The sequence below is a fragment of the Clarias gariepinus genome, chromosome 19 (assembly GCF_024256425.1).
Source record: "Clarias gariepinus isolate MV-2021 ecotype Netherlands chromosome 19, CGAR_prim_01v2, whole genome shotgun sequence".
NCBI classification, from domain to species: Eukaryota; Metazoa; Chordata; class Actinopteri; order Siluriformes; family Clariidae; genus Clarias; species Clarias gariepinus.
This window is the reverse complement of record NC_071118.1, coordinates 28,062,325-28,190,053: the sequence shown is the minus strand read 5'-3', so window position 1 is coordinate 28,190,053 and position 127,729 is coordinate 28,062,325. Positions and strand designations below refer to the sequence as shown.

Sequence of the window (127,729 nt, the reverse complement as noted above, 5' to 3'; positions counted from 1 at the left end):
GGCTGCAGCACTATACTGTAGCATGCAAAGAAATTTCTTAAACACTAAAACGGCCAGTTGCTAAGAGGAGTGAAATAGAGGGAGAATTAATAAATGCTAAAAATATGTAAATAATAATCAAAATATGCATTATTTGAGGGTTATTAAAGCGGGTGCAAGCGTTCAAATTCTAAACTAATACATCTTTTCTCTCTCTTATAATGTAGGAATGATGCTTTTACTCTTCCTGTTGTTCCTTTCTCCTGATTGGCTGTCGCTCCTGTCACTCACTGTGTAGCAGGTCTTCTTTAGTCCTAGGGTGTATGACTTACAGTACAAATATACATTTCTTATTCATTCAAGCCTGACTGTGAATTATTTCATTACAGTGACCTCAGAGAATAATTGACAGAGATTTGATCAGAGATGTTCTTTATCACGTTGTTAATGAAAAAAAGAAATCCTAGTGTTAATTTTAAAAAAAGAGAAAGAGATGTTAAAAAAATATGTTAGGTTTATTAAGACTGAACTTCCAGTCTCACCCAGTATGAGTGCAGATCAATTCCTGCTATCCGTTATCACCCAGATGAGGATGGGTTCCCTGGTGAGTCTGGTTCCTCTCAAGGTTTCTTCCTATTACCATCTCAGGGAGTTTTTCCCGCAGCACCGTCACCGTCGTCCTCGTTTTGCTCATCAGGGACAATCTTATCATTTTAAATTTATACACGTTCACATCTCATACACACTTAAATAATTCTTTTGATTGTGTAAAGCTGCTTAGTGACGAAGTTAATTGTTGAAAGCGCTATACAAATAAAATTTAATTGCATTAAATTAAAATAAGGTAAAAAAAAAAAAACAATGTTCGAGCTTTTTTTTCTTCTCCTGACATCTGTGTGTGGGATAATGAGTGGCGTGTTTGTGTAACGGGTCGTCAGGTCTGTTATCAAATCCACACGAGACAGAGAACAGATGGCATCTGTGTTTCAGCGTTCACCAAATGAAGACGGAGCGTACTGTATAACGTACACACACGTCCAATCAACACGTGTTTATGGTTATGAAGTGATGTTTCTCTTCTAATCAACTAGCTAAGAGGTAATGAATGTGAGTGATGTGATGTTGAAGAACGACTGGGAGAATCTGAATGGACAGATTAGAACAGTTCAGAGTCAGACTGATTACAAACAGGAATGTTTTAAACTTGAATCATTTATGAATTTACATTTATAATTTTTTTATATATATAAACAGATGTAAATATCCTGCTAGAGATACAGCAGGAACTTAAAGTCAGGTTAATGTGATTTACTGATGTTCCTCTAACTAAAGGTTTAACTTAAGATTGTAAAGATGATAAAGTTTGCAAAACGTTTTGGTTGCAGTGGACACTTTGGAATGTACTGGGCAAGATTCTTACAATTCTTTTTTCATTTTTAAAGCTAAGACTACTGTAAATCTAAAACATGTTTCAGATAAGATGTCAGAGTTAACCTAGCAAGGTCAAATGTTTGCAACGGTTTTTGTGTCGCCTGCTTCCGTCTTCGTCATGCTTTTCTTTTGATCCTCAACTTATCCCAATCCGTTTATGGGAATTTGACAAAACTTATAGATTTGTCTTCTATACTGTAGCTTGTTTTCTCTTTGAAGAATACGGCCTCACAGACGCTTACAGTGGGTTGGGGGGCATAGTTGCAAATTACACATATAATACGCAACTTTGGGCTTCTTTTTCTTTCTTGTCACTTGAAAACATTACCGGTTGCAAGTTTGCAAGTTGTTTTTCCATGGTCTACCTGCACAGAGGTCATAGAGATCCCGCCCCCCAGAGCTGTAATGGGTCTGCAGCCTGGCCCTCCTCCTCTCCCCCCACAGGAGAAAAATCATGTCATTGACCATATATAGGTCATTAAGGATGCCGCCGAATGTATGTCCAAATATGTAACAATATAACAGAGACAGGAAAAGGGTAATATTTTAGTATATATTTTTATAATATGGGCTAGTGATACATTTTTGCATGTGGCCAAAAAGAGCACAACCTCTTCATATACTTACAGGTATAGCTTGCATGGTCCTGTCACCTGCTCCTGCCCTGTCCTTTTCCATCTCGCATTGTGATAGATATTAGTCCTTGCCCTAACTTTTTTTTTTCTAGTGATTTATTTTTCTACAATCTAGAACAATGAAAACCTTGAGATAACATATGGAATTAGGTAATTATGTAACAACAACAACAACAATACCAGTCAGTTGTTATTTCAAAAGGTGAAGGTTGGCTATTCTGGAACAGTTCTTTGCAAAAACAGTATTGTGTCAAGTGCATTTGTAAAACCCATCAAGCTCCAACTGTCTCTCACGAAGACCTTCATAGGAGGCAAGACCAAAACTTACTTCTGCTGCAGTAAAACATATAAATATATAAACATATAATATGTTTCATACTATGTATAAGTTCATTTATATATACAGTACATAACATACTATAGTAAAATTGGGCTTGTTTCTGTTGTGTTGTGTGGTTGCTTATTTGTCTTGTGAGAGTTGGTAACCATGGTTAGGGCACTGTGATTGACAGAGGAGGTGGAATAAGTCCCTCCCACCCAGAAACCATTGCCAGTTTTAGGCCTAGGCCTCATGTACAGGGGAACCTTGGATTACAAGCATAATTCTTGTATGGGCTTGTATGCCAAAACACTCGTAAACCAAATTAAATTTTCCCATAAGAAATAATAGAAACTCAAATTATTCGTTCCACAGCCCAAAAAAAATATATATAAAAATAATTAATACAAAATATAAAGTTAAAATGAAACAAATGAACCTGCACTTTACTTTTAAAAAAAGTTTTTAAAAAAATTCCCGACAGATAAGTGTTTCTGTTTATGCGTGCAGGTGCTGTGTTTGTATGTGTTTGACACCATGCCGGTTCACAAACACACACACACACACTCTAAAGGCAAGAGAGAGTGTGTGATGTTAATTATACCAGTAAGAGACATGAACTAAGACCCAGCAGGGAAAACGATTACCCACAATTCCACAGCACTAGGGAGAGAAAAAACATTGGCTCAGTTGTGATCACGTGACGCTTGGCGTCAAAACAAGAAGCGCAGTAATAAAACATGATTCTCGGTACTTGTAAACCAAAATGTGCTTTTTTTTCAAGACAAAATTTATTAAAAATCTTTGCTTGTCTTGAGAAACACTTGGAAGGTTCTACTGTATATGGGTATTTTTAAATTAAAAAAAATTATGGACATGTAAATGCAAAAAACATACTATCAAAGCATTCCAGACCAGCAGGTGGCGATATAACCCTAACTGTACATCTATGCTGGCTAACCAGAAGCCTGTAAATATGTCGCGCTCTTACATCAAATCTAGGAGATACATCAGAATCTTGTACAGATTAGAAATATAATAGTCATGTTATTTACTGTGTTTTGCATTGTGTTTCTACAACAAAAACAATTTCTGGTTAAGGTTGCACCAACACAGTGTGCTTCTGAATTGTACATCATACACAATCCACAGGCTCTGAGTTTAAAGCCAGCTGCATTAGAAGACTCAGCAAGCGTGTTTATGGTCCTGCTGTGAATTCTCTATGTGTAAAAAATCTCAGCATTAGTGTATCAAGAGCTGTTTCCATGCGTTCAGAGAATCAGTGCTTCTGACCAGCTTCACTTTTTGGTCTACACATGATTTGTGTCGGCTAGGTTCTCTCTTCAAACTTTATGCACTCCATGGCGCTACCTCTGCTGCTGCCACCTAGTGTGCAAGTAGGGGTAGGTCACTTAAAAGAAAATATCGCGACACAATATCAAGATACACAATTCGTCTAGTCGTCAATTCTAATATTCAAGATGGCCAAATTTCTGTCTCATGCTTTCATGAGATCAAAGTGAAGCATGTGATGTACATTATAGCATAATAGGATTGTTGAACCTCCTGATAAACCAGAAAACTATCAATTAAAGTGACTTAAATGCTGTTAAATTTGCAGTTGTGTACATACAGTACATGCATGATACACATGCACGTGCTTGCACACACATACTGTATACCCACACACACACACACACACACATACACACGTCGATAAGCTTGACTGATGGTTTTTGTGTAAATGAAGTACATGAGTGAAAGGTGAAGCCCGGTTTAGCCAGCTGACCTTGTGTGTCTCAGCTGGACATGTGACTTATCTAATTGTGTTACCCCATAATGGAGGCAATATCGGTGATGGGTGCGCACGCCGCGGAAACTCAATTATAAACCAAAGTCACCTCTGCAGATGGAATTGCACCTTAGACTCCCACTGATATGAAGTAGAAACAGACCTCGACTCAATGCAGTCGGCTGGACCGAGTCAGTGGCAGGATGATAGATAAGATAATTATATTTGAATGATATTAATATTCTTAAAATTTTAAGTGACTGCCAATGAACATGTAAGAAATAAGACATGACTAAGTCTGACTAAGAGTGTTGGAAATTAATTAGAAAATAATGTATCACAAAGTGTTTTATTCTCCTTACATAAAAACTTCCTAACATGTTAGAATGTTTTTTTATTAAAAAGCAACACGGCACACTTTTATCCATTTACAGCTGCAGTCATAAAACACCTGGTTCCTGTTGTTACTTATGTTATAGCAGCTATAAACACACATTTCCTCGCCAGAGGGGTAAAAAAAAAGTAACCAGTACCTTCTTACTAAGCAGAAGTGTGAATTCAACACACACCATAAAAGAAAATCAATAATTATTTAATATTCCTACGCAAAACAAATTCGACAGCAATAGCGGCGCCTTACTTTACAGCATAAGTAGCTCGATCATCTACTGGACGACTGTAACTTAACCTGAAACGAGATCATCAGTTATGGGTCAAATGTTTATCCAGAAACATTATCCCCTCCAAATAGGGTTTTCCAGCTTCGAAAAATAGGCCAAGTTCATGGAAATGATCCTGCACTGTGAACCCGAGGTTACCTTTCTACAGGAACGCTCCCAAACTCCTGGTGTTCATCATATTCATATGCGTACTCGTATGCTTACTCAGCTCTTTCTGGAGCTCCATTATTGAAATGAAGTGCCCAGGGTGCGATGGCGACTCAGTGAAAGGTTAATGAATGCTATTTCTGCTTCAATGCTCCCTCAGGACGCCTCCTCGACCCCGAAAATAAATACTGAGCCGCGCCAGTGCGCTGCCAGAATGCACGCTGAAAGTCTGTGGACATCTCGACGACTATTCTTGTTTACGAGGTGCATTTCCATTAACGCTTCATACTGTACATGTGTGTGTGTGTGTTCATTATGATGTGAATTGTGGCAAATGTGACTTGCGGTACAAACATTAGTTGCTCAACGGCACAATCTATATTCTGTTTGATTGTTTTGCATATTTATGGTCATACACTCCTCTCACATTGTTCTGGATCTGCACATCATGTAATCTTGTGTTATTGTTATGTGCACCGTGGTTCTGTGAAAATGACATTTCGTTTCATTGTATTCAAGATGTACAGAGGCACGACAAAAAAACAAAACACTTATTGATGGACAGTGTTGGTGTTAGAGGTTGTTGCTCTTTGTCTGTTTGTTAAATAGACATGGAAAGTGTTTTTTTTTTATTTGTTTGTTTAGGCATTGTGTGTTTTGTCCCTGTTGAAAAGTAAAATATTTCCAATGCCTCTTTTTGTTGAATATTGTCAAGTTAATAAGCCTACAGTTTCCAACGTCCTTCACACATTCCTCACCTTAATAACGCTGGTGTATCTCATCTGGCTTTGCTGAGGCATATAACTGTGGGTCATCACCACATATACAGCTGAAGCATATACAGATAAAAACAAGCAGTGGGCCTAAAACAGAACCTTGCAGAACACCTAAATTTACGTGTAGGGATGTTACCATTTATATTTACGAACTAATAACGATTAGTCAGATAAGACCTGAGAGTTGTACAGATAGGGTTACTGCAATATTTTAAGAAGAAATTAAACAAGCATAAGGACATAACCCTGATCAGACACCTGTAGCCAGTCATTTACCATTTTAACCAGCGCTGGCTCTGCGCTACAAGGAGGCCTAAATCCCTGAATGATATTCCTATGTATGAACAATTTAGGTCAATATCTTCTCATTGTCTGAACAAGATACAGTGGAACCTTGGAACACGAGCATAATTTGATCCAGAAGTGGGCTTGTAAATTAAACAAAATTTTCCTGTAAGAAATAATTGAAACTCAAATTATTTGTTCCACAGCCCAAAAAATTAAATACATAAAAAAATTAACAAAAAATATAAAGTAAAAATATAAAGTAAAAATTAACCTACACTTAACCTTTAAAAAAAAGTAAAAATACTGTAAATCCAGACAGATAGGTGTTTCTGTTTATGTGCACTGGCGCTGCGCACGTGTGTGTGTGTGTGTGTGTGTGTGTGAGTTCATACAAACACACACACACATTAATGGAAAGAATTTGCAACGAACATCGCTAATGACACTCGCGTGAGAGCATACTAATGGAATCACTGCTGTAATGTAAAACAAACAAACATGAACAGAGCAGTGTTTCTGTGTAGAGCAGAGTGTGTGTGTGTGTGTGTGTGCATCTAAGGCTGAGAGGGGGTGGGAGGGTGTAAAGGCGAGAGTGTGTGTGAAGGGACACGGTGTCAAATTACGCGCGCACACACATAACAATAGAGAGGGAAAATGGTTCTTTAATCTCTCTAATTGGACTTTCTTTATCTTTACACACGAGCACACACGTGGGTTTTAAGAAACAGTACATGCGCGCTGTACACACGCATACAAACACAAAATAAAATATGTTTTCCATACACACATGTGGTCACAGTGTTATAATAAACAATACACGTGTGCACGGACGTTGATTATACCAGTGAGAGTCGCGCACTAAGACCCAGCAGGCGAGACATTTACCTACAATTCCGCAGCACAAGAGAGAGAAAAGCCGTTGGCTCAGATGTGATCACATGACGGTTGCCGTCAATACTAAGAAGCGCATGCGCGATACATGATACTCGGCACTCGTAAACCAAGACTTGTTCGTTTTCCAAGTCAAAATTAATTTTAAATCTATCTAATTTAAAATAATTTAAACCACGTTACTCGCAATCCGAGGTTTCACTGTATATCATTTTTTGTCATATTCTCTTGGCCCTGGGATTTGTACTTTAATCATTAACACATCAGTTATCGTTCATACAGAGAGACAAAGAGAGGGAGAGACAGTGTGTGTGAAAGAGACAGCGAGAGGAATACGTGCATTCCCAACATGAGCGTCAGTCAGTCGAGACATATTACTCCAGGTCTGGCCACGGTTAGATTATAGGGCATTATCTCCTCTGCTATGAGACCAAAATAGCATTAGTGGCTCAGGATGGACGTGTGGCAGCCAAGGTTATCCAGCCGAAAACACGGCGTGATCTTCCTGGCAAAAAGAGATGTCGGAAAACCTGTAACTTTTAGATTAGTGGTAGACAATGTTTAATGCATAAAGTGTGTAATCGCCTTTACACGAGCAACTGCTGAAGTGAAAATATTGTGTGCGCCTATAGAACTATAACCTGCACTAAGAAATAAACAAACTGCAATTAGTTGTTGTACTTGTAAATAGCAGACCTGACTCCAGACCTCTTTATTTTCACCACAGACAGGTACATAGTCTCTGATTATGCCCTCTAGGGCCCTTAAAATTGTGCCTTTTGTTCGCTACAATTTACTTAACTGGAAGAGAGAAATAATCAAATAAATGTCTTTCTCTGTCTGTGACAGCGCCCAAAATTTCACAAGGTCAAACCACAACCCGCCAGGTCACAGGGATCTAATTGCAGGCCAGAAATGACTAATGCGAGTTTCACTGTCGGCGCTTCAGAAAGCTTTTTGTTCGCTTGTTATGTTTGTAAGGAAAAGATTTTTTGGGAACAAAGCTTTCTTCTCCAGCACTTTCTTTGGGTGCTTATTTATGCTTGTGTCTGTAACTGTGAGTGCGTTGTCACAACAGCTCATTGTGCCAGTCGCAGATGAACCTCAGAGACCCTGAAGCAGCTCTGGATGCCTGTGGAACAGCTCAGGTGGATGTAGGCTGATAAGGTGTGAGACTAAAACTGTTCTCTTACTTTAGACACAGTATTTGTTATTTATATCTATCTGAAGATTAAGAGAATATAAAAAAACGTCTTGAAAGCCATTTGGACTTGAATGCTAAAACGTGTGGCACCAAACAAGCAAATGCAAATTTCAACCCTGAGAAATGTAAACATTTGTGTAGGAATGAATGTACAGTAAACCCGTGTTGTCTGTAGTATTTTTTTGCTTGCCCTCTGAATGTGTCTGTATTTACGCAGGACATACAGTACTAAATGACAGCCTCTTAATTCTTCCCTCTGGTAGTCTTGCTTGTTGCAGGCCCTTTTGAAATGAAATAGTGATGTACATAAATTTGACAAATAAACAGAGCTTAGAAAACATGAGGCCAGTGTTTTAAATGATTAATCATGTTTGATTCACATCCTGCAGATGATTCAGTGTTGAATCACTTACTCACTTGGCAGCAGATCAGGAACACTTGATGACCTAAATGGTTTTTAAGGTCTGATTATCATCTGACTCATCTGCCATGGTGGTGAACACACTCAGGTTCTGTTTGAACACACTGCAGATGTAAACACTGCCTAAGAGATGTGATGTTAACGACGGTGTACCTCAGGGCTTAGTGTGTGGACCATTTTTATTCTTTATTATATACCTTACTGTTGGGTCAAAATCTCAGTGCACACAGGGTTAACTTTTTAGTATTTACATAGACAATGTGCAGCAGCATGTTTCTATACATCACTGACTGATGGTCGTGTATTTAATCAGTTAACAAAATACCATAAGTGTACTGTAAGTGGACTAAACTAAGCTAACTGATTAAAACTGCTATTACTCCAGGACAGTGTTATAAAATTAAACTAAAAGTACTACTACACTGCCTGGCTCTGCCATTTAATACAGACTGAGAAATTATTGTATTATTGCAGTGGCCTTGTGTTTAAACACTCTGCGGATGTGGAGCTCATTACAGCTCGATGTTCATCAGACCTTCTCCGTCTCTGTGAAGTAACACTTAATTAACATTTACAGCACTCTTACTTTCCATCATGAACTGCTACTGATATTATTTGCTGTTATTACTTGTGATGGAACTGCATATTTTGTTTCTGCTAAATTATATTTTTGTGTAATTTGTCTTTATTTGTTGCACTTTTCTCACAAGGAGTGCATTTGAACGACACAATAATGACACACTGATTTTATCTGTAGCACATTTTCATTAGACATAATTTTTGGAAAATTTCTTTTTTTTTTCTTTCTTTTTTTTTTTTTGCAAATCTAATTTGTAAATGGTTATTATTTGTGTGTTTTACAGTTTTAACCCTCCAATATTTTTGCTATGTACATGAAATAAGATGCACACAATTCTTTATAGGATTGTACAGTATCTTATAAAATAAATGATAGACATATAAAAATATACTGTATATATAAAATTCTGTTTTTGTTTTAAAATGCGCTCCCTTGCAGCATTGGACAAAACCAAAAGTGTTGTAAAAGACTAATTTATGCAAAGTAATTGCATAAAAACCAGGTAATGTCCATCTTTCTGTTGTCCTATATGAACTCATTTTACTTTGATTAAAAGGTGTTCGATGCCACTTTACGTCTTTCTTCATGGCAGAATCCGTTACTGTTGATGAGCCCTGGTCATGTGACTTACTGTTTCAATATAATGAAGAGCCCTAGTCATGTTGCTTTTTATTTAATTTGGGAGTATTTTTTATGTTATACACATTTGTTTTAAATAAATAAGTAAATATTAAGTATAGTTATTATAATTTAAACTTACAGCCTTAATATAATTACACAGTGTAATTGAGATTTTTTTTTTTTAAAGCTAATACATTGTTTAGTTCAAACATTTAATATCACATCAGATGCTTTCAATTAGCTTTTAAAGAAATAAAGAAATGGGAATAAAAAAAATAACCCAATATTGCATTATTACTGACATTACGGTGTACAGTGAATTTATAATGTGTGTACTGCATACTGTACAGTAATCTATATTACATGTTTAAACTTGAGTATATTCTTTGCTGTCCAATCCCATAAGTTTTTAAGGGATTTTATACAGTGGAACTTTGGACTATGAGTATAATTCGTTCCTGAAGCGGGCTCGTATTTCAAAACACTAGTACGTCAAAGTGAATTTCCCCATAAGAAATCATGAAAACTCAAATTATTTGTTCCACAGCCTAAAAAAAATAAATACATAAAAATAATTAATACAAAATATAAAGTAAAAATAAAACAAATTAACCTGCACTTTACCTGTAAAAAAAGTAAAAATAAATCTCGACAGATAAGTGTTTCTATTTATGCGTGCAGGCGCTGTGTGTGTGTATGTGTGTGTGTGTTTGTGTATGTGTGTGTTTGTGTATAAGTGTGAAGCTAAAGTAAAAAGAAAGAAGGAATTAGGCACCCTCTCTTCCCTCTTCTCGTCTTACACAGTAACCCTTCTTTCTTTCTTATTTGAGTTTTTCACACACACGCGCACACATTTACATTTACATTTAGGCATTTGGCAGACGCTCTTATCCAGAGCGACTTACAAAAAGTGCTTTAATGTTTACAACATTGGATACATACTTACACTGGGTTAACCAGGTTAATAACTAAGTACCATTAGTCCAACACATCTGAGAAGAGGTTTTTTTTTTTTGGGGGGGGGGGTTAGTCCAAGTACTGGAGAAACAGATGCGTCTTAAGTCGTCGTTTAAAGATAGTCAAAGTCTCTGATGTACGGACATCTAGAGGAAGTTCATTCCACCACCTAGGTGCCAGAACAGAAAAGAGCCTGGATGAATGCCGCCCTCGATCCCTGAGAGATGGTGGGATGAGGCGAGCAGTGCTGGAGGATCGGAGGGAACGTGGTGCAGTGCGTGGTGTAATTAGCGCAGAGAGGTAAGTGGGTGCTGGGCCATTTTTTGCTTTGTAGGCAAGCATCAGTGTTTTGAATTTGATGCGGGCAGCTACAGGAAGCCAGTGCAGGGAGCGGAGGAGTGGGGTGGTGTGGGAGAACTTGGGAAGGTTAAAAACGAGTCGTGCTGCTGCATTCTGGATCAGTTGCAGAGGACGAATCGTGGACAGAGGCAGGCCTGCCAGGAGTGAGTTGCAGTAGTCCAGTCTTGAAATAACAAGGGACTGAACAAGCACCTGAGTAGCCTGTAAAGAAAGAAATGGGCGAATTCTTCTGATATTGTAAAGAAGAAATCGACAAGAGCGAGTAAGGTTAGCGATGTGTGGGGAAAATGACAGATGATTGTCCATGGTTACCCCAAGATTGCGGGCAGTGGTTGAGGGAGTGATTTGGTTGTTGTCCATGGATATCACAAGGTCTTGACCTGGAGATGAGTCACAAGGGATAAACAACAGTTCGGTTTTACTGAGATTGAGCTTCAGCTGATGAGCAGCCATCCAAAATGAGATGTCTGCCAGACATGCTGAGATCTGGGTGGAAACCTGAGTGTCAGAGGGAGGAAAGGAGAGAACAAGTTGGGTGTCGTCTGCATAACAGTGGTATGAGAATCCATGCGATGATATGACCTCACCAAGAGACCGGGTATAGAGGGAGAACAGAAGAGGACCAAGAACTGAGCCCTGCGGGACACCAGTAGAGAGTCTACGTGGGGCAGATGTAGATCCCCTCCATGTTACCTCATATGACCTATCTTTTAGGTAAGAAGCAAACCATTGCCACGCTGTTCCACAAATTCCAAGGCTTGTAAGAATAGATAATAGAATCTTGTGGTTCACGGTGTCAAATGCAGCTGACAGGTCCAGGAGGAGTTGTAAGTGTGTGTGTGTGTGTGTGTGTGTGAAGGGGCATGATATCTAATGACAAACTGCCGACTGATACAGAGAGGGAGAGAGAAAATGGATCTTTAACCTCTCTAATGAGACTTTCTTTTGCTTTACACACGCGCAGACACATGTGTTATAAGTAACAGTAGTTAGTTAGTTGTGATACTCGTAAACCAAGACTTATTCGTTTTCCAAACCAAAATGTATTAAAAATCTTTGCTCGTCTTGCGGACTGTGACTGACATGAGAGCCCTAGAGTGCCTCCCCTCTGAGAGAGCTCGGCCAATCAGCTCCAACACATTTTGCTTCAACAAAATTAGCCTCATTTTAAATTACCAAGATATAGTAATAAGAAATATCGCAAATCTTTTAATTGTTTTTTTTTCATTATTAAGCACAATCCATGATTTAGTCTTTTTTTTTGTTGATTCAAAAAAATGGTCCAATCTGAACCATGAGTTTTGCGATCATTTATATCTTTAATAAATTAATGTTCATTGCCAAATCTCTATGAATAAAAGTATATATTTGTAATGCAGTTGTTGTTAGTAATGAGTGAATTTTCTGGTTAGATGGTTAACTAGTTAACCATAATTTTAGTTTTTTGTGTCTCATATGCCTTCATTAGCGTCCTCTGTTCTCAGAGACACTTGGCACATCTGCTCTTCATATTCTCTATACACACTTCTAATGCCTAATTAAGTTGTTTTTGTGTGTGTGTGTGTGTGTGTGTGTGTGTGTGTGTATGTGTGTGTGTGTGTGTGTGTGTGTGTGTAAAATGAAAAATATTAAAATATTAATTGTTTTTGCTTTTCATCCAAAAATCCAGGATGTTAACGATGCTGCTAACAAGATTATCAAACTGAAAGGAAATAGCTTTATTTTAACCTTGGATTTTATTTTTTTCATGATGAATGGGCGAGGTGAGTGAAGGTGAGTGGAGGTGAGTGAAGGTGAGTGGAGGTGAGTGAAGGTCAGGTTGACTGAATAATTAGGAAAGATGAATGCAGGTTTTGATTAAATTGCCTGTGTATTAATCAGTTTCTCTTCAATAGTGTACTCTATTTAACAGAGAGATTTAAATAGAGAGAGAGAGAGAGAGAGAGAGAGCAGCAGGAACAAAGTATGAGTGAGAGAAACATCGAAAAAGAAAGATGAAGGTGCAAAGATGAAGAGTGAGAGATACGGACAGAGATTTGAACAGAGTTCCTAGAAAGCCTGGAAAATTATCGACCAATTTTTCAGACCTGAAAAACACATTAAAAATGAGAGAAACGGAAAATGTTCTGGAAAAGCTCGAGTTGTCCTGGACAATTGTTTCCTCCTATCTCAGCCTTGCGAGGGAACACAAACAGTTCATAAGGTCCAAACATGTGTACTCTGTTTTCATGCTGTCTTTCCATAGTCTACATATTTTAACTTCATTTATTTACAACCAAAGAGGTACAAATGGTTATACAGTAACGGTGAACAAAGACAAAAAAAAGTAATTAATAATAATAATGATAATAATAATAATAATAATGTACAATGCCCAGCCAAAAAAGTAACCACTGTCAAGCGAAGAAAACAACTAAGGAGACTGTTAAAAATACTAAAATCGGGTTAAAAACGGTACAGTGCATTATTAAAGCCTGAAAGAATAGTCAAGAACCATAATGATCATGATCAGACATGACTTAAACATTTGGGGAAATCAAATCATATTTAAACAAACAAATGAAACAGAACTCACAGCTATGTTTAATAGTGAAGTATTGAACCATTTCCATTTGAAATGTGAAGAGAACTCAAGGGATTGGGACTAAACAGCTGTGTAGGCTTAAGAAAACCACTGAATGGACTTTGGAGCAGTCCAGACTGACCCTATCCCAGAGTGATGGGCGTGTCAGGGTGAGGAGGGAAGGACATGAAGCGATGCTCCCATCATGTATAGTGTCCACTGTACAAGCCTCTGGAGACAGTGTTATGATCTGGGGTTGATCAGTTGCAATAAATTGAAGTCAGCTGACCACCTGAATGTACTGAATGAAGGAGTTTTTCTTCTCTGGTGGTATATTCCAAGGTGATGATGCCATCATTCATTGGGCTCAAATTGTGAAAGAGCAGTTCAGGGAGCGTGAGACATCATTTTCACACATGGATCGGCCACCACCTTAACGACAGTGAGGATCTTTGGGACGTGCTGGAGAAGGTCCAGCTAGGCAGCGGTCCAACTCTCCCATCATCAATACAAGATCTGGGAGAGAAATTAATGTGACTCTGGACTTAAATAAATTTTGTAACGTTGCATAAGCTCATCGAAACGATGCGACGGCTGTAATCAAAGCAAAAGGTGCTGCGATGTGTAGGCCCTAGGGGTTCCTTCACTAGTCCAAAAGAAAATAAAAGGTTAGAATAAAATCCACTTCCTTTTAAAAGAGAGAGAGTGAGAAAAAGTGGCAAAGAGTCAGAAAGTGAGAGAGAAAGGAGGAAAAGAAAGGGAAGTAAAGGAAATAAATAAATTGAGGAAGGAAGAGAATGAAAAAGAGTGAACAGGGAGCTAACAGGCTTAATAAAGCAAGAGAAGAAAATCTGAGGAAAGGAGGGAAAACAATAAAGATGAAAAGAAACAGAAAGGAATGAAGGAAATAAATAAAGAAAGAGGAAGACGAGAAGGAAGGAAGCAATGGAGAGAACAAAGGAAACTCAGGAAGGGGAAAAAAAGAAAGAAACTGAAAAATATAGCACTAGAAGCAGTCAAAGGAAAACACACACACACACACACACACACACACACAGGGTGCTATTTATTTTTAAAACAGCAGTAAATAAACTGGTGGGGTTCCCCTTCTTTGTATACTAGGGGTAAGATAAGGTTAGTGTGTGTGTGTGTGTGTGTGTGTGTGTGTGTGTGTTTAAAGCCCTGATGGTTTTGATATTAGATTATGTCTGATTTTAATGCCACCTTAATCCGGCCAGATGAAGAGTTCACTGCAGTGACTGCTGTCTCTCTCTCTCTCACACACACACACACACACACACACACTTTGCATTTAAAATGGCGGCTCTGGATTTCCTTCATCACGTGATCTGAGTTTATTAAACACCAAGACACGAGCTTCATGTTCCTTTAAGTGTGATCAGTGAGAGAGAGAGAGAGAGAGAGATGAAAGGGAGGGAAAAGCAAAAAGGAACAGCGAGGAGAGGTAGAAAGAAAAAAGAAGGGAAGAAAAAATAAAAAGATAAAAGAATGGAGAGAGAGAATAAGGGAAGCAATAAACGCAGAAATATGAAGAAAAAAGAAAGGAGGAAGGAATAAAGAAATAAGAATGAAGGAGGAATGCAGGATGGATAGAAGAGAAAGAGAAAAGAGTGAAGGATTGAAGCACAAGGACAAGGAAGAAGATGGAAGGAAGGAAAGTAGAGGAGTTTTTAGGAAAACGTCTGCAAATGTGTGATTATTAAACTGCATCGTCTTTAATCTCCACAATCTGCTTTGTAGCCTGCTTGGACACACACACACACACACACACACACACACACACCAGAATCAAATAACCGCAACAGCCATCAGGGGGCAAAAACTTTGAAAATGCTGCAGGGTTGAGTGAGGTAACGGTGCTGCAGTGTGAAGTGTGAGTGCCATACACACACACCTACACACACACAGCCTGAGCCCCTGAGCGTTGGTATTCCGAGCACGTGCACACTGATCAGAGGGAGCGCGGGTCCCCTGGTGGTCAGGCCGCCTGCCGCGTGTTTATCGCCGCGTCTCTGCTCTGATTTATGCGCCAGATGCGCAGCTGCTTTGTTCAAATATTTGCTCTCGTGAAGCTGCGGGTTCAGATAAAAGCGGCGGGACCGAGATCTCTTTTGTTCTCTCCGCACTGAGCCGGAAGGATGAGTTTCATCTGCGCGCGCCGAGGCCTCGAGCGACTGTAGCCTGCAGCCATATCTCTATACGGTCTGGTCCATAAGTATTCGGACGACTAAGAGGACTGACTGCCTCTGTACGGCGCCGCAATGGATCGAATAGTTTATTATGCAGAAATAGGCCGTGAATTGTTTTGTATCAAGTCCATACATTTCCACAAGCTCATAAGTAATTATAGTAATAATTAAGAATTCAAACTAATCATAAGTTAAGATGAGTCCTTCCTTTCCTTCGCCGTAATCTTCTCTTTACATCAATCTGCTACAAGTTGATCTGCTATCTTAAACCAAACACTCTGTATTTACAAACACGGAAATTGATATTCATACAGTAGAACGTCTAAACATCTATTGTAGCTACAAGCGGATAGAAAGTGTGTTTTATGGGGTGAAAATTATCATCTTCAGAGTAATAAAAGAAGCGCTGCGTGATCACACGATCGTAACATTTTATTCCTTTGGAGTGTTTTATTCTTTACTCACATTTCTGAATATTTATTTAATATTTATGTAAACGCTGTAAAGCTCCACGGAGCCTGAAGGTCATCTGTCCTGAACCCTGAACATGATGTGACTCATCATCTCGTTATCTGTACGGTATGAGCCTCTCGTCAACCAAACTGGAGCAGTGGAGGCGCGGAACCATAAAGTATATTCTATTACATTGCATTACATTCTATTCTCTTTTAAATTCCATTTCAATCTATTTCACATTATACAATCTTATTGTTCAGTGTTCTGATCCATTCTATTATTCGATATTTTATACTATTCTACTATTTTATTCCCACTGTACTACTGTATATTTCATAATACGTGTATGAACCACATTTATTAGGCTACACAGGGTTAATGTTTAGGTGCACACGACTACTCAGTGAGCGAACGAGCAACAGAGACATGGAACATGTGCTGAAATGTTACTGGAACATCGCTACCATAAAACTCCTCATCGCATGTTTTTTAAAGGCCAGACTCGATGCTACTGATGCTCTCAGCAGAAAATTCTTTGCATACAACATTTTTCAAATGCATGAAAAATTTAGACAAATACGTAACCTAGAAATTAGAAAAATAACGATTTTTCAAATAAAAATGTTGCGTTGGTTAGTTTTCTCGTTTCCAGGTTACTTATTTGTCTACTAACACACGAGATAAGCTTAATGTGAAAAAAAGCTAGAAATGTGCAAAGACCGCCGGACAAAACCTGTGTCTGTACAGTGTCGTACCGCAGCATGGCTGCTGATGCTCCTGTTTGAATTTATTCTTATACTGTATTCTGTATTTTATTAGATTTCCTGCTATTCTGTTCTACTTGTCATGATCGGGGTGTTGTGGCAGGTGTTGAACGCCGTGGGCGGAAGGAGCAGGCATAGAGGCAGAGGGGTGGTGTAACCAAAAAGAGTCTTTTTAATAAAGAGTAAACACAAAGTATAAATAACGATACAAACAAAGGAACAAACAAACTCAAACCATACTTAACTTTGTGCTAACAGGGGCTCTCTGGCAAGACACAGGCAGGGGGTTACACGAAACACACGTCCTGTGACGAGACACAGGCAGGAGGAAACACAAAACACGTCCTGTGGCGAGACACAGGCAGGGGGTTACACGAAACACATCCTGTGGCGAGACACAGGCAGGAGGAGACACAAAACACGTCCTGTGGCGAGACACAGGCAGGGGGTTACACAAAACACGTCCTGTGGCGAGACACAGGCAGGGGGACAAACGTAACAAGACACAAAAGAGGCGTGGAGCTGAAACTGGACATTAGAGAGGACGGGAGACACTAGAGAGGACGGGAGACACGTAAAGACGAGACGAGAGACCAAGAGAGGGACAGGACAAGGGCTAAAGACATGGCAATCAGCTAGGCATGGCTTTTAGCTAAACATGGTTAAGCATTGCTTAACCATGGCAGTTAGCTACACATACACCTAGCTAAGCATGTCTTTAGCCCCAACATGCACTAAGCTATACTTACCTAATAGCTTAAACACACTAGGAAATAGGGGCACAGAAACACAGACAAAGGATACCCAGTGGCTAGGCGAGGCAGCCCTCCAAGACTAAGCGAGGCGGCACTCACAAGCTAGTCGTTACTCCCCAGTCAGGAGGGACAGCACTCTAAAACTAGGCGCACTGGGACAATAGGGGGAGAGGAAACACAGGACAAGGGATACCCAGTGGCTAGGCTAGGGGACCATCAAAGGCTAGGCTAGGGGACCATCAAAGGCTAGGCTGAGGACACATCAAAGGCTAGGCTGAGGACACATCAAAGGCTAGGCTGAGGACACATCAAAGGCTAGGCTGAGGACACATCAAAGGCTAGGCACACTGGGCAACTAGGAGGGGGTGGAAACACAGGATAGCTAGAGACACAGAGGGGCTATGGCTAGAAGCATGCTAGTACTGTAACTGTACTATAAACTCAACATAGCATTTAGCTAATCATGCTCCTAGCCACACATACACCTAACTGCTTACCTGCTCTAGCTAACCACACGAACACAGGAGGACAGGACTGAATCAGCTCCACAAACACAGACACACAAAACATACACAGAGACATTGCCACTAAGAGAGCCCAAGTCAACACAACTAAAATCAAAATTCAAAATAAACAGATAAAAAAAACAAACCAAAATGCCCACATAACGGACAGTGGTATTCCCAAAAATGCTCGACCCAGTTTCCCAGTCTAAACAGCTATTTATAGATTGATTGATGGCTACCTCGGTTCAGGTGTGCACTGCATCACCTGACCGAGGTGCCTGCTGGGAAACTGAGTCGGCCAACAAAAACTACAAAATAAAAACAGTGACCTCTAGTGGAGGACCCTTACAGTACCCCCCCCCTTAAACCGCTCCTCCGGAGCGCTATTGGTGGTCTCAAGGCACTTCCCTGGTGTCCCTTCACCCGACCCCGACGGGCTAGCTCCCGTAGTCAACTGTGTGGCGGAGGCAGCACCGGATCGCTGTTGTAGGCCGGGCGGAGGGGGCAGCACTGTATTGCTCTGAGAAGTAGAGCCCCTGAAGACAGTGCTGTGTTGTCCCCCAATCCGGGCGGCCGATGCAGTACTGGCTTTTCCTCCGCCGTGCAGCGGTGGGTGCCCGACATCGAAGCCGGGTGCTGGACGCTGTGCTGGGGTGTCGCTCCGAAGGCGGTGAGCCTTGAATAAGGGCTACTGGACGAAGGTGGGTGTCTCCACATGAGGCCTGCTGGTGTTGCTGGGACCTCCCCGTGAGGCGCTCGACGACGCTGCAGCCGGGACCTCCCCGTGAGGCGCTCGACGACGCTGCAGCCGGGACCTCCCCGTGAGGCGCTCGACGACGCTGCAGCCGGGACCTCCCCGTGAGGCGCTCGACGACGCTGCAGCCGGGACCTCCCCGTGAGGCGCTCGACGACGCTGCAGCCGGGACCTCCCCGTGAGGCGCTCGACGACGCTGCAGCCGGGACCTCCCCGTGAGGCGCTCGACGACGCTGCAGCCGGGACCTCCCCGTGAGGCGCTCGACGACGCTGCAGCCGGGACCTCCCCGTGAGGCGCTCGACGACGCTGCAGCCGGGACCTCCCCGTGAGGCGCTCGACGACGCTGCAGCCGGGACCTCCCCGTGAGGCGCTCGACGACGCTGCAGCCGGGACCTCCCCGTGAGGCGCTCGACGACGCTGCAGCCGGGACCTCCCCGTGAGGCGCTCGACGACGCTGCAGCCGGGACCTCCCCGTGAGGCGCTCGACGACGCTGCAGCCGGGACCTCCCCGTGAGGCGCTCGACGACGCTGCAGCCGGGACCTCCCCGTGAGGCGCTCGACGACGCTGCAGCCGGGACCTCCCCGTGAGGCGCTCGACGACGCTGCAGCCGGGACCTCCCCGTGAGGCGCTCGACGACGCTGCAGCCGGGACCTCCCCGTGAGGCGCTCGACGACGCTGCAGCCGGGACCTCCCCGTGAGGCGCTCGACGACGCTGCAGCCGGGACCTCCCCGTGAGGCGCTCGACGACGCTGCAGCCGGGACCTCCCCGTGAGGCGCTCGACGACGCTGCAGCCGGGACCTCCCCGTGAGGCGCTCGACGACGCTGCAGCCGGGACCTCCCCGTGAGGCGCTCGACGACGCTGCAGCCGGGACCTCCCCGTGAGGCGCTCGACGACGCTGCAGCCGGGACCTCCCCGTGAGGCGCTCGACGACGCTGCAGCCGGGACCTCCCCGTGAGGCGCTCGACGACGCTGCAGCCGGGACCTCCCCGTGAGGCGCTCGACGACGCTGCAGCCGGGACCTCCCCGTGAGGCGCTCGACGACGCTGCAGCCGGGACCTCCCCGTGAGGCGCTCGACGACGCTGCAGCCGGGACCTCCCCGTGAGGCGCTCGACGACGCTGCAGCCGGGACCTCCCCGTGAGGCGCTCGACGACGCTGCAGCCGGGACCTCCCCGTGAGGCGCTCGACGACGCTGCAGCCGGGACCTCCCCGTGAGGCGCTCGACGACGCTGCAGCCGGGACCTCCCCGTGAGGCGCTCGACGACGCTGCAGCCGGGACCTCCCCGTGAGGCGCTCGACGACGCTGCAGCCGGGACCTCCCCGTGAGGCGCTCGACGACGCTGCAGCCGGGACCTCCCCGTGAGGCGCTCGACGACGCTGCAGCCGGGACCTCCCCGTGAGGCGCTCGACGACGCTGCAGCCGGGACCTCCCCGTGAGGCTGAAGGGTGCGGCAGCCGTGGCCTCCACGTGAGGCTGAAGGGTGCTGCAGCTGTGGCCTCCACGTGAGGCTGAAGGGTGCTGCAGCTGTGGCCTCCACGTGAGGCTGAAGGGTGCTGCAGCTGTGGCCTCCACGTGAGGCTGCCGCTTTACAGACCCAGCCCCCTCTGCTATGCCTTGGTGGGTCGAGCATTCTGTCATGATCGGGGTGTTGTGGCAGGTGTTGAACGCCGTGGGCGGAAGGAGCAGGCATAGAGGCAGAGGGGTGGTGTAACCAAAAAGAGTCTTTTTAATAAAGAGTAAACACAAAGTATAAATAACGATACAAACAAAGGAACAAACAAACTCAAACCATACTTAACTTTGTGCTAACAGGGGCTCTCTGGCAAGACACAGACAGGGGAACAAACACACGTCCTGTGACGAGACACAGGCAGGAGGAAACACAAAACACGTCCTGTGGCGAGACACAGGCAGGGGGTTACACGAAACACGTCCTGTGGCGAGACACAGGCAGGAGGAGACACAAAACACGTCCTGTGGCGAGACACAGGCAGGGGGTTACACGAAACACGTCCTGTGGCGAGACACAGGCAGGAGGAGACACAAAACACGTCCTGTGGCAAGACACAGGCAGGGGGTTACACAAAACACGTCCTGTGGCGAGACACAGGCAGGGGGACAAACGTAACAAGACACAAAAGAGGCGTGGAGCTGAAACTGGACACTAGAGAGGACGGGAGACACTAGAGAGGACGGGAGACACTAGAGAGGACGGGAGACACTAGAGAGGACGGGAGACACGTAAAGACGAGACGAGAGACCAAGAGAGGGACAGGACAAGGGCTAAAGACATGGCAATCAGCTAGGCATGGCTTTTAGCTAAACATGGTTAAGCATTGCTTAACCATGGCAGTTAGCTACACATACACCTAGCTAAGCATGTCTTTAGCCCCAACATGCACTAAGCTATACTTACCTAATAGCTTAAACACACTAGGGAATAGGGGCACAGAAACACAGACAAAGGATACCCAGTGGCTAGGCGAGGCAGCCCTCCAAGACTAAGCGAGGCGGCACTCACAAGCTAGTCGTTACTCCCCAGTCAGGAGGGACAGCACTCTAAAACTAGGCGCACTGGGACAATAGGGGGAGAGGAAACACAGGACAAGGGATACCCAGTGGCTAGGCTAGGGGACCATCAAAGGCTAGGCTAGGGGACCATCATAGGCTAGGCTAGGGGACCATCATAGGCTAGGCTGAGGACACCATCATAGGCTAGGCTGAGGACACCATCATAGGCTAGGCTGAGGACACATCATAGGCTAGGCTGAGGACACATCAAAGGCTAGGCTGAGGACACATCAAAGGCTAGGCTGAGGACACATCAAAGGCTAGGCTCAGGACACATCAAAGGCTAGGCTCAGGACACATCAAAGGCTAGGCTCAGGACACATCAAAGGCTAGGCTCAGGACACATCAAAGGCTAGGCTCAGGACACATCAAAGGCTAGGCTCAGGACACATCAAAGGCTAGGCTCAGGACACATCAAAGGCTAGGCACACTGGGCAACTAGGAGGGGGTGGAAACACAGGATAGCTAGAGACACAGAGGGGCTATGGCTAGAAGCATGCTAGTACTGTAACTGTACTATAAACTCATCATAGCATTTAGCTAATCATGCTCCTAGCCACACATACACCTAACTGCTTACCTGCTCTAGCTAACCACACGAACACAGGAGGACAGGACTGAATCAGCTCCACAAACACAGACACACAAAACATACACAGAGACATTGCCAATAAGAGAGCCCAAGTCAACACAACTAAAATCAAAATACAAATTAAACAGATAACAAAAACAAACCAAAATGCCCACATAACGGACAGTGGTATTCCCAAAAATGCTCGACCCAGTTTCCCAGTCTAAACAGCTATTTATAGATTGATTGATGGCTACCTCGGTTCAGGTGTGCACTGCATCACCTGACCGAGGTGCCTGCTGGGAAACTGAGTCAGCCAACAAAAACTACAAAATAAAAACAGTGACCTCTAGTGGAGGACCCTTACACTACTATTATATTAATATATCTTTCATTGTTGTATTTCAGCATGTTGACTGTCATGTTAGTTTTCTTGGTATCGTACTATACTCTCTTATGGTCTGTTTTTTCTACAAAAAGGCATCGTTGTTCTTAAGTTTACTGTAACAGTTTTATAACATAATTTTGTATTCGTAAAAGTTTTACACATGATTTGAAACCTAAGGGGGCGTCACACACTCAGAGTCGTACCTGAGCAGCAGCTTCACCTCTTCACTTACGCAAACAGAGAGCCGTTAGCTGCTAATTACTGTAGCTGCCAGTGTGAGTATCAGTGTGAGTGTCAGTGTGAGCGCCGCAGCGCTTTGCTCGAGTCCTCTCAGCCGTTTCCACGAGCACCTGAGCTTCTGAAACCCCGAAAAAAGTGATGCAATATTATTATAAGTAATAAATTCCAAACTTGAATAAAAAGTCTGAAATAAGAGAGAATTTAAAAATTAGAAATATTAGAAATAAAGAAAAACTTTCAGCTCTAAAAAAAATTAAAAATCTACATTATGTACAAATAATAAAATAATAGAATGAAATAAAATAGAATTTAAATGGAATATAAAAACCATGTCCAGTAACATTCTGCGAGACAATGTGCAGCATGTGTACAATATATATATATAGTTATTCTTGCTTATATGTCTAGTCTGCTTTATTCAGTTTTTCTTCCCCCATCTATTCTTTTTGGTTCATTCCTTTCTTCCATAAGTCTATGGACTTCTCATCTAGCTAAAAATGTATTATCATTATTATATATATTTTTTTCTTTTACAAAGCAACATTTCTTTAAAGCCCTTCAGATAAGACTTTTCTTTTCTATTATCCCTTTCCATGCTTTTACGCCACTTCAATAAATTCTCTTCCCTTTTGTACCTTTCCAGTCTATTCTATCAAATTCTGTTCCGTTCTACTTCATTTAATTTGATTCTGTTTCATGTTACTCTAATCTCATATCTTCTCGTCCATGCTGCTCTATTCGATTAGCTTACAGTTTGTTCAGCAGATTCCACAGAGACTGAGCTTTTGTCTGTCATTGAGAAGCTCCGTGCTACTGATGCCCTTAGACCTTCCACCAGCGTTTGACGCGGTCACACACGAGCGTCTCCTCTCCATCCTGATGTGTCTTTGAGTTCATACACAGAGCAGCATGATGGTGGTTCACCTCCTGTCTGGAAGGTCGGTCACGCCTGGCGTCGTGTAGGGGATCCACATCTGCTCCATGCAGAATCGACACTAATTGGCTTGTCTAAGTCATGACCAATACGAAAACTGGAAAAAAGGACAAAAAATTTGGCAATGGAACTTTTACAGGAATCATATTGAAATTGCACGAATTAAGCGTAATTGGACTAAAAAAAACTGCCTTTATGGTAAAAATAAGAATTTCACAAATCGAAATTTCAGGGAATTCGGTAAGGACGTTAAAATCTGTTGGATCCGGAGACGTGCGCTAACGTACAGCTTCACTGTCTCACTCTCCGATGTCTCGGTTATTCCTGTTGATGAAGGAGACCAAGCCGTAATTATACAGTATCCTCAAAACAGATGTGGAGGAGGTCTCGTAACATCTGAAGCTTTATTCAATGAATATTTGACAAAATCAGTTCAGTTTTAAAGGGAATGTGTGTGTGTGTGTGTGTGTGTGTGTGTGTGTGTGTGTCTGGGTTATGAGAGAGGCTTGGAGATATTTAGCAGCTCTGTTATCTCTCTTGTCAAATGTAACTTCAAAGCCCAGGGTTTTATTCCTACCAATAGGCTTGATATTGCAGATTCCTGATGGAACGGCTTTGTGTGTGTGTGTGTATGTGTGTGTGTGTGTGTGTTTCCCTATTTTTGTTCTGGATGAAGCAGTAATGCTGAAGCAGGAGTATGCAGCGCCGCAGGGTGTGTGTGTGTGTGTGTGTGTGTGTGTGTGTGTTGTGGGAGTGTAAGTGACTTAGAGCATGGGCAGGAATGTGAAACACCAGCAGAGTGTACAGTGTGTTTAATCTATAGGCATCATCATCATCATCATCATCATCATCTGAATGTTTCATATCCTAAAAGCCTGCGGGGTTTTAGCAGCAATTAGCAGCATTTTTCTTGTTCTTCTCCCAGACTAAGCTTATTTTTGTTTATGTTTTTTGTTTGTTTTTTGTACTATTGTAGTTCATTTCCAAAGTTTAAAATCTTAATGTTGATCAGGAGCGAGTGCAATTAACTGAAATGAAACTAAAAGATCGTATTTTATGTTTATGTGAAAGGTCTTGACCTCTGACCCAGGATTCAATTTAAGGTCAAACAGTTTATGAAAATGAACAATATACAACAAGATACAACATTTATTGGAAATAAGATAAACGTCATACTTTATGCTATATTATTGTACAAGGACAGAAGGGTCCGGGTTTGATTCCCGGCCAGGCTCGATTCCCGTCTCTGTGTGCATGGAGTTTGCATGTTCTCCCCGTGTTTGGTGGGTTTCCTCCAGGTACTCTGGTTTCCTCCCACAGTCCAAAGATATGCAGGTTAGGATAATTGGCGTACACAAATGGACCTGTACTGTATGAGTGTGAATGTGTGTGTGTGTGTGTGTGAGCCCTGTGATGGATTGGGTGTCCAGGGTGTACCCTGCCTCGTGCCCTAAGCCTCCTGGGATAGACTCTAGGCCCCCGCGACCTTGAATACAGGATAAAGCGGTATAGACGATGAGTGAGTGAGTGAGGTTAGAAAAGTTTTTGGTTTGTTTCATGCAGAATGTTGGAAATAATAAATATAATGAGTAAATAATTCTGGAATGTTTTCTAAAAAAACAAAATACAGTACATTTCCGCTGCACAGATTTGGATTGGAGTTTTGTGATTTTTTTTATGTGGAATTTTGCTTCAAATAACATAAAAAAAATAGCTAACTGTTAAAATACAATTGAACAAATAGAACAAAATAAATTTTTTAGTTAAATTTAGATATTAGAAATATTTCCTTTAAATGGCTTTATTACATACTAATTAAATATTTTTTTCCCAAAGGAGAACAACGCGAGTATCTATATATAAAAAATCTGTTAGCATTCTGAAATGCTAACAGATTTCTTATATAAAAAGGTTTATATACTTTATTACATTGTTAATAAATAAATAAGTTGTGTTTAAGAATTAAGGAGAAAACTGTTAAACACTATACTGAAATATTTTGCTAGTGTTAAATAACCTTTTATAACATTGATTAAAGCAAAAAACACTAAGAAACCAATGAAGATCTCATGAATGCAGAGTGAATGAAAGTCCTGACCGATCAGGCAGATGTGATACGGGAATGAAGGCAGCGTTGCTGAGCATGAAAATCATTGTGATGTGAAACCAAATAAAAATACAGAAAAAAACATTAAAATTGAATGGGGTTTTGTCCTAACCAGCAGTAGAACAAATTAACAATCAACAATCAAAACATTTTCTGATTAATAATAATTAATGATTATAATGATTAATGATAACCAGACACTTGATAACCCAATTGTTTAACTTTGATTTAAACTGTTTTAGCGGCACATTCAAGCGTTTCCCCGACACTGATTTACTTACAGTATCAACATTGACCTCCACAAATAAATTATGTATTCTTTATTAACGGATAAAATCATATTTAGTTGGATCCGCTGGCGGAAGGAGATACTAGATACTAGAGATGGTGGAAAAATCTATTGAGTTATGTATTGTGATGCTTTTGTTGGCAATTCACGTATCACCACACTGACTCTAAAATCAATTTTTTAAATTAATTTCTAATTTATAGATTTTCACATTTGAGGTGGTAACACATTAAAGTTCCTCTACAATCCTACAGGTGGTGTAATCTAAACTATCCCAATACAGTGTAGACAGGCAGCACAGAGTCCTGTGTAGTTCTGTTTCTCTTATTTGCTAAGCTTGTTTAGAATTGTAACAATCTGAAAAAAAAATCAATCATTAAGATATTTATAAAATCTTTATTAAATCAGCACCAGAGTATCATGATAATATCGTATCAGGCGATCCCTGATGATTCCCATCTCTGCTGGATAGTCAGGAAAAACTAACCTGTTTGGTTAAACATTTTAAAATTTCTTATCAGCAATTAATTGATTAATGATTAATCATTAGTATCTCTAGTGCAATCTTCATTAAATAATAATAAAGATGTGAAAACAGCCTTACTTTCCAACCAAAACCACGATAGGAATATCTTTCCATTTTGGGGGGATTATTCGGGATTATTTTGGTGAAGTAAATATTTAGATATAAGAGCAGGGAGTCGGCCTTGATCCCAAAAATCTAAGCTTCTCTAAAATCACTGTAGACTGACACGCATGCAATCAAAGAACATCCGTCACATACCACCTGTCCATAAGAGATTACTGTAAACCCTACCCACACACACACACACACACACACACACAAAAACCCAAATATGCACACTGAAGCTTTCAAAGACAAACAAAAAACAGAAAGGTGTAAAAAAAAAAAAAAAAAAGAAGTAAAAAAAGAAATCTCTGTGCAGTCTTTCATAGTGCAGCCCTCACACTGGGATAACTTGGGAAATGATCCAAACACTGGGGACATACCGAACCCCTCCAGAGCGAGCATATGTACTGCAGCCAGCGGGAGAGCTGCAGTCCGAGATAACTGGGTCCCTCAAGGCTCAGGATTGGGTCCGGTTAAATTTGACTGTTTTTTAAAGGATATTAAGGGGTTTATAATATGTTGCTGATGAATTCTGGATCCTGCTTGGTCAGATTTTTTATAACAGCAGCTCTGAGAGTATCACAGGTGAAAACCACAGGGTTATACAGTACACATGTGCTTGTTTTAATGGTATTGTGACAATAGATTTGTAAAATTCATATCATAAAAAATTACATTCAAAGATTTCACAAAGATTGGATTAAATATCAGAGCCAAGACTTTAAAATAAATTAATCATAAATTGATTTATACTGTAGCAGTGCCTGAGCCAACCTGAAGTAGAACTCCCAATATATAATGCTGATTGCTAGACTGTGAGTTGTACCTTCTCGCCATACACATCGTGCTAATGGTGACGTTTTTTGTAAGAAGATATTCTATAATGTTTGCAGAAGGAATCTCCAGAGTCAGTATGCTGTTTGTGGTTTCTCCGGAAGATTACAAGCTGATTTTTCTTGTTTTGTCTCGCATTTCATCCATAATAAGAAAACAAGTACAAGAGGGTATCAAGAGATTTCGATATTCATTGCACCACATAACCATCTGCATTCGCTGTACGTCCTCCCTCAGACGCCTTAAAACCTGGTAGTTGAATTCGCTATTGGCGGTCTGGCTCCTGGGGACGAATTCCTCGATGCAGTGCCGTGAATGTCGAAGAAGACGATGAGCATGCACTCGGTCGGGCTGCGGACCTGTCTCGCCTTATTCGGTCGTTTTGTCAGCTGTAATGATCATGGCCATGAAGGACAAGTCCACCACGGCTTGCTAACGGAGCTCTTGGCAGACCTTGCCTTGATGTTTCTTCTGCTCCTGGATCAGCAGCCTGGGAACAAACTGGGCAACAACACGGGGCATGTTCAAATCCTCTGGACTGTTCTGGATGAGGGGATTGTTCTCCGACGATTATCATGCACAAGTTGCCAAATAGTTTCGACATTTGGACATGGAGGTTTTGAGCTCGTTAAAGGTCTTCCTGATCTCTTGTCGTCTTCCAGTGATGTTCTTGGCGTAGAAGACGTGAAACATATGTGGTCAGAATAGCACCAGTTGCACAGCTCTCGATGTACACAGGACCATGTCTTTTGGCACGCTGAATTAAGTAGGTGTGACTGTGAGTGCAGGCTTGTGCTGCCATCTGTTGGCGTGTTACAAAACTAGTCTCAAAACTTTTTGATATCATCTCGTACAAAAAGATAAACAGTATGTTCTTGTCATCGTTTAATAAATAAATAACTGTTCTCTTTGGTAAATTGTAATGATAGTTAAACAATAGTTGCCAAAAAATTAGCAAATAATAACTGATTTATCTTCAATAGTTTATGATAACAAGACATTCTTTTCTGTTTGAGTTCTAACGACACAATCCCGACAAATTATTTGCATAAGGCAAAATAATGAAACTGAATTTTTAAGAATTCTGTTTGTTTAAAAAAAAAAATCTGTATTTGCTAAAATTACAATGTCCAATATTAAACATCACCTGAACTGCAAGTGCGCCCTCTTGTGGCACACAAGTAAATAGGTAGGTGACCCATAGAAGATATAATACAAAACAAACAGTGGTTTATACAATACAGTGCCAATTAATTGCTTAACGACTAATTATTAACAGCTTTATGGTAAATTCGTGAGGTTTAAGAGAAATAAAACATGATAAAACAGGAAAATCATCAGCATTAAAGGTGAGAACAGTGGCTTTTTTTTACCCTATTGTGGTGTTTATTTTCCTATAACATCACGTGTATGAATGTTTTATTCTTTACAGTGCTCTGTGTTAGTTTTTAAAAGAAAAACAATTTTGGTAACTTTTTTGTAAATAATAATTAACAGATTCAGAACTGAAATATTTAGAATGCGCATGCTCTGTAAATCTAAATGAGATCGAGATAAGAATATTTCATTATGAAATCTGATGAAGTGTACTGTACGTGTCTCTGCAGGACTGCAGGCGGTGTGGTGGTGTAGACAGATCTGATCATTTGATTGATTGATTGTTTTATGAAACATTAATAAGATTAACGAGAGAAACTGATGAGAGAATTCTTCACCATCTCTCATGTCACAGCTCTCAGCAGGAACCGGCGCCGAGACACTGGGAATTAATTAATCCGCAACGATGTTGCGTACGACACGCGGGGAAACAAACTCGAACGTTCCCTACGAACCGGATCCAACTGGGACTTGATGGAAGACGGGAGTGTGACAGTCGCATCATCAGACACTTGTGACATGCAGCTGAATAAAGATTGTGGTTTTACATCATCACATTAATGTTATTATAAATACAATGACCTTGATGATCTCTAAGCACTTTTAGATGAGCTCTAGACTCTATAGTCGGCAGTACACAGATATCCAGAGAGGCAAAGCAAAAACAACAATAAACAGAGCTGGATTTCCACATTTAACATGTTAGTATCATCTATAATAAACTTTTTAACAAGTTTAACAGTTTCGTTTCACCCAGCTTTGAAATCAAAGAGGGGTGTTCAAGTCAAAGCGGGACTTTTGATCGTGCAGAATAAGTATAAACTCCCTTTCTTTCTCTATTCTATTCCCCTGCTACACTTATCCCAGTGTTTCCTTAGTGCTTGGATGTTTTTTTCTGTAGGCCGGTGCCTTGAACAGACTGCCTGATTCACATTTGAAACGCTGGCCTCCTAGGAACTCCTTTACTGATCCAACACCAAGTGGTGTTGGTGAATGATTGTGTTTCGTTCACACAAACGGATGCGTCTTTTTCTTCCTAAAGTTAGTGACAAATTATTTATCGATTTTCAGGGATCAAGATTCATTCGCTAAATGTTCACATGGAACGACTTCTTCATTCACCAAGTCCCAGTTTGACTTGAACGGCCCCTGGACTTCACTTTACTTGTACAGTATGTATTCACTAATTCACAACAAACAGAATTAGAAATAAAAAAAAAATGTTTTTCTGAAAATGAATGTCAATAAGGAATTATGCCGGTTATTATTTTATTTACTATGAAATTTAATATTTTGTTAGCTGTTAGCCGTAGACTTGGTTTTGACACCCAAATAAACTGTGCGAAAGACAAACCTTGCTAACGGAGCGAAAAACAAAATGTAACACCAACAAAAAGCCGAGTGTGTGTCTTGCAAACGTTTTGTTTTTTCCCCCCTTCGGTTGTGCTACAAGCAGCAGTCAGTAAAAACGCGTCCGTTCCTGTTCGGTGAACTGGATCACTATTAGACCGTTATTTTATTGCTTAAGCTGAAAAAGAGGAAAATCAGTTTTTTATGTCTCCTGTAGCAAGAATGTTAAAAATCATATAAACATTCCTATTAACCATAAATGTTGGCACCTTCCATGACATCACGTTTCTACTTTCCCTACTTATGTTTTTCAGTCAGTATATGGATTTAAAAAAAAGAAAGAAAGAAAAATCTACTTTAAAAAATGTTTTAAAACAATACACAGTGTTTTAATTGATATGGAATAAAAAAGGTTCCACTGTAGGGCGTTCCACTATAGGGCTTCTCTGCCCTATTTGCCCCGACGCTGCCTTTTCCCTATAACCCTCTTATTGCTGTCGCACCTTTTGCCCTCTTCTCTGACAGGAAATCCATCGCGCCCATGATTTAGACACCGCGCCGGAACTGGAGTGACAAGACGAGATGAGATGAGCGCGATCGCTTCGCTAACCTTGTCTCATGCAAAAGAAGAATCACACGGACCAAAAGAAAGAAGCTGCATCAGCAACCCGGCGGTGTGAAAAATCTGCACCTGGCCCGGGTTTTCATTCCCAGAATTCCTCCAACACGTTATTCAGGCCACTGAAACAGCATTTCAGCAAGTTTTACTGCAGGAAAACAAATATCCTAAATCTGTGGAATTTTTATATTAGATTGATAGATTTAATGGAAAATAAATTCCATGTGGACAAGTTTACAGTAAGTCCTTTAAATATAAACATTCGAGTTATGAACGTTCGAAGATACGAACGTGTTCGCGCATGTTCATACGTGGAAAATTAGATCATGTGTTTAAGCGCATATTGTCAGGTGTATGCAGCGTGCATTTCAGGATGTCTGTAAGCAAGGGTAAAAGGATCGGCGATGAAGTTAGTACTGCTAAAAAGAGCAATAACGATGGAGACTAAAATAGTTATGTAAAAATAATTGAGAGAATAAAACGAGGTGAAAGGATGGCACGATTCTAAAGCACACTGTACTGTAATACAGTAAACTGTGTATAACTAATTGTGCTAGTATCCCAATGCCTACACAATGTTTGTTGGACTTACGAACAAATTGGACTTACGAACAAGCTCTTGGAATGGAACTCATTCGTATGTAGGGGACATGTATGGCTAAAATATTGATACTTGCAAAGTGATTAGCATGTAGTGGTGTAACGAATTACCAAAAAGAATCAATGCAATAATCTAAGACATTTTTGGAGACAATGAGTTTTCGGAAAAAAATATTTTAAAAACTGTGTATCTTTTGTCTTGAAGTACCACTTGGTGAAAAGTCAACAATTATTTTCCTAATCATCTTATAAAAAAACCAACGTTAGAGTGTCACACTGCCCCCTGCTGCCCTGGAGAGGTGTTCCAGCATCCATCACTCAGGCTGTGAGCTCCTACAGCTCTGAATAATTCATAAGGTGTGAGTTTTCCCACTCAAGGCCAGAATGCCAGATGGAGTGTGTTGTACAGTAGAGCGGAGCGGAGACATTGCAGCTGATGGAGCGGCGTCTGATCAAATCTACAGCCCGAGCTAGGAGCTGTTAGAGAGCGAACTCCCTGAAGCATTGCGTAATGATCCAGTCATGAAGCGCTGCAGCAGACAGTCGGCTTCTTTTAGTGCTGCATTTAAACAGACGGCTTTTAACACAACAGCACACGACCTCTCAAGTGTGTGTGGGTGTGGGTGTGTGTGCAGTGATTGCAGTGGTGAGGGAAAAAAAATGCAGGTAAAAGATTGATTGGTCAGAAGGTGCTGATTAATTCTCCATCACAGCAGCTCTGACTATAACGCAGGTTTATATTCATACAGTACATTCAGCTCTAATACGTTATGGTTTCTATAGCAACAGCTCACGCACTGGGTCGTGTACGGCAGCTGCTCAGAGAAAGGAGATTAAAACCCAGCGTGTGTAATTGTTGAAAATTTGTAGTGCTGTATAACAGTTAAGACATAAAGCCGTGAAGGTTTTTTTTTTTTTTTTTACATTTTCAGTGATAAAAATAATAAAAATAAAAATAATTAGTGAACCGTTGTGGTATAAGAGAAATAAAACACTTGAGTGCATGCTGTCGTTGGAAATTCATCAACTTCAGGACGGAATCTGTAACTTCAGGTCATGTCAGAGCTGTGCGATTTTAATCGAATATGCAGTTCCGTCGATCTTTTGTTGAAAAATTGAAAACTGAGCAAACTCAACTAAAGTAACTAAACTGCATAATCAATTAAAATCGCACAGACTTTTTTTAGTCGATCTTTTGTTAATCGAATCAATTTATTAAATTGATGATTCAGAATCTGTTCACTTTTTTAAAAAAATATTTAGACACATTTTCAAACAGTAAATTTAAAGATTTACAATTTTCTTTCAACATTTGCTATGATTTCTGCAGGAAATGCTAAATTCTTCTATCTTCCGTTTGATGAGATTATTACTTCTTCTTCTGTGTTTGAGTTTATGGGTGGTTGCATATGAATAATTCATGAGGTTTGATAGTAATACTGCCATCTAGTGGACTGGAGTGGGGTGCAAAATATCAAAAGAAAAAAATATTGCTTTGTATGAAAACAACACAAGATATACAAGTCGTTTTAGTCATTTTTAAAACCTTAAAGCTTGCATTATCTCGTGGTGTTGCTCTTGTTTGCACACTTTATGTTGTCTTTTGTATCGTACTTGGATAATTTTGTTAATTTATGGTGTTAATTTGCTTTGCATTAGCTAGTTAGCTAATTAGGTGTTTTAGTTAGCTAGTTAGTTTATGTTGAATGTGTGTAGCATGTTGGTCCTGGAGGAACGTTGTTTCATGTCACGGTGTTCTGAACTGTAAATGGTGTAAATGACAATAAAAGCCTACTAGACAAATTAGAGCATAAACATCACTGCATTTAAAAAGAACTGGGAACCACAACCCAAAAATTAAATTACATCGATTCGACGGTCTGTGGATCACAGCTCTCGTCACTTTGAAGAAAGTTTTCTTTTTTTAAAAGGTTAATCAGATAACCTAGCATTTGTGACCTTTTAAATAAATTCTACTTGCAATCGTATCTGATTGCGCAGCACTAGTGATGGGGCGTTCATAAACAAATAGTTCTTTTTGAACGAATCTTCAACGTGACTCAGAAGAACGAGTATCTCAGAGAGTAATTCGTTCATTTTCTACTGAGCGCGCATGCACAAATCATTGCAAAACTTCCGTAGGTTATGTACAGGAAACATAATTGAGTCGTTACCTTTGAGTCTTTGGTAGAAATTGTTCGTTCTTTTGTCACGTGACTCCCATAGACGCTATGTGGTGCGATAGATTCAAAAGAACGAACGACTCGGACTAGAAGATATGAGAGGTGAGCTGCTCATTCAGTTTATTATAATATGTCCTTAGCTGCATTTTAATATTTTCATTAATGGAACTATAGCCTAAATGTGTGTATGTAGACGTGTTGGGGGTCTGTTTATTGAAACGATGAACGAGATTCAAAGAACCGAGTCACTAAAAAGATTCAAACTTCCCATCACTACACAGCACTTTGTTGTAGGGTTCTGCCTCGAAATGCCACAGTACAACTGAAGGACCCTAAAGAACGTTGAGAATTCTCCTTAATTGTCCTAATCATAAATAAAAGTCTATTCAAGTGAAACGTTGATCTCAGTAAAGGAAACAGGAAGCTGTAAATAAAGAGAACTCATACCTGATGCTACTTTATAAAACACTGACTTAAATCCTTATTAGCTTTTAATAAAACATTGCGTACTGTATATAGATGCGTCCTCGAGAGAAATCTAAGCGAATCCTCCAATTATCCCCGCGTCTCAGACAAATCGGAGTTTAACGAGGTACAAGTCTAGCTTTTATGTTTCGTCAGGATGAAGCACGTTCGCCTCGACTTCTCTCAGGTGCCTTTTTCTAAATCTGCAGCTCTCCGTGCATGATGAATGAAGCTCTAAAAACGGCGCCAAGGCTGATGATGGGTCTGAGGCGGGAGCAGCTGCAAACCTGCTGACTGCAGCGTGAACGCTATACGAACAAAACAGGTGCCTAATAAGGTCGCGTGTTGGGGAATGTGGGAAATGTGTGTCACGACTGCTATTTCAGCCCATAGCCCAGGCTGTTGCACGAGATGCGTTCACACACACCGTGTGCAAAAGTGGCACAGATCCACTCTTTCTCTTTTGTTTTTCCTCATTCATTCCTTATGAGTGTGAGAGATTTTTTTAATGACTGTGCGTTGGGTTGGATTCGAGGTGAAATCTGAAACGTATCTAGCATGGTACAGAGGTCCAAGTATTCCAGGTGAATGAAACACCACAGGTAAAGAGATCAGATGACAGAAATACACACGCGCTCATGTTTACAGTACACGCACCAACATGGCGACTTTATCCGCTCGGATGAGGAAGATACTTGAAGATGAAGAAATAACCATCAACAACATAAAATGACTCCACTTCTGAATCTCTGAACTTTGTGAAGAGGTGCAGGTTGACGTCATCGGCGCTTAATAACGGTCGGAGTTTTTCCCGAATCGTAATTGAGGCTCTTGAGATCAGCTCTTCGCCCGCCCAGTGATGGCGTGATTTGAAGAGGCGTCCTCCGTCTCTCCAGCTTTTCCTCTGAGCAATCACGCAATCTCTCGGCGATCAGATGAAGGGCTTCACCTCCTCCTCTAACTCGGAGCAGGGAGTCAGAGAAACTGATTACAGCCGTCACTTTGAGCCGCGATCGCTAGACCACAGCGCGGAGATTTATCAAAACACAGGAACGTGAGACGCCCCAACTAATCAAATCCCGCAGCGAGAGACAGAGAGAGACGACGCGTAGCAACACGCTGTCCCTGTTCACACCGACTCATCATTTCACCTGTGGAACTCGACTCGTTGGTTTCATTGAATTGTTTGTGGTTGTTTTTTGTCCATCATAAAGTTTAAACATTAGGTAATTTTTTTTTAATGTTCATTTGGAAGTAACAAGAAACCAAACTTATCTGCGTATTAATCAAAACAGAACCGTGTGAACCGTAAGATCTGAAAACTGGGCAAAAATTTTGAGGTCTGTGTAGTTTTCAGTAACAGTTTAAGCCAGAATAATGTTATGATTGTTTTATGATTATTATATCGGCCTTGCAGACTGTGGCCTTTATATCTGCTACGATTAGTTCTTGGAGATGTTTTATCGATTTTCACGATGTGGGTGTGGCTTCCTTGTTTCTCAGTTTTGGAAAAGTGGGTGTGGTTATTGTACTTATCAGTTTTAGTAAAGTGGGTGTGGCCTCTTAATTTTTGTTAAGTGAGTGTGGCTTCCATATATGTTCCATAAATTGGCTTCCATATATGTGGTAATGTGGGTGTGACTTCTGCATCTGTTTTACTGGAAGTGGGTGTGTCCTTTGTATCTGTTATGATTAGAGAAGTGGATGTGGCCTCTGTTAGGTTTCATAAAGTGGGTGTGGCTTCTCTTTCTGCTAGGTTTGTGAAGTGGGTGTGGCCTCAGTAGCTGTTTGGTCTTGACAAGTGAGAGTGGCCTATGCAAGGGTTTTTGTCAAAAGGCTGTGGCCTCTGCCAGGTTTAATAAAGTGGGTGTGGCCCCGTAACTGTTCACAAGCGAGGAAGCCAGGTTTAGTGGAGTTGGTGTGGCTTCGTAAAAAGGGCGTGGTTTCTGTATTGCTGAGTGAAGTGGGCATGGTCTCTGTATTTTTGAGGGAATTGGGTGTGGCCTCTGTATCTTTGTTTAGTGAAGTGGGTGTGGCCTCTGTATCTCTGTTTAGTGAAGTGGGTGTGGCTTCTGTATATCTGTTTAGTGAAGTGGGTGTGGTCTCTCTCTATGTCTGTTTAGTAAAAGGGGTAAAGCCTCTATATCTTTGTTTAGTGAAGTGGGTGTGGCCTCTGTATCTCTGTTTAGTGAAGTGGGTGTGGTCTCTGTATCTCTTTAGTGAAATGGGTGTGGTCTCATGAATGAGTGTGATCTTTGCATATCTGTTTAGTGAAGTGGGTGTGGCCTCTGCATCTCTGTTTAGTGAAATGAGTGTGCTCTCATGAAGTGGGTGTGGCCTATGTATCTATTTTTAGTGGTGGTTGTTGTCTCTATCTCTGTTTAGTAAAGTGGGTGTGACCCCTATATCTTTGTTTAGTGAAATGGGCGTGACCTCTGTACCTGTTTAGTAAAGTAGGTGTGGCCTCTGTATTTGTTTAGTGAAGTGGGTGTGGCCTCTGTATCTGTTTAGTGAAGTGGGAGTGGTCTCTGTATCTCTAGTGAAATGGGTGTGGTCTCATGATTGAGTGGGACGTCTGCATGTTTAGTGAAGTGGGTGTGGCCTCAATCTTTTTTTAGTATAGTGGGTGTGGCCTCTGCATCTGTTTAGTGAAATGGGTGTGGTCTCGTGAAGTGGGTGTGGCCTATGTATAGCTCTTTAGTAAAGTGGGTGTGGCCTCCATCTTTGTTTAGTGAAGTGGGTGTGGTCTCTATCTCTGTTTAGTAAAGTGGGTGTGGCCTCTATCTTTGTTTAGTGAAGTGGGCGTGGTCTCTGGATCTCTGTTTAGTGAAATGGGTGTGGACTCTGTATCTTTGTTTAGTGAAGTGGGTGTGGCCTCTGTATCTGTCAGGTTTAGTGAAAAAATATATTAAATGATAAATATGATTAAAAACCAGTGACGAAGTGATAGAGCAGCTCTAAATCAGTTTATTATTCAGTCTGTGTATTTTTATATACTTAAGAACAATGCATATAGGTCTGAAGTGCAAACATCTCACTGAGCACAACCAACGTCTCGCTCTTGTTACAAAACAAACCGAATAAATTAGCATTAATGTAAACCACAACACACACAGTAGTAACTGCAGTCTCAGTAAGGAAGCAGAGGAGAATCTGCTTCCACCGAATTTCGGTCCGATCGCGCTCGCCGTCACGCGATAGCGATCAGGACCCAGAGCTGAGCCGGATGCGTGGCTGATACACACATCTTCCTGAAGGAGGGAAAAAAACAAAAACATTCACAGCACGCTATGACTTTCCACACTTATTCACAAACCGAGTAGAAATAAAACAACCCACAGTCCACCCAGGGCTCTGGGATGGAGGTGCAGTACACTATTTGGCAAATAAAAATCCGAGTGCATAATGTGCATGGTGTTTTGCGAGTATTACATTCAAGAGAAAATTAACTGAGGAGCGTTTATCCGAGTCTCAGTGCGTCCGCAGTGACTTACAGCACGTTATCAATATATATGTAATAAACTTATGAACCTGACCGATGCCTCGTTAGTGTTTTCCCAAGTTCGAATCGTTTAAAACCTTTTTAATGCTTTTAGTGGCAGATATTTTGTACCGCCTTTTTTTTTTTATTTAAGAAGCAGTTTGTAATTTTGAGAGAAAGAAAAAATGTTAAAATGGACGTGCTTTTCACGTCATCTCAACTAAAATGAAACGTCATGTATTTTTCTTTTTAAAGAAGCCGTATGTTTTTCTGAATCTGAAAAATGCAAACAGATAAACCACTCTTGGATAACAAACCTATCCAAATCCACTGCATGACAATATCGTGTGAGCAAGTCTTTAAAACACGTTTCAATTTTACAAACTGCCTCTAAGTTTGAAGAGAAGCTTGAACACCTCAATATCCATCAATAAGTGGCAGATGACTTTGCGTGTTCCCGGCCTGCACCGCTGTAAGAGTGAGAGATTTCCGTATTATATAACCTGAGGAACTCTTTTTTTAAAAAAGCACTGACCAGGCCGAGCTGGTTTAGTGCTTTTCTTTCCTCCTTGTGTAACAGAGTGCACATGATGAGAACGTCGCGTCAGTATTCGGTGTCGGAGCCGTCCGCCGGTTCCGTGTTGCGGGACAGCATGTAGTTGTCCATGTCTATGGAGGGGCAGTTGTGTATGGAGTAGCGCAGACGCTCAGCGAGCACGGCCTGGCTGCTGTAGGGAGGAAGACGCAACTGGAAAAAACACGTCTGTGCCGTGGGGAGACCGTTCATGGGCTGCAGAGGGGAAAAAATAACAAGAGCAGTTCAGATAAAGTATAAATCCGTCAAGAGGATCCTAGTCGCCCCCAATGAGGCTTAATCTGTGTTTAAAAAGAAAAACCCAAAAAAACCTAAAGATGGCTCAGGAACGCTTCTAATCCCTAACAAGTTTTAATGTGAATCCAGAACACAGTTTAACTTCAAAAAATTCCAAATCTAGTTTGGGATTATTTTCGGATTATGAGTTTTTGAGTTAACGACTAATTTGGGTTTATATTTGTGCTTTAGTACTGTAGGTTTCCTAAACTTGGATTAATCTATCTAGTTTTGTAAAATTAGATTAAACATATTTGAGGGTTAGAACACAGAATAAGCCTCGTGTGGGATTAGTAAAACTAATTAGGTATATTTAACCTAAGTGTGGATTCGTACTGTACAGCATCCTGGTACTCATATTAAGTTCAGTTAGTGTGAAAAGGTATAAGCTTTCTGAATTCACATTATGTCTAATTAGGGATTAGTAGTTTACAGAATTTAAAGATTCTAGATTACAGATTTATTCGATAATAATATTTTTTAGACCCATATTAGAGTTTTTGAAACTTTCTTTAATTTTAGAAAACTTCAGTTCGGAGTTACATCATGAAGAGTTTAAGATTAGTGGTTTAAACGTTAGCTGGATTTTTGGACTCACATTAAAGTTAGTTGGGAATTAGTAGCTTTCTTGCACTATGAATATTCTTATTTTGTGGTTAGTTTGTTTATTTTCTGATCTTCAGGAGATCACAGGTGGAAAATTAAAGTCTTAATTTAACAAAACGACGTACTAACCCTTACTAACCCCCCTCATGTGATCTAAACAACCCAGCTTCCTCACCCGGTCCACTTTGATGATCTGGAACTTTTGCGCGATGTCGGCCGGGTTTGACGGCAGCCTGGAGCGTCCGGACACGAAGCGCAGGAACAGCACCCGCTCCTCGTTGGTGAACTCCTCCAGGCTTTGCCAGAGCCAGAGGATCAGCTGGTGGTTAGCAGTGATGTCGCGGTAGCGCACCACCTTCTTGAGCATCTCCACAGAGACCTCGGGCAGGCCGCAGACGAGCTGCTCCAACTGACGAGCCGTGAGCAGGGAGAGCAACGGCACGGGGATGATTGACGACATGCCCTCCCTCACAGCGGAAACCTAATGACACACACACACACACACACACACACACACAGAGTCAGTATTACAGACACACACACATGAGTAAATATTAGCTTTATCGCTCAGAGCTGATGAGTGTGTGTTAGAGAAGTGCCAAGCTGTTTATTCCTCTCCTTCCTGATGTAAAACGTTACCTGTCTGTCCATTTCGTGTAGCCGAAACTCCAGCGCTCGCTCCACGTACTCCGCCCTGTTGGAGAAGGTCAGAGGGAGGTTGTGGCCCCCGGGAACCACCGGCACCAGCTTCCCGTCTGCACTGTGGGCCACGAACGAGCCCAGGGGAATCATCTACAGAGAAGAAACCACCACGGTTACTTTTAAACTCTCGCTCATGTGCTGTAGGGGAGTAGGATTTGAAAGGGAATTATTTAACATGAGGTAATGATGAAATGAAACGCTTGTGAAGGAGTAGTGTGATGTCTCACAAGACTCACTAAAAGCTACAAAAAGTCTGTCTCTCGTCTCGTGTCACGTCACAGACTGGGTAAGCGATGAGCGCTGTGTGGCGTGAGCGTGTGTGTGTTTTTTAACGTATTTCTAGGAGAACATGTCGGTTCGTGACTCCATGTTGTCACGTGTTCCTGCTTCGAGTTGATTTACAGAAGCTACGCTGAACAGCAGCGCGGAGAAGCAGAGTGTCGTTCCTCTCATTAAACCGCCTGCTGTCGCGCAGCGCGAGCGGATTAGTAAACGTTTAACGTAATGAGTTTCACAGGCGAAGCTCTGAGACATCAGAATATGGCAAGTTTTATTCCAGTTATAAGGTCACAAGGTTTAAAACAACAACAACAAAAAAATGTGTTCACTTTTTTAGCGTGTAAGTAATAAAGTATAAAACATGTTAACTGGATACACACGGCTCATCTCCATTTTTATGATATAAATCCTGCACTACGTGTACGTCATGATCATGTTCATGCTCCGGCTGAGCGCTGAAAGGCCCTGGAGTGTCTCACCACGGTGAAGTTGTCCTCGTTGATGCTGCTGTGGTCAGGGTTCAGGATGTCCTGGAGCGAGCGGTGCGTCAGGAGGTCCACTTCCTCCAGGTCGGCTCCGCCCAGGGGGATGGAGCACAGCTGTTTCCACACCCACGGAGCCAGGTGCAGGTCCAGAGGCTTCTTGGTGCGGACGGCCACGGCCATCAGGATGCCCAGGAAACGGAACTGCAGCATGTGTTCATCGGAGACAGCCGCTGGGTTCAGGAGGAACCTGAGAGAGAGGGAGGGAGAGAGAGAGAGAGACACACACACACACACACACACACACACACACACACTCGCGCTTTAGGAGAGCACCCTCCTCAATCACAGATGCGTAGAAACAATATGGGGTTATTCACAGATGCACAAAATCAGGAGAAAGGAAATGACCCACGGGCCAATCACAGACGCATAATAAAGGACACAAACCAAAAAAGGGGAAAAAACTTCGATAGACACACACACACAAAAAGGACAGAGGTGAACAAACCAAGAAAAAACAAAAAGGACACACAAACAGAAAAAAGGGAAAAAAGGACAGATGCACAAACAAAAAAAGGACACTAGCGGGCAAACCAAAAAAGGAACGAAAAGAACACAGGTGCACAAAAAAAGGACACAGGCAAACAAAACTTCAAAAAGGACGCAGGCGCACACAAAAAAAGGACACACACAAAAAAGGACACAGCCAAACAAAACAAAAAAACAAAAAAAAGGACAGAGGCGGACAAACAACAAAAAGGACACAGGCAGACAAAACAACAAAAAGGACACAGACGCACAAAAAAAGGACACAGGCAAACAAAACTTCAAAAAGGACGCAGGCGCACACAAAAAAAGGACACACACAAAAAGGACACAGCCAAACAAAACAAAAAAACAAAAAAAAGGACAGAGGCGGACAAACAACAAAAAGGACACAGGCAGACAAAACAACAAAAAGGACACAGACGCACAAAAAAAGGACACAGGCAAACAAAACTTCAAAAAGGACGCAGGCGCACACAAAAAAAGGACACACACAAAAAGGACACAGCCAAACAAAACAAAAAAACAAAAAAAAGGACAGAGGCGGACAAACCTCAAAAAGGACACAGGCAGACAAAACAACAAAAAGAACACAGGCACACAAAAAAAAAGACACAGACGCACACAAAAAAAGGACACAGGCAGACAAACAAAAAAACAAAAACAAAAGGACACAGGCGCAAAAAAGGGGAAAAAGGACACAGGTGGAAGTTCTAAAGAACAACAAAAAGAACACACACACAAACAAAAAAACTAAACAAATACACAAACTAAAGAGTAAAATAGGACGGGGGACACAAAAACCCTTAAAAAGGGACACACAAAACAAAGAATGAGGAAAAAGACAGACAACCAAAAAAAAAAAAAAAAAACCAGAACAGAAAATCTACCTAAACAGAGGTGTGTATGTATGTGTGTGTGTGTGTGTGTGTGTGTGTGTGTGTGTGTGTGTGTGTGTGTGTGCGCGTTACCTATCTGTGTTACTGCCCACGTCTGCAACACTGTTGGGAGTGCGAATGAGTAAATCCACCACCCCGGACTGTAACTCCTGAGACAGAGAGACAATCATGTAAAAAAAAAATGCTGTTTAAGGACTCGCGCCGATCGAGTAAAACAATCAACAGCGGGGCGCTGTGAGGGGGCGGAGCGTTCGTGTTCCCGTTCGTGTTCCTGCTCAGTAGTGTTTTATTCCTCTAACACCACAGCAACATACTGATGATTAGATAATATATTTTATCTTGTATATTTAAAAAAATCTTTTTCATCTTTTTTCTTGTCTGTGTTGTGGGCGTGGTGATGGTGAAAAGTCACCTGACACATCTCGGTGACTGTGTCGTCGAACACTCCGCCCGCGTCGTCGGCTCCTTCCCCAACCAGCTTCACCTTCCAGGCTCGGGAGGGCAGACGCAGCTCCGTCGGGTTCACGTTCACCACCTGCTTCGCTATCTGCACGAAAATAGGCTTACTGGAGCGCCCCCTGTGGACAGAGTGAGAGAACACGAGAGATTACAAACAGTTAAAAAAAAAAAAAAAAAAAATGTTTGGGGTCTGATATCAGGACAAGTGATTTTATTATTCTTAAAAAAATATTATTAAAATATTTATATATAAAAAAAATACTAATAAGATTTTACAATAATTACAAATTGTTTTATTTAATCCAATTCTATTTTGTTTTTTCCGAGTCTTAACATATAAAGGACTAAAAATCTGTCTCTCTCTTAGTGTTTGATCACTGATGGGACGAAAGCACCCGGAGCACGTGTGTGTGTGTGTGTGTGCGCGTGTGTACCTGCTGGAGATTCTCTTGACGGTGATCTGCGGCCCGTAGGTCTTGCCCTGGGTCATGGTGCGGCCGATGGAGCGCACCAGCGGCAGGGTGTTCACTTTGGGTGAGAGCAGGCCCCGGATGTGACCGTGCACGATGGCGGCCGTGCCCGAGCTGTAGCGCGAGGACGAGACCTAGATGCGGAGAGCAGCAGTGTTACTCACACCCACCGTTCATAGAAAAAGAGCAAACAGCGTGCGTACCCTGGGGTTTAAAAGTTGAAATAAATTTAATTTTACTGAAAACAAAAGAGAGAACAAAAACAGCATCACAGTGTGTACAGTATCTCCTGCAGGAGGGAAAGTCTGGGAGGAATCCAGCTGAGAATTTTAAAAAACAACAGGAATCAAGCTGAACCAGAAAACGTTCTGGAAAGTAACTAAAACTCCATCAAGGCTGGTTTTATAAATACAAATTGTAGAAAAAAAAGCAGTAGAAATCTGTCCTTTAGAGCTTTGTGTAAAAGTATTATTTTCTTTAGAATTTCTTTAAATAATTACCTACACAATGAATATTCTCGAAACCAGAAGCACTACCAGAGATTATATTTATGCAAATGTATGCAAAGTGCAAGAAAAAAAAAAAATCACATGATCTTCATCTTCCAATCTGCCGTCCTGGGTGAACTTGACTTAAAAAGTGTTCTGGGCCAGTTTACGTCTCTTATGTGCAGAATCTCTTAATGTTTGCTAGCGTCTGTTTCAACTCTGTGAACCGGGTTTCTGAATTAATTATTAGAATGTGCACTAGTCATGTGACTAAGCAATTAGATGTTATAACAAGCCCTAATCACATGACTAAGCACTTTAATATTATAACTAGCATTGGTCACGTGACTAAGCTCTTAAATATTTTAACAAGACCTATTCACGTGACTTAGCACTTAGATGTTATAACGAGCCCTAATCACATGACTAGGCACTTAGATTTATAATGAATCCCAGTCACATGACTAAACACTTAAATACTATAAACGAGCCCTAGTCACATGATTAAGCACTTAGATTTTATAATGAGACCTGATCATGTGACTGATCATTTAAATATTTTAACGAGCCCTAATCATGTAACCAGGCACTTAAATATTTTAACGAGCCCTAGTCACATGACTAAACACTTAAATACTATAAACGAGCCCTAGTCACATGATTAAGCACTTAGATTTTATAATGAGACCTGATCATGTGACTGATCATTTAAATATTTTAACGAGCCCTAATCATGTAACCAGGCACTTAAATATTTTAACGAGCCCTAGTCACATGACTAAGCACTTAAATGTTATAACGAGCCCTGGTCACATGAACATTAAAAAGACTTCGCAAGCAAATTATTTTTGCTGAACAAATATTTTGATAACCTTTTAAATATTCGCCCGTTAAAATTACTTACATTTACTGTAATTATTTGAGGGTAAAAAATGTTTTTTTTTAAAATTATTTTTAGGGTAGATCAACATTTTAATGTATCATCCTTTTATCAGATGTTTGATCTCTTTAGTGTGTTCTACCTGTGTATTGTGTGTGTGTGTGTGTGTGTGTGTGTGTGTGTGTGTGTGAGACACACCTGATTGCGAGTGTCCAGGTTGAGCAGTCTCCAGGACTTGTACATGAGATCGGAGAAGTGATGAAGGACACGCAGCCGGGCGCTGAGCTCATCAGGAGAGCAGTCCTTCAGGGTGTTGTACTGCGGAGGAACGCTCTGAGGCAACCCGAGCTGGAGTCCTGCTGAGCCTGCACACACACACACACACACAAACACACACACACACACACACACACACACAAACATAAGAAAAAGTGTATGTGTAAGAAAAGAATGTGTAATCTGTACACACAATCATGAGAGCAAGCAAAAAATCTGAGCATTTACACACCTGTACCACACCTCTCTAAGATTTTAATTAAGATTCTATTAAGGACGTGTGTGTGTGTGTTTGTGTGTGTGTGTGTGTACCTGAGGGCGGTGTTGTCCATGCAGAACTGTGGCATCGACCAGCAGAGATCTGTTTGATGTTTTTGCCCTGCAGAGCCGTGACCAGGGTCGGCTCCTTCACTGGACTCGAGTGACCGAGGCCCAGCTATATATAAACACACACACACACACACAAATACAGATATATTGTGATATAAAAGTTTGTATTAATTTGTTCCACACTTCACTTTGAATATATGGAGAAAAAAGATAGACAAGAAACTAGAGATGGGAGAAAAATGTATTAATTTATTAATCGTGATTCTTTTGTGATGGTGATTTACGTATCGCCACACTGACTCCAAAGTCGATTTTTTTTAATTAACTATTTTTAAAATTTTCATAGAGATGAACCGGTCGATATAACCGTGATGTGAACGATTCTGTATGGAGCGCAGAAGCTTCTGAGCGGCGCAACAGAAACGCATTTGTACGGCGTCATTTTGTCAAAAATCTCGTTTTAAAGCCTCCCATCTGCCTTTTTCTCCAAAATCAGTGAGCAAATTAGTCTTAAAAACGCTCATTAGACACACTTACATTGGTCTCAAAACACCACGAGTGTAATTAGGTGAAAATCGCATCCGTAAGAAGTCACATGTGCCCGCGTGCTTGTATCCGTTCAACCTGTGAGCTCAATGTGAAGTTGTGTTCTGAGAGTTCGGAGATGTTTGAGCCGGTAAAACATCAGTTTCTTTGTAATCCTACAGGTGGCGCACTCTGAACTATTTACACATTTTCATCCAATGTGGTAGGAGTGAATTATTTGCAAAGTTTGTTTAGAAATAATAATTATGGCGGATAAAAGAGATAAGCGCTGCTTAAGTTTTACATTTAATTTAACTTGAAGTTAAATGTTAAAGTCTTGTATTTGATGTTAGTTCATACTGTTTAAAGAATTAACTACATTTCATTACTCATTCAACTTTTAAAAGGTTTAAAATTGTAACAAAATTAGAGAAAAATGTAATATCAAATTGGGATATTTATAAAATCATGATACTTACTGTATAGAATCGCAATTTAAATGGAATCGGCACCGAGGTATCGTGATATCATCGTATCGGGAGGAGAGTGCTGATTTCCCGCCACTACAAGAGTGATGTCTCTATACATTCAGATACGTGTGTGTGTGTTTACCTGTGCCTCACAGTTGCACCCCCAGGCGTACACGTCCCCGGTGTTGGAGAGAGCGAGGATGTGTTCGCAGCCCACAGCGATGTCCTCAATGAACACTCCCTCCAGAGCGGGAACGACCTGAGGCCGGTTGTGGTTCTTTAGCATGGAGTCTGGAAGCCCGATCAGACGTTCTGAAATCACACACACACACACAAAAGTACTTAAATATTATAACAAGCACTGGTCATGTGACTAAGCACCTAATAATTATAACGAGCAATGGTCATGTGACTAAGCACTTAAATATATAATGAGTACTGGTCATGTGACTAAGCACTTAAAAATTAACAAGCAGTGGTCATGTGACTAAGCATTTAAATATTATAACGAGCACTGGTCATGTGACTAAGCGCTTAAATATAACAAGCAGTGGTCATGTGACTAAGTACTTAAATATATAATGAGCACTGGTCATGTGACTAAGCGCTTAAATTAAAAACTACATGGTTTGGTCAGCTGCAACCATTTTGTAAATCTATTAAAGCATTGTACCTGTGTGTGTGTGTGTGTGTGTGTGTGTGTGTGTGTGTGAGAAAAGTACCTTGCCCGAACGTGTGCACGCGTCCATCGTTGGCCAGCACGACTGAAAAGTGTGTTCCACACCCGACCTTCTTGATGCCTTTATTACACAACATCTCCACTTTCTGCCCAACACACACACACACACACACACACACACACACACACACACACACACACACAGCAGATTCTCTATATCACTATAGCGTAACATTAAACTCAAGCTCTCATTATCTCTTGTGCTGTAGAATAAACTAAACTATAAAATGCTCTTGCTTGTGTCTGCTTCGCAAGAAATGGTTAATTAGCATGAAATAAATCATCCCGATCCTGGAACAGGGCAACTCTGAGTTAATAACCGGCCGGTTTATTAGCGTTATTACGTTAGCCTGATCAGCAGCGATGTTCCTGGGGTGATGAAACCAAATTATTAGCCATACCTGGGGATAGCATTTAACTGTGCAGGGTCCTGTGCCGAGTTTCCCATAATCCCCGTCACCAAACGCCCAGAGAGTCAGGCCGTCCGACGACAGAGCCAGGGTGTGATTAATACCGCACGACACCTGAGCACACAGAAAATAAACTGAATGCTTTATAATAAATGCAAAAAATAACATTATCTCTGGTCAGTCTGTTGTTACTATGGCAACAGTAACGCATTAGCGTCAGTGTATAATCTCTCGTGACCGCCGCGGCTACTCGCCTGTCCGATGTGCTGTCCTTCGAGCGCCGTCACCCTCTCCGGCACCATCTTGTTCGAGGTTGACCTTTGACCCAGGCGCCCCGAATCTCCGCTTCCGAACGTGAAGAGCTTCCCGTCAGCGGTGACCACCGCGGAGTGTTTGAACCCGCACGCCAGCTACACAACAGTTTAACGTGGAAACGTTTTTAAAGTGCTTTTATATACATCTGTGTGTTATTTAAACTATATCACTGCACGTTAAAGAGGACACATGTGCAGGACATGGACGTAGACGCTCTCACCTGCACCACCTCCTCCCCCTGCAGGGCCTCGATCTGTTTGGGTCGTCGCTGGCGCTCGGTGTTGCCGTGACCCAGTTTCCCGTAGTCGCCGTCGCCCCAGCTGAACACCTCGCCCGTCTCGGTCAGAGCCAGAGAATGGCCGTCTGAACCGTACGACGTCACCAGCTGAGTGACGACGTAACCTGGAGGAACGTGTGTGATGTCAGGCTGGCGTTAGAGCTAACCTAGCTTAACTGTCAGTCATTCCAGAGTCACATGCTGATTGGCTCGTCTGGTGTTTTTATCCTAACGGTGTGAGAGAACACCGAGCTCCTGCGCAAACCTGAGGTCTGTAGGTCTGTGTGTATGAGGTGGTTGTGTATGAGGTGTGTGTGTGTGTGTTACCTTGTAGTGCAGAGATGAGTGTAGGTGTGTACAGGTCGTCAGAGTTGCCCTGCCCCAGTCTCCCGTAGCTGCCCTCTCCTACCGCCAACACGGCGCCGCTCGACTGCACCAGGAACGTACAGTTCTGTCCACACACCACCTAACACACACACACACACCACTTTCAGCATGTACACAAATTTCTTTTTAAGTTTTTTCCCCCCCGATTTTTTCCCTAATTTAGTCGTGTCAAATTCCTCCCCGTCTCTAGGGGGCTCCCACATTAAGGCTACTACTACCACTCAGTCGGGAGGGCCGAAGACTGTCACATATCTTCTCTGAACCACATGACGCCAGCCGACGTTCTTTTCGAACCGCTCACTCACGCACCAAGGGGGCGGAGTAACACACTCGGAGGACAGCGCTATCCGCTCCTTCCGCGTGCGCGAGCTCACAGACGCCCCTGATTGGCTGTAGAGCCGTGATTAATGTGGGAGAACTAAGTACTTCTCATCCCTCTCCACTGAGAGAGCTCGGCCAATCAGCTCCCGCTAGACCTCCGGCTGCGAGAGGTTACAACATCACCCGGGAATCGAACCAGCGATCTCCAGATGATAGGGTGAGCACTTTACTACTTTTTTTTTTACGTTTTACGATTTTCTGAAAAAACATTCTCAACCTCTCTTTATCCATCCGTTTAGCTTTTTCTCTCTCTCTATTTAATTTTTGCACCTTACACATTGATGGACGCTGCATCTACACATTCATGCATATTTACACACGCCCCGGACATTTCTATTTAAATTCTATTTGAATTTCCACAACTAAAGTTTTCTATATTTTCTATATTTGTAAGACTACATTTTTTATTTTATATTTTGTTCTTATCTTCTGTAGCTACAGTAAAGTTTTCTACAGGATATTTTATTTCTTACTTTATTCCTTAATTTATTTCTTATTGATAATCCTTTTTTTTCAAGGTGCACAAGCATTTCACAGCATATCGTACTGTATATGACAATACAATTTTAATTTGTCTTTCTCTCTCTATTTTAATCTCCCTTCTGGTCTATTCCTCTATCTCCATCCTTCTCTCCCTCTCTCTCTCTCTTAGTCACTCCGTCGCTATGTCTTTTTCTTAGTCATCTATAGTAGGTTACATATAATTAAACTGTGAACTGGGCGTTTGTACATTGAAGATACTTGCGAAGAAATCATTTGGGGTGAGTAACAACACATCGAGATGTTTTTTGGATTTTTTTTTCTGTCTGTTTGTCCGAAATTTGTTCATTATAAATCATTAGTTAATTTTTAAATTTAACAGATGGCGCCGTACATTTTTTTATATTCGCTTATGAGTGTGCAATTACGTTTTAAAACTGCGTTCTGAAACACAGCTAGTCAGAACATACAGTAAATGTGTGTGTGTGTGTGTGTGTGTGTGTGTGTGTGTGTGTCTTACCTGCTGTGTCTGAGACAGGGACGGGGCGAGGGTGGGAACACAAACGTTGGTTCCGGCTTCGGCGAGCTGCCCGTGTCGTCCATTACCCCAAAGATACACTTCACTCTTCCCACCCTGCTGCCAGTCCTGTATACACACACACACACACACACACACGTGATTCTAATGTTCCTCATATGAGAACTGCACAAGTGTATGTGGACAATACAAGTGGGAGAAATTTTCATGTCCTTATACTGTATAAGGACATTCGGTTCAGAGAAAAATAAATCATCTTATCATTGTTACAACCTAGTCTTCATTGTACCTGATTGTCTTATTCATTCACAAAGCCGTCATAAGGTTCATATCAAGGTCAGAGTACAAGTAGTCCCCAACTTATGAACAAGTTCTGTTCCTGAAGCACGTTTCCAAGTCAGATCTGTTCTTAAGTCTGACAAAGTGAGTCTTATACGCCTTTGACACGAATAGACAGTGTAAAGCATACCAAGCCACTTGACTAAATATCTGTCTCCTTTCACTACACTGCCATCATGTGGCCAAAAACCGAAACCACGCCTAAGGAAATGAGTCTCGCACACTGAGACATCACACAGCGTTGTCTCTGAGCCTTTAAATCGAGAGGGGAATCCTGGATGCCATTTTGTCTCAGAGCTGTTTTCCACTGTTTTGGACTGTAAACTCTGTTTTGTTGAGGATTTTTCAGAAATTAGGATTATTCACCATCAGGACAGCTTTACAGGCCAGCCTTTTTTTCCTGATCGTGCTCCCGAAATGGTTCATTGAAACTAGTGAGGATGTTATAGACGCTCTTTAAACCTTCAGTATGTCACATGCGCATAAAATCAGTACAAAACACTTTATGAAACTTACTGTACTTTTCCTAAGTTGGGAAATAAAACAATCTCATCGAATGTAAAAAAAAAAGAAAAAAAAAAAGGTTTTAACATCTTATGTACTGTAATAACCTCCTGAAATGTCTACAAAGGTGATGAATGGAAGAGAAACTACCAGAAGTTAAAGTAGTGGTCACGGTTTGTCTCTTAACATAGACTCAAAAAAAAAAAAAAAAAACAGAACGAGGGCGTTTGAGAAAAACCAGGTCGCCCTGAATATTTTGATTTTTTTTTGTCAATGGGAACGTGTGCGTGTTGGGTGATGGAGAGCTGCTGGAGAGGTGGCCTTGACGGAGCACACGCTGACGATGATGAATGAGACACACACACACACACACTTACACATCCACACACACACTTACCTCAGGTCTGCTGGTGGCCCACGACATGAGCTGCTCATCCATCATAAAGCTCCACTTACTGTTATCCTGCGAATCGAAAACACCGGACATTAAAGCCATCCTGACACACTTCTACAGTACTTTATCGTTTCTATAGCAACAGCTCATTCATAGGGTTTCAGTAGGAAAGGAGTCTCCAGTGTCAGAGATAAAAATTATGTTTAAAAAGCAGTACACACATTACTCTCCTCCGGCTCTTTCGGTAAGACTCACTCACCAGCGCCCTGGAAATGGACGTGTCTCCGTTCTGTGCGAATTCGGGCACGGTGAACTCCTCGGGGAACGCTGTGCAACGAGCGAAGGCCTCAGCGCTCTTCACAGTGGTGGAGAAGGTGGTAAGCCAGCTCCACTCTGAGTGCGCGGAGGTCACAGCGGGGTCGTGGTGAGGAGGAACAGGCTCCTGGCTCAGGAGCTGATCCAGGTTCAGACCCACGGCCAGGGACGACAGGCTCTGCAGGAAACTGCTGTGGACCAGCTGATCTCCGGCCGTCACGTGACTCTGAGAGAGAAAGAGAGAGAGAGAGAAAAAAATATAAGAAATAAAAACATTACAAACATTAAAATATACAAGTAAACCCTGAACTGCAAACATTTTGGAGCATAATCCAAAACACTTGTATATCGAAGCGAATTTGGAATTATGCTCGTAATCCAAGGTTCCACTGTATAACTTTTTTTTTTTAAAAGATTTTGCTCAACTTGCAAAACACTCGCAATGCAAGGTTCCACTGAAAATTAAAGCCTGAAATGAAGTTTCTGGCATAGAAACGACGAGGGGCGTTCAAGTCAAACCGGGAATTGTGAGGATATTTCTGGCGAATGAAGCCGTAAAAGCGACTGACATTTACAGGAGATGTTTTAAAGGAAGCTGTTAATAACGATCATGGGCGAGGAGGCTCTGAGCTCACTGCAGTCGTCCCCATCAGCATTCAGCACCTGATTGTTGAAAATCTAAGAGACTTGCGGAAGAGAAGCATCTGTGTGTGTGAACTGTAAACACACTCGTTCACCAACACCACTTGCACGTTACAGGAACTCTTCGCCAGAGTTATCGCCAAATCCTCCGTACAGTCCTTACCTTGCTCCAAGACATTTCCACATGTTTGGGGCATTAAAGGAGTTCCTGGCAGGCCGGCGTTTCAGACGTGAAGCAGAGAAAACTGTCCAAGCACTAAGTGAAACCCTGTGATTAGTGCATTAGTGTTGCAGCGGATCATATAGAGAAATAAAGCGAGGCTTTTACTCTCAAAACTGTTCTGTTATTCAACCAAAAATCTCGCCTTGACTTGAACAAATGACGCCTTTTTTCCTTTTTTCGTTCTGTGTGTTTCTCACCCTCTCGTAGTTGTACTGGTCCTGCAGCAGGAGCGGGAGGCGCTCGAGGAAGACGGCCATGCAGGGAGCTCGACTCAAACCCCGGATCCCCTGAGAGCGGAGCACGGTGCGGCACGACGCCAGGACGTGGTTCTGAGAGATCCAGTCAGGACTGCAGCGAATCAGCAACACGTCCTGCCGACCAACAGGAAGATAAATCAGATCAGGTGGATCAAACTCCAACGCATAACACGCCTACTTAGTACGCCTAAAGTCTTACCTTTGACCTCCCAGAGCACACGGCGACGCCTACGGTCGGGATCCAGGTGGTACAGACGACCGAGCCCAAGCCCGTCACTACAGTCTGCAGGACCGAACCATCCTAAAAACACAAGGGAGGGAAATCTTTAAGTGTCCGAGATGTGTGTGTGTGTGTGTGTGTGTGTGTATGTGTGTAGAAGAGATGAAGCAGAAGCTCACCCTCAGAGACCAGACATTAATCAGACCTCCGATTCCTCCTGAAATCAGAGCGAGTCCACTGGGACAGAAGGACAGCGTCTTTATCGCCGTGATGTGTCCACTCAGTCTGAACAGACACTTAGCACTGCCTCTCTGTACACACACACACACACACACACACACATTATTTTATTAAAATCACAACTGATTTCATGCTAAAGATAGTATGACTCTAAATATGATGAATGCACACACACACACACACACACACACACACACACAGACACAGACACACACACCTGCAAAGAGGCAAATGCACATGCTGAGACAAATACACCACAGCACACACACACCCTAACATAACATACACACACACTCAGTCACAGTGAATTAAAACACTCATGAACACGACCCACAAACATGAACACCACCTGACACACATGCACACAAAATGTGCTGACACACACACACACACACACGCACACACACACACACGTGCACCTGCATTAAAACACATGCTTTATTTTGATTTTAATCAGCACTGATAAAAAAAAGTACAATAATCTGAATGTACAGAAGCACACAGTGTCTTTAGATGTGATACACACACACACACACACACACACACGCAGTCATCCAGCCAAAGGAATGAAATGGATCGATAAGGAAATAAAAAGTGCTGAGAGTGGAGTCGGTGCCCGAGGCGAGTCAGGAGATTCGCTCTGACCTTGCCCACGCCGCTCCTGTCCTGCCCACTGGAGGCACTGAGGAAATGAGGCACTGACACGCTACTGCCCCCTTGTGGAACGCTCCAGACGTACAGGAGGCCATTTTGGCATCCGCTGAGGAGAGAGAGAGACAAAGATGGTTATTTATTATTTATTGTGTTAAAAATTACGAGCACAGCGACGACACGCTCAGGGTTTTATATCACACACGTTTAACACGTATTCTTACATAAAACACTTTTTTTTTTATTATTCCCAGCCAGGTTCTCCCCGTGTTTGGTGGGTTTCCTCCGCATACTCCGGTTTCCTCTCCCATAAGTCAAAGACATGCAGGTTAGGCTAACTGGCATTCCTGAATTGCCCGTAGTGTGTGTGTATGTGTGTGTGTGTGTGTGTGTGCCCTGAGATGGATTGGAACCTGTCCAGGGTGTACCCTGCCTCATGCCCTAAGTGTCCTGGGATAGGCTCCGCCCCCGCGACACTGAATACAGGATAAAGCGGTATACAGTAGAAGATGAGTGAGTAAGTAAATTTAAATAAATTTTTACATTAAACAGGAACCAGACTGATTTGGGAACGCAATCACTCATGACCATACACACACACACACACACACACACACACACACACACACATCATTAACATCTTAAACATCCTTAATGTGCACTACATTAACATCAGACACATCATTTACTGTCACATGGTTTAATTATAAATACATAACCCTCTCAATCTGCCTTAATTCACAATAATCTTTCATCTTGTAAAACATCAAAGATCGGCTGAATTCTGGATTCTGATTGATCTCACGTCGCGCATTACTGTTTAACATTACCGTGGTTTGTAACGTGAAAAGCTTTCTGTAAGGAAACATTTACGGAGGGAGGCTCCCGTGTCGGCGCGTCGTGACGGTTACACTTACGCGGCCATCATGAGGCGCGGGTTTGTCCCGTGTCCCGGGAGAGGACACCACTCCGCGGCGTTGACCGAGCCCGTGTGGTAGAGCGAGTGCAAAACGAGCCACGCCGCCCCCGAGCGACCCCAGATCTTCACCACCTCCGAGCGACACACCGACAGCAGCAGGTGACCCGTGGGGTCCCACCTCAGGGCGTTCACACTCTCCTGAGGAACAGAGCACAAGGTTAAATGTGACGACAGGAGAATAGAGGGGTGTAAATAACGTGTGTGTGCACACCTGGAAAGCTGTGAGTAGTATGGGCTGCTCCGTGTCGTAGCTCTGAGCCGATCCCAGCAGGATTTTCCCGTCGGGGTAGCCAACTGCAAAGAGTCTATCAGCACTGAACCACGCCACACACCGAGGAGCTGAGAGACAGAGAGACAGAGAGAGAGACAAGAAGAGACAAACAATGATGGAGAGACATATAGTACAGATACAAGGAAAGGGAAGAGAGTGAGAACGTGAAACAGAAAAAAGAGTGAATAAAAAACAGAACATGAGCAGAGAGAGAGAATCAAAGAGCGATAGACAGGAAGAGACAGAGAATGAAGGAGAGACATACAGTACAGATAAAAGGGAAGGTAAGAAAGTCAGAAAGTGAGAGATGAAAGAGTGAAAGGGAAAAAACAACAGAACATAAGCAGAAAGGCAGAGAGAAAAAGAGAGAGAGAGAGACAGGACGAAGATGGAAAGGCATTAAAGGACATAAGCAAAGGGAAGAGAGTAAAAGAAAAAAACAGAAAGAGAGAGAGAGAGAGAATAACAGATGCAAAAACAGAGAAATTGAGAGAGAGAGAGAGAGAGAGAATGATACATTGAGGAAAAGACAGAAAGAAAGAAAAAAGAGAAATAGAGAGACATTGAGAGAATGATAATTAAAAGAAAGAAAGAGCAATGAAAGAGACGAGAAAGATACAGATAGAAGGAGAGGGGAAACGAGAAAGAAAACGTAAAAGAAGAGAGAAGGGCAAAAAGATAAATTTAGAGAGAGAGAGAAAAAAAGTAAGAGATTCAGTAGGAGAGGAAAAAGAAGTGCAAAAGAGTAACAAACAGAGAGAGAGGCGGTAACAGAGGGAATAAAAGAGGCAAGCAGAACGGGAAAGACAGGAGGAAGAGAAGAAACAACAGATGGAGGACATTACATCATACTTTTATGTAAATAGTGTTCAGAGGAACAATCGAATTCATTATATAAAGAATAAAACCCTCGGTCTCAGCGTGGGGACGCGGTGACGGAGTCACAGACTCGTCGAGTGTTTGTTCCTCGCCTCACCTTCGCTCCTGTGGCAGTGCGGCAGCGGCGTGCTCTCCACCCGCACGCCGTCTCCACCTTCCTCCGTCACCTCCATCCAGCAGAGGGAGCCGTTGAGGTGTCCCACCAGCAGGCTGTCTGTACCTGCGCTGCTGAAGGACGGGTTCTGAGCCCAGGCCATGGCTGTTACCCACGACACCTGAGTCTCCACATGAACCCGGGAGCCTGGGACGGAAACACACCGGGTCACGATATGTTTGTGTGTGTGTCTGTGTACGTGTACGTGCACGTGTTTCTTACCACGGACGACACAGATGTAGACGTGTTTGCTCTGGAAGGTGGCCAGCAGCGTTCCTCGTGCGCTCCACATGACGGGAGAGAGCAGGTGAGTTCCTACAGAGGCTTCAGAGCCAGGGGGGGCCTCGCTATACACACACACACACACACACACACACACACAAAAGAAAACAAATCTAACAGTGTAATACATGTACAGGTCCAAACACATGCACGTGTGTGTGTGTGAGAGAGCATTACCTGCCACAGGTGTGTGTGTACAGCAGGTCAGCCGTATTATGCGAGACGTCCCACAGACACACCGTCCCGTCCTGTGAGCTCGTAGCCAGTAGTCCTTGATCTCCGTTCCAGGTGCAGCTTGTTACCTGTAAGCATTAAACATAACTATATATGAATAAAAAGTGATAAAAACACGTTTTCCTGCGTGTTCAGACAGCGATGGTGCGGGCGAGGCGCGGGCGGGGTGCCGTACCCTGCTCTGGTGACCCTCCAGCTTGCTGAGCGGACACTGTCTCAGGTCCCCGGCCGTGTCGCTGTAGCTCTGCGGTCTGATGGAGCCGTCTCGCTCGGACGCCGCCAGCGCCTGCACCAGCTGCTGAGCCGCCCACTGCCGGTGCCCGCTGTTCAGACGGGCGGAGAGGGCGCACGCCGCCAGAGCGTTCGCCAGCTCCAGGGATCCCACGCGTACACTGGCCTGAGTGAGACCCGGGCCCGGGGTCAGGGGGCTGCCCGACTCTAAGGACGCGAGGAAACAAACACCAGTCAGTTTATAACATAAGTGGAAGTTTTGAGTGTTATTACAGACACGGTTGCCAGATTATTTCCCCTAAATATACCAGACTGATTATGGGGAAAATAATCTGGCAACTGTGTCTGTAATAACAGTGCCAGATTGTTATTACAGTTATTTTTTTATTTATAAAAGTAAAAAATATATATATATTTTAAGTATTTTATTTATTTCTAGAAAAAAGCCTTACTACAGAATTACCTAGAAAACATACTTTCAAAAATAATATAAACTATGTCTAAAAACAGAAGTAATAAACTTTGTTTGATTTATTGTAACTACAATAAGAAATAGTGGATACATTTAACTAGATCAAAGATTTGTTCACTCTCTAAAATATGTCCTTTTTTGCTGTATGTTACATTAATAACTCTGTATAAATCCTACAAGCATCTAACGTCATATTTCACAAAAATTTCAGACACAAAAAAGGGTTACTGTCAGTAAAATTTATACTGACGGAGATGTAAAATACCTGGCAACCTGAAAGCAGACAGGAGTCTTCAGTGTGTGGATTGAAAGAATGCAATACTAAAGATGTTTCCAAGGCAACCTATACATTCTTATTAATTGATATGACTGAACTCATCCTTTATTAAAGGGAAACTATTTCAGACCTTCTGCCCTGCTGAGAGGCCGACTCGACTCGACTCAATTCCATCATTTAATCGCTTCATTTGTGTTTGTTACTCTGATTATTCTGTAGAAATCCTACACATATTCAAGCACTCTTTCTAAAAACTAGAATCTCGGATGGACACGTGAACAGAAAAACGAAAACGTAAACAAAAGCAGCTTGGAGACAAACTAAGAGATCTTCTGAGCAGACGTAAGCGTCCGTCCTGCCTTAACAGATGAAACACTACTTCTTTTTGGGGGGGGGATTTTTCCCAGATTTTCTCCCTAATATAGTCGTGTCCTCCCCGTCACTAGGGGGCTCCGTCACTAGGGGGTCTTCACCTTTAGTCTCGTTAGACTCGGCTCTCTCCGCGCCGTACCGATATCGAACCCGTTTCTCGGTCAGGAGCGCCACCAGGCTCTGCGTAACCAGGAAGTTGGGGAACGCGAGCTCTCTGGAGTCCCGCACCACGCCCAGATGCCCCCTCTGCTGGGGGTCGCAGATGGCACCGAGGTTCACGCCTGTAGCAGCCGCCATTAGGTCCTATAGATGTAAACAAGAGCGGCGTGATCATGTGATCAGGATGACCTCTGCAGGTGAGACTGATCGACCGATGTGTTTACCTGAGTACAGATGTCCACTAGCTCCCTGTACGCCGCGGGGCTGTGAGACACCAGACCGCCGATAGCGGAACTGAGGAATGAAAGGAAGGCGGAGCTTGAGCTGACGCTTGCTGAGCCGCGCACCCTGTCCTGTTGGTCCACCTGGACACGCCCACCCGCGGCCAAACACATGAGGCGCACCAGGATTCGGATATCGGCCAAACCCAGAGCCTCTAATCCGCTGGACTGACTGCACACGGAAGTGCTGAGACACACACACACACACATATTGGGCATTAGGCATCATCAGAGAATCTCACACACACACAAAGTGTAGGGGAGTGTCTTACATAGACGCGGTTTGGGACAGGGCCGTGAGCACCATGCTGTACCCCAGCAGGACCTGCGCTGTAGAAGTGACTCGCCGTAAAGCCTCCAGTCTCTGCTGAGCCTCCGTCAGAGACACGGCCTGTTCACCGAGAGAGAGTAACGCCACTGCGGGCTTCAGCTCCGTACTCGTCACACCTACACAAACACACACACACACACACACACACACACATTACGGTACATTACATACACACTAACCTATTAAAACTCTAGCTTAAGTAAGCAGCTCTTAACACACTACTGCATTCTCGATCCTGACTGCTTAAAAGTCAGACTTTTTTTTTATAGAATGATAAACTGTTTGATGTTTATACTTTACAACTAATGCATTGTAAAGTCTCATAATAGAACAAACTGTACAACCCACAACAAATAATAATAATAATAATAATAATAATAATAACTACATTTCTGTTTAATTTTAGGTTTAAGTGGTTGATCGATAAATTACTGATTATGATGAAATTATAGCTTAAAGTATTCTCAGTGTGTGTGTTACCTTGGCCCTGCGAGTGTGTGTGTGCCGTGCTGAGGGCTCCGAGCGGATCGGGTTCTGTAAACGGGATCGGTTCTGGAATCAGTTTTTTCTCACTGAGTCCCAGCGGCCTCAAGAGCACGCCGAAATCCTCCAAACCGGTCAGACGCTCCGGGTCCGAGCTGTCCTGCTGCTCCCACTCATCTGATGAACACACACACACACACACACACACACACACACACAATGTTTATATATCCCATAGATACTGATTTTATCTTTGTCATAAAAAATCTAAACTATAAATGAGAGTTTACGTACCATCAGACGTGCTGTCCAAACGGCCGATCAGATCAGACGCCATTCCCCTCGATCTAAACAGGAATAAAAAGTATTTTAATATTTAGATAGAAATGTATTTATCCAGTCTTTTTTCACATTAAGTTCAGCCATGTATTTATTAAACGAGTCACTTTAAATTATATTACTTTAAGTTCCTAAAAAATCAGCCATTAAACATCAACAAAGGCTTACTACACTATTAAATTAATATATTTATTTATATACAGTCAATCAGTTTATTTATCAGATTGTGGGTTTAGATTGGAATTTACTCTTTGTGTAAAGTTTTTAGATCAGACTAAACTTTTTAAAAACTCATTGTGAAGTTTTAGATCAGATAAACCTCTCAATTTTAAAGTTTAGATTTAATGAACCTCTTAGTGTGAAACTCCCAAAAGCTTTAAACCAGTTTAAACTCCTCAGTGTAAAGCTTTAAACCAGTTTAAACCCCTCAGTGTAAAGCTTTAAACCAGTTTAAACCCCTCAGTGTAAAGCTTTAAACCAGTTTAAACCCCTTAGTGTAAAGCTTTAAACCAGTTTAAACCCCTCAGTGTAAAGCTTTAAACCAGTTTAAAGCCCTCAGTGTAAAGCTTTAAACCAGTTTAAACCCCTCAGTGTAAAGCTTTAAACCAGTTTAAACCCCTTAGTGTAAAGCTTTAAACCAGTTTAAACCCCTCAGTGTAAAGCTTTAAACCAGTTTAAACCCCTCAGTGTAAAGCTTTAAACCAGTTTAAACCCCTTAGTGTAAAGCTTTAAACCAGTTTAAACCCCTTAGTGTAAAGCTTTAAACCAGTTTAAACCCCTCAGTGTAAAGCTTTAAACCAGTTTAAACACCTCAGTGTAAAGCTTTAAACCAGTTTAAACCCCTCAGTGTAAAGCTTTAAACCAGTTTAAACACCTCAGTGTAAAGCTTTAAACCAGTTTAAACACCTCAGTGTAAAGCTTTAAACCCCTCAGTGTAAAGCTTTTAACCAGTTTAAACCCCTCAGTGTAAAGCTTTAAACCAGTTTAAACCCCTCAGTGTAAAGCTTTAAACCAGTTTAAACACCTCAGTGTAAAGCTTTAAACCAGTTTAAACCCCTCAGTGTAAAGCTTTAAACCAGTTTAAACACCTCAGTGTAAAGCTTTAAACCAGTTTAAACACCTCAGTGTAAAGCTTTAAACCCCTCAGTGTAAAGCTTTTAACCAGTTTAAACCCCTCAGTGTAAAGCTTTAAACCAGTTTAAACCCCTCAGTGTAAAGCTTTAAACCAGTTTAAACCCCTCAGTGTAAAGCTTTAAACCAGTTTAAACCCCTCAGTGTAAAGCTTTAAACCAGTCTAAACCGCTGATGTAAAGTTTAAGATCAGATCAGACTATCTGATGTGGAGATGTTGATGTTTTCACCCGTGGTGGTGATGCTCCATGGCTCTCAGGTTGGCACTGAGGTACTTTTCCCTGCAGCTGGAGCACAGCAGGTAGTACGGACTCCCCGAGCCGCACTCTCCCCCGAACCAGCCGTCCACGTAGGCGCCGTTACTGCGGTAACCACGGCGACCGGCGCTCTGCCCGCAGCCCGGGTGGTGCCTCTTCATGTGGGCGTTAAAGTGCAGCGTCAGAGTGTTACACAGCTCACACTCTACCATCTCACGGGGCTCGGTGTGCTCCTCGACTTCCTGAGAGAGACAGAGACAGAATGAGGACATAAAATAAGAAAAGATACATAAAAGCACAGCTTAGAAATGCTCTTGCAGTAACAAATGAATGAACAAACGAGTGTGTGTGTGTGTTTGTGTGCAGACGTTCTCTCTGCACCTCCACCATCCAGAGCGTGTCCCTCTCTGAGGCAATGAAGTCCGGAGTGAGCAGTTCCTCATACGGTTCCTCCTGGTACGGTTCGTCCATGTAGCCCAGCTCCGCCTCCTCCTCTGCTGAAAACGGGTGTGTGTCCGCTCGCTCCGGCCAATCGCACACCGAGTCTGAAGGACGAACCACACGGAACGTTATAATTAGTTAAGAACTGCAAGAGGACGACAGAGGACGAAGGTGGCACACGGTGATTTGGAGAACAATCCAGCACCTGATCTCCTGAAGGAAGCGCGATGACCCGAGCGCTGTCTCCGTGCCGGAGGAGGCCGGTTCCGTGTCAGATGGACGTCCAGGAAGTTCTCTCTCTCCACCAGATCCAGGCCGGCTAACACACTGTGTGCACACACACACATTTAGGGAATACATACTAATGCAATGACTAGCTCTAGTGAGAAAGTTTGTGTGTGTGTGTGTGTGAATATATGTGAGTGCATACACACCTCTCGCTGGGTTCTCCAAGCACCGTCGGAGATTCCGGACACTGTACGGTCTCAGGTCCGTCTGAGGACGGTGTGTGTGCGGCATCGGACGCTGATACACTCTCTCCTCGCTGCTGCTCTTCGGGTAGAGGATTCTCCAGCATCCAGCTCGCCAGGAGCTCGACCGTGGCCGAGTCCACCTCACCCGTGACCCCTGAGGAAGGGGTCAAAGGTCAGTACAGGATTTTTAGCCACGACTGATTTCTCATGCAACAAAGTTTAAGCCACAATTCAAACGGTTTCATTTTGTTAAGCGGAGCCAAGGCTGGATTTGACCCACAGGTTGCCATTTTGCTTTAAAATAAATTTTTTAATGAAATTAAAAAAAAATCAAAAATAAGAAAAAATTTAAAGTCAAAATAAGAAATTTTTTTTTTAAAAAAGAAACAACCTGCAGCTTCCATAGCTCTGTAGATGTGTCTGACAGAAAAGCCCATTTCTAGCAAACGAACAGGAACGAACATTGCGGGTGGATCTGAAAAAAAAAGAGGAATAAATAAAAAACATTGATAATGGCACAACTTAAACCTTTATTAAAAACCTAATTAATAAACAATCTAAATTTAGTATTGTTAACACGCGGCAGGAAATGTTACAGATTCATGCACAAAGTCAATACTAATAATCGTTACTAACACATCACTGAAATCCATCTCATAATGAGGAAAAAAAATCCATTTAGAGTTAAACCACAGTGCTGTTAAACTCCTGTTGTTGATTAATTTCCTCTAACAGCAGCACTGAGTGTTTTAAGTCTACATCAGCACACGCCGTGTTCCTCTCTGTCCTCCTCCGGGCGTCTCGAGTCTTACCCACAGGGGTTCTGGTTTGACCGCACGGCTCCAGAAAGCTCGTCTGCTGCTCAGCAAATCCTGTGCAGGGGGCGGAGCCTACCAGGGTGATCGGCGGGGGCAACATGGGGCTGTGGACCAGCCCGGCCAGCGTGGGGAAGCGAGCCAGAACCATACGCCTGCGACAGCCATGCGCACGCACGTACACACACACACACACACACACACACACACACATACATGCAATGGAAGAGAGAAAGAAGAGCTGCTAGTATAAGCCACTCTGACAGAGGCCACATTCATCCATCAGCACAGCTCCTACTTCTCTTCTGCCTCTTATATATGCCTCTTCTACATCTTTATTATGTCTCCATACTGTCCTTCTCTCGCCACTCTTCTGTCTTCCCTCTGCCCCTCTCCCGTCTCTTCCCCGCTACTTTCCTTTCTCTCCCCCGCTTCTCTCCCATCTTTCTCCTGCCTCTCCTAGGTCTCTCCCCAGACAGTCACACATATCTAACCTGCCTCTTTCATGTCTACCTGCTTCTCTCACGTTTCCCTGTCTCTTCTACATCTTGTCCACATGTCTCCCCTTCCCCTCTCCCGTCTCTCCCCTACCTTTCTCACATCCTTCCCCTGCCTCTTACCTGCTTGTATACGGTCTCTCTCCTGCTTCTCTCTTGCCTCTCCCCTGCTCTCCTATATCTCTCCTAGATTTTTCTTTTTGCTTCTCTCCAGTTTCTTTCCTACCTCCCTCCTGTCTCTCTCCTGCTTCTCAACTGTCTCTCTTCTGCTTCTTTTCTGTCTTTCCCCTGCTTCTTTCCGGTCTCTCTTCTGCTTCTCAACTGTATCTCCCCTGCTACTTTCCGGTCTCTCTCCTGCGTCTCTCTGGTCTCTCTCCTGCGTCTCTCTGGTCTCTCTTCTGCTTCTCAACTGTATCTCCCCTGCTCCTATCCGGCCTCCCTCCTGCGTCTCTTCGGGCTCTCTCCTGCTTCTCACCAGTCTTTCTCCTGCTTCTCAATTGTGTCTCCCCTGGTACTTTCCGAGCTCTCTCCTGCGTCTCTCCGGTCTCTTTTCTGCTTCTCAACTGCCTCTCTCCTGCTACTCAACTATCTGTCTCCTGCTACTCAACTGTCTGTCTCCTGCTTCTCTCCGGTCTCTTTCCTGCTTTTCAACTGTCTTTCTCCTGCTTTTCTCCGGTCTCTCTCCTGCTTCTTTCCGGTCTCTCTCCTGCTTCTCAACTGTCTCTCTCCTGCTTGTCTCCGCTCTCTCTCCTGCTTATCTTCTGTCTCTCCCCTGCCTCTTTTCCATCATCAAATGTCATTATTTAATATAAAAAAAAGCCAAAATGGTAAATATGTCTGGTTTAAGAGAAATAAAGCAGATAAATTAGAATCATAGACTTGAACGTATGACACTTCTTGAAGCTTATGAGTTCATTTTAATTAAGGTTATGTTACCGACTTTATTCCTGAATGCACAGAATAATTAGGTTTTAAATATTAAAATAGTAATAATTAATATAAATAGTTGTGCTGTTGTGAACGTGAGCGCTGCTTCGGCTTCTTTACTGCAGAGAACGTGCTGATGTCAGGGATTAGATAAACATGCTGTAGAGGTTAAAGAGATTAGTACACACACACACACACACACACACACACACACACACAAGTATGTCCTCTTCTCCCACCAAAAAGACACACACACACACACTCACCTGCTCTCTCATTCTCATCTTCAGGCACCAAAGTGCGAGTCTCATCTGTGCAGCTGTCTGATCTGGAGTAAAGACATCCAGCCACATCAGACAGCTGACCCTCTCACCCATGAGTGTGTGTGTGTGTGTGTGTGTGTGTGTGTGTGTGTGTGTGTGTGTGTGTGTGAGAGAGAAAGATAAAATAATCCCTTTTTTCACTAAAAGAGTTTAACACGATCATAAAGTGATATAATTAATGAGGAAACATTTCTGTCAGTCGGATGTGTGTGTGTGTGTGTGTGTGTGTGTGTGTTCTACTCACTGCAGGATGCTGATGGGAAGGAAAGGGTTAAAGTTGTCCAAGCCGTCAGCCTGTAACGCGGTGAGGAGGGACGACGTCAGGTCGTTGGTGGAGGGCGAGGTCGACTGTCCGAAGACGGCGGTCACATCTGAGGCGTTGCTGTGCAGAGACACGGAGCTGGAAGACTGAGACACGGGCTGAGACGCTCCGTGACCTGCAGAGTGGACATTAACCACGTGGTGTGAAAAATATCACAAATTTTAGCATAAAAAAACAGATATGCTGAAAGATAACTTTTTGTTTTTAATCTGATTTTAGATCATTTTTACATTTGGTTGGTTTTGTTTCACAGAAATGTCTGATCCGTCTGAACTGCAAGTGCGCCCTCTGGTGGTGCAGAGTTTAATAGACGTGTGAGCTACTACATGCATTTTTAATCTGTTAAATGGCAATTAATCAATCAGTCAATAATTCATTAATACGATTAGGATTTTTAAATGTTTTATAGTTCAGTATTAAATTATCTGTAACCCCAAAGCCACGGCGTGATTGATTTACTTTCTGCACTCGAGTCGAGTCAAATCGCACCTGAAGCGCTCTCTCGCTGTGAACGAGATCGCGGCCCCTGAGGGACGGATCGCGCGCGTCACATACCTTTGTTTTCTCCGTCGTCCTGCAATCTGCATAAAGCTCCTTTAAAAATCATAATCTGCGCTCTCTCCAGATCAGCCATGGTGACGTGCTGTTTAATCGGACACGGCCTGACCGCCCACTTCACCATGCTGCGCACCAGGAACTGCAGCACGGATCGCAGCTCGGCGCTCGACTGCTCGGGGCTGCCTGCGCCGCCGCTCATCTCCGCTTTGGGCGCCAGGAGCAGGTCTGTGAACTTGGTGCAGTTCAGGATCACGGCCAGAGACTTCAGCGCCCCAAGGAGGAGGTACGAGACACGGATGGCGCGCAGCTCCAGGGCGAACATGTCCGCTTTGTGTTGCGCCGCGCAGGCCGCGCCTTCCTGCGCTTCTCCGGACGGCTTCGGGTATTTTATGGTTTCCGGGAACACGTCTTTTTCCTCGTCGTTCTCTTCTTCCAGCATGATGACACGCGTGATGTCCTCGTCCAGCTTCCAGCTCCTCGTTCCGCCCTCCGAACCCATCTGCCTGCGAGGATGCGCCTGGGCCCTGGTTCTGGATTTAGGCTCCGCCTCCTCGAGCACGCCCGTCAGCAGGATGAGGTCGAAGATGGTGGAGGCGGTGAAGCTGCTGCAGTGCGACACGCCCAGCTGGGGGACATCGCACGGCTCCAGGGACGAGAGCGGGGTGTCGCTGGGTGACCAAGAATTCAGGAAGCTTTGAGTTAGTGAGAGTACGGCAGAGAGAGGGGATGAGGGGGGGTGGGGGGTATGTGGAGCAGGAAAAATATTGAGAGAGGTGAGAGGAGAAAAGAAAAGGGGGGAAACAAGGAGGGATAAAATGAGTGGAAGAAAATGTATGAGAAAAGATCAAAGAGGAAAAAGAATAAGAAAAAAGGCAGGTGAAAAGATGAAGAGGATAAAAAAGAAGGGAAAAGGGGAAGGAAAAAAGATCAAAGGAAATAAAAAAGCACCATATAATGTATAGGCAAAAGAAAAGGATAGGAAGAAAAGGGGGGAAAAGATGAAAGGAAAGAAAGGAATAAAGAAAAGAGGAGACCAAAGCAAAGTCAGGAAAATAAAAGAAGGAAAATGGATAAAAGTAAACAGAAAGGAAGATGAAAGAGAGAGTAAGAAGAAAAGAAAATTTAAAAATAAATTAGGTGACAGATAAAAGAAAAGAGAAGAGAAAAAGATAAAATAATGTGAGAGAAGAAGGTGATGAAAATGAAAGAGAAAGAAACAAGAAATAACACGAAATAAAAATAAAGAGAAAAAAGAGAACATAGATGATCAATGGTAAAGAAAAAAAAATGAAAGGGAGGAGAGAAGATTGCAAGGAAACAGGGAGCATTGAAAGAAAAAAAAGACCAAAAAAAAGGAAAAAAGAAAGAAAGGAGATTAGAGGAAGGAATAGATTAATGAGACCAAAAGAAAAAATGTGGTAAAAGAGGGAAGATCAAAAGAAAAGAAACAGAAGAAAAAGAAAAAATAAACAGAAATGTAGAAAAGGAAGGAAATGAGGTTGAGAACGGGAAGAAAGACCAAAAGGAAAAGGAAGGGAAGGGTGAAGGGGGGTGAAGGGGGGCATATAGGATGGAAAGAAAATGAGGAGAAAAGAAGATAAAAAGAAGAACAAAGGATAATGATTAGAAATAAAAAAAAGAGAAACAGAAAAAGGAAAGGAATCCAAATTCGGAGGATAAGATCACGTCTCATGGCAGCGAGCGAGACGGAGATGGCGGGACAGAGCGAATGTGGTGTAAGAGGAATAAAACACAGTGTTATGATGTTACAGGAAAACAATCATCATGTTACTCGAGCCTTTGTTCATCACAGCATCGCGTTGTTGTTTAATTTCCTGCAGCAGCGCAACTCTGAGTGTTTATTCCTACCGTGTTTGTGTCGGTGCAGACTCGTACCTGACGGTCAGATCGGTCTCCTCCCACTGCAGCTTCGCCAGGCTGCTGCCCTCCTTTACTACCCCTAACAGGGTGGCCTGACGCCCGCTGGGTTTATGTAGACACGCCCCTCCTGCCCTCAGGCCGCTGTCCACCCCTCCGATCAGGGCCAGGACGGGCCAGACGTCCGAGCACAGCACGCCGAGCTGTCCGTCACACAGCAGGTCCGGACTCCGCACCTTCCACTCCCGCTCCACCTCCTCTCCACCTTCAGCCTGCTCCTTACTGCCACCTTCTGGACCAAAACAACAGAACAACAGAAAGGTTTTATTTTTTTACTGTATGAATATTTAGTTTGGAGTTTTTGTTCCCAAACTGTGTGTGTGTGTGTATGTGTGTGTTCGTGCACCGTGTGCGTGTTGCGTCCCCTCCCTCATGACGACGCTGATGAGCTCCAAGCGTCGGCTCATGTAGTCGTTGATGTGTGGAGTCCAGGCCTCGGCGTGATGTAGGCGCCTCAGGAGCTGAACCGCGGCCTCCAGGAGCACGGCCACACGGGGGCAGCAAAGGGGGTCGCCGGGTAAGAGGTCGCTGGGCACGCCGCGCATCTGCAGGTCACACAGCGCCACCTGCAGACGGAGAAAAATTGGTTTAATATAATGTTTTTTAATGAAAAAAATTTTTTATTCCTCTTATGATACAGCAGTTTTATCTGACTTAAATCTGACCCTCTGATCTATAAAAGTCTCACGTACAAGGTTCTGTAAACAAGCCGTAACTATAGAAACCATGATGTACATGTGAACCAGCTGCTGTTATAGAAAATTCATTAGACATTCATTCTGGCCAATCAAAGTCGAGAATTCACCTCGTTAAGCAACTGTGTTGTAATAAACTACATTAAACAATTTTTGTTTTTCATCACTGACAATAAAGTTTTATTAAAAAAAGAAATTCAGGATGGAAACATTCCAAATATAATTACAGCCTGAGTCAAAAATTTTCAGCACTCTGGCTGTAGAAATTGTTCTATAATTAATGTAAAAAAGAAAAAAGAACATTGTTTTCCATATAATCTCTTTGCTTTTCAATACTGTCAACAAGATTTTGTATTTCCCCAACAATTTTTTTTTTATTTAGCAGCTCTTCGATAAGCGTCTCATCGTAACGAGCACTGTTGATTGTTGAACCTTTTTTCCCTGATAATGTTCCAATACTTCTGGCCCTTGAGAAAACTGTACGCGGTGATGAATTTTCCAGCTGATGGTTGAGTTTTTAACTTTTTCTCATTCTGTGATTGAGGATGTTTCCGTTCCATTTACTCTTGTTTACTCTCAGGCTCGTAGTGATAAATCCGTGTCTCGTGATTCTCTTTAAAAAACTTTCACCTTCTTTAAAGCATCGCTCCAAATGTTGTTTGCAGATTTCCAAACGCTCCTGTTTATGCTCTTCCTCCTGTGTACACCCTCGGACCATGAAAAAAAATCTGAATCATCGCACACTGATCTTTCGTGTAAATCACAAGTGAAGTGTCCATTTTTGCCCGCACCACAGTTACAAATAAACTGATGTGACACGTTCGCACCTGCACAGCTGTGACTAGGGAGACTTGATCAGAAAGCGCTGATAAGACAGACATTTTAATATAGTTTTTTTAATTACCCACGTATAATTTCAAGGACCGTTTGGACAAAAATCATGTACAAAAATGTAATAACATTCGTAATAACATATCGAATCTGTGCAAAAATAAAAAATGAATGAAAGAATATCTTTAATCAGGCTGCAGACCCAGGCTGATTGAAAGTCTGCTGGGAGTGTGTGCGTTCTCACCTTCTCTCCTGGGTTACTGCTGTAGAAGAGCACACAGGGGTAAAGCTCTGTAGCGTCCACGCCCTCAAACGCCAGCTTGGGCTCCTGCGAGTAAGAGAGAACAACATTACGACTGTGTGTAAGAGACTTGACGATTAACACATACCATTGATTAACTCAGTTAGTTAATTGTGACGAGTTAAACCACGACTTTAAGCAGGAATTAAGCAGTAATTAGTGGTAATCTGATTAAAAGCAGTAATCATCACTTGTATTATCTTGCAGGCTTATTATTATTTACATAATTCTTTTTCCGTACGAACATTTGGCAACGTAACTAGTCCCTAACTAGTCCCTAAATAGTCTAAAAACTGGATGATGCTGAATCGCCTGCTTTTTTGTGGTCCATGTAACAAATGTATCCATTGATGTTATTATGCTCACTACATACAGTACGCTACTGTGTTATGGTCTAAAATGCATGTATATTTTTATATTGCTTATTTTATAATAAAAATCGTTTCCTCTAATTTTTCACCACAAACAATATTTATTTAGTGTAATTTGTGATAAATAATTTGTTATTTGTACATTGACAAACCCCTACAAAATAAATGTGCCATAAAACAATCATTTTGGGGGATTTGTATTAATCGTCTCGACGGCTGTCACGTGCCTAGGGTTAATTATAATAGTAATAATATATTTGATGATAAACCTTTGAATGTATGTCCTAATATAATAATTGATAGAGATTATGTAGGGGGGGGCATTCTGTGGCAGGGGGGCATTTTAGCGCATAACACCTGTTTGTGACGGCGGTAAAGTTAGTTTGATATTCGCAACTCCGAATTCAACAGCTGCGTGAATAAACCTGCAAATAAGATACCCACATATATTTCCTCTCTACATTGTCTTTAAGCTCCATCCGCCTTAAATTATACATGTTTAAAATTATAAACACCATTATTCTCTACGGCACAACGAATGATTTAGGGATCATCGCAAAATTGTTGCCACACTGGAAACTAGAAATGCCAGACTAGTACTGCCTGATAAAATATTAATGTTTAACAAAAATACAGAAACATCAGCATACACATTGGAATAAATGAAATGACATATATAATACCGAATGTTTCCTTATATTTTGTTCCTCTGCAATTAACATGCCGACGTTAAACCGTTATTGTTGCACTATGGTCCCACTTTTTCTCTGATTTTATTTTAATTTACTTGTATTATTGATCTATTTCTTTGCATGTGATTGTTTAGTTTCGAGTGTCCGATCTTTATTGTCAATAAAGGAAAGCATGAATTAGAATAGGTACTTTCCTATTATTTTCCACTAATTCCCTCCCGTTCATTGCGCCCCACCTGTCATGTCTGCATTCCCCACTAGTGGGGCGCCACACACTTTGAGAACCACTGTCATAGAGAAAGAAGCATAAGCCCCGCCCTCTTGGTCTCACTTCTAAAGTGAAATTCTGATTGACATTTCGAAACAGGTTCTTTGTTTATTTTTATTTATTTTAAATGTACTGACTCGGTTGTTTTTGGCGAAGGAGATGGTCCGGGCCTCCATGTCCAGGATGCAGGTGATGGTGTCTCCCTGGGTAAAGGAGGGCAATGCGCGCCCCAGCTCCCCCCCGTGGTACAGGCTGCCGCTGTAGGCGCGGTACAGCCACATGTCCGTGGTGCTGCGGTGGTTGTAGTCACGGATGGGCCAGCGCGCCACTCCGATACACGTTCCCTCGTTCCCCCGGTTCTCTTTCGTAATGAAGAACTGCGTGAGAAGGATGAACATCGGTTTCACTTCAGTTTATTGCATACAGTATTCATGATAAATTTCATAAGCAACAATAACTGCACTGAGAGACATCAGAAGAAGAAGAACGTTCGAAAAAAAAGTCCTTGTTTTACTTGTTGCTATAGAAACAGTAACAGCTGCGGTTACAGCTCACACTGAGTGATTAAAGTGTTCTGGACCTTCCAGATGAAGCAGCCGGAGGTGATGGCGGTGGTGGCGAGGCCGTACCCCTTGCCTCCGGAACCGTGAGAGAGGACGTTCCCGCTCTCCAGAGTGCAGCAGAGCAGCTTGTGAGGGTCGAAGGAGAAATCGCCGATGGGGATGCACTCCTCCTCCACGCCGCTCTCCTGAAATACAAACCGAAACATGGATCTCTCGCGCTGTCCAACAATGAAACGCAACCTTCTTTAAACTCCGTACCGTACCTTCTTTAAGCTTTCAGGCACTTTGTCTAGATTTTGTCGATTTTCCAGATTTCTCCTCGAGGCCAGAGGCTCCTCCCACATGTACGCGGATAAAAGGCCGAACAGCTGATCGACAATCTGCGAGAGAAAAAAAAGTACAAAACGGCATTAAAAAAAAGAAATTAAGTGACGTGCCTGAAAGCGTGACTTTGTAGCTTTTCTCACTTGTTTCATCTGCAGGGAATCTGTGCAGGCTGGAAGTAAGGCTTCGAGGATGTGGAACGCCAACAGCTTGGTGCGGAGATTGTGGAAGCGAGGAGTACCTGCAAGGAGTGCGGCACATTATAATTTAAATAAAAATAAAAATTGGTGTAGCAAAAAATATATAAAATCTAAACTAAAAAAAAAAAATTTTTTTTTTTCTGTCCCCTGATACCTGAGGAGCTGTGGCAGGAGATGATGGTCATCAGAGGGTCGATCCATCGGGAGAACGAGGAAACTCTTTGAGTCACCGACGGTGAGAGGACACGTCTGAGGAAGACGAGGAAGTCCGCAAGCTGTGACTCCATGACTTTGTTACTGCACGATGCATCTGATCCTACTGTGGCAACACACACACACACACATATTATACTCCGGCCTTGTTAATGACAATGCTGTGTATCACGTTAAGGTATGGTGTAGGAGTAAACTATGTCTAGGTAGTAGGGGTAGGGTGTAGGGTATTAAGGTTAGGAGAATGTACAGTAGTAGGGGCAGGGTATTAAAATTTGGGAAAGTTAGTAAGGGTAGGGTGTAGGGTATTACAATTAGGGTAAGGTAGTAGGAGTAGGGTGTACTGCATTAAGATTAGGGGTAGGCAGTAGGGGTAGAGTGTAGGGTATTAAGATTAGGAGAATTTAGTAGGGTAGGGTGTAGGGTATTAAGATTAGGGGTAGGCAGTAGGGGTAGGGTGTAGGGTATTAAGATTAGGAGAATTTAGTAGGGTAGGGTGTAGGGTATTAAGATTAGGGGTAGGCAGTAGGGGTAGGCAGTAGTGGTAGGGTGTAGGGTATTAAGATTAGGATAATGTAGGAGGGGTAGTGTGTAGGGTATTAAGATTAGGGGTAGGCAGTAGGGGTAGGGTGTAGGGTATTAAGATTAGGAGAATTTAGTAGAGTAGGGTGTAGGGTATTAGGATTAGGGGTAGGCAGTAGGGGTAGGCAGTAGTGGTAGGGTGTAGGGTATTAAGATTAGGGGAATTTAGTAGGGGTAGGGTGTAGGGTATTAAGATTAGGGGTAGGCAGTAGGGGTAGAGTGTAGGGTATTAAGATTAGGAGAATGTAGTAGGGGTAGGCAGTAGTGGTAGGGTGTAGGGTATTAAGATTAGGATAATGTAGTAGGGGTAGTCAGTATGGGTAGGGTGTAGGGTATTTAGATTAGGAGAATGTAGTAGGGGTAGGGTGTAGGGTATTAAGATTAGGATAATGTAGGAGGGGTAGGGTGTAGGGTATTAAGATTGGGGTAGGCAGTAGGGGTAGGTTGTAGGGTATTAAGATTAGGGGAATTTAGTAGGGGTAGGGTGTAGGGTATTAAGATTAGGGGTAGGCAGTAGGGGTAGGGTGTAGGGTATTAAGATTAGGATAATGTAGGAGGGGTAGGGTGTAGGGTATTAAGATTGGGGGTAGGCAGTAGGGGGAAGGGTGTAGGGTATTAAGATTAGGGGAATTTAGTAGGGGTAGAGTGTAGGGTATTAAGATTAGGGTAATTTAGTAGGGTAGTGTGTAGGGTATTAAGATTAGGGGTAGGCAGTAGGGGTAGGCAGTAGAGGTAGGGTGTAGGGTATTAAGATTAGGAGAATATAGTTGGGGTAGGCAGTAGGGGTAGGGTGTAGGGTATTAAGATTAGGAGAATGTAGTAGAAGTAGGCAGTAGTGGTAGGGTGTAGGGTATTAAGATTAGGATAATGTAGTAGGGGTAGGCAGTATGAGTAGGGTGTAGGGTATTTAGATTAGGAGAATGTAGTAGGGGTAGGGTGTAGGATATTAAGATTAGGAGAATGTAGTAGGGGTAGGCAGTAGGGGTAGGGTGTAGGGTATTAAAAATGGGGGTTGGATGTGTGTAAGGTACAGCTGGGTTGGGGTGTAACCAAGTAAAGATTAGCGATAGTGTTTAAGGGCAGAATATGTGTAGGGTATAGGTTAGGGTTAGGGTGTAGGGGTGTGCACTATGTAGGGTATTATACTACATATTATTATACTTTGGGGTATTAAAGTTAGGATTAGTAATAAAATGAATTTGAAAAGTTTAAGTTGGTTATTATATTATTTTGACTCACTTTCTAACTTGGCTGTCACATGACCCGGGTCGTGTCCTAATTCACATGGTGTGCTGCTCTCCATCGCCTCCTGCTGGTAGTAGGTGTGTAAGAGCCCTTGCAGCTGCTCACACATCACATCCATCAGAGCCTGAGACACGTCTAGCGGCAACGAGTCCTCACATGAGCTGGGGGTTTTTACACACACACACACACACACACACACACACACACACACACACACACACACACACTATGCATTACCATTCTAAATAAAAATTTCTCAAACAGCTGTAAATCAATTTGCTTCAGTTTAATTAAATCTATTTGGAAAGAACATGAAATCAGATCAGTCACTTTGCTTCTCCACGGTCTGTCTGGTGTGTGTGTGTGTGTGTGTGTGTGTGTGTGTGTGTGTCTGTTACCTGGCTGCTATGACGAGACTCTGCAGCAGGCGTGCTGATGCGAGTCTCACAGCGCCGCTCATCAGAGCGTTGGCTGAGACGGAGGAGGCGAGCCAGCGGTGGTTCAGTAACACGCAGGCGTTCTGGGTGAGAGCTGAGAGCAGCTCCAGCACGCCACTTCGGACCAGCAGCACCAGATCCTCCGGCTCATAGCGGAAATTTAGAGCGAACACGGCGGCGAGGAGCAACTGCTGGCAGGAACCTGATCAGAGAGAGAGAGACTCGGTGTACAGTCATGAACAAAAACAATTTATTTTTAATGCTGTTTAAGGAAAATAATCAACAAAACAGATAGTTTTGGTGTGATGTGTCTCGGTTACTAACACAACACCATTTATATTTATTTACAGAAATGTGTCAACCCTTATAATGTTCAATTAAATAAAAAAACATAATATTTTTATCTGTTTACGGTGACTTTTAACGCCTTAAGGATCACCGTAATTTGAACTGGAAATATCTAAATTCAAGATCTTATTATTGTTCAGAGGAAGTATTTCCTCATTTCAGGTCACAGACACATTTTAAAATGTTAAATCAAACGTGCTTGCATTAAGTTTATTGATTATTTAACTGAGAAACAAATGCTAATCTACAGAAAAAAGTAGGTGCTCAAATATATTTTAGACTATTATTTCAGTTAGGTTTAGGTCAGTTTCATATGGCCTATGAGTGGCTTGGTTTTGTTCACGCAGGTCTGGTGTACTGGAGACAGATTTTGTCTCGATAAGATAAGTGTTCTAACGCTAGAGCATTTAGCACCCCCGGTGTCACGTATTAATTGTCCCAAAAACCTCTCCAGAGATCCAATTTATTTCTTTATTTTACATTTTAAATTATCATAACATGAAAAAGACACAATTAAAAGCTCCCTAATGTTAAAAAAAAACCTCTCCCATAGAAACTTGCCACATCCAAATATTATAGTGTAAATGTGGAAAAAAAATAATTTCAACAATGGTGTAATAATAGTGTTACATAGTGTAAAATAAAATTTTTATCTACGTTACTACAAGAATTAATTAAGCATTTGAAAAATGCAATATAATAGAAAAAAATACAGTTATATTGTTATAAATATTACTACTACTACGACAATAATGTGCATTAAATGTGAATTAAAAAATCTAAGGAGTAAAACAATCATGCAAAAGAAGGTTTTTTTTTTATTTCACCTTTAAATCAGCGGGAGGATCGACACCTCAACCAGTCAATAGGAAAGAGAGATTGGGTCTTTGTTTAAGGACATTTTCTCATACATCAAAACCTCAGGAAGGCATAAACAATAAGATAGCTACAAACCAAACTAGATTTTATTTACCCTGGCTAACATTCTGTAAATCATGAACAATTGTGTTAGGAACTCACTCTCTGACTCGTGTCTAAGGCCGCCGTCATCCTCAGTGATCCTTAAGCAGTTTTAATCTTGTGGAACGTATAGTAAATCTATGAAACCCCCCTTTCAGCCCGCATCATTTTTATACACACTACTGCTCAAAAGTTCGTGATTACTTTTTAACTCCGCGGTCGTTCCTGGCTTTTATTTCTTTCTACACTGTAAAACCCAACGGTGGAGGCATTTATCCAAAACACAATAATCTCCTTTGAACAGTTGATATTAAGATGTATCTGTTACTTCTGCTCTGTAAAGTTGTTGTAGAATATAGAAAATAAATAAGTTTTACCCTTCTGTGTTTTCTCCTCAGCTACTTTCTGCCTGAGCACACACACCACCTGCTGGTACAGAGTGTGTGCTGCTGCCTGGAGCTCCCTCTGGGTGCTCATAGAGGCCGACTGAGTGCCAGCCTGGAGACACACACACACACACACACACACAGTTTAACAGACAAGTACTGAACAGTATTAAGAACAGTCGTTTATAGTAGACTCGGGACCGCCTCGCTTTCTTACGTTGTAGTGATGTGTGGTGTCACTGGGCGTGGCCGGAGCACCCGCAACCGGAGCCCCGAGACCGAAGCAGCCTGACAGGAAGTGCAGCTGCACTGACTGCAGGAGGCCTGGGAAACGCGGGGGCGCTGTAGAGCCGTCAGTCTTCTCCTCCATCTCGGCCAGGAAGGAAGAGATCTGACGCAAGGCCTCGACTCGGACCTGCACGGAGAGAGCAAAGTGCGGTTAGTTTTAAATAAAAAACTTTATAGAAATCCAGATGTGGATTGTGAACTATAATGGAAAAAATCCAGAGGTGACTGTGATGAGGAACAACATAAGGAAGAAACTTTTTATAGAAATGTTAAAAATTCATTTAACCTTTTTTTTTCACAGTCGATTTGCACAGAAGCAGGTTTTGCATAAAAAATATTTTTTTTTATATTTTTTATTGAAGAAATGCAATAAACATACAATCCAGGGGTCCTGAGTTAAAATTTAATAAGTTAAGGTGAATAAAGTTTTCTTCAAGCCGAGGTCTGGATTTCATATTTGTCTTAGGATTCAGATCTCATTCATTCATTGTGAGTCTATAAAAATAGACAATTAAAAATTTCCACAGTGTTTTAATAATATTTATTGTCGGTTTTCAGTAACTCTGTTAAACATGTGGACAGTTTGATCTTTGATGGCATCTTTCCTTGTATCTGTCTGAAATTAAAACGATCTGTCCATTCATCTTTCGAAGGTTCAGTTTTCATAGTCTACTTTCGCTTATTTTTTAGAATAATGCAGTGTCGGGTTTCTTCTGCACACTCTGTCCAGACACTTTAAACTACCGCATTGATTGGCTCTGTTGTCAGCATGTAGTCACATCCTCATTAACAAAAAAAGTGCTATATTAATAATTAGATAGTATATTAATTATTATCATTCATCAGGAAAGCGTCAGGGTCCGGACAGAACTGTCATTCGGTCTGGATCAGGACCGCGGTCCGCTATTTAGTGATGCATTATATAATAATAAATTTAATGGCTGAATGATAAAATAATTAATAAGTTAAAACAACATGTATAATAAATCCAAAAGGCATATTTAATCATGTGATTGGTGCTCATTATAACATTTGGGGCAGAAACATGTCTGAAACAGAGCTGGAAATAAGAGATGTAAGCACAGGGTAACAAGTTCTGATGAGGAAACGTAAAAAAACCCCACATTTTTATCAGATTCAAGCTCGTGACAATTAGCATAAATTGTTCTTTGATTGTGTGCAGGGCTGCAGGTCATGCACATTTGATTTAAATTACAATTTCATTCAATAAATCTCGTCTGCATTATGTTTATTTCATACTTTCACAACCTTAAAAAGCATTGTATGTGTCTGATTTCATATAAATGCAGAAATCTCAAATTTATTCTCAAACCACTGCACAAGATCACTTTTTAACTCTGAGTGTGTTGAGTCGTACATAATGTACTTATGAACTGCGCTTTGATATAAAAGCTGTGTGTGTGTGTGTGTGTGTGTGTGTGTGTGTGTGTTCAGACCTCTGCTCTGTGCTGCTGCTGGGCCATGGCCAGTGTGATGGCTTTGGGATCAGCCTGAACACACACCTCCCTCTCCATCAGCGCTGACATCTTTACCAGACTCCCACACACGAACTGGAACACCTACAGGACCAATAAAAATATGTCTAAGTATATAATAATATATATCTATATCTAGGAATATACATCTCTTAACACAGTGACAATTTAATTACATTAACACACACCTACCACAATTTACACATTAAATATATATTACTGATTAATTTCATGGTTAACACAAGCACAGCACCTTATTAATGTCACTTTACACACACGTTACTAGCTCATTAAATTTGTTTGTATGAAAGTAGATTAGAATTTTGGGTTTAATAATAAACTCACTGCATACATGAGATTTTTAATCAAATTAAATGCCTTATTGCAGCGCAGCTAAAATAATGAGGAACATAAAAGCCGTGGCAAAAAAAAAATTTCACATAAAGGATAAATATAGAGAAATAAAAATTAAGGAGTAAAAAAAAAAAGAAAGAAAAAAAAATGTGTGTAAGAGAGAGAGAGAGAGACCTGGTCGATCATGGGTGAACTGACGGCTGTAGAGCCGAGCATGGTGTCAGGACTGATACACTGTCTCAGTCTCTCCCACGCGTCCTTCATGATGCCCAGAGAGCACAGCGGCAGCGCTGCACACACACACACACACACACACACACACACACACACACACACACACACACTTTAGAGTCTTAATACAGAACAACACATAATATACCATATCTTTATGACTGTATTTAAAGGCAAATTTTTTTTTTTGTACACACACATATATTTATATATAGAAAAATGTTAATATCATGGACAAGAATTTTTTTTTTCTTCCATAATTTTATTTAAAAAGTAAAAGTCTTCATTACACATAAAGTGACATATTTTAAGACTTTTTTGTTTTAAATTAGATGATTATGTCTTTCAGCTCATTTGATTGAAAACTCCAGTTCCTAAGATCATTAAAAAAGGATTTACTATAGAGAAATGTCCAAATTTTAAAAAGTAAAAAAAAAACAAAAAACAAATAAATAAATAAATAAATATATATATATATATATATATATATATATATATATATATATATATATATATACACACAGTATATAGTCCTGTGCATACATGTATATGTGTTTATCATGTCTGCATAATTTGGTACAATTCAGTATTTCCATATATAACTTAAAAATTAATAAATAAATAACTTTACAGGAGAATATATGCCTGGCTGTAAGGAAAAAATATATATTGTACAAGACATACCAGTTTTCAGATGAAAACAAAAAACCTAATTTACGCTCCTGGGATTTGCATGAAAATAGAAAGGAGCGAGTGTGACAAAGTTACCAAAAGAACTCATATTCTCCAGCACACTCAGTAAAACCTAACAACTGTTTTATTTATAAAACTGCACAAATCTGTGTCTAAAACTCCTGATTTAAACAATGAGTTTTCACATCAAATATTGACTGTTTATTTTATTGCTCTTTATAGAAAAGAAATATTTTTAAAAGCATCTTTTGCTTATGCCATATTTTTCAACTTCGAAATAAATATTGACATTTTGAGAAAGTATCTTTATTCATGAGCTGTAAACCGTAATCATCAAAATTTAAAACAAAGGGTTTAAATATTTCACCTGACGTGTAATAAATCTCTGAACCACCTGACTTACCCATCTTACTCTTTACAGACCCTGAGCAGCCTCTGGAATGATCTGTAGTCTTAAAAGCAGAGAGAAGAACAGCATAAAAAATGACCTGAATGTCACAGAAACCAACTGTAAAGTCTACGGTTCAGTCAAAAGCTCGATGGATACAGACGTATATATAAAGTGTAGTGTGTATGTTCCGTACCTCTCGCTCGCTCGCTCTCCTGCTGCTGTAAGGAGCCGAGACCTCTCCTCTCACCATTCGCCCTTCAGACGAGTACGCTGACTTCCTGTAGAGACAGACAAGAAATCAGACTTTAAATAAACATATATGTTCATCTTTAACTGATACTTGAACTATGATATCTATAGGAGCTCATAACAGTAAAGTGCAGCGGTCTGAGACATAAGTTAAAGTACAGCGGGACACACCGCATAGGAACGGCGCGGCTTAAGAACTGAAATTTTGCAAAGTTTTTGGCATTTTGTGTAAGATTTAGTGGAGACGTAGCACCATGGGGTTCCAGAGGATGTTATCAAGAAGAAAAGGGAGCCGCTTTCAGTTTGGTTTTGAAAGCAGCCGGTGCTGAGAGGAATCATAAATTGAGGTTAAGTGAGGTTTAATGCCTATTTATTAGATATTTTATTTCATTTACATGTCTTTTCTAACTGTTTAGATTGTTTTTATATACTATAATATAATTATAGTGTTGGGAATTGGTAATATTTTTGGGTGGCAGGAACGGATTATCTGCATTTACATTATTTCCTATGGAACAATGTGTTTCACAATACGACATTTCACCTTAAGAACTCGTCTGAGGAACGGATTAAACTCGTATGCAGAGGTATGGCTGTACGGTCGTATGATTAAAGAGTGTATACACACACACACACACACTCTTACACACCTTGCGGCGGTGCTGTCTGCGTGTTGGCTGTGGTCATGCCAGGCGGGTCGGACCCCCAGCAGCAGGAAGAGGCAGCGTTTGATGAGCAGCTGGCAGACGTAGGTGAAGGGCACACAGGTGGGCGTGTCTCTGTCTGGGGTGGCCGGGCTCTCCGAGGTGCTGGGCAGAGTGCTGGTGCCCGACGACTCGTACACCGTCTCATTCTGCTGCAGCTGCATGGCCTCACGCGTAGCCAGGAAACACTGCAGCACCTCTGCTGGGTGAACACACACACACACACACACACACACACACACTTCAATGGCATTCATTTATATGATTCTTTAACTATGTTGAAGACACACCACACACACACCAATATCCATGCATACACACACACGCAAACACTACACACACAAAGACACACACACACACAAACGCACGCGAACACACACACACACGCACGCGCACACATGCACACAGAGGCAGATACACACACTTACACACACACAAAGATTCAAATACACAGATGCACAAATACACACAATGCCATGGCCACATGTGTGTGTGTGTGTGTGTGTGTGTGTGTGTTAGTGTGAGTGTGAGTGAGAACACAGAAAGCGGTGTGTTTACCCGGCAGGTACATACTGATGCTGGGCGTCTCGTCCTCCACCGGCTCGTCCTGGTTGTGCTCGGCGGTGTGTGTGACGTCTCTGACCGCGTGCTCGTCCGAGCTGCTGCCCTCGTGTGTGTCGTCCTCGGGCGAGTGTGTGTCGCTTGAACCCTGCGCCAGAAAAAGAAAAGAGTGTGTATGCACATCTACAGCTTCCACAACCTGCGAGTAGACAGATCTTTAACAAAACAGAGCAGTGTGGAGTGTGTGTCGGTGTGTGTGTGTGTGTGTGTGGAGTGTGTTTACCTGTTTAGTCACGGCGGGCGGCTGTGTGTTAGCTGTGTGTCCTGTGTTCTCCTTCTGAGACAGGAGAGTGCTGCGGATCTTATACACCACCTCGTAGATCTCGATCAGCAACTCGCACGGCTCGTACCTGACGTTTTATACACACACACACACACACACATACTGACTGTTTCTGTAGAGAGGGGGTTCCAGGTGTGTGTGTGTGTGTGTGAGATGAGAAATGAGACTTACTTGTCCTGCCAGTACGCCTCGTCCTGAAGACCGGTGTGTTTAAGCAGAGCAGCGAGACTGCAGCGACACGCCGTCTCTAACAACCCGTCTCCTCCTGCGCCGCTGCCGTCCCAGTCTACACACACACACACACACACACACACACACACAAATTTAAACAAATAATTCACTCAAACAGATATATTTTATTATTTAGTTCTTACGAACATACTCCATGAATCTTCCTTGAAAAAAGGAGGAGTTTATTAAACATTACGAAAGAAGTCTCCAGAAATAACTTTTTTAATTTTTAAACATTTATGCAACATAAAAAATAATCGAGGTACTGAAGGTATGACTGTTTATAGCTGCTATAACCTTAGTAATGCGATGTTTAATGTTTTTTTTTTGATGGGAAAAATATATATATATATTTTGTTCGTTAAGGCCCTATTTTTTTTTTTTAATCAAATGCTGTTTACATTTATTACACTCACACTTTTTATTGTTTTTACATTCTTCCTTTATTTAACCTTTTTATTAAAACAAAAACAAAACCTCAGCGCCCACCCCTGCTGACGGCGTACTCCTTCATCTTCCTCCAGAGGGCGCTCGCGGGTTCCCGTGAGGCCCCTAGCGCCAGATCTAGAAGCGTGCCGTTCTCTTCGGAGAGATGTAGGTTGGCCAGTCTGGCGTCTCCGCAACCGAGCAGCACCGCCTCCGTCAGCCAGCTCATGGCCGAGTCTGCAGGAAAAAGCAGGAGAGAGAGAGAGAGAGAGAGAGAGAGAGAGAGAGAGCGGGAGAATTAAAATACATAAATAAATTAATAAGCAGAAAGAAGACCTGGCAACCCCTCCTGTAAATTAAATGCACAACTCAAGCCGAATGTGTTTCAGTGTTGTTTATTTATTTATTGATTGATTGCTCTGTTTTGCTGTACTGATTTTATTTTCTAAAGGGGAATTATTAAGCTGAAATCACTTTGAGACAGTCACAAGGCTTTCCAACGTAGGTGTGCGTGTGTGTGTGTGTGTGTGTGTGTGTGTACAAGAAAATCAATCCGCTATCTTTAAAAATGTCTACGCTTATTTTTATAAGCACGTCTTTCAAAGGTCACCCAGTTTTGATGCCGATTTGTGTCTGATGGCAAAAATTAAACGCTTATTTGTTAAAGATCCTCCTCCGGCTCGAGGCCGAGCTCTGCCCTTGCGTTATCACTTTCATTATGTTTAAAAAACACCATACAACTTCTATCTTCTATAAAAGTCAAGAAGCAGTGTTTGTTGTTTATTTATGGGAGAAATGTTCTAATAGCTAAGCCAAAGTCCAACTGCCCGGACTTCAAAGCTGCTCTAAAGGTTTGTAAAAATGCTGAAGCTTTAGTGTGGATCAATTCCGAGTGTGTGTGACTAACCTTTAGATCCTGAAAGTGCGAGTGATGCTATTTTTATAGTTATCTTAATGCTTCGATAAGCTGGCTTGCTAAATTTAGTCACTTTGAGACCAACGCTAGCTTGTATTGCATGCGGAAGCAGCATAAATTCTCAGGCTATTATCAGTGTGTAGTACAGGTACGTCCTTGACTTACAAACAAGTTCCATCCAGAGAGCATGTTCGTAAGTCGGATTTGTTCTTAACTCCGACAAGGTAAGTCTTATACGTACTTGACACGAATATACGTAGTAAAGCATACCAATCCACTTGACTAAATCTCTGTCCGCTTTTCCCACACTGCCATCATGTGGACAAAAACCAGAATCATGCCTAAGGAAATTAATCTCACATGTCAAATGTAACAATGCTGTCTCTGCGCCTTTAAATAGCGAGGGAAATCCCAGGCGCAATTTTGTCTCAGAGCTGTTTTCCACTGTATTGGACTGTAAGCTCTGTTTATTGAGAATTTTCCAGAAATTAGGATTATTTACCATCAGGACAGTTTTACAGGACACACATTTTCTATCACCCTGTGCTCTCGGACTGATTCACTGAAACCGGTGAGGCCGACTAATTTCTCCCGCCACCATACCACCCCCCCTCCCCCCCGCCCCCAACACACATACAATACTTTTTTATACAGTCACGTACACACTGAATATTGTATATAATTGTAAATATTGGTATCTGGTGCCTGAACTCGATTGTTAGTAAATCGGGGACTACCTGTATTCAGGATAGCAGCAACTACTCTGAAAACGGTAGAAAATAAAATAAGAGTTTTGGTAGCAACAGATATATGGTACTGTATGTGGCTATATTCTAACATTTTCATTTTACCCAGTTTAGTAATATAAAAGTTTAAATCTAGCTCATATGGAGCTTTAATTTCATATTTCTAATATTTATTGTTCAAGTTTTCGTGCTTCTTCCATCTCTTTGTTAATCCGACTGATTTGAAATTAACCTCAAAACTGACCGTTACTGTCACATTACTACGAACTTCAATCCTGAAAACTGAATCAGATTTTAAAATCTGTGTTTATAATAAACATTTTTTAGAGAGTGTTTAGAGAGAACCTACATTTTTTGCCATATTAGGGTTTGAACACAGAACAGTCTACAAACGCTTCTCGGCAGCGTAAAAGCTGGAGTATAAACCAAAGAAAATACAAAAATAAGTGTAAATTGGAATTAATGATCTACTAAAATTATTCTTCTAAACAAAAGTATTTACTTTATAAAACTATACAGATGAAATTAAACTTCGCTCTCTGCAAACGTGGACCATTCCTGTCAAGCGGACAGAGTTAACACCCAGAAACTTGCATTTAAAGTTTTGCTCTAAGTGAATTACATTGCAATTATTAATGTTTTTTTTAAGATTAAAACCCTTCATCCACATTTCCTGAAGAAAGATACATATTAAAACTACAGAAGATCGCCACAGAAAATACAAGAGTACAGTTGAGAGTCAATTTTGTACAAATGTCTATAAAACATGCGCCACTGTGCGTACCCAGCTGTTCGAAGTCCATCTCCAGGCCGTTCCTCAGGAGAGGGTTACTCAGCCAAAACTCGGCCGTCTTCTCCTGGAGGGAGGGGGGCGGTCCCTGCAGCATCCCTCCGAGACATCGACCAATCGCCAACGCCACGGCTCTCTCCAGGTCCAGAAGCCACACCCAGTCATGCTCAGCCTCCGAATCAGCGGCGGGATCCGGCACCTCTGACACATCTGGATAAAAGACACGCGGAACGGTTTGGACCGGATTATGGAGCAGACAGCAGGTCGTCTTATGAGCAATAAGATAAAAAAATCACAATAATGACAAATCTGCGTCGTGTTTTGGCAATTTCACTGATTCGAGTGAAGACATACTGTAAGGTTTGTAGACGTGCTAACGTGTGTGTTTGTGTGTGTTTACCGGGAGATGTGTTCACCCCCTGCAGCTCCAGCTCCTCCTCCAGGTGTGTGTCAGGCAGGTGAACATTCAACTCGTTCAGGTGTTCAAGTAGAGACATGAGGTGAGGCAGAAGAGGCCTGACCACGCCCAGGGGCAGCAGAAGCAGGGAATAAATCACCTGGCACAGGAGACCGCCTGCTACAGAGCCATACAGCACCGCTACACAAACAAACGTAGAATAATATTTTTTAGACAATTTTTAACATGTATAGTAAACACGCCACACATCGCTGACATGGTGAGGTTTTCTTAAAGAAAGAAAGTGTTTAAGTAAGTTTTACAGAGAGAGTTTTTAAAGTTTTTTGTCTTTTTATTTTTAAAACTATAGAAAAAATAAGCTGGTGTAGGAACGACTTGTCTGTGCATGGATACAAAAGACACTCTGTTGGTTTTAATTTTGAAAAAACTGCAATCATTGATTGAGTCAATGTCTGTTAATTACAGGATAATTATAGGTTTATTACAAATCTACCTTTAACAGGGCTACAAATAACAAATTACAATGCTGGTTGTTGATAACTTCCTGTAACAAAACAACACGGTGTTTAATTTCATAATAAAACACATGCAAAAGTAAATACAATCATAAGTGCACTTTAATGAATGAGTGCACGGCTTCAGTTATCTCCGGTTCCTCTAATTCAAGACTGATTCATGACTCATGGCGGTTATGACTCTGATTTATGATTCTGATTCGTCTCTGATCTAAGACTCTTACTCAAGACTGTAATTCATGTCGCTCATGACTCATGATTCAGAACCGTGACTCCGAATTGAGTTAATGATTCTTTATTCTCACGATTCTGATTCAAGACTCTCATTCATGCGTCACATGACACTGATTTCCAGACATGGGCAAAGTACACAAGTTCTTTAAAAGGAGAGATTACTTATATTCCGGTATAGACTGTATTACTCAAGTAAAAGTAAAAGACGTCCATTAACTTTAGGGTTTGTATTAGCTCATGTTATTCTTTTTCATAGTAAAATCTCTCTCTCTCTCTCTGTCTCTCTCTCTCTCTCTCAGCGTCCCGATTGTAAATGCGATGTTTTCCTCATCACTGTCTGCAACCAACTTCGCTTCTGTTTTCAAAAACCTTTTATGTCATTAAAAACTCAAGACTCAAATCCCATTCAAATCTGATCTGAGACACTGATTACCAACTCCAATGATTCTGATTCATGACTTTGACTCAAGAATATAACTCATAACTCTGATTCATAATTCCTATCCATGACTCGGAAATATGAAACACTGATTCTACTTTTTTATAATTCTGATCCATGACTCTGATCTGAGACACAGATTCAGGACTTAAACTTAGGATTCAGATTCAAGACCCTGATTCATGTCTCTAACGACTGATTCTTTTATAATTTTGATTCGACAAATTGATTTATGATTCGGATCTATGACTCCTCCCAGACCCTGACTTATGTCTTTAATAACTTTGAGTCATAATTTTGATTCAGGACTTTGATTCATGGCTCTAATTGAGATTGTTTTTTCTTTTTTACATACTTACGACAGGTGCTTACTGAATATACATAACCGAGAAGCAACAACACTTTAAGAAGAAGAAAGTGAAATCCACAATGAAATACATTTTTATATAACGATTATTTGAGTGTTAAAAACCTAACCTGGTAAAATGAGTGTTAAACTGGGATTAAAGTGGAGTGGAAGTGTGAGCTCTGAACTGGTATTAACTAGAGAACGTGAACCCTGTGTGTTACAGGATGAAGCTACAAAAGGCGGTGCTTTAATGCTACACGCGTCCTTCGTACCGTGCAGTTTACTGATGACGTTTTTGTCCAGCGAGCTCTCCTCCAGCAGGACGGTGGACCTTTTGAAGGTCTCTGAGGCGTAGGGTAACAGCAGACACAGGTGCTTACGGAGCAGCGTCACGCTGCCGTCGTCCTACACAAACAGACACGCATTCGGGTTAGAAAATGCGCCAACTTTATCCTAAAATCCTCATCCTCTCATCGATTTAGAAGTAAGGAGCACCTCGGTGTTGGTGTAGATGTAGCAGTGAGCTAGGAGGTGTTTATGCAGCGCTAACAGAAGCTGGTGGAAGTGAGACGGAGCCTCAGTCTGTTTCTGAGCCGGACTCGACTGCTGCTTGTCGCTGTTCTTCTCCAGCTCACCGAAGGCACGCTCCTAAACGTGAAATTATTGAATGTGAATATTTACATATCTCACCTCTCCTAAGGCTAAAGAAACTAAACATTTTCTCACGGCACGCTGCTCACTGACCGTGTAGAAGCCAATGCTCAGCAGGAGGGTCTTGAGCAGCACTTCGGCCAGGTGCAGGTGATCCTGGACGTCCGTGCCGGAGGTAGCGGGGCCCGCGGGCCGCTCGGGTGAGGCAGGCTGGGGCGGGTTGGCACCGAGTTCCCCTGGAGAGCTGTAACCCAGCAGGGACGCTACATGGCTCTGCTCCTGAAGACTGTTCAGCACCATGTCCAACTGCAGACGCTGGGGACGAGAGGACACGACCATTTGGACACGAAGGCACTGAAAATTAGTGCCTCTTTAGCAGAACTTATTTTTACTCTGATTTGAGACTCTCTGTGTCTCTAAATGATTTAATGATTCACTGATTCACTGATTCATGATTTTTGACTCAGATCAGTGTTTCTGATAAAAGACCCTGATTCATGCCTAAAATTATAATTCAAGAGAGATTCAGATTCATTACAATTATGACTCTGACTCAGGACTCAGACTTGTGAACCAGACTCATGAACAGACTCGTGAATCTGACTCATTACTATCATGACTCTGACTCATGAATCAGACTCATTACTATCATGACTCTGACTCGTGACTCAGACTCGTGAACCAGACTCATGAACAGACTCGTGAATCTGACTCATTACTATCATGACTCTGATTCATGAGTCTGAGTTGACTCATGACTCGATTCATGACTCTGATTCATGCAATTCATGCTTATCTTGACACGGATTTATGACTCAGAGTCAAGACTTTGCTTTGAGACTTCATTAATTCACTCCTCTTAAGATTTTTATCCGAGATGCTGAATCATGACTTTCATGATTCTGATTTGAGACTTAACTTGAGCCGCCAATAACTTAGTTATTGAGTTGGTTCATGATTCTTATTACTTTGATTTGATTCTTATTACTTTTGAAACTCAACAAAGTTTGCATCATGTTTACTAAAACGCATTTCCTGTTACAGAGTTGCGCCTTTCATCTTACAGAACAAGAAAAAGAATGTTTCTTTCTTTTGTCATTTCAGAAATGTTTCTCTTGTCATCGTCACTTGATTAGGGACAAACTGATAAAGCTATAATGATAAAACAACAATGCGAACTGTGAAAAATGCTACACAAATAACACTGAACTGAATTACATTCTGGTTCATGACTTTGATTTGTGACGGATCTAGGACTTTGATTCAATCCTTTGTTAAATCTGATTTATAATGCTACTTCATGAACTCATTTCTTTTTGGTTTTGATTCAGGATTCTCATCCATGACACTGACTTAAGACTGTGATTCATGTCTATAATAAATCTGATTTATGATTCTGGTTAATGGAGACACTGATTCGAAAAGACTCTCTGACTTAATAATTTTTCAGTCAAACCTCTAATCTCAGAGACGAATCAATGATTATCAGAACTTTTGAGTTGAGATTCTGGTTCATGACTTTAATGACTCTAATTTATCTTTTTGATTTAGATTTTCACATTCATGACTTTGATTTGTGTCTGATGTGTCGAAACTCTGATTTGAAGAAGAGGAAGAACTGACGTTATCAATCACTGTGATACAGACGTGCAGCTATAAAGTTGCAGGCAGGCAAAAATGAGTGCGAGTCAGTACAAATGTCTGCTAGATGACAGAAATTAAACATCCCCAACACGCCTTCTTTTAACCAAGGTTTTTGAGATTTTTTACGAGCCATCTGGTACTGAAAGGAATCTTCAATTATTCGAGTAATTGTGTGCTCTTTACTGTCTGCTGAATTAAATCGTCCAAAGCGATAAAGAATGTGCTGTAAAAAAAGAGAGAGAGAGAGAGAGAGAGAGAGAGAGTACCTGTCCTTTAGAGAGACTCTCCCAGCTCTCGGGGCCCTGAGGTAGCAGTGAGTGCAGCAGTTCAGTTCTCTCCCTGAGAGGAGGCAGCAGGAGAGACGCTCCGATCGACAGTGTGTTCATCACCGCCTACACACACACACACAATTTTTTTTTCACAATTTCACTTCGAAATAATAATTAAACTCACCAAGTATAAAGCATATAATCAATGAGGACGTGGTCACAGCCCGACACAAAGTGTCGGTGTACCATTTAATACAGTTAAGAGTTAAAATAAGTTTAAAAATTAATGAAAATAAGCAAACTAATTATTTCCCCTCAGATTGCCACATTAATCTGCTAATAATTATAGATTTGCCTCATTACTTATTACTCTAATTTAAGAGACTCAGATGTGAGACTCAGATCTGTGACTCTGATTCATGATTCTGATGTAAGACTTCGATTCATTTTTCTGGTTTATGACTTTGATTCATAAGTGTCTCAAGTCTGACTCTTGACTCTTCTGTGAGACTATTAGATGATTCGGATTTGTGACTCTGATTCATGATTTAATATTTTGAGACACTGATTCATATCCCTCGTTTGTGACTTTGACTCTGATCCATGAATCTAATGTGTGATTCTGATTCATAGTTTTAATATAAGACTATAATACATGATTCGTATGTGTGTCTCTGATTCATATTCTGCAGTGTGACTCTGATCCATGAATCCAATGTGTGACACTGACTCATGATTCAATTGCAAGGCTCTGAGTCATACCTCTCTAATCTGACTCTGATTCATGAATCAAATGTGTGACTCTGATTCATGAATCTAATGTATGACTCTGACTCATGATTCAATTGCAAGGCTCTGATTCATACCTCTCTAGTCTGACTCTGATTCATGAATCGGATGTGTGACTCTGATTCATATCCTTTAGTCTGACTCTGATTCATGAATCAAATGTGTGATTCTGACTCATGATTCAATTGCAAGGCTCTGATTCATAAATCAAATGTGTGACTCTGATTCATAAATCAAATGTGTGACTCTGATTCATAAATCAAATGTGTGACTCTGATTCATGAATCAAATGTGTGACTCTGACTCATGATTTAATTGCAAGGCTCTGATTCATATCCTCCAGTTTAACTCTGATTCATGAATCAAATGTGAGACTTTGAGAGTTTGAGAGTTTAAAGTTTTCCAGATTAGAGAGAAATCCTGAGGACAAGGACCTGCTGCAGCGCGTCGGGCATGACGGAGTCGATGAGTCTGAAGAGCAGGTTGCGGATGGGCCTCCCCTGAGCTCCGAGCACGGTGGCGCCGGTTCCTCCTGCGTGGGCCAGAGACAGGTGGATGGACAGGAGCTTCATACACAGCAGCACAAACTGGTGATGCTCCCTGGAGGACAGATGGACAGACAGCAGGACAAACTTTCATTTGCAAAATTATAAACAAACATTTAAGACCAAGTTTGGATTTTTTTTTTTAAGTAAGGTGCCTAAGACTTTTAAGAATTTATATTAATGATACCTAGGACAAAGGTTTTAAATGAACCTATAGCCAGATGTTCCACAGTGCACATGTGTGTGTGTGTGTGTGTGTGTACCTCTTGGAGTCAAAGGGTGCAGGCGGGGTGTCCTCACTGATGCTGTCGCAGTAGCGCTCTAAAAAGCTGCGCAGGTACGTGAACGTGCTCTCCTCCAAATCCACACAGAACGGCCTGTGCCACGCCACAAGTTGTCTACACACACACACACACACACACACACACACTATAAAGCAACATCCTTCGAAATTTTGGATTGTCTCCATGGTATCCATTACACTAACACGCTCTGACACAAAGAAGTGTGTGTGTGTGTGTGTGTGTGTGTGTGTGTGTGGCTTCAAGTTAGTGTTTATTAGATCTGTCTTCCCAAGTGCTTTAGTTATGCGCTTCACGTCAACTCGTCGATCCAGTAGGTTACAAGAGAAGCATAAAAATGTGAAGTTCCACAGTACGGTCTTGATCTTAGACTTCAGTCTCGTCTTTCCTTATGTTTTAAACCTGACTAGTTACATGACAGTGTAAAAGAACCTGGTACAGAAAATCAATAAAATCATCCAATTACTGTCCTGGAGCCTTGCTACCTCGTTAAGCAGCTGAACATGTGGAGTATTTCACTGTACGTGGGGCCGTTACAGGAAAATAACGAGTTACCGTTCACACACAGTGTGTGTTTGACTCCCCTCACACCACATCACCGCCCGACCAATCAGAATCAAGACGTTAACGTGTGTGTGTGTGTGTGTGTGTGTGTGTGTGAGTACCTGTCTGTCGGGACAGCGGTCCACGCCAGGCTGTGGGACGTCCCTGCTGTGATCTGCTGGATGGACACGCCCTCTAAACCAATGACCTTCTTAGGTTTGGTGATGGGTGTTGAGGTGTGGCCCTGCCCGCACTGCCCCATGGCGTTGTTACCCCACGCGTACACCTCGTTCTCTAATAAATAAATAAATAAATAAATAAATAAATAAAACAATAATGTTTCAGTGTTTAAGTAAAACAAGCAGACTTTACATTATTCTGTGTTTATACAAAAGCAATGAGTGAATGACGGACAGACAACAGACAGATAGACAGATAGACAGACAGACAAAAACACAGACTGATCTTTAAATGGATTGTCAAATGGATAGACAAAATGACAGAAAGACAGACAGACAGGTCGATCAATAAACAGACAGACTGACAGAATGATAGATGGATAGATAAACAGACAGACAGATAGACAGACAGATAGACAGACAAAAACACAAACCAATCTTCAAAAAGATTGTTAAGTAGGCAGGCAAAAAGACAGATAAACATACAGACAGACCTTCAGAAAAAATATCAAGTAGACAGACAAAGAGAGAAAGACAGATCGATCAATAAACAGACAGACTGACAAACAGATAGATAGATAGATAGACAGTTTTATATATATATATATATATATATATATATATATATATATATATATATATATATGTATGAAGATAGATAGACAAAAAGACAAATGAGTAGACAGACAGACGCTCAGACAAACTGTCAAGTAGCCAAACAGAAAGATAAAGACAGGTCAATCAACAAAATGACGGATAGATAAATATATAGAATAACAATCAGACAGACAGACAAATTGTCAAGTAGACAGACAAAGTGACAGAAAGACAGACAGACAGATCTATCAATAAACAGATAGATAGATAGTTACCATGGGAAACAGAAACACACACACACACACACACCGTGAGACAGAGCGAGACAGTGGCTGTCTCCACATGAGATGTCTATGATCTTTGTGACGCTCAGTTCCTCGATGAAGCGCGGTCTAAGTGACGTCGTTTCAGAAGAGCCGCAGCCTAGACATGAGCCACAGCCCCAGGCAAACACCTACGACACACACACACACACACACACACACACACACACACACACACACACACACAATAATCCATGGCTGATGAACTGTTATAAGAGAGTGCATTGACACTTAATATCCACAAGGGGGAGTTAAAAACCTTCAAAGTGTTTTAAACATGCAGAAATGTGTGTGTGTGTGCGTGTGTGTGTGTGTGTGTGTGTGTGTGTGTGTGTGTGTGTGTGTGTGTGTACCTGTCCAGCAGAAGTCAGAGCCAGTGAACACTGACTTCCAGCACACACTTTCCTGATGATGTAACCGTGTAAAGCTTCGATCACTTTGGGTCTGTACACGCGGTTTGTGTCTCCATGTCCCAGTTTACCTGTAAAACACACACACACACACACACACACACACACACACACACACACAAGCCAAATTGAGTTAGAAAACAAACAACCAGATAGTCAAATAAATAGGTTTTTCCTTGTAGGGCCCAGCCACATGCCTGATATTGCTATCCTTGTGGGGACATACAGTACACGTCTCTATAAAATATTCAGCACGAAAAGTGGTGGACAAAAACGGTGAATAACTGGGACTTTATCACACACATTTTAACGCATTTCTTCCTGAGTGAGGGAGGTGTGAAGCGCATGGTGTGTGTTGTGTAACTGACCGTTGTCTCCTCCTCCGAACGACCAGACGACGCGTCCGTCCTGAGCCACAGCCACGGTGTGTGAGCTGCCGCACGCCGCCTGGCCCACGCCGCTGATGTCCTTCACCAGGGTCGGAACGTTTCGGCTGTGACTGTCACTGTGGCCTGGGGGGGGGGGGGGGAAGGTGGGTAGACAGAGGCGGAGAGAGAGAGGGAGAGAGAGGGGAAAACCAAAGAGACTAAATGAAAGTGTGTTTTAAGACATTAATAAAAATAAATCTTCTGATATATTTCATAATTTTTATCATTTAATCTTTAAAAAATACTTATCTTTAAGATATGAAAGCTTTCAAATGTTTAGGATTAAAAATATAAAAATTATAAAAATCAACCTTTTTCGAACCCAGTTCCACTTGTTTTCATGTGTTACAGGATGTAAAGTCTGATCATCTTATTCGCATTTTTTAATTTGTTTTAATAATAATAATAATAATAATAATAATTATTATTATTATTATTATTATTATTATTATTATTATCATCATCATTATTATTATCATAATGTATTTATTTCCAATGTTTCCTGCAACATTTACTCTTAAAACTAAATAAACATTTAAATCAGTGTTTAAACAATCAACTATTAGAATTTATTTTGATATTTTACCTCAAAGTATCACAATATGTTAATATTTAATAATAGTTGCTAATAGCTGAATGTTTAAACAATGATCCAAATATGTATTTGGTTAAAACATTTTGTGTATCGTGACAAATTTGACCAAAATAAATTAGATTTTTGTTTTTATTAGTATGTTGAATGTTTCTGAAAGCTGTGCTCAGTCACATGACCAGAGCTCACTAGAACATACCTCATGCACATTTAAAACACAAATAAACTTTTATATACTGTATGTCTGTATTGTGATTATTTCTTCACTTTACAGGTCTCTAAATAAGCCAAAATGTTAGACAAGGTGAATACATCAAAACCGTGACCTTTAAATTAAACATGATGAATATACATAAGCAGGAGAAGATCTGATGTTTAACACAAGCCTTTAGAGATAGAAATATAAAACATATTAATAAACAATAACGGACAGAAACAGTGCGCGTGTGTCTCTGTGTGTGTGTGTGTGTGTGTGTGTGTGTGTGTGTGTGTGTGTGAGAGAGAGCGGGGCGGGGGTGTTGGTTATACCGAGGCGTCCGAAGTCTCCCTCTCCCCAGGTGTACAGCTCTCCATCATTAGTCACGGCTGCACTGTGTCTGTAGCCAGCGGACACACACACCACCACCTGGCAAAGAAGCAGCACATGATGAGTAGAACAAAAAAAAATAAGGCTTATAGTTTTTATTTCTCCATATCAGACTTTCACTGTGTTTAATCTGATCTTAAGCTTGGGGTCTGTCATCTGAGACGACTGAGACACTAGTGTTAAAGATCAAACAGTTTATTTGTATTGAAGTTTTAAAACCAACAATAATTAAAATCCAACTGTTTATAATTAATGTTAACGGTTGTTTCATATGATGTTTGTTTTGTGTCCTTTTCGTTTGGACCAGCACGCTCCTGCTCAACCCTACAGAGAAAATCTCACCCACTTGAACATTAGATGAGAGATTTTTAAGGAGATCATCATGATTATTATCATTATTATTTTACGAAAACATGAATCCTATGCTATGGATAATATACTGTATGCTCTATTATAAAGCTTTAAGTCATTCCTAAAACTAAAAACTCAATTATTTAGAATGGCTTTTAATATTTTATAATTTTATGTTTTTTAAATAATTTTATCATTTATTTATTTATTATTATTATTTTTGTTGTTGTTGTTATTATTATTATTATTATTATTATATTTTTCATTTATATTTTTCATTTATTTATTTATAATTATGTTTTGTTTTTGTATTTTTATTTCTATTTTTATTGTCATTTTTAGTGCTGTGAAGCACTTTGGTTCAACTTAGGTTGCTGTAAAGTGCTATATAAATAAATGTTGATTGATTGATTGATTGATTGATTGATTCTTGACGTCTTATTTGATTCTCTGAAAACAAATATATTTAATCAATACTTGAAAATATTCAGCAATAATGTCTGATAAATATCCAAAGTTTTTTTTTTCAATAATTTGTCTTTACCTTCTAACATAAAAGCTTCTATTCTGGAAAAAGTTCAGCTTCTTGTTTTATACAGTACAGTACTTTCTCGTTGTACTGGAGCTGAGGGGGGTGTAAATACTTTATGCATGGATAACCTAATCGTGCAGCTGTGTGCAGGAGCCTCTCCTCACCTTCCCCAGCAGGGGTCCCTGTATGATCTTGGGGTACTTCTGGGTGGCGCTGTTCCCGTGTCCCAGCTTGCCGTAGTCTCCGTCTCCCCAGCTGAAGACTTCGCCCTCCAGCGTGACGGCCAGCGTGTGTCCGTCCGAGCCTTTGGACGAGGACACCTTCCTCATGCAGCGTGGCGGGTCCAGGACCAGCTTTTTGGGGACCGACTGGTTGTTGGAGTCCCCGAGGCCGAGGCGTCCGTAGCTGCCCTTCCCGCAGGCCCTGACGGAGCCGTCTGACGACACGGAGAAGGTGCAGTACTGCCCCGCCTCGATCTGCACGCCAGGAGACGACTGTTAGATTGATTTTTTTTTAATTTTTATAATAACGACTAAAATGTGAACGTTAGGAAGTGAAAGGTGGATCTCTACCACTTGTGCGTCACTGAAGCCCTGTGCGAGTTTGGGCTGGAGGATCTTCTCCAGAGTTCCCTCGGCCAGCTGGTGACTGCTGTTACTGCCCCAGACGTACACCTTCACCAGGGCGTCGGCCTCAGAGCTGGAGCACGAGGTCCCCGCGCTGCACGAGCTCAGACAGCTGGAGGCTAGTGTACAGATCTGGGAAACACACACACACACACACACACACACACCTTTACCCTTTAGATCGTTCTATATATATTTTTTCAGATCCTGTTTGTCAGTGCCGTATCTCTTGTATTTGACTTCAGAGCTTGACGTACACTACCGCTTAAAAGTTTGTACACCCCTGTTAACTTCATGATTATTTCCTGATTTTTATTTCTTTCTACACTGTAAAACAATACTGAAGGCGTTTATCCAAAATCCACAATAATCTCCTTTGAACAGTTGATATTGAGATGTATAACTGCTACTTCTGCTCTGTAAAGCTTCCTAACGGCTCTAATCTGAGGTGCTGGTTGTTAATAGGTGATTTCTGACTCTAAATGAACTTCTCCTTTGCAGCAGAGCTTAGTTTTGGTCTTGACCTCCCGGGAAGGTCTTAATTGGAGACAGTTTCATCATGGAGCTTGATGGGTTTCACAAACACACTCGACACAATACTGTTCTTCCGAGACCTGTTCCAGAACAGCGGTGTCTTTAAATTACAACTGAGTGTTGATGTTACATGATTGCCTAATTCCATACGTGTTATTTCATAGTTTACTTCCATAGTAAATCCCCAGTATTTCTGTAGAATGTAGAAAATAAATCACTAAACAACAACAAAGAATGTTGTAAGTAATCGGAAACTTTAGAGCTTGATGTACGCCATATTATTCTTTTGTTTCAGACGTTACAGTTAGGATAAAATCACCACCTGCTGGTCTCACCTAATTTATTTTATTTCTTTATTTGTTTCAAATGAGGAAAATATACCTTTATTATTTTTTTTTTTAAACAAAACAAAATGAAACCTTACCAGTCTGGGTGCTGGTGTGTCATTAAAAAACATGATATATACAAAATGCAGACAAATTTTATAGCTGGTCTAAATTATACAATTTTGAAAAGTTAACATAAAAAAAAGACAAAAAATAATTTATATGAAGTAAAAATGTAAAAAGTGTCTGACTGAAGGAAAAAAATAACACCTAAAAAAAACATTACATTATAATTGTGCAAGAAAAGATCTTTAGCAGTACGATACATATTTCTTTAAAACCTTAAATTAAACAATTCTCATATAAAACAATTAAATGTTTTTTTTTTAATGCAGGTTTACCAGAAGTCTGTTTACAATCGTGTATTGTATAAATATATCATGTATTAAACTATCACAATATGTTATTTTTAGTTATTTTTTGTCATTTCACTCACCGTCACTGCAAACTATATAAAGTAAAGCGCAGCAAAGGCTTTGACAACGAGAGCCAGGTAACAGCAAGGGGCTTTAATCAAGGCCAAGAACACACATTTACACATTCACTCTCTCTCCCACACACACACACACACACACACACACACACACACACACACACACACGTACCTCCTCGAGGAGACACAGCGCTACATGGGAGAGACTGCAGAGTCCATCTGCGTCCTTCTTAAGCACCTGAGTGTTGATGAGGTCACCACGGAAACCCTGCGAACGTAAACAAGAAAACAAAAGCGGCATGACTTCACACTGCTCTCACAGCAGATGATAAAGAACGTTCTGTGAATTAAACAAAAAGAAGGAAGTTCGTATTGTAAAAAAAAAAAAAAACATTGTGTGTGCTTTAAATGTTCTGATAGTCAGGAGGTGTTGATTAGTTTTCTATAACGTAGTCTGGACTTAACATTTATGGGCGGAGTCTGCAGTGTCAGTGGTTTCTTAAACTGTTCAGGTAAATCTTCAGGACTCCAGTCTCGGGTCGGAGGCGACAATTAAAATCATAAGCCAAAACGGCTAACGGACCGTCGAGGAAGCACTGCCTGAGAGGAAGAAACCTCGACTTAAAGTGCAAACCGTCGTCCTCTGGGTGACGGAGAATGTGGGTATAAATCATTGCACTATGAGGTGTGGACGAGAACGCAACGTCTTTATGATTCACATGATGCTGAGAACTCTAACGCTTTAAAATTCCTCTAACTGTATTTTCACACTGATGGAGCGAGTACATGAAGCGTATCGATCTGAACATGAGCTGTAAGAGCCGAGACACTCGAGCCCTCGTTAGTTCGCTGTGGTTTCCTGTTCAGATGCAGGTGGTGAGAAATTAGGATTCAATCATCCACCGTTAGTCAAAAACCTCTGACACGCCCTCTGACACCAGATCAGCCAAGACGTAAACGGCACAGACTGATCTTAAAAATCAGAGGGTTTTTTTTGTTACCTTTTTAATATCATTATATTATTATCATTTTTTAATATCACAATAATAAATATTGTATGTGTAGCAAACATCATGAAAATTTACAAATTGATATATATGTATGTAATAATTTAATTGAATTTACAATATCACAGGTATTGATATACTATTTTATTGAAAATGTGAAAAAAGTGTAAATCTATTTACTCCCCTAAGTTTAAAACTGTAAAAATCTAGTACAAATAATAAAACTGTACAATGAAGATACTGTATTTACAGAAAAAAATCTGAGGGACATAAGATGAGTGATGGAACACATCAAGATGATTTTTTTTAGAATTTTTCTCTGTGTGTTCGTGGACGCATCACGTAAAAACTACTGAACGTATTTAAGGGGTTTTCACGGGTGCATTTGGCCGAGTTTGAGGTAACATACAGGCTTTGTTTCTTTGTTTCATCGCAGTTGACCTATGGGAAGAGAAAATATGCTAATGAATTTAATCATTATATCTGTAAAAAAAAACACCTTAAAAAAAATCATTATTTCATCTTAAAATTCAACAGATGGTATTGTACATTGTTTAATACGTGCTTATGAGTGTGCAATTGAAATCTACTTAATAAACGTGATCTCTCACCTTCATTCCACTTAACACAAACAATTTGGTTAATTTTAAAATTCAACAGAATTTTTTTAACGCGTTTATGAGTGTGCAATTAAATTCCATGTGAATGAAGTTGTAGCAACGTCTATATAAACAGTATGTGTATATAAAACATTGTGAAAATGAATATAATTTTTTTATATAAATTTCCATTAATTTAATTAATTAAATTTTTATGTACATCACAGATATTGATATATCATTTTATTTAACATTTACGTAAAAAATTGCATTTTCAAAAACAATTATAAGAAGAAAAAAGTGTTTAAAGTTTTTTTAAACATTTTATTATAATTTATTATTAATTTAATCCTAAATTTTAAAAACAGTAAAAAATATTTTATTTTAGCCTCTTTATTTAAAAAAATATTTATTATTACATAAAAAATGTAATGTAAAATTACAAAATTTGTATTTAGTTTAAATATTTGTTTAGCGTAAATAATTTTATAGACAGTAGATTTTTTTCTTAAGTAAGTTTGTTTGTTAAATGTAAATATCATAAAGAGTATCAGACCGATAGTATTTGGACCGAGCTTCCCTGCCGGTAAAACCTTAAACAAGGCTTAAAATTTTAAGGAAAAACTTTTAGCTTTTATTTTATTTATCTTATTTATTTAATCAGTAAATTATTAATGCGTTTGGTCCAAGACGAGAGGATGAGAGCAGAACTTGAGGAGTAAAGAGACGTGTTGCGAGCCGAGTGTTTGCCATCGATTAAGACGCGAGTAAATCTGAGCGGAGGAACAGCCGGCTCCAGCCAGAAGCTTTCAGGACCGGGCCTAGAGCCAAGAACCAACAAGAGCCTCGGAGACGACAGGAAAAAAAAAAGACGGATGTGGAGGACGGGGAGAAGCTCGGAGACGATGTGGAGTGAGGGAGTCTGCAGCAGTGGAGGAGTGTAATCCTCATCACTGACCATGTTAATGCAGGAGAGAGAGAGAACAAAGTGCTCAGATAAAGAGATACTGAATGGAAGTGTGTGTGTGTGTGTGTGTGTGTGTGTGTACGCATAATTCATCCGTTACGTATACCACATGGAATCCATTAGCTACGTATCTGTGATCTGATTTGCACTGACGTGGCATCTCACGCTTACAGAACGGTACAATCTGTACCATTTCACACGCGCTAATGAGGAACAGAGGAACGAGGGGTTCTCTGAGGTTCTTAAAGGGTCCGGACTCTTTCTGTTTAGTAATAATAACAGTACTTTCAGCCCACCCTCACCTGTCTACGACTAAAGACCAATAAAACCACAGCAACAACCCAGAATGAGATGGCAACCAATCAATACCTTAGAAACGTCTAAAATACCATGGCAACCACCTGGGAACACCCAAGAGTAGCAACCCATTGAAAAATTATAGAGAACTGGTAGCAACTTACATTCAACCTGCCGGAATATCATAGCAACCACCTAGCAACACCAGAACAACCAGCTGAGATAGCATAGCAAACATATAGAAACACCCTATCAACAAGAAGCGATAGCATAGTAACCACCTAGCAACATCCTAGCAACCAGATGGGATACAATAGGAACCACCTAGCAAGACTCTATCAACCAGCTGGAATAGCAAATGGAAACACCTAGCAACACCCTAGCAACCAGAAATGATAGTATAGTGACCCTAGCAACCACCTAGCAGGACATTAACCCAGCGGGAATAGCATAGAAACCAGCATAACCCTTAAAAACTACTGGGATTCCATGGCAACCTTAGCAACCAGCAGGGATAGCATAGTAATTACCTAGCAACACCCTAGTAACCAACTGGGATACTACGTTTATTAGCAAGACCCTAGCAACCAGCAGGGGTGGCTTAGAAACCAGCTAGCATACCCTAGCAACCAGCTGGGATGGAACAGCAACCAGTTATCAACTCTTTAGCAACCAGCTGAGAAAGAATAGGCACCACCTAGCAACACATTAGCAACCAGCTGGGATGGTAAATGAAACAAATAGCAACACCCTAGCAACCACCAATCAGTACCCTAGCAACCAACTGGGATAGCTTAGCCACCACCTAGTAACATCGTAGCAACCAGCTGGGATGTTATAGAAAACACATAGCAAGCACTTAGCAACCAGGTGGAATACCATAGCAACCAGCTATCAACCCTTTAGCAACCAGCTGGGATATCCTAGCAACCACCAATCAGTACCCTAGCAACCAACTGGGATAGCTTAGCCACCACCTAGTAACATCGGAGTAACCAGCTGGGATGGTATAGGAAACACATAGCAACACCCTAGCAACCAACTGGGATATAAAAGCAAGTAATTGGTTACTTGTTAATGATTAATGATAACAACATGCAAATTTTTTTCTCCTTTTTTTTTTTTTTTTACAACAGTTCTAGTGTACGATCCTAACAATTTAGATTTTAATTTAGTTTAATTAAACAAAACAGTAATAGTAACAATAAATGAGACATTTAATAGTTATTATCGGTTACATTTTACATTTAGCAGGATAAGCGGCAATTAATTGATGCAGCATACCAGCTACAACGGCATAGCAACCACCTAGCAACACCTTACTTAGCAACCAGCTGGAATCAAGCCAAGCTATGTTGATTCAAACATCAGCTATCTAGATACATTTTTACAGACATCACACAGTGTCAAGGCTCAGCCATTTTAAAAAATTTTCTGGCCCTGAAATAATGCTAATGCTAATGTTTCAAACTGCACCTTTAATTACTTTAATTTGCAATTTAATTACAAACACTAACTCGGCTAAAAGATTGTTTTGTGATCGAGTTGAGAGAAACACACACACACACACGTACCGAGCACTGTCTCATCTGCTGCAGGATCTGAACGACGAGCTCGTAGCTGACAGCCAAAGGATCTGAAGATGAACAGGAGGATGTAGATGAATACGAGGATGTAGCTGCTAGCGCCACCTCCACCCACTCCAGCAGGAAGCGCAGGGCTCCTCGTTGAACGGCGATGTTCAGCAGGAGCTCGAGCGCCAGGCGCCGCCCGGCTGGGTCCGCCCCTCGTCCGCTCACCGCCGTCTTCTTCAGAAAGTTGCCCACTTGCGCCATGCACTCCAGCCCCACCGGTGCCATCTTGTTCTCGTTAGCTAGCGAGAGCGGCGGCAGGGCCGATAGCACCGACTGAGCCGTGCTGAGGACGTCGTTGCACAGGGTGACGTCCTCGAGGTTCCCGCGCTGCCAGTTCTGTCTCAGCAGAGCGAACAGCAGGCTCAGTCCCGTACGTACGCCCATTTCGATCAGAACATCCGTTCCGGATGTCGTCCTGCCCCTAACGCCCGATAGATGCGACTCGGAAACCGGCTCCAGAGCTCCCCCGTCTGACCCCGAGGAGCCCGACTGAGGCGGCGGTGGATTGCGGAAGCGGTCGTGGTACTTGGTATGGAGGGCGTAGTAGATCCTCTGGAGAGCCACCAGGCGTTGATGCAGAGAGATGGAGAAAGGCCAGTGGGCGAGGACGCGATGGCCGAGGCAGCGCTGGCTACGCAGGAGCGCCCGCAGGTACTCATCGCGCTCCTCGTTAGCACTGGAGTCGTGCTGGAAGTCGGGAAGACGTGGACCGAGCAAGTCCTGAACAGGCAGCGCCAGAGCCATCGCCTCCTTGTGGTGGAGCAGCTTGGCGTAGAGACAGGACGCGCCACTTCGAGTAGCGGTCTGAGTGCTGTCCTCCGCCGCCCAGGAGCTGTTCAGGTGCTCCTGCCACTTCAGCATGACGTGGGTCTGACAAGGCACCATGGCTAAGCATTATCCTCACACACACCCTGGGGGCACGCAACTGTAGGAAAAAAAAACAAAAAATTTAGCACTTGAGAATCAGAATTAACACTGAATCTGTGTTTAGGCAAGACGACCAGAGCGCATCAACAAACACGCAAAAAAAATTCCTGCCAACAAAAAAAAAAACAGATTAGACAAATAATTAATAGATAGATTTATACTTTTATTGCACGTGGCTTAACTGGGATCCACAAGCATCTTGTGTATTAAAAGTGATTAAAAGTATATATAATATATATATTTAAATATATATAATTAAAAGTGTTATAAACTTTTGGGGATATTAAATTAGAATTTTAAACCTTTGCAGAAAGTGTAAATAATCAGTGCTGGGAGCAGCGGTGGATCAAACGGTTAAGGCTCTGGGTTACTAATTGGAAGGTCGAAGGTCGAGTCCAAGCACCGCCAAGCAGCCACTATCCTTGTCACCCTGTGCAAGTCCCTTAAACCCTACCAGCTCAAGGGGGCGCTGTATCCTGGCTCTCACCCCAGTTTCCGTACTTTGAGATGGGAAAATAAATTTATTGAACTGTAATGACCATGTGACAAAAAAAATTATCTTAAATTCCACCTATTAAGTAATAATAATGTTATGTTTAAAAAAGAAAAAGTGTATAAAAAGCACTTGGTCCTTTTAAAGCTAATTAGGACCTTTAAAAATTTACGGTTAAAAGTAATCACCATGTTTAAAAATTTATATTTTAATAAAAATTTTATTGGTAGACCATTGAACCATTGGGATCATTGAAAATTCCTTTTATAAAACTAATTAGGAAAATTAATTGAATAAATGAATGTACTTATATTTTTTTAAATCACAGACAATAAGTAATTAAAGTGATTTAATTAACCTAATTGACAAATAACTCAATTATAATAATTTTTATATTTATATATTTCACGTCTCATCCCGGGATTACCACCGGATCTGTCGAAGCACTTTGTTCCTATTAGTGTTTTGTTGTTGTAGTTGTAGTGTTGTTATTCTTGTTGTTGTTGCAATCTGGTTTGCGGTCCAGCGTCTTAGCCATTTCCAGTCAGCCGTCTGAATTAATCAGACGCGGCTCTCAAGCTGGATCCTCATCTGAGATCTTGTGATGAACTTCCTGCCGTGCTGTGGTTAACAGCCAAGAGGAACATTACCCATAATTCCTAGCTCCAGACACTTCTCGCTGCCTCGTTTTATGGACTGCTCCCAGGAATTTATTGCAACGCCGCTGCGATACGGTTTCTCAAAGTATAAAAATATAACAGAGAGCATCTGAAAGCTTGGGGTCTGGGACGAGTCCGGACAGGTTCAGCTTCACGCAAATAAAACTGATAGAAATCTCTGAGAGAGAGAGAGAGAGAGAAACACTTTCAGGAGCTCGGTTTAATGTTACCGCTTGGACACTTTAACCTCGTTATAATTCCAGATTTAGTTTTACAGAGCACGTGCAGGAGGCGGCGTTTCTCATAACGTAGGGTGTAAAGGAGATGATCGTAGCTCAGCGAGTGTGAACGGAAGAAACAGAGCCCACTAATGCCACTTTATTCACAATAAGCCTTTTCACACGTTTACATCAACACTCGTCCTTAAGTACAAAATCGTTTATATAGTAACTGTTAATCCATGCTGTTTTTGTACAGCAGACATGCAATAAGATCTACAGATAATGACACGTTAATTGTTGCTATTTTTTAAAAAAAAGAAATACATGTTAAAATTGTTGAGATGGTGATAAATAAGGACACGTTTACATCTTCTGGTTTAAGGGATGGATTTTTTTACAGCAGCTGTAACATAAGCAACAACAGGACTTTGCTTTTTTTCAAAATGTTTTAGACGCAACCTTTAAAACTCCTATTTTTAGGACCTTATCTGGTTCATATCTGAAAACTAAATCCAACATGGCTGCCAAGTGGATTGGCTCGGTGTGGAAACACGCTTCCCTGATTAGCGACAATAGCGTGTTTAAGGTCACAAGTGTTTCAAAATGGCCGGCGATGGGGTCGTAACGTAACATCTTTTTTAACAGATTTTAACTGACTCGTTTAAAGAATCAGCATGACGACTAAATCACTTCAGGATGTAAAGTTATAAAACTAAAGTCAAGTTTATGGTTATAACAGTATTTTCATAAATAAATAAATAAATAAACATGATGGCTGGGTTTAGGACCACGCCCTAAAATGACCTCAAGATGTATTCTGTTATTCCACCACTAGGTGGCCAAAAAATTGCTTGTAAAGTGTGCTTGTAAAAATATATCTCCTTCTCAAGTAAAAAACATCCACAGCGTGTTATAAAGTGCTTACACCTTCAATTTAAACATGACACCACGCTGTTGTTGATCATTTTCCTTTAACGGCACACTGCATTACACCCTTTGGTGTATCAGTAACGCACGCCCATGTCAGAGTGTGACGAGCAACGCTACCACTGACCTCTAACAGCGAGCTAAATGTCCGACAATCCCACCTTTACCAGCTGACATCTTTAACAACACAGCGAGAGAGAGAGAGAGAGAGAGAAAGAGAGAGAGAGAGAGAGACCGTGGCTCGTGTAGCGACTGTGGCCTTGACTTGGTGGGACGTCGATCATATTTCACAGGGTGCCAGAATTTTGGAAACGCTCCAGGCCCTCACACACCGTGGACAGATTTACGGTTGGGACATTTAGGGGTGGAGAAGGGCAAGCGAAAAAAATCTGGCTGCAGTCAAAGTCTATATTAATTCTGTAAACGTGGCTCGGATATATTAGTTTATGTTTGTTTGTGATATTAATATGTGAGATGAGTCAGGGGTCCGAGCACGAAGCTTCAGGAGTCGAGTGATCACGAGAGTCTGATTTTTAGGTGTGGATCTTGAGCACTTAAACGTCAGCAAAATACAATTTACAACTGTATACTCGCGGTGTTAGTTTTTACAGTCTAACAGCAGAAAGTCTAACTTATTTTATTTATTTTTTTTTTTTCTTAAGTCAAGCGCTCAGAGGGTCTGATGCTTTAAATGGTTTAAAGTCTGATGGTTCGTGTTCTTTCATGTTCAGTCATCCTTGGATGATATAGGTGGCTTTAAATTTGATTGCTTGAAGTTAGATGATTTTAGTTGATTGCAATGGGCCAGATGTCAGATATATGTCAGGTCTGATGGTTTGGACAACTGCGTCATGTCTGATGGTTCTGACTGATTTTAAATGTTTCAGGTACGATGGTTTAGTTTGTTCTTGAGTACAGTTGTTCTGATGGTTTAAAGTCTGATCATTTCCTTAAAGCTGCTTTGTGAGAACGTTTCAACGTTGTTGAATGTTCTGCACAAATATACACACAAAATTTAACGGAATAGAATCAATTGCCTCAGGTCTGAAGGTTCCTGCTGTTTCAATTTCAATATTTCAGATTACGAAAATCTGATCAAGCAGACCGTGTAAAGTCGTGTAAAGTGATGATTCAGTTACTTCATGTTCGATAGTTCTGATGGCTTCAGGTCTGAAGATTTTGGTTGTTTCAGGTCTGATAGGTCAGATTTCTTGCATTAGTCCTCTTCAAAACTGAGTCCAATTATTATCAAATTTGTATCAGATGATAATGAGATTCTATGAAAATTATTTGCAATAAAAGCAGAAATAAATCTTGATGGCGGGTTTAAGACCACACCCTGAAATGTCCTCAAGATGTCTTCTGTTATTCCACCACTAGGTGGCCAAAAATATATAATGTGTAAAAATTAATCTCTTTCTCAAAATAAAAAAAGACACAGCACGTTATAAAGTGTTTAGACTCTTTGATTTAAACATTAACCCTAGGAACAGACTTCTGTTCTGTGATCCTTTAAAAGCTGACCGCACCTTGAGTGAAAATCTCCATAAACAAATGAAAGCGAACTCTCAGTGAACCCTCCAGACATGGAGCAGGTTTCAAAATGCTAAAGACTTAGCATTAGACTTGAGTAGGGAACTAGTTCAGACAAGCACACGCCTTGAACGCTGGAACTAAACTGGAGAATCTATAAGCCCATGGCTCAGTTACTGGACTTTAATAGCTCGGGGGACTTAATAATAGGCTTGGCTTATATTTAATTCCACTGAGTCACCACTCCTGTCCTTAACGTTAGACAAAAAAGCAAAGTTAGACATCAGAAACTGGTGACAGGCGTTAATAATCTACAGACAAAATGAATACAATTTTGGGTTTTAAACTGTCCAAAAAAATGTGAATTAAGTCTCCATGTGTGAATCAGTTTGACTAGTCAAATCCGGAGGAAAAAACAAAACAAATGAAGGTGCAAGATAAAGAAGGAGCCGAGATGTTCTCCTACAGATTTGAAATATTACAATAATTTATAACATTATTGATATTCTACCACACGATACTCAGTGTGAAACTCACTTGGAAATCACTGATATTGTCACCTGTTTCTATGGTAAACTTTATATGCATATTTCTTTTCAGTTCAGTTTTAAGACTTTTTTCCCTTATTTTTATTTTAAAACAGGTTTTTTTTCATAGAAATCTTTCAGGGAATCCAAAATGATTAAATTTTATAAAAATAATGTCCAACATTTTAGGTACATTAATACATTTAGAGCGTTTTCACATTAGGGCATGATCGATTCGTAATCATGCCCAGAAACGATTGCTCTCCATTTTCGGGTACACTTGCGGATTTTCTTTCTCCGATACAGCAGGTAGCAGTATGCACTTATTTGGTTTGTGAGCCACCATTAAATACAAAACAGGAAGAGAATGAGGAAGTTAACCATCACTCTATGTCTGATATTATTGATATTTCTGGTAAAAAAAACGCCTCAAGAGTGTATTTCTGAGTAGTTTGAGATTGGCGCAGAGATTTCGGAGGAGAATGACGGCACTGATGACGTCGAATCTAAACGGCGATCTTCATCCGTGCTCAGGTACGAATGCCTTCTGTATCTGACTCAATCCGTACCCGAGTACGCTGTATCGTTCTCAAGACCACCTCTTCTCTTGAAGCGCGGTTCCCAAGTGCGGTACGATTGTGTTCAAACTGATCAAAATGAACCAGACTTTGGCGGTCAAGCGATCCCGCGGCTCTAATGTGACAACGCCCTGAGATCATAGATCACAACCCAACAGGATGCGCTTTTGTAGGAGAAACAATCATTGACATGAAGCTATGATGAAGCGGATTGAGTGTAGATATCGTGAAATTATTTTAAGGTAACCACACGTCTTGACGTGTTTTATCCTCCTTATTTCACAAGAATGATCACATTATTATTAAAATTTTACATTTTACTTTTTTCCCCCCTATCCTTGCATTTTATTTTTATTGATGTAGACTGAGGTTGTTATTTATAACATCGGTGAAGCGTAACAGGAAATCAAATTTGTCACAGCACCAAAATAACAAACCGCACATTTAGATACATAGATAGATAGATATTGTATTAATGTTAAAGGAATTTTTTGTGCATCTTATTATTATTGTTGTTGTTGTTGTTGTTATTTTTTCCTTTCCAATGACAGGTGAGAATACGCAACATTTTTAATGTCTGTGTCTATTTTAAGGAAATTGTTGTGCAGGAATATTATATTTGCTTATCAAACCCACAAACTGAAACACACACTCATACACACACACACACACACACACCCATACACACACACACACAGATTAAACGCCATAAAACTGTCAAACAAGTGGTACACACACACACACACACACACACACACACACACACTACATGTGTCATGATTGACTTTCCCACCCACTGAGATCTGTAATAAAGTGACTACATCCCGGAGTGATTAATAAACATGTTATATGTAATAAATAACTGAATAACCGAGGTGTTGTGAGCTGCAGGAGTGACACGGCGGTAATGACTGACTGACTGACTGACTGACAGCTCGGTTCCCGGTTAGCATTAGCTCTGGCTCTTTAAACACTCCAGCATGATTTACTCCACACTAAGCCCGAGCCCGTGTTAAATCCCGGGTGTAAGCGGTATGAAGCCGACAGAAGGCGTGCCGGACCCCGGGGCTCTTACCTGCTCCGCTCCCGGTGTCACTCACACCCAGCCCGGCTCCTCAGGCTCGGCTCCTCGCGCTAGCCTCGCGCGCCCACACCAGCCCCCCTCCGATCAGTCTTCTCTTTATTAGCGGTATTAATATTATCCTCACCAGATTCCCCCCTAAATAACTCCTGTCACGCTCGTGCAGCTACTTATCTGAGGAGTGAATATTCTCCCCCGACAGTCACGCTGTCATGTGGAAGCGTTAGTTTAGGAACCGTCCCGGTGACACGGAGTACGGCTTTGGCGCTAGCTTAGCCCGCTAGCCCGCTGCTTAACCTCCGCCGATTCACGGTCTGGGGACGCGCGCTACGCCGGCGCTATGGATACGGAGCGTGCGCAGTCTGCGTAGCGCGCTGCGCAGCTTGCGTGGAACGCGCCCGCGCGCTATTTTAGGATTCACCGTTAGGAGTGCGTAATAATAATTACAACACCATAACAACGACAATAATAACAACAACAACAATAACAATAATAATAATCACAACAACAAACAAACAACATGACAACAGAAATTATAATAATAATAAAAAAAATTCAAACACAACAAATAAACAATAACAACATAATGATAACAACAACAACAATAACAACAACAACAACAACAACAACAATAATAATAATCACAACAACAAACAAACAACATAATGACAACAGAAATTATAATAATAATAAAAAATTTCAAACACAACAAATGAACAATAACAACATAATGATAACAACAACAATAATAACAACAGCAACAACAACAATACATTCAACATAACAACAACAACATCAACAATAATAATAATATTAATAATAATAATAATAATAATAACCACAACACAACAACAAACAAGATAATGACAACAGAGATAATAATAATAATAATAATAATAATAATAATAATAATAATAATAAAATCAAACACATCAAATAAACAAACAAAAATAACAACATGATAACAACAACAACAATAATAACAACAACAATAACAACAACAATAATAATAATTTCAACACAACAACATATTTATTTAATGTTAGAGATTTGTTTGCCACTGGCCTATGTATTACATCCACAATTTAAAGTAAATATTTTTTTAATAAATGAAAATTAATAAATAATATCTTATGAACATTTTTATATTTAATTCAATCTTCAAAAACTAAAATTATCTATAGTGCTTATCATGTATAAGATAATGAAGGGCCTGGGGTCCCGAGGAAGGGGTCAAACTCCAGACACACATACAGACAGAGAGAGAGAGAGAGAGAGAGAGCGCAGAAAGACAAGACATGCCAACGAAAAAAGTCTCTGTAATTTAGTTTTAAATCAGAAAAATACCTCCAGGGTCCGGGTTCGATTCCCACCTCGGGGTCTGTGTGTGTGGAGTTTACATGTTCTCCCTGTGCTTGGTGGGTTTCCTCCCGCGGTACAAAGAAATCCAGATTAGGTTAATTGACATTCCCAGTGTCCCAGTGTGTGTGTGTGTGTGTGTGTGCTCTGCAATGTATTGGCACCACGCTCAGGGTGTAGATAGTAGATGAATGAATGAATAAATGAATGAATGAATAATAAAGTACAGTACTAGTAGTGGTGAAAGTAACAGTGAGTTCATGCGGTTACATGTGGTTCTACAGCGCCATCTTGTGGCTGAGTCTTGCAGCAGCAGCAGTACCGATCAAAGCTGAGTAAAGGAAGAACTTTGTAGAACTCAGGTTTATCACCTGAGCTGAAGAAAACTGATCTGATCCAGGTTGTTCCTGGGTTCTCCCAGACTCCTCCAACTTCATTTAACTTTTTTTCACCAAATGAAGGGCGTGATAGGAGAGAAGGAAATAAATAAATAAATACAGCCCATGTTTATTTATTTATCAGCACAAAAACGAAAAACAAACATCCAAAAAAGTTAAATTAGCTCAGTTTCTTATCTTTCTGATTCAAATGAAGGTGAGAATGGTAGGCCGGTGTGTTTTCTTGTTCTTTGATTTACATTTACAGTTAGGCATTTGGCAGACACTCTTATTCAGAGTGACTTACAAAAGTGCTTTAATATTTCCGTCATTAGAGATCCTTACTAGGTTACTAGGTTACTAACTCAATACCATCAGTCAAACACTATTGGAAAGTTTTTTTTTTTTTTTTTTGGGGGGGGGGGGGGGGGTATTATAAAGTTTATTTTAACTTACATAAATCACTCTAACAAATATACAAATATCTAAATAATATTAGACTGTTATATAAATATATAAAAATATAGGTATAATATAACATTTTTAATATATTAATACAGTATACTGAAAAGTGTAGCGCACACATGTTGTTTCTGACATTGCATTCTTCTTCTTCTTCTCCTTCTTCTTCTTCTTATTATTAATGTACGGTTATACATGAATCATTATTCCCACTTTCTCACCAGAGTAGGTAAAAAAAAGGGTGGGAAAAAAGAGAAAAAAACATTCATATCAGGAATCCGGATCTGGAAGTGGGAGCTCTGGGGGGATGAGAAACATGCAAACAAACATCCTAAAGAATGACAAAATCAACTGAAGAATGACATCAGGTTTTACACCAGTTTAAATTGTGTGTGTGTGCGTAGGTGTGTAAAAACAGTGTTAATAGCCTTAGAAATTACCAGTTTTGCCAGATTATATTATATACAGTGTATTTTCTCCCTTTCTACAACAATATTGGGATATATCTAACTATGAAATAACACATATAGAATTAGGTAATTATGTAACAACAACAAAGGTCTGTTGTAATTTAAAGACAGAGAGCCTTTCTGGAACCGTTCTTGCAAACAGTATTATCAAGTGCATTTGCAAAACCTATCAAGCTCCATGATGAAACTGACTCTCATGAAGACCTTTCCAGGAAAGCTGTTCCGTTATAAAGGCTTCACTGAGCATAAGTAGCAGACACATCTCAACACTAATTGTTCCACTTTAGCAATATTTTACAACGTAGAAAGAAATAAAAATCAGATACGACCATGGAGTTAGAAAGTGATCCCAAACTTTTAAGCGGTAGTGTATATCACAGCTTTTATAGTGCTGATATCATGAGAAGGGTTTTTTTTTTTAATCATCTGAAACTTTTTGGGGGTCATAACATGTTGAAATAGTCATGAAAATCAGCACACAGGTTGGAATCAGCTGCCATTAGGACGCCTAAGGAGGTCCAAGTCCTTCACACATTTTGATGCACAGTCCTCTGCTGACTCGTCCCTGAGCTTAACTGGACTTATATATACTATATTGAACTTTAAGCTGCATAACACACGTGATGTTATATAATTTCTATCCGTTATCACCCAGATGAGGATGGGTTCCCTGTTGAGTCTGGTTCCTCTCAAGGTTCCTTCCTATTGCCATCTCAGGGAGTTTTTCCTTGCCACTGTCGCCGTCACCCTTGGCTTGCTCATCGGGGACAATCTCATTATTATCCAGACACATTTTTCTCACACATACACACTTCAATAAATTTTCTTTTTTAAATTTTCTTTTCATTTTTGTGACGCTGCTTTGAGACAATGACCATGGTCAAAAGCGCTATATAAATATGAAATAGAATTTAATTGAATAGCTCATACACACTTTGACTTTTACATGTAAAATCTGGTGCACATTTACAGCCTGTTGAGCTTAACAACTTTCACATGCATGCCATGGGCTCTATTCAACAGGAACATATTTTTTTTCAGCATCCATGGCTTTTTGGGGCTGAGGTTATTATCATCAACCTGGCAACTCTACTGTGGGGAATAAGGAATAACAACCCCCAACAACTACACCTCCCCCCCATCACATCCCCTTTCCTCAGCATCACCGGACGGACGGCGGAAACTGACGCGCCGGTTTTTAAAGCGCGCGAGTGCGCCGCGCTCGAGCTCTGTTCTCGTTCCCCGTGCGCTCGTGCAGTCATGAAGCCCCAGCAACAGCAGCAGCAGCAGAACTCCCACTCCCTCCTCCCCCTGCCCCTCCCCCCGCTCTTGCTCCTGGCCGTGCTCGTGGCGCTGGAGCCGCGCGAGCTGGCCGCGTGGAGCGCGAGCGTGAAGTACGCAGTGAACTGCCCCGAGCGGTGCGACCCCGCGCGCTGCGGCGCCCCGCGCTGCGCGCGCACCGTGCTGGACGACTGCGGCTGCTGCCGGGTGTGCGCCGCGCGCCGCGGAGAGCACTGCTACCGCACCGTGTCCGGAGCGCACGGGGTCAAGTGCGGCCCGGGACTCTACTGCGACTTCTACAAGGACGAGGACGAGTACGGGGACGAGTACGGAGTGTGCAGAGGTAACGGGAGCGAGTGTGTGTGTGTGTGTGTGTGTGTTTTCACCTGCTCATCATCTTAACTACTGTAACTCTCTCTCATCCTCATAAAATGTGATAATAACTATTTAATTAATATAAATAACTATTTAATTAACCATCACTTTAGCAATCCCACTGCTTAATAGTAATGCCTGGTGTTTGTTGGTTTATTGTTTATTAATATTTTTTCTTTGTCATATTATAACATATTTAGTTGATATACAAACTGACAAAGAATTGAGCATTATTGCTCTTACAGGTCAGGTGTCAGGGCGTTGATGCCTAATAAACTGCGTCTATGCTGCGCTTCATGGTTGTAAGTTCGAGTGTCAAAAGTGTCAGGACTTTACGAGGGTCAGTCCACACTCAGAAGAGTACCGGTACCACTGTCCTGTCTAGTACCAGTCTCTTAATCCTGCTCTGTCTCTTATGACTGAGTGAGAGGACAGATAGAGAGGACATGATAGTCCTAACAGTAGGAAGACAGTAAAAGCTTCTCGCCTCAGGTCCTGAGGTTATCACCATCTGTACGAGCAGATGTCTGTGCTGTTTAGATAAACCTCACCGAGATCTTTTATAAAGTTACTTATACCCTTTTTTGAGACTAAAGATTTGTTTAAAATCCAAATATAATTACAAATTGAATTAATTGTATATCATACTGTATGCCAAGTTTACTGGCTACATCTAATAAACAGTCTTTAGATTCCTATACAAAGTAACTCACATGATTATTAGATAAGTGTTCATAAACTGACACTTTACTGTAATCGTAATCTGATAGTCGTTCGGTGTTGTAAATTCTGTGTAAGAAATAAAAAAAAAACATTTCTTGTATTAGATCATTATATTGTAAAACTTTTAAAAAAATCAGTTAATCAGAGCTGGTGTATATGGTAATGTAATATTATTGTCATAATCAATGATGCTAGAGTGTACTAGAAATTCTGAGATATTCTAATGTGTAACTTGTGTTTCAGTACAAGTTACAGACTTTTCCAGTAGCTTGATTTAATACTAAACGTTTTAAAATAGATTTTTTTAATGTTAAAGATGTTTATTGTTGTTAATGTTTCCCTCTTCACATTAAATAGTTTTTTCAATAAACAACAAAATACTTTTTTCAAACTTTACATAAGTCAATTAAAATTTTAATAATTTGATAGCATCACAATATACACAATTTATATTACTTTACCTTTTAGTGATTTTTTTTGTAAAAATAAGTAAATGTCCTTAAATAAAAAATTTTTTCTTTACAAAAAAAAAATATTGTTAAAATGTAGTTTTTGTAATTAAGTAAATACCATCAACTTAAATAATTCACAAATGTAAAATGTATATATTATATATCTTATTTATTTCAACATTATATTTATAACGGCAATTTGTACTTAAAACATCATGGAATAAAAATTGAGAGGGTAGTATTTTTTATATTTTTATATATGTTTTAAAATATTTTTTGTTAACTGTTTTTTGGGAATAAATAAATATAGTTGAATCAAATGATTTAAACAGATTTTAAGTTTCTTAACAGATTGTTTAAACTTTTGTAAGTGTTAAATAAAAATATCATTAAGCTACATTTTTTGCAGGTAGTTATTGGGGAAAAAAATTTGAGAACAATTTCCACATCATCTGTGAATTTACAACATCAAATGTGACCGAAAATTTCTTTCTTACCCATTTCTCTTCAGATTGCACGTACGGGATGTACGGAGTCGAGTGTCGCCAAACCTGCAACTGCAAGGGAGGAGGACTGTGTGACAGAGAGACGGGCGTCTGTCTCACCTTCAAGTTCTTTTCTAAAATGACCAACGCGCTCAAGACACAAGAGGGTGAGTAGCAGATCTGAAGGTTTTTTTTAGTGTCCATCTCTAGTGTAGCAGCAATCAGTGTATATCGGTAGTATATATAGTGTTTGTTCTTGCAACGGTGTCACATGTCTGATCATTTTACACTTCGTCCAGTAATCACAAACACAAACAGAAGAGCATTTAGGCTTAAAGAAGGTACTATATTTAACAGTTTTGTAAGTTAGCAAAACTGAGAGGTCTCAGAGCTCCCCCAAAGTGTGTGTGTGTGTGTGTGTTATTGCTTCATCGTAAATACTCCCACTGTTTCACTCCTTTTCCAAACACAGTGTTTTAGTGTCTATGTAAATGAGCTTCGGCTGAGATTCTCCCCTTTAGAGAACAGCAGAATGAGGTGACAACAAAGGATATCTATTGTTAAAAGGGAAAAATGCTGTTTTTTTTCCCCCCTGAAGACTGAAGAATGTTTAAAATGACTAAAATGATGCATAATCGATGCTTTTTAAAAATATTAAAATATCTTCATTCACCTGGCTTCAAAATTCAAAGAAGAGTTTATTAACAACAACGTTACTGTAATCAACCTTACTGAAGACACACTACGCTAACACCGTGAGTTATACACCTGTTCAGCACTGCTGAATTTTCTATTCTGATTGGCTAGAAGGCCTTGATTCAATTTCTTGTAAGAGTGCATCTCAGGGTCATATCGATGAGCTCATCACGACTTATTCCTGGGGACTTGGACATCAATTGAGTCACGGATTAAAAAAACAAGACCATTAATCTATGAGGAGACGTTTACGTATATAACACGTATGGAAGGAGTCTCCAGTGTGAGCACTTTGTACCGTAACGGTCAGAGGTAAAGCTGAAGGTTTTCCTGACATCTTGACAACATAAGAGATTATGCTTCTCGTGGTTTCTCGGTAACGTAACAAGCTGCCATTTTTTGGAGATAAAAAGAGAGGCTGGTGAGAGAGCGACTCTTTATAGCTGTGATACCGTACATGGCAAAGGGAACTCGAATAAACTTGAAATGAACGGAAAAAAGGAACAACAAAAATGATGGGAATGAATATGGTCTGTGAGGTCGCTGAGATAAGAGGATCAAAGCACCGCGGGATACAGAATAACTGTATTATTATTTACAGTTATGATTCATTACATCACCTTGACTCCAACTTTTTAGGGAAGTAAAGGAATCAGTGTAGCTTTAGAAGGAGATGAATCATACTTTTTATCTATATTAACTTTAATTTCTATTATAAAATTTATGCAGTGTTTCTCATGAGTGTGCACTCTCAATTTAAATAACGTGTGTAAATCTTTTACATAGTGCTCTTAAATGATGGTTAGTGCTGCACAATTAATCACACGAAAATATAATCGCGATACGGACCTGTGCAATCATTTAATGGCAAAAGGCAGCAATTTATTATAATACAATTTGTTATAATATACACATAGTCAGGAATTTATGTCGAGTTAATCAGTTATTTAGGCATTTGTTTCATTTTGAAAAATAATTATTTCTGGTAATAATTCAATATGTCCTATTAAACTTCCTCTTAATGAGATCATTGATGCCGTTATTTGCTATATACTGCCTCAATAAATAGCTTGAATACAAAACGGTACATTCAATAGTTACATATCGCCGTTTGATAATGTCAACATAATCACACTGAATTTTTATTATTAATTATGCTGATGCTTTTTCTAAAGTTGTATTGATTGCTGGTTAATAATTAAAATATTTCTCAGAATTTTAGACCTCGCTGTATGAAATCGTAGGCGGCACGGTGGTGTAGTGGTTAACACTGTCGCCTTGCACCTCCAGGGTCTGGGTTCGATTCCCGTCTCTGTGTGTGGAGTTTGCATGTTCTCCCAGTGCTTGGTGGGTTTCCTCCGGGTTCTCCGGTTTCCTCCCACAGTCCAAAGACATGTAGGTTAGGCTGATTGGCATCCCAGTAGTGTGTGAAAGAAGATGCGAGTGTGTGTGTGTGTGTGTGCCCTGCGATGGATTGGCACCCTGTCCAGGGTGTACCCTGCCTCGTGCCCTAAGCCTCCTGGGATAGGCTCCATGTCCGCGACCCTAAATATAGGATAAAGCGTTATAGAAGGAGAGTGAAATTGTGCTCCGATATCTCAGTTATCACATTCAGCTTTATTCAGGAGACGGCTTCCTGTAAAGAAGTTCTTCACTTCCATGTTTGGATTTAAACTCACAACCTTCTACGTGTTTATTACAAGCTACTGGTTATTATATACTGTTGACTTTTTGTTTGTGTAGGTAACGAGGTGGTGTCAGGCGACGGAAGCAGCAACAGCAGCAGCAGCAACAGCAGAAGCAGCAACAACGCTGGAGACGGACGCACGGAGAGATCGTCTACTCCGAAATGGCTCGCCCCTCGCTGACACACTCTCGTCTCGGTCTCGGCTCGGACAGTCTGCATGTAGCATAATAAATTCAAAATGACAAAGGGATATATTTTAATATGTTTTTAAAAATTATATTAATATTCCATCAAAACGTTTTGTCGTTTCGTGATGACAGGACTTTTACCCTCCTGTTCTGCCGCTCAGGCAATATTTAGCTGTGGCCCGTTTTCAGTGACGATTGGTCGGAAGTTCTTTGGGTTCTTTTGGGTTACAGCAAGCGGTTTATATTAACGCGCTCCTTATGAATACGTGATCATTTCTATACAGTAGTATAGTAACAGCCCATTAAGGACTTCACTTCACTTATAGATTATTATACAATGCATAACTGCTGATATGATGAAGCTTTCATTATTTAGAGAAAAAAGTTTGCTTAACATTCAGGGAAGGAGTCTCCAGTGCCAGCGCTTTGTAAACCCTCGGACGTAAAAATCGTAAATTTTCTCATACGATTGTCAATTTACAGCTTTTATAACACAAGTTTTCTTTCACAGATTTTTCCCAGCATTAAACATTACTACAGTATAAACGTATAATTCATTATTAATTATTTATTAATTATGACTTGCTGTCAGAGGTGATTCTAGAGTCCTCAGGCAAAAATATGTTTATTTCCCCTCTCCGACCAGCATTTATTACCGTTATATTATAAATAATGAATAAATTGGTTGGCACAAATTAATAATAATAAATTTATTTATTGTTCGCTTTATTGCAGATAGAAAACCGTTAATTCGCCTCGTCACATCACTGATTAGTTTCCTGTTACAGCATGACACGGAAAGTTTAATTCTGGCATGAAGATTATTAATAGTAAAAAAGCCACAAAGTTAACTTATTGTTCTACTTTAGGCCATAAACTTATCACTGAACATCAGCTAAGTCAAATACATATAGATATAATTTAAAAATGATTAAAAAAAAAGTTAATTAAACAAATTGGTACAAATTTAAGCATTTTCGAGTCATGAGCTTTAAATCCGAGTCTTTGTATTTTACTTACGGATGCATGGACACGTGTAAACTGAGCATAAACCAACACACAAACACACGGACAAAATGGCGTGTGACAGGAAAGTTTGGTGTCAGATTGAGGTAAAGGGGCGTGGCCTAACGGGTATAAGTCAGGTGATAATGAAGTTTTCATTTGATTTGTACATTAACGTAAGCCTTGTCACTGTCACCCCGATCACCTCTAGGACCACCGGAACTTCACACCATGAGCATATCTTATCCCAGCAACAATATGTGCAGTTAAGAAGACATGTACATTTATTTTTTTGACAATATTTATGTAATCAAATATACTGTATATATACATATACACTAAAGCAACATATTGCATTTAAAGATTTATATTGCAAACTCTGTCTGTGAGTCATTTTTTAAACCTGGATGATGATGATGATAATGATGATGATGATTATTATATTTGTAACTTTTATAACAATCTTTGAAACATTGTTTTTGATTTTTCATTTGGTTTTTGATTTTTTTTCCCCTGTTATGTCACATCCGTGAGTAACACACTCTATGTTTCTTGTTCTGTTGCATTGTTTTGTTTGGGCTTTGGTGCTAAATTAAAGTTCATAATAAAAATAATAATAAAAAAGATTGGAAAAAACATGTTTTTTGTTATCATATTCAGTGTTTGTTATAATAGTTTTACACTGAGGTTAGAAAAAAGCTAGAAGGTACAGAACATTATTGTACATCCTGGAAGACGCAATATTAAACTGTAACTTTTAGCTTTTTTTATACAAGAATTCAGTTGTTAGGTGAGTACAGTTACAATACATTTGCTTTAAAATTCATTTAAAAATGTTATTTAAAATATTTACATCAAATATTCTGTAGGTAAAGTAGACATTTGGCTTATTTTAAGCTCTCAGAATTTAGAAAGCTACAAATCCTGTGCATTATATGTAACATTAAATTCTGGGAAAAAAAACATTAACATTAAGTGTTTGAATTTCATAAACCTTATATTTTCTTTATTAATAACTATTAAATATTTTCTTTATTGATTATGTTAAGTATTTTGTAAAAATTCTTAGCGCTGCTTTTTTCCATTATGCAAATTTAGGCTTAATTAAGTCAAAGCGTGGACCACTGGGTGGTTGTGGAGATTTACAGTTTTTAGCAGGCATATGGGTTTTTTTCCGTTAAGTATAAATAAGTTACCTAAAATACAGTACATTATGTCCTCTAAATATGCATTTAAAAGTGTTGTTTTGTTTCTGATGAGGTATACTGTACAATGTTATAAATATATCTTTTTTCAGGATTTTAGAGGTGTAAAAAATATAAAGATTTGTATTTTTTAGATAAAAAAATTGTACAATGCAGTAAAACACATTATTGTAGTAGTAGTAGTGGTATAGTTTATATGGAAATGAGTAAAAATGTATAGGTTATGACTCACTGTACTGAAAATGTACACTGGCCGTAGGGGGCATGTTATGGTCTGGAGTTGTTGTTGTTGTTGTTGTTGTTGGTCAGGTCTAGGCTCAGCACCATTATGTGGCCAAATAAAAAAGTCAATTTGAATGTACTGAATGACCAGGTTTTTACATCAATGGATTTCTTCATAGTTTAAAGTGACAGTGGCAGGTTTCATTGAGTTGAAATTGTTAAAGGGTGGTTCAGGGAGGATGAGGCATCATTGTCACGCATGGATCAGCCACCACAGAGTCCAAACCTAAACCTCACTGAGAATCTTTGGGACGTGCTGGAGGGGACTTTACACAGCGGTCCGACTCTCACATCATCAATACAAGAGAAATGAATGCGATTCTGGTAACTGTGTCGTAAATGTTGCAACATTGCGTAAGATTATCAAGACGATGCCATAATCAAAGCAAAAACAGGTACAATGAAATATTAGAGTGTGCAGATTGTTTTGGCCGGGGCAGGGTATTGGAACCGTTTTCTAAAACCAGAAGGTGATTCTTTAAAGTTTGTTCGTTTTTAGTTTGTAAATTTGTGTTTACATTTAACTATACTACAAAACTGCTAGAAACATTTTAGAAACCTACAAAAAATGATGAAATTTCATATATTTTCAAAAATATTTTAAATATATATATAAATTAGGGGGAAGATTTAAAAAAACATATGTCTGTTAGTTTCAAGTAGTTAAACTTATATGGTTAATTGAATCTTTGGGAGTTTGTACATAGAAACTCAGTCCTGGACAGATCAGCATAGACTACAAATAAATGCCCTCTTAAAATAAAAGAAAGTTTGTAGGAGAGGGATAATTTAGTGATCCATATATGAAGAATAAGAAAAAATAAATACAATAAACTTTGGGTTATTTTATAGGAACAGTAGCTTGATGCATTACTGTTTTTTTTTAATGATACACATTTTTAATACTGCAAATATTCCATAAATTTATTACATTAAATCATTGTTGCAAAGCCTTTTTTTCGCTTATTCAATAGAAAAAAAAGCTCCTAAGCTACAGCATCCTGTTACCCCTCACACACACATGTGCCACACCTACTGAACCAACCAACACATAAATGTTTTCTCGAAATAAAACCTGTTTTTTACCTAAACTTCCTCACCGTTCCCTTCCTCTTTCTCACCGCTTGAACCTTACATCAGATGCACCTAAAATACCCCATGAATGTTATAAATACCCCACTAAGGCCCTGCTCTCTCCCCGAGCGTTCGTATTTTTGAGGCTGTTTTCCAGCATCCACTTGTTTATTTCCTGTGCTTCCTGACACCTGTGAAAATGCCTCTACTTCCTGTTGTTGTTGTGTCTCGTTTAGAGACGGGAGGCTAAAAAAAAGCCCCTGGGATTCGTCGAGTGGCACACGTCACAGGCTGCGAGAAACCCGGATCGTCCGGAAGTGCCGATCCTCTGCGCGTCTTTCCCATAGCGCAACTCCAAACACCTAAACATCAACAAGTACACGGAAAATCTCTCTCTCACACACACACACATACACATACACACTCCGGTTTTCACACAGCTGATTCATTTAGCAGCTTTCTCATAACTGAGCGCTCAGAGATAAGTGACCCCATGGAGGGCTAATAGCACTTTCCTTATATACTTAAGTGTTGCTGCTATATGTACTGTATACGCTACATTAGATTTACTTTAGAGAACATTTAAATTCATCAATATAGGAAAAAAAACTATCAAGTATCAAGCCATCAAGTTTTAAAAAAAAGCAAAAAAGACATCATTTCAGAAGAGGAAAATTATTGTCTGACATCAAGCAAAGAAAGCAACTAAGGAGATCTGACGTCACTGGAACTGTGTTAAGAACCCTTTAAAACGTTATCAAACCCTGGAAGGAGCTTCCTGAACCGTCAACCCTTTGCAGGAAAATGTTTGAAAAAAGAAGGGAAGTGTATGAAGCGATGCTCCCATCATGCATAGTGTCCACTGTACAAGCCTCTGGAGACAGTGTTATGATCTGGGGTTGATCAGTTACTCGGGTCTAGACTCAGCTGACCACCTGAATGTACTGAACCACCAGAGGATCACATCTATTGGTTCTGGGAGCGTGTGTGAATCTTAGTTTAAATTCAGAGCAGTTACTGACCTGCAACCAGCAATTACAGTATACACGCATAGTTTTATGATTAAATGTACACACACAAATTCATCGCATTTTTGAGCGAGTAAGGTTTATCTGTTAATGCATCATTAGCACACTGTTGGCACACAGGCGTATAATGAGACAATTGTTCTTCTCATCAGATCTTCAAACAGCACGAAGACGTCTTTTAGAAGGTCAACCAGGTCAACCAGGCCATGTTACTGTTTTAGCATTTTCTTTAAAGTAAACTATATTTTGGTAACAGTATAAAAGGTGGATTTGAAAATTTCTAATTATTTGTCTCTGAGACAGTCCACACTCAGACCAACAATCCGACTTCTTGTGATTGAAAATCTGACATTTCTTTGAACGATTAAAAATGTGTACGTATGTTCCCAGTATGTTCCCAATTTTATTTATTTCTTTTATTAAGAAATAGAAGTTAAAAGCGCACTGTTTTAGTTAAACATTAGCATTTTTATACTATCTGAGCACATTTCTTCAATTCCTCAGTAAGGTGTTCAACAAAAATTAGATCAGAGATAAATAGTCAAAAACATGTTTTTAAAGTAAATTTGCAAGCATTACAGCGTGTCAGTGAAATAATAATAATAATAATAATAATAATAATAATAATAATAATAGACCTTTTCTGTAACATAACCATATTACATACCAAAAATAAATTGATCAATTATTAATTGTATGTTAGTTGCAACCAGGCAGCTTAAAATTATTACATTCTGTATGATCCATGGGAATTTCCAGCACATTCTGAAGTGTTTTATTCTTCTTCCACTACAGTAATCTGATAAGAATTCTTTAAGAGTTCTTTATCTACTAAATATTTTTTTTTATTTGATTAAGGTCTCTAAAACAAGGTAGTTCCTGCTCTCGGTTACATTATAGAAGCTATAAATAAAGATTTCTCTTACGTATAAAATTAAATTTTTTATTTGTCACATACACAGTCATACTGTACACAGCACGATATGTAGTGAAATGCTTATACGACTGCCTGTAACCTTAACATTTTTTTAAACAATTGACAAGAAATAAGAGAGAAATAGAAAAAGAAGCAATAAATAAATAAATAAATAGTTTAACTATAAGAAGTTAGACAAAAATATAAAATTTTTTAAAAATATATAAGAAATATAAAAACTTTTTTTGTATAAGACAAAATAAATTTAAATTTAAATGCAAATAAAAAGTGAAATGAATGAAAAATGACCAGAAGTGTGCAAATGAGCATCGTGAGTCCAAGTGTCCATGGTTGTCCGGTCTACAGTGTATTGGGGTGTATTGGGGTGTGTGCACAGATGAATAATGTCCATGAGTCACTATTTCTGTGCAATGTTGCAAAAACACTGAGTTGATTAGTACGTCTTGTTTTATGTCACCAAGGAACCACAACTCAGTGACACTGAAAACTCCTTCCATGATCTTTAAAGTTCATGTCTGCCAAATGCCTAAATGTTAATGTAAATCTCATGTCACCATCCAATGATTTTTTTATTTAGTTATTCAGTTATTTTTTACAACAGCCTGTTTACATGATCACCTGCCGTGGACGTCACTGTAAATGAGCTCGGTGTTTAATTAACCGTGTGTGTGACTATGACAAATGAAATGGTTTGTAACACTTTACATTTAGTGTTGTACTGCACATTACTAATATATGACATGTATGTCCCATGGGATTGTCACACTAATTACAGTAATCTACTTTGTCCTTTATCTTCTTAAATTTTTTTTTCATCCAATTAAAGTTAGTTCCTGTTCTCGGTTACATTACGCAGTATAAAAGAAGTACGCTTTCGTTGCTAGTATCTAGATAATTAAAAGGATATTTGTTAAATATTTAGTTTATATACTACAAGTAATATAATTAATATAAAATATTTAACAAATAACTGACTGGCAATTAAAGGTTCCCATGAGACCATTCCACCTTATTTTATAAAATACCACAACAAATACATAACATAAAAGCCTTAGAATTCATATTTTAAAGTTTACTCTAAATAAATAAATTAAATATTAAACAGTATATTACAGATTTTTTTTAAACAATGTGTTTTTCTTTAATACAGAAGTGTGTGTGCAAATATAAATAGTTTAATGATTCACCCATTTTTTGAATGAACCTCACCTTAATGATGTTGCTTTTTTAGATGATGTGTATATATTTTTATTTATGGGAAACGCTATTCATGGCTCTTTCCACAGCATTTTCCTCCTTTTCTTCCGTTATTTCCTCAACATTCCTGAGTGCTTTTCACACATCAGAGAAAACAATGTGCTTTTTTCGCACAGGTCAGTGATTTATAGGAACAGAGACTTTATAGCAGGTGAGAATTTATTGCATTAGCAGCCAAGTCGATCATACACAGGGAGCTGGGTTATAAGCAGGGTTTGATCCAACTGCAGCTGTGTTTTGGATGAAATAAAGTGCGGTAAAAAATATTTGCCCTGTTTTTTTTTTTTTTGCATATTTGTTCCACTTAAATGATTGGGGTAATCAAATCCCCCCAAAAATAATTAAAAAAATTACACAAAAATAACCCAACTAAATACAAAATGCAATTTTAAAGAATGATTTCATTTATTAAAGGAAAAAAAAAACCTTCCTGGCCATATGTATAAAAAAGTATTTACCCAACCCACCAATGCTGAATCATGAATAAACTGTGATTTTTGTAAAGCTGGGTTAAATATAATTTGCCAGACCTGCTGGATCAAAAAATCACTTAAAAAAAACCTGTCTGACAAAGTGAAGCTCTAAAAACAGATTTTAAAGAGCAACACGATCTAAAGAAATTCAAGAACAGATAAATATCAAAATAATTGACAAGAATCAGTGTTGAAATGTTTACAAAGACATTCTTAAGGCTTCGGGACTTCAGAGAACCACGGTGAGAGCCGTTATCCACAAATAGAGAAAACTTGAAACAGTGATGAACCTTCCCAGGAGTGGCCGGGCTACCAATGTTACTCCAAGAGCACAACCACCACTCATCCAGGAGCTTGACAAAAATCTAACCCACAACAAAAATCTAAAGTTCCAAGTGAAAGACACTGCTGACCAAAAAGAACACAAAGGCTCATCTCACATTTGCCAAAAATATATTGATTATCCCCAAGAATTTTGGGTAAACATTCAGTGGACTTAATAGACAAAAGGTAAACTTTATGGAAGGTCCCATTACATCTGATGTAAAACCAACACAGTGTTTCATTAAAAAGAGCATCATACCGACAGTCACACATGGTGGTGGTTGTGTGATGGGATTTACAGGTTCAGGATCTGGACGACTAATTGATGGAACCATAAATTCTACGATCGAACAGAAAGTCCTAAAGGAGAATGTTTGGCCGTCAGTTTGTGACCTCAAGCTCAACAAGTCCACCTCTAAATGGCTAAAAAAAATAATAAGGTTGTTTAAAGTCTGGACTTTAAACCGATTGAGATCCTTAAACAGACTATTCATGCCTGAAAACCTTCCAACGTGGATGAGTTAAAACACTTGATTGCAGCTGTTGCTTCCAAAGGGGCGACAATCAGTTCTTAGGTTTGGACAGCTTTTTTGTCATAATAAATAGAAATCATCATTTAAAAACTGCATTTTGTATTTGCTTGCTTTCACTTTGTGTAATATTAAAATTAGTTTAATAATCTGAATCATTTAAGTGTGACAAATAGGCAAAGAAAATTAAATATCAGGGAGGGGCAAATACTTTTTTTTTGGCACTGTATACATTAATAATCGTATATATACGTTAAACGTGCCAGCATCTGACACAGGTAGGGAGCCTGAAGTCTGAACACTGAATTCATTCATATTTTATTTGAATTCTTCTTAAAAGTATGATCTTTGTGCTTTGTTAAATTTTATACTGAAACCTGGCAATGAAGACTTGAATGCAGTCGTTTAAATGCTAAACTTATTAGCTACATTAGCCTCTAAGCATTTTGCATAATGACAATAAAGTTGAATTAAATCTAATCTGTAGTTTTGTATTGCATAAAATATCATATTTGTATTTTTTTTGTTCTAAAAGAAATTAATTTATTGAAACATTTAGATAGTTTCATAAAAGAATATGGTTGCTAAATATGCATCAAAATATAATAATACGTTAAAAGGAGTTTATCAAAAACAATCATCTTCATAAGTCATAAGAAATGTTAAAATATATGTTTAAAAATGGTTTGGCACATTCCCTTAAGTTTTGTGGGTGTTTTTTTCTTTTCTTCAAAATTATTATTTATCTTTTTATTTTCAGATTTTGGTGGCAACAAAATTATTTATTTATTTATTTATTTATTTATTTATATTAATTATTCTTGTTGCAAATAATATTATTAAAAATACATATAAGTGGGTTAAAAAATAAATATGTTCAAACAAACAATGATGCTGATTTTAACCGATCAGTGATTGTGACTCGGTAAACACGATGAAGAGAGAGGGAGAGAGAGAGAGAGAGAGAGAGAGAGAGAGAGAGACTAACTATGAATGGATGTTGAATTCTCTTTTTTTTTTTCCCATCCCATCGTTCCCTAGAGAGCTGAAGAGTTTGAAGCCCTGCAGCCAAACAAAGACTCCGAGGTGAATAACAGGAAGGCCATGGTGAGAAAAGCCTGTTATCGTTCTCCTCGAAACACGTCAATGTCGCCCTTCACAAACAAAGGTGTGTGCAAAGCCCAGTAAATAAGTGTGATTTACGGCAAAATGCCCTCAGATACTCTGCACTTGTTTATTAGTCTCACTCCAGTACATCACCGCGTGTTGGGCCATGACCTTCTAGGAAATGAAGCCACGTCTGGGTACACTGCTCTACAAACAATGAATCGGATATCTAATTTTGGGAATAAATAACTGATTAGAGGTTTGGAATTCCACTAAGTTCCCACCTCACTCGAGGTGGCTTTGAAGTGGGCAAGGGTGCATTTTTGCACGCTCTCCAGCAGCAGCGTCAGATAAACACAGGAATCTTGTACTTCAGGGGAATGTCGGTAACGCAACTGCGGAGCTCTCACAGGTTAAAGGTCGGGTCAGAGGTCATGCTCAGGGTGAAGGGACAGTTTTATGGAAACACTTTTTGCACACAGTTGTTCACGGCTGCCCTTTAAATAGGAACAGAGGTGATGAAGTGCCCTCTAGGGGGCCGCTTTATTCAAGACAAATGTAAAACGCTCTCTAGACTGCCTATAGGGTACAGTATACATTATAACCTATGGGCTTCAGGGAGACACTGTGTGAGAATATGTAATGCCCTCTAGGAATGTTTTACCCGCAGATAACCAGTGATGCTATGCCCTATGGTCTTTCCCACATGTAAGAAGACATGACAACATGCAAAAAACACTATGCAGTGTCCTATAGTGTGCAGCTACATGCAAAAAACAAACAAACAACAACAAAAAAAACATACAATACCTCTACTCTAGGGTGCCATTACATGTGAAAACCCATGACAAAGTGCCTTCTGGGGTGAAAGCAAACATGATGCAGTGGTCTAGTGTGCTGCTATGAAGCAGACAAGAAAACGTAAAAATTAACATACCAATTAATTTAATTAAAATTTATATAAGACTCATAAAGTCCTAAACCAAATCCAACTAACTCAACGTGCATCGTCAACAGCATTCACTTCTGTACTTAACTTCCAATTTTAAGGATTAGACTCTATTACTGTAACCTGACTCTAGGATTACTGTAACCTGAGTGTTTGTTGCCATCTATTGGACATTTAGAGTAACTAACTGTTAAAAAATGAGTTAGAGATGAGTTAGACTTGAGTTCGGTATTGACAGATTTGAGTTGTGTTTACATTTCACAGATTTATACATAGATCTGTATAGATTTAAGTTTATCTTTAATTTACTGGCATTTAGATTTGGACTTATCTACTTAATACTGTACTGGTCTTGACCACGAGTTTGAAAAAAAAAGGTTCGTATTGTCTTTTTTATATTCAGCTATACACAATTAAACAATAAGTAATTCCCTTTTCTTAAAAACATTCACATCTAATTAATGTCACACTACACACAATGCGACTAAAGCTGATGCTGACTGAATAAGTAGGATCGGCCTCATATAAAAGATCTAATGGTTTTCAGTCTTGAGCGAGGCTTTGCTTTGATTGCACTAAATCCTGGTTTTGGACCTTATTGTATACTTGAAAATCCTAAGTACAGCTTTAGGGTCTCTAAGATTTAATTATATTATAATAGAAATAAAATGTTTTCATAGTATAGTATAGCATAGCATAGCATAGCATAGCATAGTATGGTGTGGTATGGTATAGTATAGTATAGTATAGTATAGTATAGTATAGTATAGTATAGTATAGTATAGCATAGCATAGTATAGTATAGTGTGGTGTGGTATGGTATTGTGTAGTATAGTATAGTATGGTGTGGTGTAGTATAGTATGGTATGGTGTGGTATTGTGTAGTGTAGTATAGTATGGTGTGGCACTGTATGGTATTGTGTAGTGTAGTATAGTATGGTATGGTATTGTGTAGTATAGTACTGTATAGTATAGTATGGTGTGGTATTGTGTAGTGTAGTATAGTATGGTATAGTATAGTTTGATGTGGTATTGTGTAGTATAGTATGGTGTGGTGTGGTATTGTGTGGTGTAGTATAGTATTGTATGGTATTGTGTAGTATAGTACTGTATAGTATAGTATAGTATGGTGTGGTATTGTGTAGTGTAGTATAGTATGGTATAGTATAGTTTGATGTGGTATTGTGCAGTATAGTATAGTGTGGTGTGGTATGGTATTGTGTAGTGAAGTATAGTATAGTATGGTATGGTGTAATGTGGTGTGGTATGGTATTGTGTAGTGTAGT

At 40.7% G+C, this 127,729-nt stretch overlaps 2 protein-coding genes across 11 annotated transcripts; one reads left to right on the top strand and one right to left on the bottom strand.

Annotated features, from left to right (window-relative positions):
- Window positions 1-38,238: 38,238 nt before the first annotated feature.
- LOC128507289 (probable E3 ubiquitin-protein ligase HERC1) lies at window positions 38,239-109,126 on the bottom strand. 10 transcript variants are annotated; one of them, XM_053478039.1, is made up of 80 exons: window positions 109,065-109,126; window positions 100,712-101,696; window positions 96,440-96,535; window positions 94,861-95,046; window positions 94,453-94,764; window positions 93,348-93,444; window positions 92,168-92,311; window positions 91,743-91,870; window positions 91,376-91,520; window positions 90,413-90,584; window positions 89,709-89,843; window positions 89,335-89,500; window positions 88,109-88,234; window positions 86,292-86,513; window positions 86,043-86,195; window positions 85,820-85,952; window positions 83,993-84,190; window positions 83,587-83,802; window positions 81,204-81,377; window positions 80,655-80,769; window positions 80,424-80,550; window positions 80,138-80,288; window positions 79,526-79,781; window positions 78,820-78,904; window positions 78,639-78,687; window positions 77,486-77,601; window positions 76,919-77,041; window positions 75,391-75,588; window positions 75,165-75,285; window positions 73,441-73,681; window positions 73,037-73,203; window positions 71,157-71,321; window positions 70,946-71,043; window positions 70,742-70,858; window positions 70,496-70,663; window positions 70,053-70,292; window positions 68,528-68,611; window positions 67,104-67,323; window positions 66,716-66,989; window positions 64,817-65,511; window positions 64,184-64,376; window positions 62,190-62,347; window positions 61,769-61,852; window positions 61,339-61,531; window positions 61,110-61,231; window positions 60,845-61,008; window positions 60,437-60,705; window positions 59,031-59,083; window positions 58,734-58,913; window positions 58,195-58,369; window positions 57,866-58,109; window positions 57,584-57,785; window positions 56,306-56,568; window positions 56,074-56,198; window positions 55,837-55,961; window positions 55,558-55,761; window positions 54,522-54,649; window positions 54,249-54,448; window positions 53,326-53,440; window positions 52,620-52,751; window positions 52,420-52,521; window positions 52,161-52,334; window positions 51,043-51,324; window positions 50,787-50,852; window positions 49,529-49,654; window positions 48,088-48,226; window positions 47,704-47,885; window positions 47,423-47,578; window positions 47,160-47,282; window positions 46,742-46,844; window positions 46,162-46,331; window positions 45,007-45,130; window positions 44,617-44,783; window positions 43,015-43,184; window positions 42,534-42,699; window positions 42,194-42,270; window positions 40,671-40,923; window positions 39,850-40,002; window positions 39,386-39,691; window positions 38,239-38,523 (listed from the first exon to the last, which is right to left on the bottom strand). In XM_053478039.1, exons 2-80 carry the CDS (start codon window positions 101,654-101,656, stop codon window positions 38,338-38,340), a joined length of 14,112 nt encoding a protein of 4,703 aa, XP_053334014.1. In that variant the 5' UTR covers window positions 101,657-101,696; window positions 109,065-109,126; the 3' UTR covers window positions 38,239-38,337. The 10 variants fall into 10 exon arrangements, with proteins under 10 accessions (XP_053334014.1, XP_053334022.1, XP_053334013.1 ...); XM_053478047.1 differs by lacking the exons at window positions 62,190-62,347; window positions 109,065-109,126 and adding exons at window positions 63,883-63,944; window positions 107,712-107,977; XM_053478038.1 differs by lacking the exon at window positions 109,065-109,126 and adding an exon at window positions 107,712-107,977.
- A 2,519-nt stretch (window positions 109,127-111,645) lies between these two features.
- On the top strand, window positions 111,646-116,578 carry esm1 (endothelial cell-specific molecule 1). Its single transcript, XM_053478035.1, has 3 exons — window positions 111,646-112,009; window positions 113,728-113,868; window positions 116,141-116,578. The coding sequence occupies exons 1-3, from the start codon at window positions 111,646-111,648 to the stop codon at window positions 116,263-116,265; spliced, it is 630 nt and encodes a 209-aa protein (XP_053334010.1). The 3' UTR covers window positions 116,266-116,578.
- The last annotated feature ends 11,151 nt before the right edge of the window (window positions 116,579-127,729 follow it).

Excerpts from the sequence above, each read along its gene's own strand:
- LOC128507289 (XM_053478039.1), bottom strand. The coding sequence starts at position 101,656 with ATGGTGCCTTGTCAGACCCACGTCATGCTGAAGTGGCAGGAGCACCTG. Across the intron at positions 89,844-90,412 it reads ACCGCTGTCCCGACAGACAG|ACAACTTGTGGCGTGGCACA; the intron begins GTACTCACACAC and ends GTGTGTGTGTAG. Across the intron at positions 52,522-52,619 it reads TTAATGTCTGGTCTCTGAGG|GATGGTTCGGTCCTGCAGAC; the intron begins GTGAGCTTCTGC and ends TTGTGTTTTTAG.
- esm1 (XM_053478035.1), top strand. The coding sequence starts at position 111,646 with ATGAAGCCCCAGCAACAGCAGCAGCAGCAGAACTCCCACTCCCTCCTC. Across the intron at positions 112,010-113,727 it reads CGAGTACGGAGTGTGCAGAG|ATTGCACGTACGGGATGTAC; the intron begins GTAACGGGAGCG and ends ATTTCTCTTCAG. Across the intron at positions 113,869-116,140 it reads CGCGCTCAAGACACAAGAGG|GTAACGAGGTGGTGTCAGGC; the intron begins GTGAGTAGCAGA and ends TTGTTTGTGTAG.